At 38.8% G+C, this 117,095-nt stretch overlaps 1 protein-coding gene across 2 annotated transcripts; it reads right to left on the minus strand.

Annotated features, from left to right (window-relative positions):
- Positions 1 to 13,171: 13,171 nt before the first annotated feature.
- Positions 13,172 to 97,830, minus strand: GABRA5 (gamma-aminobutyric acid type A receptor subunit alpha5). Of its 2 annotated transcripts, none has more exons than XM_077759287.1 (11): positions 97,776 to 97,830; positions 96,391 to 96,450; positions 95,849 to 96,008; positions 81,881 to 82,002; positions 79,945 to 80,012; positions 79,621 to 79,841; positions 43,796 to 43,878; positions 24,278 to 24,421; positions 20,930 to 21,082; positions 17,838 to 18,049; positions 13,172 to 14,464 (listed from the first exon to the last, which is right to left on the minus strand). In XM_077759287.1, the coding sequence occupies exons 3-11, from the start codon at positions 95,932 to 95,934 to the stop codon at positions 14,162 to 14,164; spliced, it is 1,392 nt and encodes a 463-aa protein (XP_077615413.1). In that variant the 5' UTR covers positions 95,935 to 96,008; positions 96,391 to 96,450; positions 97,776 to 97,830; the 3' UTR covers positions 13,172 to 14,161. The 2 variants fall into 2 exon arrangements, with proteins under 2 accessions (XP_077615413.1, XP_077615409.1); XM_077759283.1 differs by lacking the exon at positions 97,776 to 97,830 and adding an exon at positions 97,526 to 97,578.
- Between the last annotated feature and the right edge of the window lie 19,265 nt (positions 97,831 to 117,095).

Below are 117,095 nucleotides of genomic sequence, written 5' to 3' on the forward strand. Positions count from 1 at the left end.
GGTTTCATTATTATATCTACTGTTTTTAAATGCTTTACATAATTAATTTCTGCTTTTATCTTTATTACACTTACTGTGTGCTTTCTTTTGGTCTATTTCATTGTTCTAGTTTTTGAGTGAGAATTCAATTTGTATTTGCATTTTTAAATTTTTATTAATTAAAATTAAATTTTTATTAATATAACTAAGAATATAAATTTTCTTCTGATATGCTTTAAATATATCCTATACACTTTTAAATATAATTTTAAATTAGATTTGATTTTTTTTAATTTTGGCAATTTTTATATCTCCCTTTCATCACTGTATTAGTTAATAGAAGAATTTTTAAGTTTTCAGTTGGAAGAGACTTTTTTAATTTTTGAAACTTTGAATGTTTTATTTATTTTTAAGAGAAAGAGAGACAGAGCACAAGTAAGGGAGGGGCAAAGAGAGAGGGAGACACAGAATCTGAAGCAGGCTCCAGGCCCTGAGCTGTCAGGATAGAGCCTGATGCAGGGCTCAAATTCACAAACAGTGAGTTCATGACCTGATGCTTCAGTTGGATGCTTAACCAACAGAGTCATTCAGGTGCCTCTTGAATTTTCTTTTTAAATATTTTTAATGCATACTTATTTTTGAGAGAGAGAGATAGAGTGTGAGTGCAGTAGAGTAGAGAGAGAATGAGACATAGAATCTGAAGCAGGCTCCAGATCTCTGAGCTGTCAGCACAGAGCTCGAGATGGGGCTGGAACTCTCAGATGCTGAGATCATGACCTGAGCTGAAGTCAGACACTTAAGCAACTGTGCCACCCAGGCACCCCTTGCACCTTGAATTTTTTTTTTATTTTCTAGTTTTATACTTATGGTCAAAGTACTATTCATGAAATTTTTACTCTAAAAATTTGATATTATTAATATCAATGAGTAACCAAATAAGTGGTTAATTTTGCTGCTGTTCCATGTCTATTTGAGAAGAAAATATATTCTTTTATTTTTTTTTTGGAGAGAGAGAGAGCATGCACACAAGTGGGGGAGCAGCAGAGAGACAAGAAGAGAAAGAGAATCCCAACCAGACTCCATACTATCAGCGCAGAGCCTGATTTGGGGCCCAATCCCACTAATTGTGAGGTCATGACCTGCGTCAAAACCAGGAGTCAGGTACTTAACCTAATGAGCTACCCAGGGACCCCTAGAAAGTATATTTTTAATTATGAGCAATTAATATTCAATATATATCCATAAGACCTACCTCATTCTACTGTTAAGTGGGTTTTATTTTTCCTTTATTTATTTTTTTGTTTTCTAGATTTATTTTGTCCTAGTATTGGTTTGTTAAAGTTTCTCATATTTATATATTTATATCTCTGTCTTCTTTCATCTCCTAGAGTTTCTGCTTTGTATGGCTGATGGTTGTATGCTTTAGAATATTTCTAGATATTCTAACTGTTATATCTTTTGTTTGTAGTTGTGGCTGGTCATGTTCAGATACTTGATAGCTGATTGCTACCTTGTCCAATGTCAGGATTTCAAACCCTGCTTTCTTATATTTTCATTTACCTTCTATATCTTTATGGTTACTTTTATATTTCACCTTTTTGGATCACTTGGTTTTATGGGAGTTTCAATAGAACATAAAATTGGGTTCTGCATTATGAGCCTATTTAAAAATATTTTCTTAAACTTTATAATAAGACTCACTTTGGTACTAGGTCCCAACTTTCTCTATGTGGTATATCTTCTTTGTTTTTTGTTTGTTTGTTTGTTTAATTTCATTTTAGAATACATTTTACCCTCTGGTTTAGCTGTTTTGAATGCCCTTCTCCTTTGCCTATTACCTCTATAATAGTCAGTGAAGTAGTTCTATTTCCCCTTCCTCTCTCCTTCCATTTTTCATTTTCTAGTTTCATTCTTTCTCTTTTGTCACAGTATTTAAGATTTTTACACTATTCGCCTACCCTCAATCACACCCTTTTCATTTTAGATCCAAAATTAAATGTATTGAATACTCACCATCATTTATTTTAATGAAGGTTCCTGAGGCTTCTCAGGCTTAAAAGTAATGAAATCTTTACTTCATCAAAGATAACATGAGTACATAGGATATCCTAACTCAAATTAGGCACACTCTTCCTGCTACATTTTATGCTATAGTTGTCCAGGACTTTATTTTTATCTTTTGTGTTCTACCCACACGTTAGGCAATATTTAAATTGTTTTATGTGTACATTTTTACTCACATTTCTTTCTTTAAATCAGAACTTCCTTCTAGGATCTTTTTCCATCGCCTATAATTTCCTTTAAGAGGATCATTTGGCATTAGATTTCAGATTTTATTAACCTAAATATGTCATCACTATATTTTCTTCTTTAAAAATATAGTTGCCCTGGGTATAGAATTCAGTTTGAAATCAATTTAATTTGATCCTTTTTTCTCTGCATGTTTTTAATTGGAAAAGCATGGATGTTTTAATTAAGAATTTTTATTTTTATATAACTGTAGATTCATATGAACTTGTAAAAAATAATACAGAGAAATAAATTTCATGTATCCTTTAATTAATTTCTTCCACAGGTAACAACTTACAAAATGATGGTACAATATATAGGCAAGGTATAAGTATTAATACAATCAAGATATAGATTAGTTCCCATACCATTAGGATATATTATATTGTCTTTTTATAGCGACACCTACTCACTCCCACTTCCACCCCTTGTATAAAACTCTTTAGACTTATGTCATATTTATTCCACAGAAATCTTGATCACCTTTCCAATCCAAAAAAGGGAAGGTATTCTATGCCCACGGCCATTTTACATGGAAGGAAAGATGTCCAAACCTTTGAGTCTGTTCTATTTCATGGGCTGTGGCTAGTGGTATGACAGGGTGATCTGAGACCTGGAAGAGATACAGTTGGAATATTGGCAACAAGGTGGTCTAAGGAAGATGTATGTGGAAAGAATTTTCCATATGTGTACAGAAGGAAGACAAATATGTCCCATGTGAATGCTTACCAACAGATGACCTCAGAAGAGATGAATTTTAGTAAGTAAGTAGACAATAAGACTCATGATTGGGACACTAGACAGCCTCTTTCTTCAGCCACTTATGGCATTGACCGATAGGCCATGCTGGGAAGAAAAGAGGTTGTATATAGATTCAGCAACATGGACTTTCACTCAAATAGGCCAATTTGGCCACAGCCAATGCTGAGAGCCCCATCTTCCAGTGGCAGAGAGCTACACTGAGTCCTCAATATGGCATCAGTTCCTATGGTGATCAGGCAGCTACCTGGTGAAGGGGTGATTACATTGGATTGCTTCAACAAATAAACTATGACAATGGACCCACACTCATGGAATTTATTGGTGTTACTATGTTCCTTGTTATTCCATAACAGCTTTCTTAATAGAATGATAGAAAGTAGTATAGACTAAATGTATTCACCTAAAATTCATATGTTGAAATATTAACCCCACTATGATGGTATTAGGAGGGACTTCAGGAAGTTATTAGGTCATGAGAGTGGAGCCTTCATGATGGAATTAGTGTAGTTAGTAAAGAAAAGATCTTTCTTTCTTTCTTTCTTTCTTTCTTTCTTTCTTTCTTTCTTTCTTTCTTTCTTTCTTTCTTTCTTTCTTCTTCTCTCCTCTATAATGAGGATTCAATGAGAAGACATCCATTTGAAAACCTGTAAGTGGGCTCTCAGCAGACACTGCCAGCACCTTAACCTTGGACTTTTCCATCATCTAGAACTTTGAGAAATATATGTTTATTGTTTCAGCCACACCCCCCACCATCTCTGATAACTTTTTATAGGAACCAGGACCAAAGAAGACAAATACCCTGTAAAGACTCAGCTATGACACCAGTTAATTGATAATACCTAGCAAAATCTTGGTTCCCATCTCTTGACCTTAGACTGTGTTGGTCTAGAGGTATAAGTTCCAAAGAAAGGAATGCTTCCACCAAGGGGCATAACAATGATTTCATTGAAAACTGAAAGATGAGACAGGCAGCCAGCCATTTTGGGCTCCTCATGCTTCTGAATCAATAGGCCAAAAAAGAGTCACTGTGCTGGCTGAGTTGACTAATCCTGATTACCGAGGAGAAACTGGACTACTATTCCACAATGGAGGTAAGAAAAAGTATATCTGGAATACGTCTTTTAATACTCTCATCTCCTGTGATTAAAGCCAACAGAAAACTTCAACAACACAATTCAGGCAGGACTGCTGATTACAGTCACCTATCAGGAAAGCATCTGGTTCACCTCATCAGCTGAAATGCTTACTGGGAGTAAAGAAAATATTAAATGATTCGTGAGGGCATATTTGTAAATACCAGTATCAACCATGAGGCCAATTTCAGAAATGAGGACTAATAGTTATGAATATTTCTTCTTTATTTTGGTGTGAATATTTTTGTATGTGCATACAAATATTTTTTCTCATTATCACCTCATCTAATAAAAATATGCTGATAGTAGTTAATTTTATATCTCACTATTTAAGTAATAAGGTATCAAGATGAATGAATAGCACCCAAAGACTTTGTGTAGTCATCTGGGGAAAGTGTTGGTGTGTTTTTGGTTGTAGGTAGGTTAGTTGTATCAAGTTATGCAGAAATATAACTTTGCTATTATATTTATTTGGAGATTAAATATAGTTTAAGGAGATATATATGGGTGCTAAGTTGACAAAGGATAGATTGTGGTGAAATTTTGATGTGTGAACTTGGTTAGGATACTGTTCCTAATTATTTAATCAAGCACTAATATAGGTGCTGTTATGAAGATGTAAAGTTCCCAATCAGTTGAATTTAAGTTAGAGAGGTTATCCTCACTGGACTTGACCTAATCAGATGGAAAACCTTGAAAGCAGGATTGAGACTTTTTAGAGACACAGAAAGAAAAAGGGAAAGAAAGAGAGAGGATTCCCAACAGCTTTGGCCTGTGCCCATGGAGTTTCAGTCTGCTTCTGACTGTCCCTTCCTGGTGGCCTGATCTATAGACTTTGAATTTGCTTAGCCAGTCCCCACACTGCACACATTTATTTCTATATTATTTNTATATATATATAGATATATCTATATTTTTCCTGCTGATTTACTTCTCTGGTTTACTGCTGATGAATACAAAATCAAAAATCATTTGGAGGTAGACTGTTAGTTCTAGTAGCACATTAAATGGATCACAAAAATATTCGGACTGCTTCCTCTCACAAACAATGGTCAGGAGTTTAGAAGAAGAGTAGATATGGTCAGATATTCACATTTCCTTTGTCTCTTTTATGCTCAAACATTTAGGATGGAATACTTTTGCTAAAAAAATCCCCTCCAGGGGCACCTGGGTGACTCAGTCAGTTAAGCTTCTGACTCTTGATTTCAGGTCAAGATCTCATGGTTCATGGGATAGAGAACCATATTAGTCTCTGGCACTCACATTGTGGAGGCTTCTCAGGATTCTCTCTCTCCCTCTCTTTCTCTCTGACTCTCCCCTGTGTATGAGTGCACTCTCCCTCTCAAAATAAATAAATAAACTTTAAAAATCGCCTTCATACAAGCAGGCTTCATTAATTCACCCCTGTAAGCAAAATAATAGGTGAGAAAAGTGGAACATATTCCATTCCACCTCTTATTTATCATATCAGGATTTTAGGATGTTTGAAATTTGGAATAGTATATATTTCTAGAAAAGAATGGAATTTCCAGGCAGACACTATAACTAGATATTAACCATTTTAAAATGCCAAGCATCCCCCAGGCCAAGACAAAGTCAGTACCCAAATGTAACAAAGGGAAAAACCAAGCTTTTCTTTAAAATTTCCCAAAGCCCATCTTTTGTCATGTGGGTTTAATTCAAAAGTCAAAAATTCTCACTAACAGTGTGTTTAAGTATTTTTTAAAATAAGGACAGGGCATAGTGAATTTAAGATTAATTCATTTGAAAATAAAGTTGAATACCCCAACTCAAATTGTTCCAGAAGATGTGTCACACACTTGAAAGTCTACAGGGTGAGGTAGGTTTCACTATGGACATAACTGAAGCAGAGTAGAGGAACTATGGGAAGCTGTATGGTGGATTCCCTACTAAAGGCAGGATGAACACATGCCTTGATTTGCTCAAGTTAGTTTTCATTTATGCCTTTTGGCTTGGTGTAATTATCAGTATTGAGCCCCTCTTAAAAGTGTCCTGGTTAGGTGACATCTGGTTGGTTCAGAGACTCTTCGATTCAGGTCAGGTCATGATCTAATGATTTGTGAGTTTGAGTCCCACATTGGGCTCCGTGATGATAGTGTGGAGTCTGCTTGGGATTCTCTCTCTCTGGCCCTCCCCTGCTCACTCTCTCTATCTCTCTCTCAAAAATAAATAAATAAACTTAAAAATAAAACCATAAAATATATTTATTGCTGGTTTGAGCAATAAATATTTAATTTAATTCCAGTGTGTTTTGAAAACATACTTTATACAGTTTCAGTCTCTTTAAAATTGTTAAACTTGTTTCATGGCACAGAAAATGCACTCTCCTGGAGAACAGTGCATGTGCATATGAAGAATCTGTGTATCTTCTGCTGTTATTGGATAGAGTTCTACAGATGTCAGTTAAGTTGGTTGATAGTGCTGTTGTTTTTTCCTTCATCCTTGTTTATGTTCTGTCTGTTGTTCTATAAGTTACTGAGAGTAGAATATTGATATTTTCAACTGTTATTAGTGAACTTATTCTTCTTTAAATTCTGACAGTTTTTGCTTCATACATTTTGGGGCTCTGATGTTAGGTATATATCTGTCTTTAATTGTTACATACTCCTGAAGAATTAGCTGTTTTATCGTTATAAATTTCCCACCTTGACTGTAGTAATGTTTTTTGCATTAAAGTTATTTTTTCTGCTATTGGTTTAACCATTCCTGTGGTCTTTGGGTACTGTATGCAAACATGGTATATATTTTTGATCCTTCTACTTTCAATTTATTTGAAAGATAAATTTCCTTGGTTTAAGACTGTTGGTTGACAGAATGGTTTTTTTCCCCCTCTTTCCTTTCAACACTGTTTTATGGCCTCCATGGTTCCTGATGAGTAGTCAGCTATTAAGTTCATGGTAGACCACTTGTACATGAGAAGTCTCTTCTCTGGTTGCTTTCAAGATTATTTCTGTCTTTGGCTTTCAATAGCTTAAGCTTTTTAAAAATTTTCTTCTTTCTTTTTTTTCTGTTCCTTAGACAATAATGTCTATTAACGTATCTTCAAGTTTGCTAGTTCTTTTCTTCTGTCTGCTCAAATTTGATATTGAGACCCTCTAGTGAATTTTTCATTTCACTTATTGTATTTTTTAACTACAAAATTTCTATTTAATTTTTTATAAAAATGCTTTCTCACTGTATTACTATTATCTATTTGGTAAAGCAAATTTAATTCTTTAAACTTGGTTTCCTTTAGTTCTCTGAACATATTTATAAAAGCTTATTTAAAGTCTACTTACTAAGTAAAGCATCTAGGCACCCTCAGGGTCAGTTTCTTTGGATTGTTTTGTTTCCTGTATACAGACTGTACTTCAATGTTTCTTTGCATATCTCCTAATAGTTGTTGACAACTCATCATACTATATGTATATTTTAGTAACTTTGAAATCTGATCATCCTTCTCACCTCTCCGTTGTTTGTTGTTGTACTATTTTTGTTGTTGGTGATTAGATTTGTTTTTTGTTCAGTGACTTCCTAGGACCAGTTCTGTGTTTGTATCCCATGCAGTATGAAGTGTCTTTGTTTTAATTCTTGTTTAATTTTTAGTCCTGGCTTCCTAGGCATCACTCCTGCATCAGCATGCCTCTTTTTGCTCTTTCTTTACTGTTCACGTAGCCCTGACCATGTGAACAGCACTCCAGTTCCCCAGGAATATGTCAGAGGTGTTTGTAGCCCACTGTGGACATGTAATTACCTAGATCTTCCTTTTAAATTTTTGGCTGGGCTCCTTCTTGCCCAGCTGATATCACAGCCTTAGGAAGTCATATTTACCTTCCCTGACTGCTACTGTTTTCTACTGTTATCAACTATGCCCTGGGAATAAAGCTTTAAGCTTTTCTATGAAGCTCTAAGGTCAAATAGTAGTAAAGCCTTAGGGGCAGGATTTTTTTTTTTTTTTTTTTTTTTTTTTTTTTTTGGTGTGGAGTTGCAAATCACCTCAGCCCCCTCTAGTGGCAGCAAAGCTGCTGATCTTCAGGTTATCACTAAAGAATTGGTAGGGAGATAGGAGTATTCCGAAATTAAAATGTCACAGACTTCACTATTCTAACTTAGGTTCAGGAGTTTTTCTTTAATAAGTACTTTTAATTTGTTGTATGTCTTTGGTTAAACTTCCAGAGTTCTGAAATGGTTGCTTTTGATAATCTTGCCAGTGTTGTGATTTTCTGAGGAGAGAGAACTTACTGAGGTACTCACTCTACCATCTGGAAGTCTCACCTCTGAATAATACATTTTTTGGTCACTTTACTGAAAGGGTCAATCTTTAAGACCAAGCTAGTTGACACAATGTGGGAATGTATTCCCAGTGTTGTTACATGAAATACTCATAAGTTTGTAAAAAATCTTGACATTTTTTATTTTATACATTCTTAAGAAAATATTTTCTTTGGTTGGTATAAAACTACCCCTATCCAAAGAGGTTTCATGACACCCAGTCCATGCACTATCCAGTATTCATTCCCTCCATCACTCACTGGGCCCCTGTTGCTGCCCTGGAATAGTGCAAGGTGCTAGAGAGACAGTGGTGGCAACATGAAAAACGTAGAATAAATTGGACTTAAATTAGTATTGTGTCAATTACAGCTCATTTCAACATTTGCTTTCTAAAATTATGCAGTATAAAATATAGTATCTGATCTTTGGTTTTAATTGTCTTTCAGTTTGAACTCAGAAAAGCTAATTTATTTCTTAAGACTTTTATATTAGGGAAATTTTAAGCAGTAAATATTATTGAATCACAGTTTTCCATAAAGAACCCATGCTCATTTCAGGATAAGATACAGAGAATCTGTAAGATTGAGAGGGTTTATTGAAAATGACAGTGACAAACAGATAATCAAGCAAATCTTTGATGAAATGAACCTTTTGCACACTTTAAAAGCATTACCTGCAAACCTGGCAAGTAGTTGCAATGATCAGAGTTATTCATATTCAAATTCTTACCACACTTACTCATGGCATTGATTGTCCCAGATGTGCTAGTGTTGTAAAAAAGACATTAAGACTAATTTTTAAATATTTAAAACACTGTTTTCACTGAGAGAACTATGGCATTTCCAATTTTCAAAAAAATAGTTCTTTTTGATTTGAAGCTAGTTCTTACAATGGAAGCTAATGTTGATTGAAGACTCGATGTCACATCATAGTTTTGCTTTCTCCTTGAGGTAAACTTCACCCAATGCAGTAACAATAATCATTTATATCAGTCCTCTGGAAGGAGCAATCACATCTAGATACTTGGCTCCAGTCAGTCAGTGCTTCTCTCTCCCCTCCTTTCCTCCCTCTGCCCATTCTTGCTCCCTGCTTCTTCCTTCTCTACCACTTCCCCCCTTCTCTGTTTCTCATTTTGATGCAGGAGGTGTGATAGAGAGTGCTACCCTGACAAGTCCATTCTATCAAGAGGAATTTCTTTTTTTAATATTTTTAATGGTTACTTATTATGAGACAGAGAGAAACAGAGCATGAGTAGGGAAGGATCAAAGAGAGAGGGAGACACAGAATCCAAATCAGGCTCCTGGCTCTGAGCTGTCAGCACAGAGCCCTACATGGGGCTTGAACCCACGAACCGTGAGATCATGACCCGAGCCAAAGTCGGATGTATAACTGACTGATCCACCCAGGTGCCCTTCAAGAGGAATTTTTAAGATCACAGAACTTTTATAAAGGAAGGAACAGACTTAAAGATCATGCTTTCAGTGCCAAAAAAACACAAACAAAACAAAACAAAAAACAACAACAAAACAAAACAAAAACAAAAACAAACCAAAAAACCCTAAGGTGTTCTTAATAGATAATCATTCAACCAGAGCATGAAGCACAATTTTTCATTTTAGGTTATACTTTTGTTCTAAATCTACTTCCATATGGAAGCAATCACATGATGTTGTGAACTCAGAGTTAGAAACTATGAGAACTAGGCATGTATTGGGCACCTGGGTGGCTCAGTTGGTTAAGCGTCCGACTTTGGCTCAGGTCATGATCTCACAGTTTCTGAGTTCGGGCTCCATGTCAGACTCTGTGCTGACAGCTCAGAGCCTAGATCCTGCTTCAGATTCTGTGTCCCCCTCTCTGTCTGTCCCTCCCCTACCAGTGCTCTGTCTGTCTGTCTGTCTCTCTCTCTCAAAATAAAACAAATATTGAGAAAATTAAAAAAAAAAACTAGGCATGTATTTTTTCTAACATGTGACGATTTGAGCTGATGGATTAACCTCTTTGGGTTTCAGTATCCTTATTTATAAAATAGATTTCTCATCTACTGTACCTATTTCCCATAGCTTGTTTCATAGGAGACATAAAACAATATTTGTAAGGCATTCACATCCCAATAGGTTAGAAGATTTACAACTTCTTTGTCAACCTTCAAGGGGTGGGGTAGTGTTTGCTAAACCATTTTAACTTTGATAGTTACTCTAGAAGCATTTGATCCTAATTATTGTATACAAGCATTTAGGCCAACTTTAGCCAAAGCCTGCCCTATATAGGTCCATAGATTCCTGAGAAATACAGAAGTAGTACTGATTGCTGACTTATTAGAATATTTTTTCTTTCTATTTATGGTAATGTCAAAAGAGATACATTTAAATACATACCCTCATTCTAAAAGTAGGACACTGTAATTTATAATTATTTCCAAAAAAATTATTTCTTACCTTGTTATCATTCTTCCCAAGGTGATTCTTCATTATATCCTCACTAAAAATAACAAACACTGAAATATCTACAATACAAAATCAGTGAGCAGAAAACAAGTGTGATCCTTTTCAATAAATATTAATCATTTTTAAGACTGAGCACATGTAAATGTAGTAGGCTATCTTCAAACTGGAATTTGCCCAGCAGAGCTCCTACAGTGTTCTGTAACAAAGACTGGGACTTGTCAAGAAAATTACTGCAATGTGGGGTGCCTGGGTGGCTCAGTTGGTTAAGTGTCCGACTTTGGCTCAGGTTATGATAAGCTTCCGACTTCAGCTCAGGTCATGATCTCATGGTTTGTGGGTTCGAGCCCCGCGTTGGGCTCTGTGCTGATAGCTATGCACAGAGCCTGGAGCCTGTTTCAGAGTCTGTCACTCCCTCTCTCTCTGACCCTCCCCTGCTTGCTCTCTCTCTCTCAGAAATAAATAAAACATTAAAAATTAAAAAAAAAAGAAAATTACTGCAACTTGATATGGAAGATATCATTTTCCATTGGATGTTTAAAGTATTTCTATTTATAGCCATTTAGACCTAACATAGTATATTTTTCTCCAACTACAATGTGATGCTAAACAGTAAAGACTATAGGGAAGACTAACTAAATAATAGATAAAATAGAAGCTTCAGAGTGAGCCTCAGGTTTGCCCTTTGTTATGGCAGATTTTATGCTGTGGTATAAGAAAACCGCATACATTATTCTACAAATATAGCACCACTTGTAATAGAGAAATGCTTCCTTCTTGAAGATTCAATAGCACCTTTTTGTTGACCTTTACCTTTCTATGTGTGATATCCTGAAATCAGGCAGAGATAGCGGAAAATGAGCACCCATATTTTGGAAGAATAAAACGATCTCTCATTCTATTCTGATAAAATATGATCACTGACCTTGAATCCTATGAAAAGCCTTTACAGGATAAATCCTTTGAGTTCTCAATGAATGGATATTAGTGGCATTTACATGGCTATTCAAGATGAAAGGTGCTGCTGAATATCTGCCATGTCTATGTCTACCAAACACAGTCAGGTAAATTAGTATTGAAGAACAATGTACCTGGGCACCTGAGTGGCTCAGTCAGTTAAGCATCCAACTCTTGGTTTTGGCTCAAGCCATGATTTCATGAATCATGAGTTCAAGCCCCGCATCGTTGAGTTCAACACTGAGAGTTGGGAGCCTGCTTGGGATTCTCCCTCTCTCCCTCTCTCTCTACCCTCCCCTACTTGCTCTCTCCTCTCTCTCTCAAAACAAGTAAACTTAAGAAAAATAACAACTATGTGTTATTATGTAGTCAATATAGGCAGGCCTAATTTTGATATTGCTTGCTAACCATTACACATAACCCCCCTTTTAAATTTATTATTTATTTTAAATTTTTTAAAAAAATTATTATTGAGAGAGAGACAAAGAGACAAGGGGCAAGGCAGAGAGAGAGGGGAACACAGAATTTGAAGCAGGCTCTAGGCTCTGAGTGGTCAGCACAGATCCCTATGCGGGGCTCAAACCCATGAACCATGATATCATGACTTGAGCCGAAGTCAGAGGCTTAACTGACAAGGCCACCCAGATGGCAGATAACCCCCCATATTTTTTTAAAGTTTCTTTATTTATTTTGAGAGAGAGAGAGAGTGCAGAGGAGAGGCAGAGAGAGAGATGGAGAGAAGGAATCCCAAGCAGGGTGTCCCAAGCAATGCACTGTCACTACAGGGCCCAACACGGAGCTCAGACTCACTAACTATGAGATCATGACCTAAGCCAAAATCAAGAGTAGGATGCTTAACCTACTAAGCCACCCAAAGGCCCCATCATAACTTCCCTTTTATAATTCCAACTGAGTCACAGAGGAGGCAGGAAGTGTTCATTTTATATACTTCCTCCAACAGTAAGTAAATGGTCCAAATGTAGTACTTGGCATCACTGTTCACAAACAGCAAAAGGAAGGAGCAAGAACTGAGCAGTTACTTTGCCCATAGCAAGCACCCACCTTGGGAACACCGTCAGGGAAGCTTCTATCAAGGAGAGAGCCATATGATGTATGTGATGGAAAAAAACGTCTGCTTTTACCTATTTACCCTGTGGTCAACCACAGGTCAATCACTTTCTTTTTAGTACTCTACTGAGACTTAGATTGAAACAGACATGAATCACCAAGAGTTTTTTTTGCAAGGAATTTCATGATTGGTTTTCTTTATGTCATTTTTAGGAAATGAGCCCATCAAAATATGGATTTTTTTTTTCAAACAATGACATTATCCACAAGATCAGTTCATTTTTTTATTTTTTAATGAACATTTAAGGTTCATATACAAAAGCTAACAGAGCAATAAGTCAATCATGAAATAAATACAAGGAAATAAAATGGAAAATAACTCAATTACAATTTCTCACCACTGAAGCACTACACGCTGGCTGCAGGAAGAGGTGGTCAATGTTTCAGCCAGTGAATGCATGGGCCAAATGCCAAGACTGTCATCACATCACTTTTTGTTTTAACATTTCCTTTACTTTCACTGATCAGTATTCAGTTGGGTGGGGAGGTGGGTGTTGGAGAGAAATGTTTCTTTTCCAAAAAAATTTAATAAAGATTTTTTAAGCAGTTAATTCTTTTTCCTTGGGGAAATATTTTACCTGTTAATCTAACATATCATATATTTCTGTTATTAAATTTATCTGCATAAATATTTGCCTAATCTATTTCTTAATGTAATATCATGCAGTACTTCCTAATTTCAGAACAGTAAGAATTATCAAAGGCAATTAGTTTTGTACATAAATGCCCACAGGTTCCTTTTTAATGAAAAATGTGCTCTTTGTGATCTTTGTTTCTTGCAAGAGAGTTGGTCAAGTAGTAATCATGGAGCATTTCCTAAAATATTTATTTGCTGGGAAAATTTGTATGAAATGACATTTGAAGTATAAAAAACATTGTTAGGTAACACTTGGAACAGTTAAAAATATACTTATCTTGTTTGTAAACTATCAGTGTAAGATACTGAGTATCTGAGTGTCAGAGCCATTGTCTCCTGTTTTTCTAGAAAGTTGTTTGCTTTGTTTATCAATGTGACATCTTTGAAACATCTGACATTATATATAGAAACATCAAGGCAATATTATTTGTACATATTATTAAACATGCAAAAATTTCCTGAAAGACAGTGCCCAAATATGGAGGGTTCCTCTGAGCTCAACCTCTCCTTGGTAACCATTCTGCTGGAAGTATGGCTCTCTTGGAGTTTGGGAGTACAGTGAGTTATTTTGGAGAGGCAGCCCCTTTAATCACTGGTTCCCTATTCAAATATGTTGCCCAGTAAACTAAGTTGAAAGTGCCAAACAAGACTGGGAATACAATTCGGGACATTTTGTCAATCTTGCTGATGCTGTTGTAAGTCTTTTTGTTTTCAGAAGTCTTCTCTTCGGAAGGCTTTACTGAGGCTGAAGATGCATTTGAGGTCCCTGCAGGGGTCTGTTCCTTTGGGATGTTGGGGGGGTGGGTCATCTTCCCAGTAGTATAAGCATTTTTTGACTTATTTATTATGAGTTCTCGCTCCTTTTTCTGCAAAATATATAATAAGACTGTAAAGGCATGTGATTTTCAGTTAATTGTCAACTTATTTCTGAAGGTTCTAAAGGTATATCTCTCAAAAGAGAGATAGAAAAACATCAGCTTAGCTCCAGGGGAGGGCAGTTCTCCACAGACTTCTAAGCCTACAACCCCACATGGCTAGTCTTGAATATGAAATTCTAGAATGACAAAATGATTTTGGTGGAAAAAATCAGAATAGTAGTTATCTTTGTTGAGATGGAGACTAGAAAAGGCTTTGTTGACTGGGAAGTGGCATGGTGAGCTTTTTGGAGAACTGGTGATGTTTTCTATCTCGATAGGGATTTGGGTTACACAGATGAGCTCATCAAATGTACCCTTGATATCTGTGCATTTTACACTATGCAAATTTTTCTTTGAAAGAATCAAATGGTAAACAAATATTGAACTCTAGTTAATAATACACATATATTTACATTTATACAAATATATTTAGTGGGAAATGTACTGTCCTCTAAAATTTACTTTGGAGTGCATAAGGGTATGAAGATGGATTGAGGATGAGTAAATGGATAAATAGATAGATAGATAGATAGATAGATAGATAGATAGATAGATGATAGATAATAAGTAGACTGTAATAACAGATTTTCATTGTAAAATTCTTTAAACATCATTATCTGTTTGCAAATGTATATAATAAAATGCTGCAAAAACTGTTCTTCCTTCAATATAATGTCATTAAATAAAATTTAATTGAGGACACACAGGAAAGTAAAGGAAATATATCAACCATTAAAACTATGAAAAAGATAACAAGTAGTAAGGAAACACATAGAGCAAGGAGTAAGAGGAAGCAAGTGAAAAGAGAGGTAGAATCAATATGGAACCAGATCCAGAGAGCATGGAGACATGGTGAGAGAGGCTATGCCAGTCCTCGGCTACAGTAGGGACCCTCTCAGCTACTCTTCAGAAATACTACAGTTCTTTGATATATCAGTGATAGTGTGCACACCCACACTGGTCTGCCAGAAGAAACTGATAAGCATGACTATGAATTCACTGCCTTGAATGGCTCACAATTCTTGGTGTAGCCAAGAAAAGAACAGATGCTTTAGAAGATACTAATCTATCTTGGTAACATGTGTTTTACTTGGGGGAATGAGCAGTAGTACAAAATTCAGTACAATCACAAGGGCTGTGGTGTTCATGGAAATGTGCCCCAGTCCCCCTTCTAGGACCACCTGCTGCCCAGCTGCAGACAGAGCAGTCAGGAAACAGCCTCCAGCTCCAACTCCTTCAGGGCTGACTTCAACTTCTTCATCTGCTGAATACCATTTCCTCTCTGTTCTTTCATCTGTCTTCATCCTTAAAAACTACCTTGCATCCCAGACTCTTACCTGGCATTTGCCTCTGGAGATCCCAACATGTGACAATGGTCAACACAGTCTAGTTTTCAAGATGTCTACTTCTAAGTAAAAGTCAATTTATATGAGTAGGCTAACATGTTTACTAACTCATGTACACTATCCATGTCTAACAGTATGACTTGCCCACCTGAATGCCTTTAGTTGACCTGATGTTTCAACTACACAGAACCTTTCAGGCCTAAGGGATGGGATTCACCAGCACTACAGTCAGAAAACAACATATAGCCTTGAAGTTCCACAAGACAGTGAAGTATGCTGCTTTTTCTAAAAGATCATGCTAATCTAGGACTAGACAATCCATGTTAGGTTCATTCCTCCCTCTCCAATGGTCTTACCATCCAGATCTATGGCAAGTAGTAGCAAGAGTGGGACCACGTACAATAGTGGAGGCTGACAAGGATGGTGAGCCTGCCTGAGAACATTTTAGGGCTCTCCATTCCTTCCTTCCTCTTAGACTCACTAATATGTGCCTGAAGGCCTCAATTCCTCCAAAAAACTCCCATCTGCTCTCCTACTCATACTTGAGTATCTCCAGTCCACTGTCACATAGCCCTCAAGACCCAGGCTGTTAGCAATCATTTCACTTCGGCAACACAGGGGTGGGCACTGGGAACCCCTTTCTCCTAATTCCATTCATGCTCCTCTCCCAACAAACATCCTCCATGGCTCCTTTTGTCTTTACTATCAAGTCCAGACACTTGGGTCAAAAATCTCCAGTCTGTCTCTACAAATGGTTTCCCGTGTCACCACCAATCCACTATGGTCAGCTCACTCCTGTGTCCCCACTCCATCCACAGCCCCCAAAACATCTACTCTTGAAGTTGCTGCTTGTCAGGGCCCTCCTCCCATCCTATCTTCTTTGAGAGGGCCCAGCACAGACCCCACCAGGTCTTCCTCCAACCAGACAATCTGGATTTTGAAATGGGTTTTCCATGACTGGAATTCTGACATGAGTGGAACTACCTGGCCCCTGGAAGTGGGAAGAATCAGATATGTCAGCTTAAGTCAGAACCTCTGACTTTTTACTGGAAAGAAATATAGTGTTAAATGCAAAAAGCAAGCATTAGGCATTTGATGAGACACTGATGAGTGTCCTCAACAAAAAGAGAGTGCTAGGTGGCTGTTCCTGGTTTGTGGCCCTGGCTGGGAGGTCAGGTCAGACAATTCCAGTCTTCTATAATACCTTCCAGGACTCCCTTCATGTTGAGTTTTCAAAGGACAGATTTTTATTTCAAGTCTACCTTGATAACTTTGATCTGCTCTTCTTCAGAGCAAAGGCTTTGCTTATGTGTTTAATGCATGGTGTAATTAGCAGTTTATCAAATGCTGTTTCATTTTCTGTTCCAACTAGATTATTCTCACCTCCCCTAGGACATGGTTGAGCTTGGAATTCTGTGCAATATTCTTCAAATATTCCCTAGATTTAGTCACAAATCACCCTGTAAATACCTCACGATTAACTGCTTTGAACAGAATAATGCTTTCCACAATAACTGCATCATTAAGCAAACCAAATCATCTCCTCCTCAGGTAGGCTTTGCTGCCTCCAATAAGCTGCATGCTCACCTCGTGCTCTTAAAGCCACCTTGCAGAAGATCTACTGCATGGTGTAGTGGAAAAAGAGAGTGACAGACAATGTACAATTCAGAACCGGACAAGTAGTCACAGAACAGACAGAAGATACTTTAGCAAAAATAACAGGACTATGTTTAAACAAACCTAAGCCATTCACATGATATCAGACCTTTTGCTTGATCAAAGCTGATGATTCAAAACAAATTTGAAACAGGACCTGATTTAAGTAAGACTTGGTAGGGACCCTGAACACAAGGGAAGGATTCATTTTTTTGTTGGGGGGATGGTAGGCAATAGAGAGGAGAAACATTTGTCTTATATTTGATATTTTGTATCAGGCATATTTTCTCTGGAGGAAGGGAGGAAAATGAAGTCAGTACCTTAACCTTGGCTGCTTCTGAGGCTTTTTTGCCATCCCAGGCCCAGCCTCTCTTTGTGAAATAGTTGACAGTGGCAAACTCAATCAGCGCAGAGAACACGAAAGCATAGCACACAGCTATGAACCAGTCCATGGCTGTCGCATAAGCCACTTTGGGTAGAGAGTTCCGAGCACTGATGCTGAGGGTCGTCATGGTCAGCACCGTGGTCACCCCTGTGGTTGTTAGTGACGGGGTAGGGGCATGGGTAGAGAGAATGGAAACAGTAATCAGTACTGGCCCCGAGACCCCAGTATAACACCCCTGACCATAACAGATAAAGACAGGAAAGGAATTAATTACCTTTATCAATAAACTAGTTGTCTTTACCAGATCTTTATCTTTACCTCCCTCTCTATAGTTTCATAACATTTAACAGACTCATAGCATTTATTTGCTATTTTATTGCTTATTCTATTTACCTTATTAATTGGCTCCTTCCTTGAGAATATAAGCTGAGGAGGATAAGGATTGGGTCTGATCTATACACATACCCTGTGTCCCCATTCTCCTGAACCAAGCAAATAGCAAATAGCTCATATTCAACAAAGATGTGTTGAATAGGTGGTATTCCTCTGTGCCATGGGGGCAATACCCAATTGAGAACAGGCAATGATATTCACATAGCATCTAGTGAAGTGTTTCACAAAAAATTTGCTAGGTACCCTATGAGTAGTGGGCTCAAGGCAACCTGAAGAGACAAACCTGCTTTTACATGTATTAAACCAACTTGCAGACCTCGAGGAACTGAGAAGCTGAGTGCAGTAGAAGCACCCTGTCTGAATCTGAGTCTCAGTACTTTCCTCCATCCAAGAGGGATCAATTTCCCTTAAAAGCCACTGTGCAGGGTGTCTGTGGCCAGTCTGCCTTGGCTTCTGTGGAAACACTGCGGTGACCATGAAGCAAGGTCATATCCTTGGACAGGAACATTCAAGACTGGCAGATTATAACCCATCTATCTAGGATCTACTAAGTGCCAGACTGATTTAAGTTACATTCTGGATGGGTGCCATCATCTCCATTCACAGGTGACATGCTTAAAAATATAAAAATAATTAGCAATGTACCCCATTGCTAGCTAACAACTGAGAACCCATATTCAGACCCAGGTCTGCAGGACCTTTACAGCCCACATAGCTTCCACATGCTCTGTGCCTTCCTCCTCACCACAGTTTTGTCTGCAAAAAGGTGCACCTGTGTGCATGAGGTGTGGGTACAATGCACCTGTTATGGGTTGGATTGTGTTTGTCCAAAATTCATATGTTAAAGTCCTCACATCCAGAACTTCAGAATGTAACCTTACTTGGAAATATAGCCTTTACAGAAGTAATCAGGATAAAATGAGATTGTTAGGGCAGGCCCTGATGCAATATGAAAGGTGCCAAGGACATGAACACAGAAGAATACCAAGTGAAGACTGGAATTCTCTGCCACAAGCCAAGAAACTGCCAGAAGCTAGGAGAGAGGCCTGAAACAGACCCATTCATCACAGTCCTCAGAAGGAACCAGCTTTGCTGACCTCTTGATTTTTGACTTTTAGCCTCCAGATCTGAGATAATTAATTTCTGTTGTTTAAGCCACTCAGGGCATGGTACTCTGTAATATAACCTTAGGAAGCCAGTACAGCACCAAGTACATAATGTCACTGACGGTCACAGCAGCTTAGTTTTCATCCAGTGTCATCCTTCAAAAGTATTTATATGTACTCATTGAATATGGTAACATGTAGAATTAATAGTGAGAAATCAGTAGACATCTTTAATTTTTCTTAAAAATCCACTTAATCATTGTGCTTGGAGAAAGTGTTCTGTGCATGGCCTTTAACAGGCTTATTGCAACTTCTTGGGTCCCTTAATACTCTAATGTGCATCTGGAATCTCCAACAATAAACAGATGCTAATATGCAACATTATCCAAACTATTTTTTTTTCTTAGCCACCTACTAACGTTCCCCTAAAGAGCTGGGGAAGCACTGCCTAGCCATGAACCAACCTCCATACCTCTCTGAAACATTCCTGAAGCTAGTGAAGCAAGGCAAGTGAAGCTGGCCACTCAGGTGGAGGTAGAGAGATGGTCTGACAGGAACACTCCTGGACCACTCACTTAGAAACTCCTTGGGCTCTCAAGCTTCCTACAGACTATGGGAGTGTTAACATAAAATGCTGGTCACCATTACCTTCTTTTCAAGGGAAAGTGCAATAGCTGAAGCACGAAGTGTACCTTACTGTTTAGAAATATGTAAATATCCATTACCACAACTGACCTGCAAAACTACCTTTAGTATCACTGAATTCAGTATTACTTACTGAAATGTGAAGTAAGAGCCAAATGCTCAACTATGTCTGCTATGCTGAGGTACCTCTTGAGCTAGATCTTGCTAAACCTCATTTATGTCGTAGGGATGTCAAATGATGTTATTCTATTAAATCCATACCTTATATGTGTGTATATATATATGTGTATATGTATATGTGTATCTTTATATATTCATGTATATGTGTATATGTATATATACATGTATATATCTATGTTTACATAATATGCATATTATGTATCCATGCAAATACCTGTATATTCATATCATATACACCATATGATGGTATATATCATATATAGATATGTGATTATTATTACCATATCACAAATGGTATACCGAATGCCCCTTGGGAGTTAATTTTAAAGTGGCATCACGTTTCAAAGAAAACTGCTTGATAACATAAAAAGTAGTACTTTAGGAGAAGTATGAAAATACTGTAGCAAATCTCACATAAGACAGATTGCTGCCAGTTTCAAACCTAACCAAAAGAAAAACCTACCAGCAAAAGCTTTACAAAATAGAAACAGTGATCAAATAGACCAAGTGTCATTTCCTAAACCCTTGTTAGAGCACAATTCTAAATCCTCATCCTTAACATTGAATTCTTAACTAATTGGTCTGTTTGTTTTCCAGGTCAGAGAACCAGCACCAACTGGTGCTCTTCAGAGGCTGTTGTTGTTTGGGGGTAGTTAGAAGCAGTCACCAAACACCAGTGAAGGCCTGGCTTGAGAACACATACCAAACACTGTCCTGGCAGGGACTGATTCTCTGTTCAGCCAAAAGGACACTTGTGACAATATCACTGTCATTATGCAGGGAAGGTAGGTCTGGATGACAAAGTACCCGATCTTCCTCTTCAGATGGAAATGAGCCGTCATGATTGTATATTCACCTGCAAATAAGCAAATTAACTCTGGGCAACCACAGTCCTACAATCCTGCCTCTGGTTCCTGCCCCTGAACCAGAGGCAGTCCAGGAGCCACCTTCTCTCCACCTTCCCATTGGACAACCATTTATTTGTATTGTTGGGATGAAGGAGAGGAAAGAAGATGCATAGATTTCTTAGCCATCATTTTGTAAGTAAGTCTTTTGAGCCCCAGCCTCTGAAGAGCCTTTGCTGATAGATGTTTTTCCTGGGGAAAATCAGATTTGTGTGTTTTCCTAATCCCTGGTCACAATCTGTACCACTCTCTGCCCACCCCCTCATTGCTACTGTCATCAGGGATTTTAGGATTTAGCCTCTCCAGATATCACTCAGGACATCACAGAGCCCTGTTGCAGGTGGAGAATTGTTCTCCCTATTTCCCAGCCAGGGAAAGCTGGCAGGAGCTGGGGGAAGCACTCCCCACAGGCTCTGTTTTCTGTGACAGACCCAGGTGGAGGGTGAAGACCAACAGCTTGAGGAGGCCGCTGGTCTGGCAGCCTCTCCCTCAAGCCACCCACCAGGGAGACTGGAGCATTTCCTTGGCGATGCCTCAGTGCCTTCTCTGGATCTGCCTGGCTGTGTGGGAGGCCAGCGGGGACCTCCCCTTCATTGCTGAGAATGATGCTGCCCTGATGGTGAACTGGTAAGGAGCTGAGATTGGGTGTGGCTAGAGGGTATGTAAATGGATGTCAGCTTGGGGCACTTGGGTTGCTCAGACAGTTGAATAAATGGATGTCAGCTGGAAAGTCTCTAATGCTAGGGTTTTGGGTTTTTTTGTTTTGTTTTGTTTTTTGTTTTTACTAAAGTATAGTTAACATACAATGTTGTATTAGTTTCAGGGTACCATGTAGTGATTCAACAATTCTGTAAATTACTTAATGTTCATCGTAAGTATAGTCGCCATCATTCACCATACAACATAATAACAATTACTATTGTCTGTATTCTTTATGCTGTACCTTTCATCTCTGTGACTGCTACCTGAATTTGCACCTCCCTAGGAAGATGGGGAGGTTGCTTTGAGAAGTGGAGGCAGAGTTAAGCTGATCTGAGGACAAGAGTTCTTTCTCTGAATTGCAAGGGGTAGATGGTGTGGCCAGGGAGCTGGGTAGAACTGCAAAGTGGGGAAAAAAGGCTTGAGGCTGCCACTAATGCAGACCCGGGTGGGAGCCATCTGTTTGGGGGGGGGGGTCTGCCAGAGACCAATGTGGAGCATTGGGACCTTTGAGTCCCATAGCACATCTCTGATGCTTGCTATTGGAATCAAGGCCCAGAGCTCAGCATGGCCAGCTGTGGATGTGTCCCTACATGCCTTTTTTCACAGCATGCCAGATGTCAGAGGCAGAGGGAACCATTAAGATCACATGTGGCAAAATCTGCCCCCTTACAGAAAAGAAAACCAAAATTCTCAGCAGTGCCTGCGACTTGCCAGCATTGGCAGGCCACACTTTCCCCATAGCTCTAAGGCAGGTCAGAGCAGCAGAGAGGGGCTGAACAGGCTCTATCACAGCAGAAGGAAACAGCAACAAAGAGAAAGAGAATGAGCTATGTTTAATAGCAAGGACTGAATCTTTATAATGATCCACTTTTACTCTTCTTAACACTTGAGAAGAGGCGAAATGCCATTCTATTTCTCTGTAGTAGGGTTTGACATTACTCTCCTACTTATAAAGCTTTTATTGTTCTTTTCATTTTTTTTTTTTTAATTTGAGTATAGTTTACACACAATGTTACACTAGTTTCGGGCATACAACATAATGATTTAACAGGTTTATACATTATGCTGTGTTCGCCACAAGTGTATCTACCATCTGTTCCAATACATCCCTATTACAATATCAGGGACAATATTCCTTATGCTGTGTCTTGTATTTCTGTGACTTATTCATTCCATAACTGGAAGCCTGTATCTTCCACTCTCCTTTACCCATTATGCCCATTGCTTCACCCCCTCTTTCATTTGTTTTATTTTTGGGTTCATGGTAGCAATATCAGATAAAGTTTTTTAAAAAGACCATATTTTTGGAGTGCAAATAGAAGCAGAAACACATTTATACATTTTGAAACAATTCCAAACTGTGGCATCCTCCAACAGCGTGGCAATTCTTTACCCCAAACATCTGCCATGCCACCTTTTCACTTGTTCCCATAAAATTAGGCCTGCCTCTTCTTCCTTTCTCTTTAGGCATCCACACAGTGTCACCATTCTCATCGTCCTGCCAGGCTCTCTCCCTTCTGAAGATACCCAGCACCAAGCCAGTGGGTAGGCTCTGGGAGCCAGTATATAGAGGAGGCATGCACTCAATGCCCATGAGCTTCCTGCTAGCTCTTAGCTTTGTCAGTACTGACCAGGGTATCATTTGGAGCTCAGAACTCATCCCCGTGACAGAGTCCACTCCATCCCTATTATCCTTTTCTTCTCTGCCATGTGGAGACTCTCTCATGCCCTGGGGTTTCCTCCCCTGCTAATAGTGAAGCTTCCTGACTGTTGGGTCTGGGCTGCCCGTGGCCAGAAGATGGCCAAGGATGCACCCTACAGGTGTAGAAACTGGAACACATTCTGTTCCTTTGGACACCTCACCCAAGCCAGGCTTGTACTGCTTCTGTGATACTCAACCCAGCCCAATGTATGTGAGAGTGAGAGCCCGTTTCCTTCTTGGTGAGGTTTCAGCTATTTCTATGCTGTTTGTGCTTCCCAAAATTCAGCCCCTGGGAAATCTTAGAAATGTTCAAAACAGCAGGTAAGGGAGCTGGTAAATAGGAGTATTTGTAGGAAGCTGTCGACCTTTCCTGAAGAGACTGCTGCCTCTATGTCTCAATGCTTGGAGCAGGGCCTGCGTTATATAAGGAGGTCTATGTCACCTCCAGGCAGGGCCTACAATTACAGCAACCTGCTCACATGTGGGCAAATGCACCTCAGATTAATGCCTCTCACGGTTTTCATGCTGCTAACCAACCACTGCAGCTGGTGCCTCCGTGTGCAGCTGTAGGCACCGGGACCTGAATTTGAGGGCTCCTTGTGGATAGCACCACACAACCACAGCTGTGCCCCAGCTTGCTAAGTAAAATTCAGATGTCCCGAGGGGGTAATCCTGCCCTCCATCATGGTACAGGAACACTGAGCTCTCCCAGGGTGTGACATTCTGTGTGCACTGGTCTCACCTGTGCTGGTGCTGATGTTCTCAGTGCCCACCGTCTGCCCCATCAGGTGGTACTGGTTCAACCTGGAGCCATCTTCTGCCACCACCACTGACTTAGTGGTTCCATTAGTCCAGACATAGACAACTTCGGAATTAGGATATGCATCTGCATTGGGGTGCAGAAAGTGGTATAAATATGGAATTATATTCAGCCTTGCACAACCAAAGATGTTTATAAAAGTAGCAAGAGAGATGGTTGGAAAGTCAAAGGACCTGAAGAACACACAGGGTGGTCAGACCAAGGCAGACACCACCACTGTTCAGATCCTTCTCATTTCTAGAGATCTGAGTGGTCAGCACTCAGTGCCTGGTGATTCCCAGTATGTATTTTCTCTTTAGGGTACACTATCACATGGGCTGAGACCACAGTGCCGGGGCTCTCCCAGTCCTGTGGTGTTGGGCAAGTAACTTATGGTCTGTGCCTCAGTTCTTCCGTCTGTAAAATGGAGCGGTAACAGCAGCTACTTCTTAGGGCTCCTGCTATCATGATACAAGCTCCATAATGACCTAACGCATAGAGGACATGGAGCAGTACCTGAGTGCATTAGCCATGGTAAAGGTTCTACTCCGCAACTGGTAGAACTTATTGTCTTATTGTCTGACACTGTCCTGGTGGAAGGATGCTAGGCAAGACCACCATTGGTGTCATGCCTACGAATGTTACCTTATATGGCAAATAGCATTGTGCAGATGGAGTTAAGGCTATGGGCCTTTAAATCAGAAGATTATCCTGGATTAACCCAGTGCACCCAATATAATCACTTGAGCCCTTAAAAACAGAGAACTTTCTCTAGCTGGGACCAGTCAGAGACTCATCTCAGAGAGATCTGAAGCATGAAGAAAGCACTCAACCTTCATTGTTGGCTTTGAAGATGGATGAAGGGGCCATGGTGAGTGGGCAGGTCCTATAGGGTAAGAATGACCCCCAGGTAACAGCAAGCAGGAAACAGGGACTGTTTCCTACAGCCAAACAGAATTGAATCCTTCCAACAACCTGAATGAAGCTGGAAGTAGATTCGTCCCCCCACTCCAGAAAGGAAAGCAACCCCGCCAACACTATAATTCTAGCCTATGGGATCCAGCACAGAGACATCAGGCAAACATACTGTATTCTGACCTATGAAACTATAAGACAATAAAGGTGTTTTTTTCTTTTTTTCAACTTTATTGACATATAATTGACATGTATCATCGTGTAAATTTAAGGTATACATTGTAATGATTTGATATATGTATAATTTGTGAAATGATTACCACAGTAAGGCTAGTTACACATGTATTGCTTTAAACTGCTAATTTTGTGATAACTTGTCATGCAGCCATGGAAAACTAGAACAGTTAGACTGAGGACAAAGACCCTCTCCCAGAGGAGGGAAACAAATACACATAAAATATGTAACAGGTGAGTAATTGCTATAGAGAGCTACAAGCTATGAAGAGGAAAGAGGTACAATTTTAAGTGAGGTTGTCTGGCAGGAGTTTGTTACAGGCTGTCAGGAAGAAGAGCATCCCTGGAATAGGTACTACAAAGGTTCTGAGGCAGGAGCATGCCTGCAAGGCCTGAGGAGAAGCCAGGCAGGCAATGTGGCTGGACAGGGAAGAGGGCATAAGGCAGAAGAAAACACAGATAAAACAGCGTCTCAAGGATATTTTATAGCTTTTGTTCTGAGCTAGTCAGAAGACATGGAGGTGGGGCTGGAGGATTAGGCAAATAAATGACATATTCTAACTTATGTTTTAAAAGGATCTGTCTGGCTGAGATGGGAGAATAGAAAATATGTGGGAAGCAGATAGAAATGGGAGACTTCCTAGGGCAACATTAAAATAATCCAAGTGGAAGGGCGCCTGGATGGTTCAGTCAGTTAAGTGTTGACTCTTAATTTCAGCTCAGTCATGATCTCATGGTTTGTGAGATCAAGCCCCATATCAGGCTTTCTGCTAACAGCATTGAGCCTGCTTACAATCCTCTGCATCGCTCTCTCTCTCTTTCTGCTCCTCCCTGCTCTCTCTCTTCCTCATCCAAAAAATAAATAAACTTTAAAAAAATCAAAATGGAAGATGACAGTGGTGGTCAGTGGCAAAAAGAAGAGAAATTAGGATACATGTTAAAGTGAAGGGCTGTCCAGTCGCTGATGAATCATGTAGTCTGTGAGAGGAAGAAGGGGACCAGGCTGGACATATAGACAGGTCATTTGCACTTAGGAGGATGGCAAAGATTCTGGAAGGACCTTGCTTCTGGTAAAATAGCAGCGGTCCAGGTTCAATGTGTCAGAAGTGAGATCTTATAGGGGTTTACTTGAGAACGCTGAACGGACAGTTGGCTATACAAGTTAGTTCACGGGAATGGATGAAGATGTGACCTCTCCAGTTGCCATCATATGGATGTCAACTGAAGCACTGGCTAGTGAAATCATCTGAGGAGTGTTGGTGGAGAAAAGAAGAGGGTGGTGAATGACTTCCTAGGGTGCTGCAGCGTCTAGAACTTGAGGAGGTAAGGGGGGAACAGCAAAGCCACCAGAACAGCAGGCACTATGGTGGGAGGGTGCAGGGAATGTGCTGTCAGGGAGACATGTGTCACAGGCTTCAGATGATGGGTCAGGAGTGGCCACAAGACCCAGCAGCATCTGGCCACTGTGGCAAGAGCAGCTGGCTTTGAAGAATGGACAGGCTAATTTGTTCCAGTTGTCTTTTGAGGCCCCTGAAGTTAAGCCAGCACACCTGTCCCATGATCAATCCCATGAATCTGAACAGATGCCACATCCAACCACTTTGATACCTTTTGAACAAAGCTGTGTGCTTTGCTCTCAGCTATTTAAGCAGAGCATGACCCTCAAGCACATTTGAAGAAAACCATGCACCCTCAGAGGTGAGAAATCTGTAGATACCTCAGCAGATGAGTGATGAGCTGCAGAGGTCTGATGCCACTGCTGGCAAGGGAGGCATCCCTCAGTAGGACAGCATGCTCTGCGACTCTATTACAGGCCGCGAGCCCCTGGAGTAGCAATTCCATTAGGTTGGGCCAGCAAAACTATGCATTTGGGTTAGAGATCTTAACAGGTAGAAGTGAGAAGAATGGTCTCTGGAGTGATCAAGAGTTCTACTAAAAAGTGTAGAAGTTTCTTTGCTAATGCACATCGCTACCTTTATTCTTCATTTATGTGCAAAACAGTATCCATAACAGTTGAAATTAGCATGTATGTTGCTAACACTGAGCTTAATACAGAGGAAAACAGAAGAAGGTTCAAGGCTCTCTGTACATAACTCACTGAAAGTTCACCTCTTCCCTAAAAAGTGGTATTCTGAATTTTATGATAACCATTGCACTGTTTGCTCTGTAGTTTTATGTTCTGAGAAGTCACTAAACAAAGTTGTTGGTTTCTCTTGTTTGTTTATTTATTTTGGCTTTGCATATGTCTTCTTTGTGAAATCTGTGCATGTGTTTACCCTTCCCTTATACATTCTGNAAGTCACTAAACAAAGTTGTTGGTTTCTCTTTGTTTGTTTATTTATTTTGGCTTTGCATATGTCTTCTTTGTGAAATCTGTGCATGTGTTTACCCTTCCCTTATACATTCTGATAATTTTTGTTCTGTGTTACAAATATCTTCAAATTTGGGGCTATTTCACTGTGTTCATGTTTTTTTTTTCATTTTTGATAAAGTTTAATTTTAGTCAAATTTATCGCTCTTTTCATTTTTTTTGCATCTTATTTCAGAGGCCCTCCCTGTTCTGGGGTCACACTATATGACAAGTGCATATCACAGTTTTAACACATTGTCTTTCAACCTTAGGACCTTAATTACTGGGAATTGACTTCTGTATATATTTTCCACATGGAAGTATCCAATGGCATGTTCTCCATGTGATATTCTGTGTTGCCACCAAAGTCATTAAGCCATCTCTCCCACCCATTCACTTGCAGGTTTGGTCTGCCAAGTAAAGTTTCCATTATGCACTGGTTTTCTCTTTGTTGGGTCCTCTGTTAAGTTCCCTTTTCATGTCCTGCTTTGGAAGATACCAATAGCTAGAAGGGTAAGGTACATCTCTTTTTTTCTTCAGGGAGCCTGGCTATTCTTGGTCCTCTGCTCACCCATATACATGTTGGAATCAGCTTAACAGACTTCCATAAAAATACTCTGATGAGATTCATACTGAAACTGAACTGGATCTATATATTATAGACTTGGGGGAATTGACATCTTTTGGTATTTTATCTTTTTAATTATGGACACGATGTGTCTCTCCATGCATTTAGTTCTTTGTAGTGAAAGTGCCTGACAATAAGTTCTTTTTTCTTTTTTCTTGTAATACAAGCACCTGATGTTAAGCTTTTGATTGCTGAGGTATCCACTTCAAAGACATTCATCTTGAATACACTACCAGATACACAACTAAATAAAGAGCCAGGCCACCCTATCCATGAGATTCCCCTTTTACTTTTTTTTTAAATATTTTATTTATTTCTAGGAAAGAGAGAGACAGCGTAAGCAGGGGAGGGTCAGAGAGAGAGGGAGTGACAGACTCTGAAACAGGCTCCAGGCTCTGAGCTGGCAGTCAGCACAGCGCCGGAGGCGGGGCTCGAACCCACGAACCACGAGATCATGACCTAAGCGAAAGCTGGACGCTTAACCAACTAAGCCACCCAGGCGCCCCATCGAGATTCCCCTTTTAAAGCCCAGGGTGACCTAAATAGCTGACCACTTGAGTCACCCCACTTTTCTCTTCCTGTGCACTAACTCTTGCTCTTATGGTTTAAAAGTGACAATAAAGAATGAACCTGCCAAACCCTAGGCACCCCAATCTAGACTTGAATAAAGGAAAACCCTGGGTCTGCGTTCTCTCTTTCCCTCTCTCTACCTGTGACCTCTCCATGTGGCCCCAGGTGTGCTGTGTACCTTCTAGGACTTGTGAGTAATAAATGTCTTTTCAGAGTTCCCTGATGTTTGTTGCTGAGATGCATCTTGCAATCACAATGAGAATCACAAGAGTTGGTCCCACCACAGCAATGGTTCCACTAAGATAAACGTCTATAGGGATTCACGATGAGTAATATGGCCAGGCAAGTGCCTATACATTCCTAGATGATGGCATCACTACTGATAGCCTGAGGCCTACCCAAAAGAGTTTTCTATATTGAAATATTTTTAATAAGGTTGTATCATTCTCTTGTTTTCAAAATTTATTTATTTTGAGAGAGTGAGAGAAAGCACATGCACACATGTGCAGGGGAGGGACAGAGTGGGAGAGAAGGAGAGAGAGAATCCCATGCAGACTCCATGTTGTCAGCACAGAGCCCAACATGCAGCTCAAACTCAATGACCCCATGTGATCATGATCTGAGCCAAAATCAAGAGCTGGACGCTTAACTGACTGAGCCACCCAGGTGCCCCTCATTCTCTTTTTGCTAGATGTTTGGTACTAAATATTCTTTTCCAATAACCAGTGTAGTCGGTCCCTGAGAAAAGGACAAGTAATAGGCCAACTTATCAGAAAGTTGCTAAGCAAGGGTGGGGTCAGAAGTGTGAGAATGAGTGATATGACTCTGAGATTTATCTGTATATTAATGATTTGAAATGGAAGTAAATAGAGTAGACTCCATTATAACAATTGATGAAATATTATGGATGCTAGACTTCACTCACATTGCAGGTAAATGTTGAGTGGTATTCTTGTCTTATTTGTTTGTTTGTTTAATTAACATACCTTCAAGTTTTAGGTAATATATATATTTCACATGGGCAGCATTAAAGCTCCCCTGACCCAAGTACATTCTGTTGTAATTTCCCTTCTCTACTGGGGAGATGGGTGGCTCTGGGTGATAAGGATGTATGTGGGTGTGGATGATGCCTCTAAATTGGCAAGCTGCTTTTCAAATGTCTGGTCAGGCACCACTGGGCATGCACTAATAAGGTTGTGAGGGCTCCCTGTATTCCACATAAATGACGGTGAGAATTCTATCTCCCTCCTACTGTGTAAATGCTATAAAAGCCTTAAAGAGCTGTGGTGCTCAGACATGGACCTGAGCAGAGCAGCCCCACTGGATTCTGGTCAAGCTGTGAGTGTGGGGCAGACAGTAGAAGGTATGAGACCATACCCCTGGCTTCTTATTGTACACAGACTGGCTCAGGCAGATTCTGTTTCTATTGCCCTGTACACATGCCATGTAACTTCTTCTTAGCTCATCTACCTCATAATGGGGAGAACTGCTGCCTTGTGAAGAAGGCCTCTCCTCTGACTACAACTCTAGTGAGGAGGGCTGCAGATGTCCCATTAACACCTCCTTATTCCATTTTGAATCCACAGAGGAGTTTTAAGTCTGACCTCTGGTCAAGAGAAGGGGGCCCCTCACAACCCTTGGGAAATGTAAGTAGATCATAAAATGTTAATCCTAAAGTGCATAAGGGAACTCAAATCTCAAGGCAACAGGTTGGAGTGACCAGGGTCAGTTCTGAGAGTTAGGAACATCTGGGAACACAGACATTTCTAAAGAGAGTACAGAACACAGGAAACAATGCTTCCCCCGTGGAGCTACCTAGCTGGTGCCAAGTCTGTTCAAGAAAGAAGGGAAAGAAGGCAAAGAGCATATAAGAAGCAGGAGAGAGAGGACATCAGGACACATGTAGCATTCTGGAAAGTGGTGGAGGTCTAGAGGTTTAAGTGCCCTCTCTGGCCTGGATGTCGGCCACAGATAGGAGTCCTGAGGTGATGGAGGAGGCACTGAGATAGGTGTAGAGACTGGGACAGACCAATGGAAGGCACTGACCCCCACCCCATCTGCACTCCTGACTGCAGTGTTGGGCATTACCTTCTACAGTGAGATTGGAGATGGCACACAGTTACAGATGGCTCTCCTTGGACTCTGAAGTTAAGTGAAATGTTGACCAGGGATACATGCTGCAAGGATCACTGGCTGGGGACAAGCCAGACTGATATTTGCAGGCTCATTGCGCATACAAATTCTAAGCCTCTTTCTCCATTGTTGGTGAGTGTGTGTGTGTGCATGTGTGTGTGTGGGTGTGTGTGTGTGTATAATAATACTTATAATAAATATCCAATAAAATAATAATTGTAACTAGATAAAAGTTACTTGAAATCACAAAATTATATATGAGTGTATCTTATGATGCATACTAATAATTCATATCATCTTGCTTTTCAAACGGTTAATAAGTATTAAATAGCCTATTGATATTGATAATGTTAATAGCATTAATAATAACAACAACAAGAGGCAGCAAGGCCTTTGGCATGTCAGTTCAGCATTCCTGAGTTCTGCTCTCTTCATCAAATTAAGGGTGGGAATAAATGACACTCATGTGCATTTCGGCCCAGGTATTTAGCAGCACTAAATTCTTCTCTTTGTGTCAGCTGTGTGGCATTTCATCTCTTAGCCATGCAAAACATCAGGTTTGTTGTGCTATCATTTGTCATGATTTAGAGCTCCAGAAACAGAATACTCGCCTCCTGTCAACCATATATCAGCAGAGCAAGATAGGAAATGTTTTCACTCTTAACTGACTTGGGAATTCATCACTGCTTTCTGAGTGGCTTCTTTTCCTGAGTTGACACTTTCTGTTTTTCCAAGTCTAGCTTTGCAAATCCATATTAGAAGGTAGAGACGACACTATTAACCCTTATTTACAAGGCCTTTCAAAAGCAGTGAGTATTTGCCAAGCTATTAGAGAAATATGGTGGTGTGACTCTGAACTTCAACAACCAATATATACTCTAAGCCTCTATTTTCCCATCTGTAGTTTAGGGAAAATAACTCCCATCTCCTAGGGGCACTGTGAGGGCAAAGTATATTCATCAGTGTTAGATATTTAGCATATTCCTGGAACAGGAGGTTGCTTAATAAAATATTAGGAATGTACCCATATATTGGGATGGATTTTTGGTTTGTGTTAGGTCCAAACTTCAAGCCTTGAAAAGATCTTTAAACTTAAGTTGACTTGCTAACCGTCAGTGAAAAGCAAACCCAATGTGTGAAGACTGTTGGTTAGCCTCATCTGATAGGCCGCATGGATACTTGGGAACTCAAGAACTGCCAATAACAAGATAAGAAATCCATTTTACCTTGTGCATTCATTGCCTATGATGTTAGAAGAAATGCAGATTAAGATGTACCCACTGAGCAGAATTTTTGTAACCTGAAAACATACAGAATTGAAGTTCTCTGACAGCCATTTCCTCAGCCTTCCTCTCTCTTCTGAAATGGAAGCTGGAAATGATAAGGATAACTACCTCAGAAGACCTCACTACCCATCACTTGTATGATCTTCTGCAGGGTCCTCAACTCCCTGAGCCTCAGTATTCTGTGCTGAAATCCAAGTCAACACTTAACCCATCAATTGCATAATTTATATTACAAACTTCATAAGATATAAATGTATGTAGATACATTATCTCTGATGGCCTACTGGATACCCAATATCTCTGCTTTGAATTCAGTAGGTAAAAGTTACCCATGCCTTTTTCCTTGCCTGGAATCAGTTGAGACATAAGGGCAACTATCTGCAGTTGGAGATGAACGAACAACATTTCTGCCCTGTTACCAAAGAAATTACAGGTGACAGTTGAGATGTGCTAATCAAATGGCCTGTAACCATGCCACAATACAGCCTGTAAAATTATGTAGGGTCACTGTGCTGCCTAGTTTAACAGACAGAGTCAAAAAGACTGCACTCTCTGTGTCCATGGAAACAAATCAGGAAAGGGCTAAGACCTGTCCTCTTAGCAGAAAAGACCCTCTCCTTGTGGAAAGGAGTGAGAAGCAGAGCACAAGCCTAGAAGTAACATTAGGAGGAAATCCCTTCATGTAATTTCCCACCACTTCATAAATGAATCAGCTTTTTTTACATTAAAACCAGCAGTTCCTTCCAATCACTTTCAATTTCCTTAGGGAAAATAGATTTCCCAAGTCACATAGTCTTAAAATTGTGATGCTATCCTTGATTCATGTCCCCCTTTGATCCTGTATCAAAGGATACAGGATCACATCTGACCACCACCCTTGTCACATCTGGCTACCACCCTATTCTCAACTCTCAGTGTTTCTAGTGCTTTAGGGCAATTCCTAGCTCTCAGTGTACCTCCCTAGTAGTGAGCCCAGCACATCCTCCCTTTGCTCCACAAATCTCTCCCACTCTGTCTGCTACTTTTACACTTTCACATTTGAATGCTTATGCCATTCTGTCATTTCCCTAAAGTAGGTGTTCATCACCTACACTAAGTGACCCCCAGTCATTGTGCTTTGCACTTATTTCTGTTATCTTTCTATTCAAATCCTTCCAGGTTCAGTTTAAAATATCATCCCCATGTTTCCCCATCTGAATTCCAGTGGCTTTCAGCTGTACAAGGGTATTTAACCTTATTATGTAATGTGTTCATCAACTCCTTGGGAGCAGAACTTATGCTTCTATGATACTCACTGCATCTAGCAGTAAGGAGAACACACCCAATGTATCTGTTAAATAGTAATCAAGGTTACTAGTGCATTTAGACACAACACAGGCAGAACTTCAATGTGTTCCTAAGACCTCACAGACTAAAATCCACATTAGGCACTCTGAAACTTGTGTTCTATATCACCTAGACTCATGCTGAGTTGCTACATGCTGGGCATGATGAACGCAGTTAATAGTCTCATAATTCCACATGTTTGAATGAACTGATAGCTCACTATCCTGAGATTTATCCTGATTTTTTTATATTCTCTCCACTGGATGTTTACCAAAGAGGCATCCATATCTAATTTAGCATATATTTTCATGAATCCAGATGTTGTTTCATGACTTAATTTACTAGTTAATGCATAATTCCACAAAAAAATTAAAAAAAAATTTTTTTTTTACTTTCTAAAAAATATTGATTTAAGCACTTGCTTCCAAATATAATCCATGCCACTATCTTTAAGGAATTTCCTTATGGACTAGGAAAGCTCCCTCTGTAAACTAGGGCTAATTTCAACATTTGTTTGAATTCCTGAGAGTAGAGATAGCAATAACAGAAATATCTGTTAATTCAGTGCTGCATTAGAGAAGCCATAGCATGTGGCTCATTAGAATAATGACACCTATTTGCATTCCTTTGTCTCCTAATAGCAGAGAACTGTTGGATTGGGTAATTTGAAACTCATTATACTATCACATTTAGCCTCTGCACCGTGCTCAGATGACTGTGGTATAAGGGAACTACTTGGCCAAGCAGCTATTTTTAGTAAATCAAAAAGATGAAAGACAAGTAAGAGACACACTTAATTAAATAACATTCCTTCTGTTAAAATTATTATACCCTGAGCTGAAACCATATAAGCTGATGAAAGGTAAAGTTAGTGCAGTTTTTCAGCTCCTGGGCAACTGTATATAAACATGATATATGAAGAAAATCCTTTAAATCACTTTGAGTATCATAGTAATGAAATTAATAGCAGATATACAGAAACAATCAACATCTAAGTCAAACCAATCTTCAAAATATCAGGCAGATAAAAAAGAAATTTAGTGTGAGAGTTCAAAATCTCAAGAATGTTTATATTTGGGGATCTTTACTGAGTTCAAAATACATTCACACACACACAAACACACACATACATATACACAAACACTAACTGAGCTCATTTAGTATGACTCATTGTAGAAGTGATGAGATCCTATCTCTGTATTTTATCTCTGAATGTAATAAATTACTTAACTACAGTTAGTTGGCTGTTGAATATGAGATTTAGGGAAGAAAGATTAAGAGGGTCACATATTTTCTTTCACCAAAAATTGTTCTTGTGATGCTTGTCCTGTAAACCATTGTCATTACATCCCATTAACTTGATCTTATTTAAAAATGATGGAAAAAATGACAATTTCACTTGTAGTGTTTTGCCTTTAATCAAATCAACAGCATAATTTTCATATGCAAAGAGGAGTATAATTTTATATTATACAACTCATTTTCCTCTCAGGGATATGAACAATTCATTTTCCTTCAGGGACACGAATCAGTGATTCCCAAATAAGATGCCTCAGGATCTTTTGAAGGTTTCGTCTCAAGTACTGATGTGCACAGCCACCACATGGCAACACATTATTTAAATAAATCCTGGTGAAAGTCCATTTCTATTATACTGCTTCTCCCAAATAAATGTATGTTGAATCTCTCCTTGCATTTAAAGGTAATAGTTTGAAAAGAAAATTATTTCCATTCAACCTAACTTTTGGCTCATCACACATACACCTCTCCTAATTCCAAAAATCTATTCGAAATGAGAGAAGTAATACAAAAGGAAACCACTGGAGTCAAAAGAACTTCCCCTGCCAGTAACAGCAAAGTGGTTGTTATCAGGTAACAATTATTAAGTCTGGACACCCTGTAAAAGAGAACTCCCTGAAGGCACTAGAGAGTGAACAAATAGAGGAAAAGACTGGAGGGAGCTGGCACTCAGAATAGGGGAATGCATTTCTACTTAAAAAGCTTTGAGTCAGAGCTCTGAAGTGGCTAAAGCTTAGATGGATCCTTTTTGGTCTTACTGGCTTGAAGAACCAAAAGGAAGCATAGAGCTATCAAAATAGCACATCTGAAAAATGAGGTGTAAAATCCTAGAAAGGAAAGAGTTGCAGAGTAGAAGTAATAGATGTAATAGATGTATGTAAATTCTATCCAGATATCTATACTTACCCCTAAATTGTACATATATAGAGCATAATCCTACCAGCCCAACTAAGGTAGAGGAACCACCTGACATTTCAGCTGTAGCCTACTACAGGAAAGATAGTGTTTGGAGTTTTTCTTTGGTCAAGTTAATTAAATAAACAAAAAAAAATTGACATTCTAAACTTAACAGAATCCAGTCTCTGCAATACAACACTGAGATATCCAGGAAAGAATTTTAAAAATATGTTAAATGTAAAAGAAACACAAAAAAGTGACCCATACTCAAGAGAAAATGCAATCAATGTGGAATGATCCCAAGAGGATGCAGATCTTGGATTTAGCATACAAGGATTTTATTTTTATTTATTTTTAATTTTTTAATGTTTTATTAATTACTGAGAGAGAGAGAGAGCATGATCAGGGGAGGGTCAGAGAGAGAGGGAGACACAGAATCTGAGGCAGGCTCCAGGCTCTGAGCTAGCTGTCAGCACAGAGCCCTGCGTGAGGCTCAAACCCACAAACCGTGGGATCATGACCTGAGCCGAAGCCAGACGCTTAACCAACTGAGCCCCCAGGCGCCCCAGCATACAAGGATTTTAAAGCCACTTATATGACAATGCTTAAGAGTGTAAAGGAAAAAAATGTAATGAAAAACTAAGAGTAAGTGTTTCTAACATTGAAAGTTTTTAAAGAACCATATACAAACTCTAAATCTGACAAATACACTAAATAAAAAATTTACTGTATGGATTTAGCTACAGATTAAATGACATAAAAGTCAGGGGACTTGAAGACAGAGTGATAGAAATTATCCAATATAAAAAATAAAGAGGGGTGCCTCGGTGGCTCAGTCAGTTAAGCATTTGACTCTTTTTTTTTCTTGTATTTATTTTTGAGAGAGAGAGAGAAACTGAGACAGAGACAGAGACAGAGTGGGGGAGGGGCAGAGAGAGAAGAAGACACAGAATCCCAAGCAGGCTCCAGGCTCCAAGCTGTCAGAACAGAGCCCAAGCAGGGCTCATACTCATGAACGCTGAGATCAGGACCTAAGCAAAAGTCAGACATTTAACCCACTGAGCCACCCAGATGCCCCAAGTCAACTCTTGATTTCAACTGTGATGTCAGCACAGAGCCTGCTTGGGATTCTTCCTCTCCCTCTCCACCTCCTACCCTGCTTGTGCTCTCTATCTCAAAATAAATAAGCAAATAAACATTAAAAATTAATTAGATTAGACTCCAGATGTAAGATGAAGGATGGGACAGAGAAAAAATATTAGAAGAGATAATGGCCCAAAGTCCTCAAATTTGGTGACAGATAAACTCTAGGAAATATAAATAATAATAAAACACATGCAGGGGACTTCTGCTTGCAGGAGAATGCAGATGTGTTTCCCCCTATTCCACCCACTAAATTTAACTAGAAAACCTGGATATGACATAAAATATAGGAAGAATCTAAAAGGTAGAAAGAATAAGGCAGACAGGTCTTGGGATCTTGGTACCTAAGAGATGACCCACTAAGTGAGTTCTATGGTCTTATTCTTGCCTTATGCATCCCAGGCTAGGAATCCAAGAAGCTTAGCAAACCAGAAACACCAATGGGCATAGACAAAAACAACAACAACAACAACAACAAAACAAAACAGTAACACAGCATGATAAGTCTGTGCTCACTCTACCCCAAGAACTAAGAAAGGGTCAGCCTAACAAGATAGAAAACTTTCAGGCAATAACTGGAGAAGTCAAATCAAACACCACAGAAGAATTTAGAGCCATGCCTAACCGCAGGCCAGCAAAGAAAGTGGAAAGCCCAGACTTCTACTCTCATCAGATGCCCAACCCACCAATGTAGTGGCATCAGAGAAGAGGAAACCAGGAACTTCATTCCTGCTAGGCAATAATGACAGCCATTCTCCACAGTGTGGGGAAGGTCATGTGGGGAGCCTGGAGGTCCACACTAATCCAGCAGTAGCAGGTACCTCCTCCTGCTCCTTGCTGGAGCTGTGTTAGCAGAAAATTAGTAAAAATTGAGACTTCTGCCATCACTCAGCGCTAGTGGGCCACTACTCTTATTTGGTGTCAGTGGAGACCTAGTATGAAGTTAGAAGGCAGCAAGAATAAGGAGTCCCAGGCACCCTGTGTCAATGGATGCTGAGTGGGAAACTTGAACTTCTACTCCCACCTGGCAGTAACGAAGCTATGCTGCATCTTTCCCTGCCAGAGCAGTGTTTTTTTTTTAAGCCAGCTAAAACAGAAGACTTGAATAAAATCTAAAGCCTCATAACACAATACACAAAATGTCCAGATTCCAACAGAAAATTATCTGTCATATCAATGAAGATCAAGCTGAATCAAAGAAAATCAATACATATCAAAATATGTATATCATACATATCATACATATGTATATCATACATATGTATATCATACATATCAAAACAGATATGACAGACATATTAGAATTACCTGACAAAAAATTCTTGAAGCAGCCATCATAAAATACTGCAATGACCAATTACAAACATGCTTGAAACAAATGAAAAATTATAGTCTCTGCAAAGAAAAAGGAATGGTAACAAAAGACCAAACAGAAGTTTCAGAAGTTATGTTGGTCTGCTTGGGCTACCATAACAAAATACCATAATATGGGAGATTATTTATTTTCTCACATCTAGAGGCTAGGAAGCTTAGGACCAAGGTGCTTACAGATTACAGGTTTTGGTGAGAGCTCTCTTCATGGCTTGCAAATGGCTACCTTTATGCTTTCCCTCATTGCTTTCCCTCATTGCATGTGTTTGGAGGGAAAGAGATTTCTCTCTCTTCCTCTTCATTTGAAGGCACCAATCCTATTGGATTAGGGTTCCACCCTTATGACTTCACTTAATTATAGAAGTGCTGTCTCCAAACACAGTAACACCGGGGATTAGGGTTTCAACATATGAATTTGTGGGGACATAATTCAGTGCATAGCACTACTGCCTCCCTCAAATTCATGGCCTTCTTGCATGCAAAATATATCCACTCCACCCCAATAGCAACAAAATCTTAACTTATTCCAGCATCAACTCTAACATCTAAAGTCCAAAGTCTCATCCAAATATCATCTAAATCAGATGTGGATGAGATTCAATTCATCCTGAGGCAAAATTCCTCTTCAGCTGTAAACTTGTGAAACAAAACATATTATGTGATTCCAAAATACAATGGTGGAACAGACAGAGAGGATAGACATTCCAAAAGAGAAATTGAAAGGAAAGGGGAGATGAGTCCCAAGCAGGTGCTAGACCTAGCAAGGCATTCTTAAGGCCTGAGAATAATCCTCTTTGATTCAATGCTATGCCCTCCAGAGTGGGGTGGCAGTATAACTCCTATTGCTCTGTGGGGTGCTGCTTCCAAGGTTGTATGCAAGGATCCTGCTCTGCTGGTTGGCAGTTCTGCCCTTTGAAATTGCAACCTGTGGTGGTACTGGCAGCGCTATGATCTCTAAACTGCCTTCAGTCATTCTTTCTGGTTTCTGTTGAGATGGCTGATAAACATCACAGGTGCCAATTTTATGAAGTAATTGTCCAGTCACACCATTGGTCTTCTCTCCACAACAAGCCTCTTTTTCATAGTATGGGCAGACTAAAGATTTTTCCAAATCTTTAAGTTGTAGTTCTTTTTGCTTAATAATTCCTTCTCCAATTCATCTCTTGCTTCTCCTATTTTACTATAAGCAGTGACAAGGAACTCATCACTGTGCTTAGAAATCTCAACTAAATACCAAATTTCATTGAGCACAAGTTTTACCTTCCATAAAACACGAGAACACAATTTAGTCAACTGCTTTGACCACAATTTAGTTACCTTATAACAAGAATTACCTTTCTTCAAGCTTTCTATAACTTGTCCCTCATCTCTGCGTAGACCCTACTAGAAGACCTTTAGCATCCATATTCTACCAGCATTCTGTTTGTGATTATTTTGTATTCTCTAAGAAGATGAAAGTATTCTCTCCAGCTCTCCTTTTTTCTTTCTGAATGCTCACCAGAATTACCACATCCTTTCTTCACAGTAATATTGGCTTTTTCTATCATGCACCACAATATTCTCCAACCTCTATCCCTTATCCAGTTCTAAAGACATATCCACATTTTTAAGTATTTGTTACAGCAGGACTCCACTTCTCAGAACCAATATCTATATCAGTCTTCAGAAAAACAGAGACAATAAGACATAGATAAATAAAAATGTATTATGAGAATTCCTCATGTGAAAATGGAGGCTGAGAAGTCCCAAGATCAAGTCAGCAAGCTGGAGCCCTGGCAAAGCAGATGGTGTACTTCCATTCTGAGAACTAGCTGGCCAGAGGCCCAAGAGCTGATGTTTCAATTGGAGTACAAGGGCAGGAAAAGGCCAATGGTCCTGATTAAGGCAATAAGGCAGAGGAATTTCCCTTATCATTGGAAGGCCAACCTTTTTGTTCTGTTCAAGACTTCAACTAGTTGAATGAGATCTACCCACATTAGCAAAGGCAATCTGCTTCACTCAGTCTATTAATTTAAATATTAATCATTTCCAAATGCATCCTAACAGACATCTCCCAGAATAATGTTTTTTTAATTTTTTAATGTTTTACTTATTTCTGAGAGAGAGAGAGAGATAGAGAGAGAGAGACAGCATGAGCAGGGGAGGGTCACAAAGAGAGGGAGACACAGAATCCAAAGCAGGCTCTAGGCTCTGAGCTGTCAGCACAGAGCCTGACACGGGGCTCGAATTCACAAACCATGAGATCATGACCTAAGCTGAAGTCAGACACTTAACCGACTGAGCCACCCAGGCGCCTCTCCCAGAATAATGTTTGACCAAAAATCTCGGCATGTCATCGCCTAGCCAAGTTGACACACAAATCAACCTTCACAGAAGTGAAAAATATAATAACTTTAATAAAATGCTAAATACATGAGTTGATAAGCAGGATGGAGGAAAGAAAGGAAAGAATTAGTAAACTCAAAGATAAAACAACAAAAATTAAATAACATTAAAAACAGGGAGAAAATAGGAGAAAATGAAAAGAGCCTCAAAACTTATGGGGGATATAAAAGAAGATCTAATATACATGTTATTGGAATCAGGAAAGGAGAAGAGAAAGAAGATGGTACAGAAAAAGTATTCAAAGAAATAATTGCTCAGACTTCTAAATTTTGTAAAAATCTATAGATTGAAGAAGCTTAGCAAGGCTCAAACAGGATAAACTCAAAGAAATCTACACCAATACATATCATATTTAAATTTTTGAAAACTAAAGACAAAGAAAAAAATATTGAAAGCAACCAGAGAAAAATAACATCCTACCTATAAGGGAAAATGATTTGAATGGCATCGGATTTCTCATCAGAAAACCAGGAAGCAAGTATAAAGGAGCACATCTTTCAAATGCCAAAGAACTATCAGTACAGAATCCAATGGAAATATCCATTAGGTATGAAGAGAATAATCAAAACATCTTCAGATGAAGAAAAACAAGGATAATTTATTGCCAGGAGTCTATACCCCCCTAAAAATATAGCTAAAGAAATTTTGCTAGTTATAAAATAAGTTTTATTATAAAATACTTTGTGTTTGGGGCACCTGGGTGGCTTAGTCGGTTAAGCGTCCGACTTTCGCTTAGGTCATGATCTCGCGGTTCGTGGGTTCGAGCCCCGCGTCGGGCTCTGTGCTGACTGCCAGCTCAGAGCCTGGAGCCTGTTTCAGTCTGTGACTCCCTCTCTGTCTGACCCTCCCCTGCTTACGCTGTCTCTCTCTCTCTCTTAGAAATAAATAAAACATTAAAAAAATACTTTGTGTTATTATTTTGTTATAAATAGCTTAGTTATAAAGAAGAAATCTTGGAACACTGAGAATAAACAAGAACACAGTAAGTAAAAATATGAGTAAATACAATAGGATTTCCTCCTTGTCTTGTGTTTGTAAAATTAAGTATGATTGTTCAAATAAAAATTACAACTCTCTCTGATATGGTTCTAGATGTATATAGACAATATCTTTAAGGCAACTGTATTTATAATTGTGGGAAGGTAAGCACATGTAAAGAGAGGAAAGCTTTCATTTTTCATTTGATCTGGTTAAATTAAGACAGCAGTAGACTGTGATAAGTTATGAATATAGTTAACTCTTGAACAACATGGATTTGAACAGGCTTTTCACAGTACAATACTGTGAATGTATTTTCTCTTCTGTATGATTTTCTTAATAACATTTTCTTTTCTCTGGCTTAATTTATTAAGAATATATTATATAATACTTATACAAAATATGTGTTAGTCGACTGTTTAGGTTATTGGTAAAACTTTCCATCAAGAGTAAGCTATTAGTGGCAACCAATGGAATGGGAAAAGATAGTTGCAAATGACATATCAGATAAAAGGTTAATATCCTAACTCTATAAGGAACTCACCAAACTCCACACCTGAATAACAAACAACCCAGCAAAGAAATGGACAGAAGACATGAACAGACACTTCTCCAAAGAGGACTTCCAGATAGCCAACAGACATGAAACGATGCTCATCATCCTTCCTCATCAGGGAAATACACATCAAAACCACACTGAGATACCACCTCATACCAGTCAGAGTGGCTAAAATGAGCAAATCAGAAGACTCTAGATGCTGGCGAGGATGTGGAGAAATGGGCACCCTACTACACTGTTGGTGGGAATGTAAATTTGTGCAGCCCCNAATAAACTATTTGTAAAAAAAAATGCTGTCTCTCAGAGATAAAATAAATTTTAAAAAAAAGAGTGAACTCTAACATAAACTACGGACCTTAATTAATAATAATGTAACAATGTTGGTTCATCAATCATTAAAAATGTAATACATTAATACAAATGTCCTGATCAGTCTCCAAGAGCACATTCTTTTGCTTTTAAAAATGAAAACTTCACATAGCATGAGGACAAATGGATAACATAAAGAAGGAAGGAAAGACTTTGGTTGTAACCCTAACTCCCAACATCTTAGAAGGGAGGATGAGGCTACAGGCATACCTTTGAGGACAGTGTCATCACTGCACTGCCTGGAATGTCTGGAATTCAAGACTTTCTACTAGAATCAGAGGGGTGTTTACCTAATGAATAGTTATTTGTTCAAAGAACACATGTTTCTTAATATGTGTATAGGGTTAGCAGTGAGGGTGAACATGACAATGTCATTTCTCTTATGGAATATTCTACAAGAAGTGAGTTAAGACAGCAATGAATAAAATTTTTTAAAAAATGCTGGCTGGGTACTGGATATTGGGTCTTGAATGTTGGCTCCTTGGAGGAGATGACCTGCAATCTGAGAAGTAAAAATAGGAAAGAACTGCCAGGGGCGCCTGAGTGGCTCAGTCGGTTGAGTGTCTGACTTTGGCTCTGGTCATGATCTTGTGTCTCATGGGTTCAAGCCCCACATTGGGCTCAATGCTAATAGCTCAGAGCCTGGAGCCTGCTTTGGATTCTGTGTCTCCCTCTCTCTCTCTGCCCCTCCTCTGCTTGTGCTCTGTGTCTCTCTCTCAAAAATAAACAAATATTAAAAAAAGAAAAAGAAAAAAAAAAAGGAAAGAATTGCCAATTGAAGGCTGGAAACAGTTCTCCAGGATCATATTCTTTATGGTATATGCCTTGACACATATTCTCTGTTAGAGACGAGGAAACTAGTCTGTGAGGACAAAGGTATAAGTACTCCATAGCATTCCAGTCTTCTCAAGCAGACTGCCACCCATATTGTGCTTATTCACATATAAAATGTAAGTTCTGAATGAATGTGGAAATAACCCCGGAAGATCCATGGTTCTTACTTGTGAAAATAACTTACAGCTGCCAAATTTCAGAGGGCAAGCATGGGCATCCATCGGGAAGTCCTCAAGTTGCATTGGGCATTCTGCAGAAATAGTCAAGCTGAAAAATAAGAGATGAAGACTTTTTAAATGACTCAACAATTCTGCTATTTACTGAGCAACCATCATATTCCATAGAGCCATACTAAGTACTTCACTCATTATTTTAATTACCATCTTTTATGAAATTGTCTAATCTGCCCCACCAAACTATATAGGTTTGTACTGAAGAAGATGGATATTATTTAGAAATATGCCTTAAATAAAAACTAGTCAGTTCTGTGGCTTCGTGTGTGTGTCTATACATACATTACCACTTGTAAAGTAATTCCAGATGTCTTTAAAAATAATTTATTGTTTGTTTCCCATCCCTAGCCCAGAATAATCAAAATATTTCCTTTGAAAAGGCTGAAATATATGTATTTTTAAAATAGTTTGTAAGCTCAAAAATATAAATGTATAATAAATTCTCAGTCCAAATTCTGACCAGAAGCTGGCGACAATTATTATGCACTGGACTGATGACATGAAACTGTAGAGTGGGTGAAATTGTGTCATGACAGCAATCTTCCGGTACAACCTAATTGGTTTTAATCCATGTCTGGTCTTCCAGATAATAATATCACCATCTGCTTACCACTGCTACCAATGACTCAAACAGCAATGAACATCATATCCACTAGATCCATGCCAGGCATTGTGATAAGTGCTTTACCTGTACTAACATGTCTAATCAGAATGGCATTATGAGATCTGTTGCTATTAACATTCAAGTTTATTAGAAAGGAAAGTGATGCATAGACATTAAAGGATCAGGACAAGGATGCAGAGCTATGAAGTCATGGAGTAATGATTTGAACCCAAGCCCCTGAATGCAGTGGCTTCCTAACAGCATGTCCACCACACACTAAGTGGAAATGGGTCCTGTACAATTCCAAAGTTGCCACATTGCTGTGTTTTTATTTCCCTACAGACTTTACTAATTAGATCTAAATTTCATTAATGAATTAATCTTCTGTTTCTTAAGTTTCCTATTCTACTATTTAAAATGAAATGAAATTATACAGAATGAAATCAAAATATAAAATATTCACCTTCAAATGGATGTTATAATTATATTTTTAGACAAATAATAATTCAACATGATATAGCACTATTGGTCCTTTCCTCTTATATTGAGTCGAGATCTTGCCTTTGTGCCCAGAGTGAGAATAAAAATGTAAGCATATTTATTTTTGCCTTCACTATTTCCTCCTGTTAAAATAGATTAACCTTCTGCTACTAAACTGAGCACCTAATTTATACTTGGTGATTATACACAGAGAAGTCAATGTATGTATTCTGTGAATGAGACAAATTTAAGTTAGTGTAAGAAAGGTCTGTGCTGATCAAAGAGAAGAAATCCTCTGCTGTCTCTGGTTTGAGGGGCCATTACCCTAAGGATGGAGTGATTTTTCAGAGTGTGTGAGTGCACATGGCTGAGAGTACATCATCAAAGTATGACATTCAGGCAGGGAGATGGTATTTAAAATGATATGTGGAATATACTAAAGAATTGTAAAGGAGAAAACTACAAGTAGGTATCATTTCACTTATAATTTCACTTGGTACGTTTTGTCCACATATTTTTTCAAAAATTTTAATTTATTTATTTTGAGGGGGGATAGTAGTGGTAAAGAGAGGGAGAAAGGAAATCCCAGGCAGGCTCCATGCTGTCAGTGCAGAGCCCAATGTGGGGCTCAAACTCACAAACAGTGAGATCATGACCTGAGCTGAAGTCGGATGCTTAACCTACTAAGCCACTCAGGCGCCCCTGCACAGATAATTTTGATATGTACATGAATTTTCTTTTTGTTCTTGTCTTTTGTATACCTAACATTAGAACAGTATATTTCTCACATGAAAATTTCTATATAACCATGACTTTGAAAGATAAACTATTTTACTCTAGGGTGCAGATGTCTGGACTGTGTGTGTGTGTGTGTGTGTATCCTATAAAATCAATCATGTACAATAATAAATAATACTGCATATATATTAAACCAATTAGCTATTGTTAGATTTTTAGGTTGTTTTACATGATAAATAATCTACAATGGACTTTTTCAAGCATAAAGTATGTATAAGGACTATTATTAGAGACTATGAAGTGGATAAAGTAAGCATTTACTTTTAGAATTAAGAAATTTATGACTTAAAAATCATAGCCTGTGAGGAGAGCTTTCAGTCCACACAAAGAAAATAATGTTAGCTTCATCCGATTGTCAGCAAATTTAAGAAATTTTTACTGTAAAACAAATAGAAAGACAGAACTTAAATGAATCAAATGTGTTTTAGAGAATAAATTCACATTAAACTTTGAAAATCTAGAATTTTCTTCAGAAGAAAATTTTTAGTAGGAAGGTCGGAAGTGTATATAAAGCTGCAATGCCTGGTACAAAGCAACGAATGCAAAAATAAGCACAAAAAAATAACAGTGCCGTAGGAGCTTGGAGAACAGCTTTGATTTGGAGATTCTGTGCTGGTCTGCAGCCTCTGTTCAAACAGTTCAGGTGTAAGGAAGACCCTGGGCTCAGATGGTTGGAGTAGTATGGGGTGGAGTGAATACAGGAATGCTTTAGGTGATCCTGACTGTCTTAACCCAGCCACATGTACTGCAGATTTGAACCAGCAGACCCAGTTCTGCAGTTCTCAAGTTGCACACACAATGTTGACAACTTTATGGGCTCCACTCCCATCATCAGGTTGTTGTGGACATGATCTCTCCATGGCAGAATCTTCTCCTTAGATAGTGCCATGTCTGTCAGCTCACATAACTTAGCTTCTGTTCCCCAAGAAACACTCTATTGCTCACTGGGTCTGGAGCTGACTTGAAGCCAGATCTGTTGGTTGAGTTCCTGGCAGTGTGGTGAATCATGGTTAATTCCTCTTCCTTCTATGCTCTGTGGTAGTACTTTGTTTCTATCTCCATGGCCATTGGAGGTACCACCACCTGGCATTTCTATTGTTTGCCCCTACTTCTCAGAGAAGATCCCTTAGAGAGACCTGACCCACTACCTTGGAAACACTGCCCACTCTTGGATTTTTCCCTTTTCCTCATATCCTCCTTCATTCTTGGCCAACACCATTTATTATAAGAGGTATGATAAGACTTTCTTTCTGGTGGTCTCAACTCTTACTAAAGACAGCATCTTGTGGGGCGCCTGGGTGGCTCAGTCGGTTGAGCATCTGACTTCAGCTCAGGTCATGATCTCATGGTCTGTGTGGTGGAGCCCCGCGTCTGGCTCTGTGCTGACAGCTCAGAGCCTGGAGCCTGCTTCTGATTCTGTGTCTCCCTCTCTCTTACCCCTCCCGTACTTGTGCTCTGTCTCTCTCTGCTTCTCAAAAATAAATAAACATTAAAAAAAAAAAAAAAGACAGCATCTTGTGTCCTGCTTTATTCTAGTTCCTTGGCCCTGCGAGCAGGCTACCTTCTGAAAACTACTGCAATGACATTTAAAGATGATAAGGATTGTACACCAAGGAGTCTGCTTTCAGCATATAGCTGGAAAAGTGGAGGGTGTAGTGATGGTGGGCAGAGACATGTGGACAGAATTTAGCTGAATCTAAAAAGAAGAATATGTTAAAGAAGAAATAATAAAAGCATAAAAACCATAAAGCATAAAAAAGTTAGTAAATCTACAATTGCCATCTCAATAAATGCTATCATTAAAGTCCCATGGATTGTTCCCCATTTTAACAGACCTCCTTAGAATTAGAGTTCTAAACCCGGGAAAAATATATGATAGTGTCTTTCTTCTAAAGGATGAATGTATTATTCAGCTAAATCCCCTAAGCAAATGTTTCATCCTCAGTAGGGGAACAAGCATTTAAATTTTTTATCCCTTTAAACATTTCAAAATATCCTATGCTTTCATAATACTAAAAAAATATCTCTAGATAAGAGGGAGGCTTCCAGTGATGGGGTCCCTGAAATATAGAGTGCCTTGATGTATAACCATCCTCCTTCATGTAGAATTGAGATCAAAGAACGCTATGGAATAATGGATTCTCATAGCTCAAAGGAGTCAGACAGACCACCTACTAGAAACCTTCACTTTCCAGATATAGGAAATGAATCCCAAAGGGTTAAGAAATATGTCTTGTAGAAAAACTTCTCTAAACTACTCGTGGATCCAAGAATCCAGCATTTCCCCTCCCTCTCCCCACAGAGCTCAAATTTCTATTTTGCTCCTAATCTCTGTTAATAAATTCAAACATTAACTTATTGAAACAAACATCCCAATTTTCAACAACGTTTTAATGTTGTGCAAGCTCTGTGCAGCTCACAGTGGAGAGAACTTTAAAATGATTAAAACAGTGGAATTCTAGAGTTGCACTGTCATGAAGTAACTCTGTTACCTTTGTAAAACTGCCTAACTTCTCTGGGCCAGTCTTCCCATTTGAAAAAGAGAGATAATAACAGTTATTTTATTCTCTGAAAAAAAAAGTTAAATGTGAAAAGGAGGTTAGTCTCTAGATTTCTACCCAATATTCTCTTCAGATTTGAGACTTTTTCATTCATATGAAAACACTGCATCAGTGCAGTAGAAGGTGTGGCAGTGGCAGGCAGAAAAATGGTCCTACAAAGATGCCCAGACCCTAACCCCCCAAACTCCCAAACCTATAGATATGTTACTTTAAATGGCAAAGGAATTTTGCAGATGTGATTAAATTAAGGCCTTTGGGACAAGACAGATTACCCTGGTTTATCCAGATGGGCCAAGTATAATCACAAGGGTTATTTTGAGAGGGAGCCAGGAGTATCAGGATCAGAAAAGGAGATATGATGGCAGGAGCAGAGGTCAGTGTCTGTGGCCATGAACTCAGGAATGCAGGTGGCTTACAGAAGCTGGAAGAGGCAAAAAACAGATTCTCACCTACAGAATCCATAAAGAATGCAATCCTATCTACAACTTGTTTTAACCTTATAAGACCCTTTTTGGATTTCTGACTTCCAAAACTATAAGGCAATGAATTGCTTGTGTTTTAGCCAATAAATTTGTGATAATGTGTTACAGCATCAATAGAAAAATAATATGAAATTTTGTACTTATAAGTGAGGTGTTAACTGTAACAAATACCTAAAAGTGTGAAAATGAGTTTGGAATTGGGCAGTGGCAGATGCTGAAATTCATAATAGAAATTTATAATAGATAAAACAGTCTGTTCCTTGAACAAACTCCTAATTGAAATATGGGTATTAATGATTCTGTGTTGAGAACCTGCAAGGAAGTGAGGTGCATGGCAGACAAAGCTGAAATTACATGGTCATAAAGACACTGTTGATAGGAATACGGACATCAAAGACCTTGCTGATGAGGGCTCAAAAGGAAATGAGGAACATGTTATTGGAAACTAACTGGAAAAAATGAGATCTTTCTTATATAGTGACAAAAAATTAGCTGATTTATGTTTATAATTATGTGGAAAGCAAAACTTATAAGCAGTTGTAGTCAGCTAAATAATGGCCCCCAAAGATATCAGATCCTAATTCTGGGAAGCTGTAAACACTACCTTGTATGGAAAAAAGATCTTTGTAGATGTGATTAAGTTAAGGGTCTGGAGGAGGGAGATTATCCAGGTGGGCACTAAATGCAGTCACAAGGATTCTTATAAGAGAGAAGCAAAAGGAAATTACAACATACATAGAAAAATATGGGTGATGTAATGAAAGCAGAGGGTGGTTTAAAGATGTTATTTGCTGCTGGCTTTGATGATCTAAGAAGATGCTCTGAGCCAAGGAATGCAAGGTATACAGCTCTACAAACTAGAAATGGTAAGAAAATGGATTCTTCCCTAGAACCTCTAGAGGAAATATGGCTCTGACACCTTGATTTTGCCCTATGATACAGATTTCAGATTTATGGCCTCCAGAAGCATAAGAGAATAAATGTGTGCTGTTTCAAGCCACCAAGTTAGTGGTAATTTATTACAGCAGTCTTAGGAAACTGAAGCAATGATGAATTTGGATACTTAGATGAAATTTCCAAGCAAAGTGTTGAAATTTTGCCCTGTTTTCCTCCTGCTGCTTATAGTAAAATGTGAGAATGAAAAGATAAGTTGAGGGAAGAACTGCCAACAAAAAAGGGACCAGGACTTGATGATTTGGGAAATTCTTAGTCTATCCAGGTTGCAAAAGATGCTATAATTAGGAAATTCACTGCCAGGGGGGGAAAAAAAGGCTCTTAAAATAAAGACCAGGGTGTGGCTGAACAACCTTTTGCTAAAGACTCAAAAGTATCAAAAGGTCATTCAGTTACACAGTAGACTCTTTGAAATTAGGCATGTGACTCATAGGTCCCCTTAACCATGCAAGCAAAAGCCAGAAACAAAAACTGGATTATTCATGAAAGATTTAGTAGGAACCTCTTGTCTCATGGTATGAATTCTTGAGACACACATAGGAAACCTACAAGACTTCTGAGAACTATATACCAGCAGAAACACTGCCAATTTGTACCGAAAAGGACAGAGAGAGGGAGTAGTGCTTCATTTTTTCCTGACATTTTCTCCTCTATCAAATGGGAATATCTGTAATTGTTATAATGTGCCTGTCCAACCATTTGATTTGGGGAGCAAAAATTTGTTTCTTGGGTTCCACATATTCATGGATGGGAAGGAATTGTGCCTCAGGGTAAATCATACCCAGATCCTCTTGTATAGCTGATTTAGATAGCTCAAATAATGAGGTTTGGAACTTTTAAACTGATGAGATTTAGTTGAGATTATGGATTTTAATTTAATGCTGTAATAAATTGTGACTTTTGGATATACTGGGATGGGGTTAATTATTTTGCATGTCTGACAGACATGAGTTTTGAAGGGGACCAGAACACAGATTGTGGTAGGCAAAATAAAAACCCCTCCAAAGGTGGTCATGTCCTAATCATTCCTACCTACCACAGCCAAAGGAACTTTTCAGATGGTTGGTATTAAAGCTCTTGAGATGAGGAGATTATCCTGGGTTATCTGGTGAGCCCAATGTAATCACAGGGATACTTATAAGAAGGAAACAGAATCAGAGAATATTTTTGATGATGAAAGGAGTGAAGTGCCATGGGCCAAGGAATGCACACATCCTCTAGAATCTGGAAAAGGCAAGGAAATACATTCTTCCTAGAGAATCTGAAAGAAACAAAATCTTGCCAAAAGCTTGATTTTAGCCATTTAAAACCTGTTTTATACTTTTGGTTTCTAGAGCAGTGAAATTTGTTACAGTGGCAATAGGAAACAAATTTAGTAATAACCAGTTATTAGTGTGCTGAACACCAACGCATGTATTTTTGCTTTTTAAAAACTGTTTATTTATTTTCAGAGAGAGAGAGACAGAGAGAGAGAGAGACAGAGAAAATGATAGAGAGAGAGAGAGAGAGCCCACACAAGCAGGGGAGGGGTAGAGAGAGACAGAGATAGAAAACCCCAAACAGGGGTGCCTGGGTGGCTTAGTCGGTTAAGCGTACAACTTTCGCTTAGGTCATGATCTCGCGGTTCGTGGGTTCGAGCCCCGCATCGGGCTATGTGCTGACTGCCAGCTCAGAGCCTGGAGCCTGTTTCAGAATCTGTGACTCCCTCTCTCTCTGACCCTCCCCTGCTCATGCTGTCTCTCTCTCTCTCCTAGAAATAAATAAAACATTTTTAAAAAATTAAGAAAAAAAAAAAAAGAAAATCCCAAACAGTCTCTGCAATGTCAGCACACAGAGCCTGACGTAGGGCTCAATCTCCTACGCTGTGAGATCATGACTTGAGGTGAAATTAACAGTTAGATGCTGACCAACTAAGCCACCCTGGTGTCCTCCCGTGTATATCTTAAAATGATTTTCCAATGTTAAGAAAGAAATTTGGTAATATTAGCCAATTTATACACAACTCACAAAGTATTCACTACAATGAAAATTCAGACCTTGATAATGAAACAGCATCTCATGCAAAGTGTCCTGGCTTGGTAATTTTTTGAACTGTACACCATGTACATCAGTTAGATTCACTCAGTGGAAACATAATCTCTCTGTAAAGATGTTTTGATGATTCTCAGGCAATATATGAAATTTATTTGGGGACTCTTAGAATTAAATAGTAACATAGCATCTAATGATTGGTGTTATGAAAAAGAAGTAAGGCTTAATTTGGTTGTGATACTTTTCTAGTCCAATGAGTCTTTGTAAAGAACATATGAATGCTTACTGTAGATAACTTTCTATTTACCATAGTTGTTCTCTTCTGAAAGGCTTCAGGGTTTGGAGATGGAGCAAAGCTTATGCTACTTACTTGGCATTCCTGCAGGCAGCATCTTTACATCTTGTACTATAGCCTCACTGTGCTGCCTCTGGCATGGGGCTGTGAAGGACCCTTCAACTCTATAGTAGGGATGTTGTTAGAGAGTTCTTTCTGCCCTATAGCTAAGTTACATCCTCAAAGTTGATGGAACTATAGATTTACACTGCATGTAAAAAGCATCTTTTCTGCAGTGAGGGGGTATCTGAATGGAAGCCCAATTTTGAGGAGTATATGCCTCTTCTTCCTATATTTGACTCATCTTTAGACTGGCAAATGAAGAGAGGTCTGTTCATTCATTCAATTACAGAAAATTGGTATATTAATACAAACATATATATAGTTATAAATTATATATACTTAATAAGTCACTAGTGCTAGGAATACAGATAGCACTGTCTCTCCTTCAGAAATGTTCCTTTGATATCTTCCTGATGCCAAAACCTAGCCCCACGAGAGCTTTCTCCCTTGTATGCCTGTATTCAGGAAAAAAAAACCTGCAAACTTTTTCACCGAGTAAAAGAAGGCAAGAGAGCATCAGTCTTCTTATAAGCAACCACTAACATGATGTACCCTGCAGAGTATTGGTTAGTTAGGAATTACCAGTTCTTGGGACCCTAACTACAATTTACAGTAATGTGTTGAGGAAAAATGTATTCTTTTTTTCCCTCCCCTTCAGCACCTTTTTTTTTTAATTTTTTTAAATGTTTTATTTATTTCTAGGAGAGAGAGAGACAGCGTGAGCAGGGAGGGTCAGAGAGAGAGGGAGTCACAGACTCTGAAACAGGCTCCAGGCTCTGAGCTGGCAGTCAGCACATAGCCCGACGTGGGGCTCGAACCCGCGAACCACGAGATCATGACCTAAGCGAAAGTCGGACGCTTAACCGACTAAGCCACCCAGGCACCCCCCCTTCAGCGCCTTTTATTAACAAAGCTAAACAGGATCCATCTCTACTACCAGAGCAGGCAATGAAGTGCATACTTGGAGTGAAGAGGCAAGACACTGATAACTGACATATTGGTATCTTCCACTTCCTTTTCCTTTTTTTAGAATTTATTTAAATTCAAATTAGTTCACATGTTAACATACAGTGTGGTATTGTTTCAGGAGTAGAGCCCAGTGAGTCTTCACTTACATATGACACCCACTGTTCATCCCAAAAAGTGCTCTCTTTAATGCTCATCACCCATTTAGCCCTTCTCCCACCTTCCTCCCCTCCAACAACCCTGTTTGTTCTCTGAATTTAAGATTCCCTTATGTTTTCCCTCCATCTATGTTTTTATTTTCTTTTTCTTTCCCTTCTCTTATGTTCATCTATTTTATTAAATTCCATATATGAGTGAAATAATAAGATATTTATCTTTCCCTGACTGACTTATTTCACTTAGCATAATATACTCTTGTAAGGACAAATGTATTCTAAAGCTCAGTCAACTATATAAAAACTGAACTTTTAAAACCTAAACATTGTCAAGTTGAGAACAATGTATTTTTGGAAGCCAAAGGTGATTGCCAGGCATGTCCATTTCCCTGCCTTTTTACTAACTGTATATTGTGTACTGGTCCCTTCTGTGATAGTTGTAGATCTACTGCATTTGGATTTGGTCTAGACAACAACTGCAAGCCTAGTTGCTTTCATAGTCTGGACATTGTGCTTGTCCTGGTTATTCAAACTCCTAAGGGATCTTCACCTTAGCACTAACCCTGCCCTACTCAAATCACAGGAAGAGTTTTTGCTTGTGACAAAAAAATATATGAGATATCAAATCCATGAGTGGTTGGTGAAGTTTAGGAATGGGGAGTAGCTAGTAGAGAGCTAAAAGTGACCTACAAAAAATGTAATAGAATTTAAATTTAGTGAAGGGTAACCTTGTAAAAAGCAGAATTTAGGGAATTACCTGAATGGTCAAATAAGAATACACTAAAATGATTAATGTTCTGGTTTATACAACTGTAGAGTTTCATCCTTAAAAAAGTTTGTTAATGAGATAATATAATGCATGTTTTATTTTTAGCAATGGAGCCAAATTCTACAACTTACTTCAAGCTTGAGTTACAGATTCCATTAGTTAGTTGAAGGCTAATTTATTCATTTTGCACTCTGTTTTTTTCATGTTTATCTATTTTTGAGAGATAGAGAAAGCCCAAGTGAGGAGTGGCAGAGAGAAGTAGATGGAGAAGCCCAACCAGGCTCCATAATGTTAGCGCAGAGCTCAATGCAGGGCTTAAACTCATGAACCACGAGATCATGAGCTGAGCTGAAATCAAGAGCTGGACACTTACCCAACTGAGCTACCAAGGTGTCCCTTATTCTGTGGTCTTAATGTAAAGGGAACATCCATGAGATCAACCATCAGAAGTATACTGGGCTAAAAATTCTCTCTGAATTGTGCATTCCTCTTCAACTGTTGGAAAGAAGATGTCAGCAATTCTCATGTTGGGAATACTAGCATCTGTGAGATAATTTTGCAAAGTTATCATTTTTTTTTAATCAAAAGAGGACATAAACTTTACTGATCTATTCTGATTAACATGGCTGGTATCTATTCTTAATACTCATTTTATTTTTTTTTTCCCTCAGGAAGGTTCTGTAATAATTAAAGTGAGCATGGAAATATTCTGTTTAAATTTTTATATGTGTTCACATGACCAGCAATAATCTTTCTTTTTTTTATAGTTTTAAATGTTTTATTTATTTTTGAGAGAGACACAGAGCACGAAAAGGGGAGGGTCAGAGAGAGAGGGAGATACAGAATCTGAAGCAGGCTCCAGGCTCTGAGCTGTCAGCAAAGAGCCAGATGCAGGGCTTGAACCCACAGGGCTAAGAGATCATGACCTAAGCCAAATTCAGTCGCCCAACTGACTGAGCCACCAAGGTGCTCCAATAATCGTTCTTACTAGATCAAATACAGGAAAATATAGACAAGCCTGCACAATGAAAACATGCTGCAAAAAAGGAGGAGCACAAATATGCAAAGAAGTTTCTTTCTCAAAATAAAACTAAAGTATGTCTTTAATCATAAAGCACAAGGCCAACAATGAGGAGAAAGCAGATAAAAGAGGCAGTGGAATCAAACAGATCCCATTTCAACTCTCATCTCAGTTTCCATGTACTTGCTGTATTACTCAACTATTCTAGACCCAAACTATCATCTAAAAGGGATTATAGGGGTGTCTGGGTGGCTCAGTTGGTTAAACATCCGACTTTGGTGAAGGTCATGATCTCACGGTTCGTGGGTTGGAGCCCTGTGGTGGGCTCTGTGCTGACAGCTAGCTCAGAGCTTGGAGCCTGCTTTGGATTCTGTATCTCCCTCTCTCTCTGACTCTCCCCTGATCATGCTGCCTCTCTCTCTCTCTCTCTCTCGGAAATAAATAAATCATTACATTTTTTTAAAAATTAAAAAAATAAAAGGGATTATAAAGTTTATTACACAGTGCTGTTTCAAGTCCTTCATATAAATATGTAATACAATGCCTAGCACATGATAGATGTTTTAAAAATGCTAGATAAGTAAAGGTGATATCAGCAAAAGTACTGAATTAGGGAACATCCACAAATGCAATGAGTAAGATGACAAAAACTGTCAGCATCATTTTTTTAAAGAAAACTGGAATCTCATAAGGAACTTACAAATGCCAGGAGAATGCTTAATGAAGAAAAATAATACCTGAATTTCAGTGAGCAAGCTCTGTGAGTGACACTTGAACTTATTCTGTTACCACCCCTCATTCTCTATCTCTGAAGTGGCCTTGAAAATGGCAGCGCACATTCCTGTTTCAGGTTTCTGGTAACAGGAGCTGAAGGTGGGTTATGGCAAGATTGACTCACGGTTGAAACTTTTGTTTCAACTGACTCAGATTTCCAGGGCTGGGGTGTCCTCTAAGGGACCATTTTTTCAAAACATTTAAATGCAAATATATTCACCACAGACATGGAGCAATATATACAGCTGGGACAAGCAAAAGATAGACTGAAAAGTCTAGGAAGGAGAAGCTAGGGAAAGAGTCTCTTGGGGAAATAAGGGTTGAAAAGCTCCACATATTCCAGAGAATCTAGAAAAATGTGTGCATGTCCAGAACTGAATGCATGCTCAGAAAAGACCCAAGAAAACTAAGTTCTCATCTCCAGCTGACCTAAAGGCACTGCACAGGCAAGACATGAAAGCTATGAAAGTTGTAAACTTCCTGACTAAGTAATAGAGGAGTGCCCAACACACCAAGAACTTATCTGCAAAGACTGAGAGACTTTTCATTTTTGGGGCACTGTTCCAGGTTTTAATGACATACATAAATATAAATGCCAGGATTATTATATATTTAGTTTATAAACCCCTTCTTATCCTATGTGATTTAAAAGGCAAATTCATAACATGAGAATTATAAATCTATGTGATCACATTATATTAAAATATCTAATTTGTGATAGTAGCAATATAAAGAAACAGAACTCTATGACCAAAGTTTTTATATACTACTGAAACTAAGTTGGTATTAATTCAAACTTGATTGTCATGAATTTGAATGTTAATTTAAATCCCTAGAGTAACTACTAAGAAAATAATTAAATATATATACATTAAGGGAAATGAAATGGTACACTAGGGAAAAAATCAATTGAATACAAAAGAAGGTAATAATAGAAGAATTAAGAAATAAAAAAGAAATAAGACATATAGAAAGCAAATAGAAAAAAAAGGTAAAGTCCTTTCTTGTCAGTAATTATATTAAATATAAATGAAATAAAAACTTCTATTAACAGGCAGAGACTGGTAGAGTCAATAAAGAAATATGAACTATACTCTCTACAACAGAATAAATATGATAAATTAATACTGAACAGATAGAAAAGGACATTGTATTCAAACTATAACCAGAAGAGAGCTTTCAGACCAAATTTGTTATAAAAGACAAAGAAAGACACTATACAATGATAAAAGGCTTAAGCTATCAAGAATATATAGAAATTATGTATATATATGAACCTCACTTCAATACATCACTTTCAATAATGGCTAGGAACACTGGACAGAGTATTGGCTAGGAAACAGAAGATTAAAACCTAAGACATTAGAAACCAATGAGACAAAACAGCCATATACGGAACAGAACAGAACTCCATCCAACAACAGCAGAATATACTTTTTTTAAAGGGCACATGGAACATGATTCAGGACAAACCATGTGTTCAGTCACAAAACAAGTTTCAATAAATTTAAAAATACTGAAATCGTACAAAGCATTTCCTCTGATAATAACAGAGAAAACTAAAAATCAGTAAGAGAAGGAAAACTGAAAACTTCACAAACATGTGGAAGGTAAACAACACATTCCTAAATAACAAATGAATCTAAACTAAATCACAAGTGAAAGTAGAACACATCTTTGAGATGAATGGAAATGAAAAACATAGCATACCAAAACTTATGGCATGCAACAAAAGCAGTCCTCAAAATGAAATTTAGAACTGCAGATGCCTAAATTAAAAAAAAAAAGAAAAAAATCTCATACCAACAACCTACTTTCATATATTAAGAAACTAGAAAAAGAAAAGCAAATTAAACCCAAAGCTAATTTAAGGAAGGAAATATTAAAGACAGGATAAACTATATAAAGAGCAGAAAAACAACAGACTACTGGGCTTGCAAAGAAGTCTTAGGGCATAGGGAATAGCACATGCTAAGTAGTGATGGGAAAGCCTTCAGGGACCCCAACACCAGTGCCAGTCTTCCACACTAAAGATATGGCTGTTTTCAATTCCTGAATCTCTTCTTCCAGATTTCTGAATGCTATAGATAATGATTGGGAAATTTTAGCTAATTTTAGAATGTTGTATAATATGTTTTAATAACCTAGAGTCTTTTAAACAATGACACCACATCCTTCTTTTGGGGAGCTAATAGAAAGGATAGTGTTGCAGCATGTGAGTGCAAAGACAGACACATGAGGTACTAAGTGATGCTAAGAAGACTGAGCCCAAGGGTGGCCACATCAGAGTGGTAGCCTGCATCCTCCATGATGCTAGGGCTTGGGATGAGTTTTCTGTTGGTCTTTATTTACTAAGCACAGAGGATTTCCTTTTCCACTCTCAGAAACTTGACAGTGACTTTCTACCTGTCAATCATTTCTTTCCATTTTCATCACTGTGGTTTGCCCCTCAATCTCTTCTTTATAATTCACATTTTAAAATGTTCTATTTTCTACTATGGCAGACTCCTCGTTTTATTGAGGTATAGGTGACATCTAATATTTTATTAGTTTCAAGTGTATACATAATGATTCAACAATTCTGTACCTCATGAAATGCTCACCAGGATGAATATAGTTACCATTTGTTACCATACAGCTATTAAAATATTTTACATTACATTCCCAATGCTGTACTTTTCATCTCCAAGACTTATTTATTTTATAACTGGAAGTCCATATCTCTTAATCCTCTTTATCTATTTCATCTATCCCCCCAGGCATCTCCCCACTGGCAACCACCAGTTTGTTCTCTGTATTTATGAGACTGTTTTCTGTTTTGTTTGTTCATTTGTTTTATGAATGGATAAGGAGTATGTGCTATAAATATGTATACTCACACAATGGAATATTATTCTGCTATAAAATAAAAATTAAACCTTGCCATTTGTAACAATGTGGATGGATGTAGAGGGAACTGTGCTAAGTGAAATAAGTTAGACAGAGAAGGACAAATACTATATGACTTCACTTATATGTGGAATCGATAGCAACTCATATTGTGACAGTCTATCATTCCCACAAAGGCAGGCAAATATTCTATATTATCTGGAGTTTCTTTGAATCAAGGAAAGTTTCAGGTTTCTCTCTCTATTCTTTAAATTACTAACCTAAGGCTACCGATACTCAAGGATCATCAACTTCTAAAAGATGCACTATTTTTAGAAAACAGTGTGGTAAAACAAACACTACAAAATTCCTCCATGGATCAGCCATGTCCTCAGTACACGGTGCATGCCCTACAAGTGGCATTGATTGCTAGGTAGATGGATGCTAGCTAGGTAGATGGTGGCCCCCCTAAGGGTCAGTTCAGTATGGTAGAGAAATAATAAAAAGCAGCAGTGATATAAAAATACAGCTGGTTAATAAAAAAAACTAGGGAAGCAGTCACTATTTGAAAACTCTGGGATGAGTTTCAGACCTTGGCAGGATAGGCATGAGGATATGGTGTCTTGTGGGCCATTAATCAGGGCTTAACTGTATTTAATGCATATAGGTAGATAGACAGTAATTGGACCCATAGAAGCAGATCAGTTTTCAGAGAAGAAACCCAACAGTGACACTAGAAGACAAAACACTGGAAGAACCCTACTCTCTGTTAGCCCCAGCTATGTCTTTAGGTCCATGTAGCCAAGTCTCAGTTCAATTATGTACCACATAGGGCAAAAAATATACCCAACCTCCTTTCAAGAGGGCACACAACACATCTCAAATGGCTATGAAAAACAGATTGTAGCATCCTTGCCAGTGAGCAAGGCAAAGAATAGTCCTGGGGACTGGAAATTATAGGAAAATACAGGCAGTGAAGAACAATAAATGTTTTAGCATCACAGTGTTCTGAAGGCCAAGAGATGAAGATGAAGGAAAACTGAGGGGAAACTGGATGTGACTGGAAGAAGATACTTGCCCACCATAGAACTAATATTATAAACAAGTGACAAAGAAAGTGTTACAGACCAAAGCTGCGAGTAAACACTTGTTGTCGTGTGCATAATTTGGGCTGTAAACAGAAGCACCTCCCATGTGAGGCTCCAGCCCGTGTGGATGTTGTGTCAGGAAACTTGCTTGCACCATCTCATTGGTGACCCTGACTCAAGGAGATGTTATAGTGACTGTTCTAATCTTCTGAGTGGGAACTGAGACTGAGAGATGATGTTGCCTGGTGAAGTGGCAGAGCCAGACTACTGCCAGCCTGTTTGATGAATAAGGTTTATGGTCCAGGCACATGACTAGTCTCTTTCCCCTTAAGTAGTCCAAGTGTTCAGAGAATTGTAGTCATTACATGGAAACATAGATCTCTTCCAGAAGGGCTGTATTTTGATGTGTGTGTGTGTGTGTGTGTGTGTGTGTGTGTGTGTTTTCCTCAAGTGAATGCTGTAGCTGCTGTGCATGGTGGTCCCCATGCCATAGGTCCAGGCCTCCTGCACCCTGTTGTCTGGGGCAAGAATTTATCAGCTGGTGACTTTGACATGTTTTCTGACCTCATGACTTCCTTTCCTATTAAATGGTAATGGTGGTTTCTAGTCCTACACAGATATCTGAGGAGGAAAGGAGATGTGTGGCCTGTGCGGGTGGTGGTCAGAAAAGTGTCTAATCCTTGCCCTAAAGTTTCCCACAACCCAAAGTAAAAGTAACTAGCCTCAAATATAGGGATTATTTGAATCAGCCCCTGTCCACCATTTAGGTCTTACTACTGATGCAGCACACGCTTTTAAACTAGCTACTTCGGAGGAGCCTGAGTGACTCAGTCAGATAAGCATTTGACTTCAGCTCAGGTCATGATCTCATGGTTCATGAGTTTGAGCCCCGCATCAGGCTCTGTGCTGACATCTCAGAGCCTGGGGCCTGCTTTAGATTCTGTGTCTCATCCTCTCTCTCTGTTCCTCCCCAACTCGTGCTATCTTTCTCTCTATTTCTCTCTCTCTCAAAAATAAATAAAAACATTTAAAAAAAAACTTAAACTAACTACTTCATTCTGAATGATACTTTCACATTTCTACATGTTTGTCCCTATGTCTATAACACCCTTACAACTTCACCCCTCACCCCAACCACTGCACCTCCTCAAGACTCAGCTCAGATATCACTTCTGTGAACCCACCCTGACCCTACCCAACCCACAAAGCCAGGCCCTTGTCCCTCACTCACTGTTGTATTCCCAAATATGCCCGCCTCCATCTCTGTGATATACAGGTTCCATGGATGGTGTTCAATACACAGTTTTTCAAGTAATCTTAAATTGATGAAGGGATAGAGCAAGTGGAGAGAAAATGATGATTAAGTGAAGGGCTGAGTAAAGGGAGGGAAGCAGTCAGACTATGGGTCAGCTCCTGGGATCATTGCTTAGTTATTTAAATGAACACTCAGGAATATTAGTCCAAACAGATCCATCTTGCTTCTCCTCTCCCTGTTTAATAATATACTCTCAGTAGGGAGATTAAAGCCTATGCCCTCACTCCCTCACCTCGACACACACACACGTGCCCCACATATTGTTCCAATTCCAGTATGGACACCTTCATGAAGGATATTCTCACTAACTCAGTTGTGCACCAAGAAAGCAGAGTGGGGAGGGGCAAAGGAATAGGTCCTTCAGAAGCATTTGAAATTTTTGGTTATCCGTGTAAACAAAGCATAGCTTGTATGCTTGGGGCCTGACAGAACACAAGACATACAGGTAAACACCAGCCCAGTGGACACCCAGAGACCATCAGGAAAGGCTCATGTCTGTCTGGCAACCCCTAAGAATGAACTCTGGTGCATTGACCACACCTGCTGTCCACAGCTTGGTCTCTGCTGCTCCACATGCAGGGAAAGGGTTTAGTAATATGCTGAGAGTCAAACATAAAACACCTAGTTTGGTTGCATTTTGTATGTGCTACATATCTTCACTTAGCAGTTTCAGAGACTACATAAAGTCAATTTATTTAAAACAAAATTCAACCTTTCTCTGACCTTCTTAAGAAACCCTGGTGCCCTTCAAGTGTTCCCATTAATTCACTCCTTCAAGTCACTATCTTGATTTAAGGAATATTTGAGGAATAGCACAACTTCTGCAAGACAGATCTGGGAATCATTTTTGACATTTCTCATACATCACTCCATTTCAATTCTATCAGCAAATCCTGTCAATCCTCACTCCAAAATTATTGTCCTTTTTTTTTTCCTATGGCTTTGCTTCTGGCAGAGTTGTCCTTATCTCCTGCTAAGATATGGAAAGCATCACATAAAAGCTCCTTAGTTCTACTTGGAAGCCTGATTTCTTTAAGCTATATTTTTCACAAGGCAGCAGATTCCTAAGCTTAAATCACAGTATAGGTCCCCAATGCATTAGAATGCACCTCACTCCCCACATCAGCCTCAGCTTATTTCCTTTAAAATACTGAGCTCTGCACATCTACTCATATCCCTTTTCTTACCCACCCAATGCTGCCTCATTTGCAAATGATTTAAAGAAGACACTCTGGCACTACTCCCAGCCTAGAGGGTCCCTCTGATTATTTTCCCATGTTCTTTTTCTTCTCTGTCTCTGAATGCTAACAGATAATAACATTTCCTATGTTTATATTTAATAGTGTGTATTTATTGACCTTATTAATATTACCTAAAGCATTATGGAAAAAAATAGGTTCAATTGTAAACAAAACTAATTTCAATAACAATAATTAGATTAGCAGTGTGTAATATTTTCTTATTGGATGTCTATTAAAATATTTATAGTCTATTTGGTTATTCACACTTTTGCAATGCTTTTTTAAAAATCACCCTAGTTAAAAGATTGCAGGGAAGGGACATCATCAAAATGGCAACTTAGGAGTCTGGTATCTATAGACCCACAAAGATCAACAATGAGCTATCCACAAACAAAAACAGCTCTGTTAGAGACCTGAAGTCCACTTAAGAAACTTTAGCAATACAGTGGACCAAATACCTATGGATTACCACACAGAAAGGATAGGAAAACAGCTTTACTTTGCTGCATCATCGCACTCCTCACCCCATCTGGCATTATTCAGAGCCAAGAGGACAGTCCCCAGGTAAAAAGAGTACCCCCACCAGGGAAGGAAGAGCTGAGGGAATGACCAGCTTCCCTGGGTTTTTGAGGCACTACATAAAGTTCCCACTTCAGTTACACTCAACCAAGACTGGCAAGGGTGAGACATTTAAAGATGGCGAAGAATAAGGAATAAACACAGGAGCTGCCAGTAGTAGCCACACAGCAGAAGCAAGAGTTGTTTATAGTAATCTGCTTTGCAGATAAACCAGTAGGTTTCACTACCAAAGAAACCAAGGTAGCACAGCCAAAGTGGAACCCCTGAAGATTCTCCCAGCTTTTCCCCCTCAAGTATTCACATTCATTGATGCCAGCTGGCTGAGTTCCTCCCCATTGTGCCTCTGCCGGAGCCCAAGAACCACAGCTAGCCCCTCCAGCTGTGCATAATCATGCTCCAGCCTGATCACCAGTCTCCACCACCATGTACCTGTGATATAACCCAGCAACTACAGTAGTGCACATAGACATCCAAGGTCCCTGTGTTGCCAATGAGGCCACAGTTGGGCCCAGTTTTTTCTGTTGATGCTGGCCCTCCACCACTACATGCAACCGGCTCTGCCACTACACAGTTACCTGCAGCTGGCTCCTATAGCCAAATGTATGCACACCACTGGTTCTGGCCACCACAGCCACCTGCCTTGGCTCCTAGGCACAGACCATGGAGATGGTGCTGAGGAACCAGCCATTACCACCACCCAGTGCAGTGCTTGCCAAGGACCACACAGTTGTTAGTGTCATGGAAACCAATACCTGAGATGAAGAGATATCATGCTTCCCGGACCAGGGCCACTACATGCTCTACATTTGGTTCCCCATACCACTAGACCCAGGGTAATAGCATTATCCAGTGTGCTCCCACGAATAGGTGAAAGGATTCTCTTCCAGAAGTCAGTCTACAATGTCTGAAAGAGGTGACTACTTTTTCAAATGTGCAGACAACCATTCAAAGCTGCAGAGTTCATAAAGAATCAGAAAAACATGACTCTACTGAAGGAACACAGTAAACCTCATGTAAATGACTCAGAAGAAATGGAGATCTAGGAGTTGTCCAACAAAGAATTCAAAATAATTGTTCTAAAGATGTTCTGAGAGCTACCAGAGAACACAAATAACTTAACAATGTCAGGGAAATAATCAAGATCATAATAAGATCATCAAAAAATATAAAGAAACAAAGAACTAAAAACAACCACTGGAGCTGAAAAAGGCAATGACTACACTGAAGAACTCAATGGAGAGCTTCAACAGCAGACTTGAGAAAGCAAAAGAGAGTATCACTGAGTTAGAAGATAGGTCAATTGAAAGTATCCAATCAGAGAGGTTAAAAGAGAATGAAAAGGAATGAAAAAAACCTATGGAATTTATAGGACACCACCAAAGGAACAAATGTACCATCATCAGAAAAGAGAAGAGAGGGAGAAGGGAGTAGAAAGCTTATTTAAAGAAATAAATACGAATGTCCTAAACCTGGGAAGAGATTTGGATACCCAAGTCCATGAAGCTAGTAGGTCACCCAAAAATTTCAACCCAAAACAATCTTCTCCAAGACAAATTGTGACCAAATTGTTTCATATCAAAGACACACAGAATTTTAAAAGCAGTAAGAGAAAAAAAATTATATCATACAAGGGAACCCCCACAAGGCTATAGTGGATTTTTCAGCAAAGACCTTTCAGGCTAGGAGAGAATCAGATAATACACCTAAGGTACTAAAGCAAAAGAAAAAAAAATGCCAACAAAGAATACTTCACCTGGTAAAGTTGTCCTTCAGAAATGAAGGTGTCATAAAGACTTTCCCTAGTAAACAAAATGTGAGGGAGTTCATCACCACTAGTCCTATCTTATAATAAGTGCTGAAAGAGTTCTTCAGGGGCTCCTGGGTGGCTAAGTCAGTTTAGTGTCCAACTTCAGCTCAGGTCATGATCTCATGGTTTGTGGGTTCAAGCCCTACATCAGACTCTGTGCTGACAGCTAGCTCAGAGCCTGGAGCCTGCTTCAGATTCTGTGTCTCCCTCTCTTTCTGACCCTTCCCTGCTCAGTCTCTCTTTCTCTCTCTCAGAAATAAATAAAACAATGAAAAGAAAAGAAAACAAAAGAATTCTTCAAGCTGAAATTAAGGGACACTAATTAGTAACATGAAAACATATGAAATATGTAACACACTGGTAAAGATAAGTATATAGCCAAATTCAGAATACTCTGTAATACTCTTATATGTGCTATGTTAACCATCAATACTAGTATAAGGGTTAAAGGGAAAAAAGTATTGGGGCACCTGAGTGGCTCAGTCAGTTAAGAATGCTACTCTTGATTGTGGCTCAGCTTCAAGAGTTCAACACCATGTCAGGCTCTGCACTGACAGTGTGAAGCCTGCTTGGCATTCCGTCTCTCTCTCTCTCTGCCACTCCCCTGCTCATGCTTGTATGTGTGCGCTCTCTCTCTCTCTCTCTCTCTCTCTTGCTCTTTCTCAAAATAAAGAAATGGACTTTTTAAAGTTTTGTTTATTTATTTTTGAGACAGAGACAGAGTATGTGTGGGGGAAGGGCAGAGAGAGAGGGAGACATGAATCTGAAACAGGCTCCAGGCTCTGAGCTGTCAGTACAGAACCTGATGCGGGGCTTGAACTCACAAACTGCGAGATCATGACCTGAGCTGAAATCAGACACTTAACCAACTGAGCCAGTCACCAGGCGCCTTAAGAAATAAACTTTAAAAAAATAAAGGAAAAAGTATTAAAAATAACTATAGTTACAATAATTCATTAAGGATATACAATATAGGGGCGCCTGGGTGGCTTAGTCGGTTAAGCGTCCGACTTTCGCTTAGGTCTTGATCTCGCGGTTCGTGGGTTCGAGCCCCGCGNGATATACAATATAAAAAGAGATAAATTTTGACATTAAAAACAAATTAGAGGGTAGAGATTTTGCATGTGATTGAGGATAAATTGTTACCAACATAAAATAGACTGTGATATTTATAAGATTTTTTAAAAATGTTTTATTTATTTCTGAGAGAGAGAGAGACAGCATGATCAGGGGAGGGTCAGAGAGAGAGAGGGATACAGAATCTGAAGCAGGCTCCAGGCTCTGAGCTAGCTGTCAGCACAGAGCCCGACATGGGGCTCGAACCCACCAACCACGAAATCATGACCTGAGCCGAAGTCGGACATTTAACCAACTGAGCCACCCAGGTGCCCCAAGATGTTTTATGAAAGCCTCATGTAAATATCAATTCACAAAGGAAGACAACAAGAGAGGAAGAAAGGAACAAGGGAATTACCAAACAGCAAAGAAACAATTAATAGAATAGCATTAGTAATTTCTTACCTGTCAATGTAAATGGATTAAAATTTCTAATCACAAGACATAGAGTGGTCCGATGGATAACAAAACTAGATCAAATTACATATAGCCTACAAGAGATTCAATTTAGCCTTAAGGACATACATGAGTTCCAAGTTAATAGAGGGTTAACTCTATAGATACTAACTCTAAAGATATTCCATGCAAATGGATATGAAAAGAGAGCAGGAGTAGCTACACTTATATAGGACAAAATAGACCTTAAGCCAAAAAAAAGATAGCAATAGATAAAGTAGGTTATTATGTAATTTTAAAGAGGTCAATTCTTCAAGTGGATAACAATCAGAAATATATATGCACTCAACATGGAAAACTTACATGTAATACTAAATGTAAAACCCAAATTGAATACTAACATCTCTGAAAGGAGAAACACACAATAAAATACCTCACTTTTAACAAAGGGTAGATCATTCAGACAGAAAAATCAATAAGGAAACATTGAACTTGAACCATACTTCAGACCAAATGGACCTGACAGACATAAATAACTATTTGCCAACAAATTGGATTATCTGGAAGAGATAAATAAATTCCTAGGAACATACAACCTACCAGGACTGAATCAGAAAGAAAAGAAAATGTAAACAGATGAATAATGAGTAAGGAGATTGGATCAGCAATAAAAAAACTTCCAAAAAAGAAAAGCCCAGGACCTTATGATTTCAGTGGTAAAACCTGCCAACATTTAAAGACTTAACACCGTTTCTTCTCAAACTCTTCCAAATAATGAAGAGGAGAGAAGACTCCAAAATTCATTTTACAAAGCCAGCATAACCCTGATACCAAGGCTGGACAATGACACCATAAGAAAAGAAAACTAAAGATAAATGTCCCTGATAAACGCAGATGCAAAAATTCACAATAAAATATTAGCAACTTGAATTCAACATTATATTTAAAGGACCACTGTATGGAACCACAGAAGACCTGAATAGCCAAAACAAACTTGAAAAAAGGAAAGCAAAGCTGGAGGCATCACAATTCCAGACCTCAAGTTATATTACAAACCTTTAGCAATCAAAATAGTGTGGTACTGGCACAAAAGTAGACACATAGATCAATGGAACAGTTATAAAATCCAGATAAACCTACAGACATATGCTCAATTAATATTCAATGAAGTAGGAAAGAATATCTAATGGGAAAAAGACTATCTCTTTAACAAATGGTGTTAAGAAAACTGGACAGCTCCATGCAAAAGAATGAAACCATCTTCTTATATTATGCACATGAATAAATTCAAAGTGGATTAAAGACATAAATGTGGGACCTGAAACCATAAAATCCTAGAGAAGAATACAGGCAGTAATTTCTTTGACATTGGCCATAGCAACTTCTTTCTAGATATGTCTCCTGAAGCAAGGGAAACAAAACCAAAAATAAATTATTGGGAGTAAATAAAAAGCTTCTGCACAGTGAAGAAAACAATAAACAAAACTAAAAGGAAACCTACATAATGGGAGAAGATATTTGCAAATGACATATGTGATTAAGAGTTAGTACCCAAAATCTATAAATAACTTACAGAGCTCAACACCCAAAAATGAATAATCCAATTTAAAAATAGCAGAAGAAATGGATAGACATTTTCCCAAAGAAGACATACAGATGGTCAGCAGACACATGAGAAGATGCTCAACATCACTCATCAGGGAAATGCAAATCAAAACCACAGTGAGAATCACCTCGCACCTGTCAGCATGACAATAATCAACAACACAAGAAACAACAGGTGTTGGTGAGGATGTGGAGAAAGGGGAACCTTCTTGCACTGTTAGTGGGAATGCAAATTGGTGCAACCACTGTACAAAACAGTATGGAGGCTCCTCAAAAACTTAAAAATAGAACTACCCTATGATCCAACAATTGCGCTACTGGGTATTTACTCAAAGAATACAAAAATACTAATTCAAAGGTGTGCATGTACTCTAATGTTTATAGCAGCATTATCTACAAAAGCCAAATTATGGAAGCAACCCAAGTGTCCATCAGCTGATGAATTGATAAAGAATATGTGGTACATATACAATGGAATAAAAGAACAAACATTTGCCATTTCCCATGACATGGATGGAGCTAGAGAGTATTATGCTAAGTGAAATAAGTCAGTCAGAGGACAAAAACCATATGATTTCACTTATATGTGGAAGTCAAGAAATAAACGAGCAAAGAGAGAAAAAGAGAGGGAGAAGAAAACCAAGAAACAGTCTGTTAGAGAACAAACTGATGATTACTAGAATGGAGTTGGGTAGGGATATGAGTTAAATAGGTGATGGGGATTAAGGAGTGCACTTATTGTGATGAGCACTAGGTGATGTATGGAAGTGTTCAATCACTATATTGTACACCTGAAAGTAATATTACACTGTATTTTAACTAACTAGAGTTTAAGTAAAAACTAAAAAAAGTACCATACACCATGATCAAGCAGGATTTATTCCTGGGATTCAAGGATGTTTCAACGTACACCAATCAATAAATTTGAAACACCATATTAATAGTATCAAAGATTAAAATGATATGATCATTTCAATAGATGCAGAAAAAGTATTTGACAAAATACAACATCCTTTCTTGATTAAAAAAAAACTGAACAAATTGACTATAAAAGAAATATAACAACAAAAGAGTCCATATGACAAGCCCATAGCTAACATTATACTCAATGATGAAAGTTTGAAAGTTTTTCCTCTAAGGTCAGGAAAAAGGCAATAGTGCCCACTCTGACCTCTCCAATGTAGCAATGGATGTACTGGCCAGAGAAATCAGTGAAAAAAAAGAAATAAAAGACATCTAAATTGGAAGTGAAGAAATAAAACTGTCTTTCTTTGCTGATTATATGATCTTATATTGAAAGAATCTTAAAAGTCACAACAAAGGAACTATTAGAAATAACTAAAAAATTCAGTAAAGCTGCAGGATTCAACACGAACACATAGCAACTAGTTGTGTTTCTCTACACTAACAATGAGACATCTGATAATAAAATAAAGAAAACCATTCCAGGGGCACCTAGGTGGCTCAGTCAGTTGAGCGATTGACTTCAGCTCACAGGTCATGATCTCACAGTTTGGGAGCTTAAGCACTGTATTGGGCTCTGTGCTAACAGCTCAGAGCCTTGAGCCTGCTTCAGATTCTGTGTCTCCCCTTCTCTCTGCCCCTCCCCAGGTCATGTTCTGTCTCTATCTCTCAATAATAAATAAATTTTTAAAAATTTTTTAAAAAGGAAAAAAGAAAAGAAAACCATTCCATTTACAATGGCATTCAAAAAAAAAAAAAAACCTTAAGCATAAATTTAACCAAGGAGATGAAAGTTCTGTGTGCTTAAAACTGCATGATTCTGATGAAAGAAACTGAATGAAAAAAGTAGAAACACAAATCCTGTGTTCACGAATCAGAAGAATCAACATTGTTAAAATATCCATATTACCCAAAGCCATCTATAGGTTCAGTGCAACCCTTGTCAGAATTCTAATGTAATTGGTCACAGAAGTAGAAACAACAATCCTAAACTTCATATGAAACCACAAAATAGCCAAAGTAGTTCTAAGAAAGAAGAAGAGAGATGAGACATCACACTTTTAGATTTCAACTATACTATGAAGCTGCAGTAACCAAAGCAGCATGGTGTTTTCTTAAACACAAACACTTGGACCCATAGAACAGTATCAAGAACCCATAGAACAGTACCAGGAACCCAGAAATAAACTGTCATGTATACAACGAATTAATGTTTGACAAGGGAACCAAATCAACTATTGGGAATAAACAGTCTGTTCAATACTTCTGGGAAAACTGGACAACAACATGCAGAAGAATGAAGTTGGAACCCCTATCTTGTACCACTTACAAAAAAATAACTTGAAATGGAGTAAAGATTTAAGTATAAACTCCTAGAAGAACACATATGGGAAAAGCTCCCCCCAAATCTTCTGGAAATCAAAATAAATAATCATCAGTATGAAAAGGCAACTCTGGAATTTAGGAAAAAATCTGCAAATCACATATGTGATAAAGGGATTAGTTTCCAAAATATATAAAGAACTCATATAATTTAATACCAAAAATAAAATATTTAAAAATGTGCAGAGGCGTATAGGAGGATTAGGAGGAAGTTAATGGAGGGCCATGGGGGAGAAGAAGGAGGGAAATGGTGGGGGAGACGGAGAGAGGCAAACCATGAGAGACTCTNAATGGTTAACAGATACATGAAAAGGTATTCAATTATCACTATCATTCAGGGAAATGCAAATCAAAATCATAATGAGATATCACCTCACAGCTGTCAGAATGGCTATCAGCAGACAGACAAAAGATTAAAAGTGTTGACAAGGATGTATAGAAAAATGAACCCTTATACACTGTTAGTGGGAACACAAATTGGTGTAGCCACTATGGAAACAGCATGGGGGTTCCTCAAAAAATTAAAAATAGAACTAACCTATGATCCAGTAATCCCACTTCTCAGTACATATCCTAAGGAAATAAAACTCAGATCTCAAAGAGGTGTCTGCATTTCCAACTCAGTGCAGCATTATTCACAATCGCCAAGACATGGAAACAATCTAAGTGTCTTTCTATGGATAAATGGATAAAGAAAATGTGGTATACATATATATAAAATGGAATATTATTCAACCATGAGAAACACGGAAACCCCAAAATCTGTGATAATCATAGATAAACTTTGAGAGATAAACTAAATGAAATAAGTCAGAAAACACAAATACTATATGATAGTACTTAGATGTGGAATCTAAAAGATATGAACTCATAGAAATAGAGAGTAGACTGGTGGATACCAGGGGATGGCTGGTGCAGGAAATGAGAAGATTTGGTCAAGAGTATAAACTTATAGTTATAAGATGAATAAGTTCTAGGAATCTAATCTACAGCATAGTGATTACAGTTCATAATACTGTATTATTAACAAAAAAGGGCATCGATTATGTGATATGATGGAGGTGTTAGTTAATGTAAAGGTAATAATCATTTTACATACATAAGTGTACCAAATCAACATGTTGTACACTTAAGTTTACAATAAAATGTTATTGAAGTCTGAGGATTCCCGGCATCCTCAGACCATCATCTTTTCTTTGTTCTTATTGGCTTATGTGCTGTATGTGTAACTATGATCAGGGACAGTGGGTAAAGATGAGCACTAAAAAAATGTTTCTGCTTCTCTGAAACCAGGCTAATTTTCAATGGAACTTTCCATGATGACCTAAATGTCCAACATCTGTTCTGTCCCATACTGAAGCCACTCCACATACAGCCATTGGCCTCTTGACATAGGCTGGTATGACTAAGGAACTGAATTTTACATTTTATTTAGTTTAACATCTCCTTTATGTCTTTTGGCTACTATATTGGACACAACGGATTATAGAAAAAAAAAACACAAAAAACTGATTATCCCCAGGCCACTTGGGAAAAATTTTTCAGCATGGAGGACGCTGCCACTTTTTCCTTCTCTATAAGCATCATGCAAATTCCTAATTATTTTCAGGGTAAATACAAAAATCCTCCCTGCATTGGCCATATTACAGAGACCATGATCCCCTTGAACTTAACACTACCCGAGGTACTTGGCTAACATTTATGGATCATCTCAAATTCAAAGCATGGAGAGAATATGCATGGGATGAGACAATCAATTATAGTATACTGAAGGACCATGATCTTAGTTGACAATAGGAGGGCTGTTATTCACCTTTCTCCAGGTGAAGGGAAGGAAGAACTTTTTTAGCATCCCCTTGATGATAAGTCAGCACTCTGACTTATCATCACCAAGTGACCCAGTGACTTGGTGGTAGATGCAAGCTGATTAAACTCTAGAGAAAGAGTAGGGCTAAGGATGAATTTTTTGGCCCTGAGCAACCTCAGGTCTGTTGCAGATGTGCCAGCTGCATTTCCATGGGAACACATTCAAGAAATGCAACAGTCAATTTTCCCTATAAATGTTTCAGTAAAATCAGTGCTTTACTTGAATCTGATAAAGTAGCAGGGTACTCAGGAACTCTATCCTACATTGGCATGGCACCATCTGGTAGACATTACTTTCACACATGTTGGCCAAAAGGAGTGCATAGAAGCAATGTACTTCTTAAGTTGTATATTAAAATAGGTATGGGCAGGTGGATTTGGCATTTGATCTCTGGTGATAGTCTAATTTCTCATCTATCAACAGGTAAAATGATGGTATTAAGTTTGTAGGGCACCATGAATTTACATTTCTGAAGCACCTAGCACATAATAAAGGCCACATATGTTTCTGAAAAGTAATTAGCAGACAAGTGTAAGTAGTTTTTTTTTCTTTTCAGACATTACTGAAGACTGAACATTACCTTTGTGAGGCTGGGAGCTTGGAGGTGGGGGCTTGGAGCCAAGACCCTAGTCAGCAGCTGCCTGACTTTCTACCCAGAGCTGGGTTTCTACCCTGGGCTTTCTACCCAGAGTTTACCAAATACCAACTCCAAAGAGTTGTTGCTAGAGATTCCTGGAAATCTTGTAAAGATGTGGCCCTTAGCTTGCAGATGGCTCATTTCAAAGAAGATCCCTGCCTAGATAAGAAAGCCAAAAGCTGCACCAGAAGCCTAGCTTCTCTCTCACTAGGAGAGAGTGTCTGACAGTCTTTGTGAGATCAGGACCTCAGAAGACAAAAATGTGCTGGAGGTGGCCCATTTGCAAAGGATGAGGTGGTCCTTCATGAAATGTGTGCCTATCAGTCCAAAAGTCTGGACTGACTAGATTGAATTCATCCAGGATAATTCCAGTCATGTTTTCAAACCAAACATGCAGGAAATATGTATTAATATGTCCTCATTTGAATCCCACAAGTACAAATTGTTAGCCAAACATAAACTTGAGTCTTACAAACTGGCAGAAACCTAAGCACTGAGCATGTTTGTGAAAGAGAAATTCTGTAGGTCTCCCTTTTCAATCTCTCAAAGTCAGTTCTGAGAAGTGAGATGGACAGATTGAGAGAAGGCAATCTCATGCATCCCATTATCATTGTTCTTGCATAAACATGCAGGAAGCTCCTCCAAGAGCCAGCCCCGGTGCCAGCTGCAGGGGCGAAGATCACTCAGGGTGCCGTAAATCACAGAAGATCTGCAAGGTGAGTCAGGGTGACAACAGGCTGATGAAGAACAGGAGGCTTCAGGAACAAGTTTTGGAGAAGTCTCAGGTTTCTATGACTGAAGATACTGAGTAAGGGTATGGGTGTGTTCCTGGTGGGTGATGGAAATCAGAGTGGTGGTGTGCAGGTCAGGTTGCACATCCCCAAATTTAGAAACAAAGATTATTCTCGGCCAAGTCAGTGCAGGAGCTGCTGCATGAGAATAATTTCCCAAAGGGAAAGAAGAAACTCAATGTGACTAGAAACTCAGGATGAGTCAACTTTTAGACACTGGTTTTTAATTACATCTCCTGTAGCAAAGAGGGGAAGTACTCCATTTTCTTAAAATGTCAGGGAGGAAGTAATAGGGATAGAGATGATCTCCACTCCCACTGCTGGTGAAAGGGAAATTGCTGCAGGTTTTCTAGAGAACAGCTTGCAAGTGGGTATCAAAAGCCTTATCTTTTGGCAAATTCTTGGAATTTATCCCAAAGATATAATTATGAGTGTGCATGACAATGTTGTTTATTATAGGAAAACAACTGTAATGACAGGATATCCACATGATGGAATGTGATGGACCATGAAGTTTGAGAATGATGTTTAATGACAGGGCAGGGGAGAAGTTTTCAATATATTTCAAATTATAAAAGCTACTTACAAAACAGTTTTCAGAGAATGAGACACCCAAAAACTATAAGTTTGTCCAGATGCACGCAGATATACAGAGGTGTACCTGTGTGCTCACATACATAAACACATGTACACGATACTCGCCAAACCATTACCATTGATTCTCTTTGGTCTGAATGTTATCAGAACTGAATTCCATACCTGGTGATTTTCTGTTTCACACATTTTTAATTCATATTTATCTTTGTCACTAAAATAAATATTAATTTAAGAATAGCATGATTTAGCCAATACATCTGTTAGTATCATGAAAGACATTTTTAGCTAGGCACTGCTGTGTGTGTTTCTGTGTATGTATAAAATGTATAGATGCTTGTATGCGTATACAGATGCACATACACATTATCAGTGCCTTGTTATAAACTTGTACATATAAAGGTATAATTTCCTTTAAATACATTTTCCACAAGTCAAACATGTATAACATACATAGTTATATATATATAACTTGTTCAAGTTATACTATCAATGAATGCTGCCAATTACTATGCAAAAATATGGCTATGCTGCCTCCCAGTGGCCATTCAAGGAATAAGTGTATATACTATCAGTTTTCAAACATTCTCAGACCTCACAGCTACACAACTTAGGAAAGAAAAGAAATGAAAAACGATAACAAAAATCGCTCTAAGAGATATTGGATTCATGACTACTAAGTGATAGTCAGGACTTAAGTCAGTCTAACCCTAAGATGCATGCTCTTTTCACTACATGATAGTCCCTCAATTCAAAGCAATGTTTTCTACTGATTAAAATCTGAATGGAGTGTAAGCATTCATAAAAATATGCCTTTCTATTAAGAGAAGTGTTTAAAAGCACATGTAATAAAAATGCTTATGAGATCTGTATGTGCAAGAAACTTTGAGAAGAGTTTATTATTTCAGGGAATGGATGATAATCTTCCATGATGCATGTAAGAAGTGTTTTAAAATGATTGTAACAACTAAATTTAAAAGTTCTGCACTCACATGGTAGGAAAAGATCAGTGTGTTTTTTTAAAAAAAATTTATGCTTATTTATTTTTGAGAGAGAGAGACAGTGCATGAGCTGGGGAGGAGCAGACAGATGGAAACAGAATCTAAAGCAGGCTCCAGGCTCTGAGCTGCCAGCAGAGAGCCAGACATAGGGGTAGAACCCACAGACACTGAGAAACCATGACCTGAGCCAAAGTTGGATGGTCAACCAACTGAGCCACCCAGGTGCCCTAGTGTGTGTGTTTTGTTTTTTAAGTGAAGACATATGTTTGCCATTTTTAAATGCATTTAGGGTAGTGTTTTAAAACACGTGTAATGATATTCTTATAAAAGTGGTAAAAAATATGATTTTCTCAAAATAAAAATAGCAAAGGCAAATACGTATTGTGTAAAAGTGAACATGTGGAGTGGCATGTAATGCATGACTCTGTCCAGTGCTTTCACCATGTCACTGCATTCTATGACCTCCCAATGGCACAATAGTCAGCACTGTAAAAATGTCTGCCCTGATATCTCTTATTATAGGCAGAGGCAAGGTGATCTTGGGTGGAATGGCAGCCAGGTTTTCAGAGACAGGCAGAAGTTTGTGGTACTAGCAGATTCTGCCTTCTAGTATGTTCTTCCTTGCTTATGGTTTCCTACGTAAGAAACTAAGAGATACTTGCTCTTCTGCCAGAGCCCAAAGACTAGGAGAATATGCCCTAAAGTGGTCCTCCCTGTGCCTCTCAAAAGAGTTGAACTATTAGAAGATGTGGGGGAGAGGTGTCTGGGTGGCTCAACTGCGGCTGAGTGTCCGACCTCACCCTGAGTGTCTCAGGGTGTCCTGACACCCTGAGAGTGTCAGGATCTCAGGGTTAGTGGGTTCGAGCCTTGCCTCCGGCTCTATGCTCAAAGCTCAGAGCCTGGCACCTGCTTCAGTTTCTGTCTCCATCTCTCTCTGCCTCTCCCCTGTTCATATTCTCTCTCTCTCTCTCTCTCTCTCTCACTCTCTCTCTCTTTCTCTCTCTCTCTCTCTCAAATGTAAAAAAAAAACATTAAATTAATAAAAAAATATGTGGGGGACAGGAAGATAAGAAGAGGTCACTGTCTTCCAATTCACGTACTAATAAAAGATAATAGGTCATCAGATTTGGCATGATCCCTGAGAGATGGGGTCGATCTATACCGCATGGGCTTGCTGAGGCATGGAATTAGAACTTGCCGCAATGTGAAGACAACCGCAAGTTCTACCCAGGAAAAAGAACAATTAGCAAGACTGGCCAGAACGACAAGCCATTCAGTCCCTCGATGGACTGACGTCAAGCTCTGGGCTCTGCACCTCTTTCTCTAGCCCTGCAAGGGAAGGCCCCGGGAAATTGCTGGATTGAGGTTCCCTTTGAGGTTTCCTGTCCACTTGTCTAATGTCTGAAGTACAGCTCTAGGGATGGTTCTATGAAATGTATCACTCTGTTTGCCAAAAGACTGTCCTCAAACAAATTGTTTAGTACTCTATTAAGTGTCTTTTCCTTGAGGGTCCAACAGGAAATGTTTCTCTGTACTCTATGGAATTATCCTGAGCAGCTGATGATTTTTACCTTTGTATCCTATAAACAGATGACTCATTGGTGGTAGAAAGTTCTTCAGAACCAAAATTGACAATGACTTCCAGACAAGCATCTAAGGCTTTCTGGCAGACATTTGGGGAGTGTGTATCTCTAAGCACTGCTTTATGATTTAAATGATATCTGGACCATTGAGGAGATTTTACCCAAAAAAAAAAAAAAAAAAAAAACATAATCTGTATGGAGTTATTTTTAGAAGTTGGTAACAGTACTTTAGTAGACATTTGTCTCAGTGCATCACATGAACCCTAGTTTGTTCTACACTTTCATATTTCATCTTTCCATTAGGTCCCAAGTCTGAATAAAAATGTAAAAACAGTTTTAGCTGGAAAATATGCTAATTTTTTTGTATTCCTTCAGTGTTTGGTATCCTAAATAACATAATAAATAGAAATCTTTGCCCATAAAGCTTATTCTATATTTCTTTTTTAAAAAAATTTTTAATGTTCTTATTTATTTCTGGGAGAGAGACAGCATGAGCAGGGGAGGGTCAGAGAGAGAGGGAGATACAGAATCTGAAACAGGCTCCAGGCTCTGAGTTAGCTGTCAGCACAGAGCTCGACATGGGTCTCGAACCCACGAACCGTGAGATCATGACCTGAGCCAAAGTCGGATGCTAACCGACTGAGCCACCCAGGCTCCCCAGCTTATTCTATATTTCTAATTATTTCCTTAAGATGGACATTACATGGGAATCCTGGATCTAAGAATATCTTTGGTTTTGCAAGGCTTGACAGGAGTGACCCAAGTGTTAACCAGAAAAGCTGTAACAATGAAGGGGTGGGGGCTCTGAGATGCCACTGGCCGTTTGATTAGTCACATCACACCATCTTTGCTAAATCAATATGTAAAATACTATCAAATTATAGCTATAGTTCTATCACATTAAAATTCATAACATCTTTGATGTGGGGGGGAGGGGGTATGGGCATGGAGGAGGACACTTGTGGGGATGAGCACTGAGTGTTATGTGGAAACTAATTTGGCAATAAACTATTTGTAAAAAAAAAAATCATACCAAAAAAAATAAAATAAAATAAAATTCATAACATCTTCAAGTGGAACTATTTACACACTCCACATGTGTATGACAGGAAGAGAAAATGCATTAATAACCTTGCAAATCATTATCAGACTTCCTCTACATAACGGGAAAATTTTACTGCTGACAAGGTGCTCTGATTCTCACTGTCCTCCTTCTGGGGATGACATTTGACAAGAGTAAGAAACAGGCTATTTTATGTTTAGTAATGCTACATCCCTCCAATTTTCAAATGTGGTGGATTAAACAAGGAAATTGTTAAGACCTGGATTCAAATTCCTACTGCCTTTCTCCCTAGCTATGTGACCTTGGGCTGACTACCAAACCTCTCTGAACCTTGTTCTCTTTTTTGGTTAATGGAAATAGTGTCACCTAGTGGTCATGCTGTCTGAGGACTGAAGGATGTGTGAATTTGCCAGGTACACAGACACTCAGGAAGAAGCCCCTCTGCTACCTCTTCTCCCTCTAAACAAGGGCCCACCTCACCACCCTGTTTGAGCAATTATGCACCAAGTTTAAAGCTTCCCGTTGTCTTGGACCCAAATACAATCTTTTAGTGATACAAACCAGATGTGAATCAAGGACAATAACCTGTGGGGACTAGGGATATTTCTATTCTATGAACAGAGTGAAGGCACACAGAAGCCTAACATGGTACCCCCACATTAATGGCATCTAATCATTCATCCCAACCAGCGTCTTCCAAGACCTGGGACTCTTCACACCTGCCCTCTGTTCACAAGTTTAAACAAGTACCCTTGGATTCAGTGCACAGACTCCCTTTTACAAGAATGATAACCAAGGACTAATTTTCACCACTTGAGATATTTTGTAGCTTTTCAACATACTTCTCTGCATGGAGAAGGCACTGTCCTGGGGCACTGATGCTCACAACTCATGTTTCCATCCATGTGCAAACATGTTCAAGATCAATGTAGGGAAAAGGAAAGAATGAAAAATGGAACAAAATGCTATAATATGTATTACAAGCTCATTTATCAAAATCCCTATTGGGTTGTTCTAAAAAAAAAATTTGCGCCCTGCTATCAATTGGTTTGGGACACAATGTATCAAACATTCCTCAGGACATATGTTAGGACATGCAGCCTCAGAAGATGACAGCATCAATGTTATTTCCACTATGATGACTTCTTTTAAATATGAACTTTATTGTGAAGAATTCTAACTAAGAAATTCCAATAATTTGGAACATATAAATACATGTTGTTTTTTTAAATTTTACTTAGCTTTAGTGCTTTCTAATTCTTCTAACTTAAAATAATCTTTTTTGAAAAATACTTAGGCCCACCATGGAAACTGAAAAGCTATAAAGCAGCCTTTCTCACCAGCCAATTTATTGATTTACTAAGATGCAATGAATAATTCAGAATTTAAAAAAAAACTACTGATCATTTTAAATTAGAAATACTAAAATTTAACCTCAGCATTGGAATGGTATCAAAGCATATGAGAAATGGGCTTTTAAAACTTACAAGGGTGCACAACTGCAATAAAAAAGCAACCCCCTTAGAATTTTTTAAATAAAAATTTCACTCTCTCAAAGATGTTTTCGATCGTGAACCAAATAAACAAGTGGACCTATTGCAAACACATGGACCTATAGGAGTTCAGGGAAATAATCTACATGAACATCAGTATGGGCAGGTCAAAAGGTAACATCGACCCAAAGCACGCATACGCGATCGCACACACAAAGCAATCTTTGAACTAGATAGGCTTCAGGACCCTTGGCGCCCAACTGGAGGCTTCGTCTGCCCTGCACTGCACCTCTGACCAGACAAGCTGTCACTCCCCACCTCAAGCGCTGTGCCTGCTTCTGGGCTGCACCACCGCCCCAGTGCTGTGCCTTCTCCCCATCCTGTGCCAGCTCACCGCATGGTGTAGAGCAGCGTGCCATCGTCCTCCAGCCTTAGCAGCTTGTTGGGTGTGGTCATGTTGTGGGCGATGGACTTCTTTCCGTTGTGAAAGAATGTGTCTGGGGTCCAGATTTTGCTGGCGAGAAGATTGTTGAGAGGGAGGCGTTGCATGGGCCCTTTAAACCGAAGCCTTTCATCTTTCCAGCTTTGTCGGAAAAACACATCTATGGTATATTCCTAATGCAAAAGAAGGCAACCAGGTGATGCCTCAGTAGAGAAGGCCCTTAGGGGAGTTGGTTGGGTGCCTATAAATAGGGCGGGGCCAGGCCCTGAGACCTACCATTTCCGTGTCGGATACTGGGCCAAAGCTGGTGACGTAGATGTCCGTCCGCACCTGAGTGATTCGCTCTGAAACACAGACACAGGTTCCTGCCTAGGCTCCAAGCTCACATGGAACCACCGGCATAGTGTATGAATGTCTTTAGTCCAGTAACCAATTCCACTGTTGGCACTCAGAGGGCTTTTATACTGTGTTCGTTAAATTTGGAGGACTTGACAAATACCAAATGAAACCAAGCTGCTCCAAATTATAACAGGAACTAAAATACCCATCGTGTAAGGAAAGGATCTTGGCTCTCATTCCATTTCTTGCCCCTTCGGGGGTAGTCATGAACAGAGCAGAGGGGTCTTGCTTGTTTGGCCGTGGTTGGTTTTTAGTTTCCTCCCCGGTAAACCTGGAACAGTAATTCCAACCTCACAGTGCCTAACCCCACTCTCCTACAAACAGCTGTTCTTCAAAAGGTTAGGCAATTTGATGAGGGGATAAGATTTAAAAGAATTTCTAATCAAAACTGCAGCATTGGGTGTGTTCTGGGGAAAGGATGTGTGACTTGGGACAGGACCACTTGAAAAGTAAGATCCACTTCACCTTATATGTCATTTTGAATTGTTAGAAATTTCTATCATGAGACTATATAACAATTAAAATATATATAGCAATAAAAGTAGCTAATAATATTGGGGGAAAGTGTGTGTGTGTGTGTGTGTGTGTGTGTATGTGTGTGTGTGTGTGTGTGTGTGTGTGTTCCCTGGGCCCCCTGTAACCCCCATGGTCATAAATGAGGGCAATAGACTATACTACAGTCCACCATAAATAACCCCAAACCACTAGATCATATCACCACTAACTCAGAGCTTCAGGGGGCAGGGCTTTTTCTCCCTGCATCTCATTGCATGGTAATCATATACGTACATGGTGTGTATTTATATGTGTGCAGGTGTTAGTATGATGCTGTGTGCTTTAGTGCCTGTCTTCCCACTGAGATGCCAGTCCCAGCAGGCAGCCCCTTTGGCTCTGTGTGGTATCCTCAGGATCCTGCCCCACAGGAGTGTGACACATACTGGGTCAATGAGAGAATATTGTATAGCAACAACTCATTGATTCTCTACATGTTTTGATCCTTGTGGATGTGTTCAAAGGTACAGAGGTTCCTGGACATAGGAGACCCAGGGACATCACTCAGAGGGTGGAGTAAGGTGGTGTCAAGGAGGCTTTGTGGACTTTTCTTTGCCAAAGAGGTAGAGAGTGGCAATTCATGCTTTAAGTGAATCCCCCTGTTAAAAATATAATAATGGAAAAGAACTACTTTTTCTCCTAAGAATATAGTTGTTAGAGAGTCTCAAACTTACCTAATGGAGCAAGTTCAAATGCACCACATCTAAATGGACTAGAGCCAACGGCATTGCAAATGCCTGGAAACACAATTCTCAGCACAAAATTAAACTGTGCTAAATTGAACCCAGAAAGCATATTTTGCTATCCACTTATTTTTATCACTTCCATGGGGTTAAAGTAAATACAATGATTAGTGAAATAAATAAACATAATATATAAAGATGTAAAGAACACTTGCATTAAACAGTAGATGTGAAAAGGACTTGCATCAGTACAAGAGTAGGAAGTTGATTATAAATTATTTCTTAATTTAGGTAATCTTGGCTTTAGTAACACCTAGGAACTGATTCCTCCCTAAGTGAAGCAGAATGGATGATAGGACTATCTGAGGAAAAGGGAGTTTGCATGGAGATCACATCTCCCAGCTTCTTGTACCTAGGTAATGACAATAAAGGATGCAAGAGCCTTGGTAACCATCGGTTCAAACTATGGCAAGGAAGCTCCTTAATGAATTGGTTGAATCACAGCAGATGTGAGCTTGAGACTGAGTTTAAGCTTTCCCTGGGGTCTAGGAGGCTGCAGTTGAAGAGAACCCACTCACCTCCAAGGCCAGGCCGCAGTCTATTGTCATAGCCATCCAAGAGCCCATCCAAGATCCTGGTAAATATTGTGATGTTGTCATTGGTCTCATCTTTTACTGAACTGGTTGGCATTTGTGAAAAGCTTTTTAACAGAGAAACAAGAGTTCAAACTTGCATTAAGTACTTAAAAATTCTTCTCAAAATATAGAAATAAAAAAGTAATACAGTGACTTGTTTTGGAGGCAGGGCACATGAAAACAATCTCTTCTACTAATCCAGGATACTGTTTTTCATAAATAAGCCTTAATTCTTGAATTTCCAGAGAGTGTGCTGGCTCTGGGCTGTTCATCCTGACACAATGTTCAAAAATCTGTCCTTCCCTGATTCCGAGGCACAGTTTATATTAAGATTGCAACCATTTTTAAAACATTAGCCACTAACCATAGACTCTTAGGGGATTTCAGAAGTTTGGTTTAAATACTGAAAAACTGAGTCTTCATATTGTTAGTGAATCACCTGTGGTGAGCAGTGAGGTGTGGAGAGGATATTCAAAATCTATGCAATCTGAAAGATAAGATTGGTGGGCCCAAATTTCACAGCATTGATAATTGGGAGCATTTGTGCTGTGAGAAATATGCCAGAATATGGTGACAGAAACAATCATATGGTGATAGAAGCAATCAAGTTTGTGAAATCTCTCTGGGCTTTCCTAGCCATCAACACTGCCTGTTGCTGGCACATTCAGGTCCAGCCAAAGCAAAGCACATGACCCAGAAGTCATTAATTGTAAAGACCAGTCTGAAAGCCTTTATTAGAGTTTACTCAGTATCACTTCAGATAAGGGACTTGAGAAGCACAGTATTCTGAATGACCCAGTATGTCAGAATTACAGTAAAACCCCAAGAAAAGCAGGCTGAACCTTCAAAGAAAAACCAAGAACAATCCTGGTTTGTCCAATTCAGTGAAGTTATCCAGGCTCCAAAAGTTTATGTAGATGAGGCAAATGGAAATGAGAAACTGTTCTGTGAAGGTATGGGTAAACTGAAGAAGTTACTTGGGAGGGAAAGAAAGTCACAGGTCTAGAAGATGGTAATACACCTCAAGAACACGAATCACACCACAGGATTCTAAAGCTGCTTTCAAATATTGCAAAAAGTGAGATGTTTGGAATTATCAAGAACTCAATCTATACATTTGGCTAGGATTCAAGGGGGAACTTATGCAGCTGAAAGCCAGTTGTGGGTCCCAAGAAGTTAGCATCCTTGGCACTTGGGAGAAGAAGAGAAGATCCCTGGAACTTCCCTGAAGTGCCTGCTATGGTGCCCCAGCTCTCCATATGGCAATTTCTTTTCCACAAATTGTCTGAAATGAGAGTGAGACTGACCATCAGCGGTTGGCTGCTGAGACTAGAATCAATGTTTTCTTGCCCCTCCCAGTCTTGAAACTTGAGTCATTTTTATCGATTGCATCTATACAGATCAATTCTTTACTGATCTAATTTTCACATCATCATTAAACTGCATATAGTTGAATATCTAACAAGCTAAAATTCAGTCCCATTTGTATGTAGCACACAGACAATTTTTACTCTGGGACTTAGCATTTGAAAATATTAAATTCCCTTTTCTCTGACACCCACTATCCACTGTAGTTTCATACTTTAGAATGATGAAGCATTCAGTCTCACAGATCTAATACCCAGACAAAATGCCTTAACACTGTCCTCCATGTTTGTGTGAGAGAGAAACAGTGATTTTTGTATTTGTCCAGTTGTGAAAACTGCTCAAACTACATCTAGCCTCACTGCCCATCTCTTATGATTTTCATAACTTTTATCAATAAGTTTGGTTATTCAACTCTAAGCTAGGTCTAAATGTCTGGTCTTGGGGAGGGGCAGTCTTTGCTGGCTCTCTAACTTAGAATAGAGGAGAGAGCACACACACTAGCTGAAAAAGCATATCACTTCCATCTGCAATCTACAAAAGACAAACTTGTAGTTTACCAGGTGTTACCAGGTGTTTAAACCACTAAGGGTGGGGGAAATGAGATGTTGTTCAAACAGTACAAACTTGCAACTAGAAGATGAATACATTCTGGAGATCTAATGTACAGCACAGTGATTATAGTCAACAATACTGTATTAAAGCTTCAAAATTTCTAAAAGATTAGATCTTAAATGTTCTCACCACAAAAAAGAAATGATAATTATGTGACATGATGGAGGTATAAACTAAGGCTACTTACTGCAATACATAAATGTATTAAATCAACACATTATACACTCACTTACATCTCAAAATTTTTGATTAAAAAATAAAACTATCAGAAAAAAAGAAAAGAAGCATATCAATGTTTCAAATATATTTTGTAAGCTATTTATTATCTGTTGTACAATGTTCTTAAATTACATTTGATCTGAACAGTCTGAGCAGTATTAGGAGACAAACACTTAACTACATCACTGACCATTTGAGATGTTCCCAACACCGTGCACTTGTAGGGGTCATCTCCATGACCACTGCTTCCCTTGGCCCTCTGATGCACCGCTTCACCACAGTTTCAAAGAAACACCATCCCATTTGGCTCTGAATCCTACTTCACAAATACCCAAATCATGGCCAATATCAATCCAATAGGATGCAATGCTTAAGAATCCTCATATCACCTTCTACTTATTGGCCATGATTTTTTAATGGTGGAAGGTGATATATTTATACCCCTTCATATATCATTACACATTTTTTTTAAAACCTTCAATATGTGCCCTATTCAGACATGACTGCTTCTTGTACTTATTTGTGGGCCTATTTATGATAGAAGCCATGGCTGGGGATTTGCTGTGACTTCTCTGTATATATTGAAGATAGGACCTAGGAAGTAAGAAACAAATTCTAAAAGACTGTCTGAAAGTGCTTGTCAGGGCAGAAGTCAAGGTTTTCTCTCAGAACCAACTGGGAAGCCCTTCTTGGGTCATAGGTCATCCTCAAAAATGACTAATTTGCAGCATGTGGTTCTCTCCACAACCATGTAGACCAAGGCCCTTTCCTGTATCACAGGAGAATCTCACAAATGTCTGGCAAACTTACCTGTGCCTCTCTCAAGGTGGATAATCTTCCATGGCTGCTTCTAAGGTACAGAGTAACATTAGCTTGCTTTGTTCCATTCTGATTAGTTTAAACCAATTTGAAACCAAATAATACAAAAACACTGGGCTATACCTTCAATGATCAATGAGCATAGATATAACTATATCTATGAGGTCTCCAGGTAAAAACACAAGATGCCTTCATATCTTTGAACACTCACTCTATTTAGGTTCAGAAGGCAGGCTTGAGCTTGCTGACATTCCATTTCAGAACTGTATTGAGTATAACCAAGGAGCTCTGCTGATCCTTATGTCAACTGTAAATACACAGTTGCTTCAAAGATAAGCTCAGCTCTCTGGGGGAATGGATTTTTGTGAGCAGAAACCAAAACCATTATTACTGACAATAGCCTTGGACATAATAGAAATACTTGAAAATTTTGGATGCTGACCCTTCGCTGTTATGATAACTTAGGTTTTCTTAAAATATGAATTATTTCCTTATATTTAGTGCATATTGTCTATAAAAACATGTCACATTTAGTCCATATGAATAGTTCCTACACTGCCAAATTACTGATGTTCCAGAAAGGGGATCATAAAGGAAATAGAGAACCAACCATCCTTATTAAAACACCCCATTTCCAGGCACCCTCCTACACTGTTGGTGGGAATGTAAACAGGTGCAGCCCCTCTGGAAAACAGTTTGGAGATCCCTCAAAAAACAAATAGTACTCCCCGATGATCCAGCAGTAGCACTGCTAGGAATTTACCCAAGGGATACAGAAATGCTGATGCATAGGGGCACATGTACCCCAATGTTCACAGCAGCACTCTCAACAATAGCTAAATCATGGAAAGAGCCTAAGTGTCCATCAACTGATGAATGGATCAAGAAGATGTGGTTTATCTATACAATGGAAGAATACACGGCAATGAGAAAGAATGAAATCTGGCCATTTGTAGCAACATGGATGGAACTTGAGCATGTTATGCTGAGTGAAATAAGTCAGGTAAAGAAGGACAAATACCATATGTTTGCAAATATAGGTGGATTAGGAGGAAGCTAACGGAGGACCATGCAGGAGAAGAAGGGGAACAATAGTTGGGGAGAGGGAGGGAGGCAAACCATGAGAGACTCTTGAATGCTGAGAAAAAACTGAGGGCTGATGGGGGAAAGGGAGTGGGGAAGGGGAGTAACGGGCATGGGGAAGGGAACTTGTTGGGATGAGCACTGGGTGTTATATGGATACCATTTGACAATAAACTATTTAAGAAAACAACACCCCATTTCCTTGCTCAAATATTGGTTCATACAAAAGACACAAGGACTTGATCTCTAAACTTTAACTCTTTTCCAATGATTTTAGCCTGAAAAATAAGGAAATTGGGTCACTGAGCCCCATGTTCTAGCCTGAGAAAGGGATATGGTGATTTTAAATGGGTAGGGACATGGGTGGGCACAGTAGGACAGCAGAGTGAAGCTCAGAAGTGTGGAAGATCTTCTCAAAAAGCTACGCAATGGCATCCCATCAGATGAAGTTCTGGGCCATTCGGAGACTTAGGTGAAATGGAGAATGGGAACCTCAATAAATTTGGTCCACTAATGAATTTAACACAGTGTTTAAGAAAAATAAACATGAATGTCTTCAGAAAGGGTAAACTCTTGGAATTGTGCAAATTTCCCACTTTTCCTGGTTGTCTTACATCTGACTTATTCAAGACATGTGATTCTGGACTCCTGCATTAGCTTCATTCTGATTTCTAGGCCCTAGAGATTTGGCTTTATATGGTCCCTGAGAAATACGTACTAGTAATTTTTTTTTTAATATTCCCAAGTAATTCTCATGTGCAACCATGGTGGAGAGTGACTGCTCTAGGCCTAACTAGATTGGAAATGGAAAGGATGGTTTGTAAGCTGAGTGTCAGAGTGACTTTAAATGACCTCAGAGAGCTTCTCTCCTCCATTACATCTTCAAGAGGCTATATGATGGGCTCAGTGCTTATTCCAATAGCTCAGGCCAACAAATGTATTTTGGATATTAACCATTGCATGTACCTGGTATTGTAGTGAGTACTAAGGATTGGAAAATGACAAAGATGGTATCCCCAACCTTCCAGACAGAGCTGTGTTCTAAGGGAATCAGTCTTGTTCATAGAGGATTTAAATAGAACATGGTAGATGTATGAATTTATGGGATACATAATACATTCTAGGAAAACAAAGGAAAGAGAAGGCAGTCTGTATAGAGCTAGAGGAGGAGAGGAGAACTGGCTGAGCTTTTAAACTTGAGGATCTCGTCTCAAGCTTAAAGAAGGAAATGTTGTGAGCAATGGCCTCAGGTAAGGAAATGATGTTTGCAGAGGGTAAGAAAGGACTTTGGTGAGTAAAATACAGCACATTTCAAATGATAAAGGACTTCACATGCCATGTTGCACTCCTAGGGTCAGTCTTGAAGGTAGTGGGAGCTTCAAAACATTTAAACAGGGGGCACTTTCTTTCACTGTGACTCTTAGCAGATGATGGACATGGCAGGGGCAAGGCTAGAGGCACGGAGGCCAGTAATTCAGGCAATTGCAATGGTGATAGAGATGAGGTGGATGGGGCCACCAGCAAGGTTTCTTAGGGAGGATGTAGGGAGGAGTCTGAGTACAGCAGGATAGGGAATCCCAAGCAAGCTATCCCCCAAATCAGCCAGTTACCACACAGAGTTAACCCTGTAGTAGAATCTATGCATTGTTCTGAAATGGGAGTTGTGTTATTAATTCAATCTCAGAGTAATTTTGTTTTTGAGGAACTGTGAAGGGCCTTACTCAAATATAACTTTATCTCATTATTATAATTTCTAATGATAATAATAATAATGACAACAATACGTTGCAGGTTCCATCTTTAAAGGTATTTCATTTTACCAAATGATGCCTGATGATGTCTTATTTTGGCATTTAAAAGGGTACAAGTTCAAGAGTTGTGTCATCCTTTCTGGGGTTTAGAAAAATCTGTTGAGTAATATACCACAAATGGTGCTATTGAAGGCTAGGTGTGACACATTTCTTTGTGATATTATCTCTGCTTGTATTGACAGCCATTTGTGATTTATATAAAATGGGATCCATAATGGCAATGAACTTACTTTGCGAACTGAACTAAGTTGCTTTTAGGTGGCAGCTTCTCTGTCTTCTTAAATTGCATTTATTTCTGCATTCTTTCCCCAGTATTTAATTATTTCTAAGAAATATATCTTAGGTTTATTTGCTTGTCACTTTAAGCTCATTAAATAAGTACCTCTAAGTGGCACCATTTTGTGATATTTCCCTGAAATCCACTGCACACCACTTTCACTAACCATTTAAAAAACTATATAAAAGAACATAACAAACATGGTGGACACTAGCAAGACAATGAAAGTCAATCCTAAGTTTCCAAATAAGAGTTGTCCCCTCTTATGGTGGAAACATGGACTTAAAACGTGTCTCATGTGGACATGAAACATTATACCAGAACTCTTAGATTGTTTTCACTTCTATGGCACTCACATCAAAAGTGTCCCCAGCTCTGCCTGTCAGCTCACTAAATAGTGCTCGGGCTTACCTGTGCTAGTACCCTTCATGTAGCCTCTTTACTCTTGTTAGTATCACTGCAGTCCAGCTCAGAATCTTACTGCCTACAAAATAAAAGGTGGGTCTCCCATCTCATAGGCCACACCCCCTTCATCTAAATCTACCCACTTCCCTAGACTCTCCCCAACCACACAGGATGCCCCCTGTGTGTGATTATGCTGCACATGAACCATCCTGGTGTTTATCACACATGGTTTTCCTTCCATCCTTAATCATTCCTATCAGCAATTACATTTGCTGTAACATAGTAGGTCTTTAACATGTCTATCATTCACCTTCTATTCCCTTCCAGTATTGTTTCATTCTTTGCCCCTCTTCTCAAAACTCACTGAAGAGTTGTCTACACTAGAAATCTCTGCTGCTTCTCCTTCTTTCCCTTGGACCCACTCCAGTATGGCTTTCACTGCCTGCATCCCAGTGAAGCCTTTCTTCTGGATGCTACTGCACAATGCCAAATCCAACAGCTCTCAGTCCTTGTCTGACCACATCTCTCCTCTTACAACACTTCGTCCACTTGCCTCAGGATGCTTCTCTCTTTGTTCTTCCTATCTTCACTGGCCTCCTCCTCTCACTGGCCCCCACTCCCTTGCCTTCCTAAACTTACACAGGACACAGTTCAGGGACCTATTTTTTTGGTATATACTCAATCTTTAAATGATCTCATCCAATCTAATGGCTGTAAATAACTCCCGTAGATGAAAAACTTGAAGTTCATGTCTCTAGCCCCAATCTTGTTTTGGCCTCTCGACCTCTGTATCCAATGGCTCTCTGGCCATTTGGATATCTAAGAGGGCTTTACATATCTGTAACTGCACTGAGGGTTTTCACTAAAACCTTTTCTCCTACTGTCTTCTCCAGCTCAGTAATAAGCAATTGAATTTGTCATGTTTTCAGGTCAAATACCAGTGGGGGGTGAGGGTTCACCCTTGACTTCTTTCTTTTATGCCCGTATCAATCCACTAACAAACTCCAGTACCTAAAAATCCTCCCTCCCCTGGATCACTGCATTCACCCCTTAACTGCCCTCACTGCTCCTTCCTTTACTAACCACCCCTGCCCCAGATTCTGTTGTATCCTCCACTCAGCAGCCAGAGCAAGCTTTAAAGTTTAAGTCACATTACTGTCACACCTCAATTGGATCATACTTCACTCTTACTTAAAACCAATCAAAGACTCTCTTTAACCTACAAAATAAGAGCCAACTGCTCTTATTAGTATGAAGAATGGTACTACCTAGCATGGCCTACAAAGTGTTTCACCATATGGCCCCTTCCCCCTCCCCACAGCCCCTCTGATTATGCCTCCTATCAATCTTTCCCATCTGTGCCCTGGCCTCCTCACTGTCCCTACCATCCAAGCATGCCAATGCATTTGCTCCTTCTCTCACTTGTTTGGCCTTCTCCATGTACAGCACTGCTTTTGTCGTCACATCCCTTAGATGTTTGTTCATGCATCTGTCTTTAGCACACTCAGTATCTCCTACTCTAAACAATTCTTTATAGCAATTATGACCCAACTGACATGTAAAAACCAGAATGCACCATCCTTGAAGGCAGGCTCTACTCTGCCCACTGGAGAATCTCTGCATGTAGAACAGTGCCTGGCACATAGTGAGGACTCAATACACATTGATGCAGCAACAGGGCGATGTACCCCATGATGCTCACATTGTAACACCAGTTTGTGACTATGGATGTGCTACTTTACAAGGCAAGGAGACTCTGCAGACATAATTAAGGTTATCGACTTTGCTGTGTTCAGGCTCTGGCCCAGCACCATGCTCATACTGTAGATCTAGCAAACCTTGGGTGTCTTCTGGTCACAATATCCAGAAAGATAGCTAGCCTATACTTAGCAACCCCTCCCTATCTGGCCTTGTTTCAGCATTTAACATACATTCAGCAACGTATCCTTCACATCAGCCCTGTGACGTAAGATCCATTATTAACTCCACTTTGAGATTAGGAAACTGAAATCCAGGCAGGTTTAGAAATTCTTCTGCAGCCACACAGCGAGTGTGCAGCAAGAGAGATCAGAGTGGCCTGACTGCTCTCTGTCAAAGTGATATCTAATGCTATCCCTATACACTTGACAGGGGTCCTGACACAGGAACTGATTTGATTATAGAATGATGGCCCAATTTTTTTATTTGTTAAAATTGAAAATGATGTGGTCCTGGATTTCATTTATTTTTAGGTTTGCTTTTTGATTTTGAAATAACTTGTTATTTCACACAAATGAAAGAGAGTTTTCAATGAATTTCTAAAGTCTGTTTCCTAGCATATCTTACTTTTACTATCATATGATCCCTTCTCTATAATATTTTATTTCATAGGACATATTTTGTGTTTGATTTTATTTGAGCTGTGGCAGACACACTATCTTTAGAACAGTGTGTTATTTGAATTCTAGATTAGGATATTCTTTTGTTCCCAATCTATAGATTTCCACCCTCATTCTTTACCTTTTGACTGCACCTTAAATATTAAGACATTCTGGAAAAGGTCTTACAATGGAGAGAACTGGTCCAAGCCCTGAGCCCTGATATGGATCCTGATTCTGAAACTTAGACACATTTCCCTATGTTCTACAGCCTGAAGTCTTCACTTACAAAAGGAGTGTTTTTGAAGTGGAAAAGAAATTAAATAGTAAATTTTTGAAAATGCTTTCTAGAAATGAAGGAAATATAAATCCATATAAGCACTGATAATTATTGCTGCTACCAACAGAGTTCTATGATAAAATTTCTTTTTACTTTTGATTCTAATATTTTCCTCTCAAATTTCACACCAATTAAAATATGCATGTTATGCAATCGCACCTTTGTAAAAATCCAAAAGCCCACATTCTCCTTCTCCCCTTGAACTAAGCCAGTGACTCATCTCGGGGCTGATCGCCAGACCGGGTCGGCTAGGCCGACTGTCCTTCTAAGCTTTGCTTAGCTCACTGCCTGTTGGCATGAGGAACATGCTAAAAGTTTCCTCTATAAAGCATGTAATTGGAAGTATTTTCTTTTGATACCTTAAAAAATTTTTCGGCATTACTCTGTAGCAAGGTCTTAGTCACCTAAAATTTTTGCTATATGCGACATCTACCTTTCTGATCTCTGGCCCTCCCTGCAGCCTCCACTTAACATGTCCCACCACTTGCCAGTATCCTAACTGCTTAGGTGGTGCTTCTGTGTGCTTTTTTATAATTGTTACAGTGACCATTTGTCCTGGGCCTAGTGAACCTGCAGCCACAGTGCAGGAAGAACTTGCCATCTGGGGATTCACAAGAGAGAACTTGCCATTTAAAAAGACATTGTGAGTAGCTGAATGATTCAGAAAGAACGAACGTACTTTCTGCTCTAGTTAAAAGAAAAGAACTGTCCTTGAAAATGTGTATCAAAAAGCTCTCTTCATGAAACCAAAGGTATAGGTTAGCACATACACGTAGACAAATAAAGAATAACTTTATCTATTCATGTTCATAAGTTACTTCTACGAAAGTCCGCTTTTAATTGCTAATTATAAAATGTTTCCTCAAGTATATTTGAATGGTGGCTCCCTTGTAATGAAATTCTAATGCACTTTTTTTTCCCAATACATAAACCCCTAAAATACATTTAATACAAATAAATGAATGGAAACAGATTTTTTTATTATTAGATTGATAATACTCAAATTTATCTTATAATTATCATTGGTCAACTGAGTCTGATAAAGTGTGATTTTTCAAATGATGATAAATTAATTCCAGTTTAAATTTAATATTATATATTTTGATATTACATTGATTCAAATTTTATTTCTGTGCTAGTTTTTCTATAGCACATACTTCTGATTACTGATCTTATTAAAATAATTATAATGATTCAAATAATACCATGTCTCCAAATGTGACATAGCATAAGGCTGACAGTCAAACAAGGCCTCTGTTCCATTATATGTTTGACTCATGCTCTGTTATATAACTTAAAACTAATAAAAGAATTATAAAGGCTACTGAAAAAAATGAGCTGCTGATGACTAATCAAATAGAAGCAAAAGAAACAATACTCTTATACTTCCAAGCAATTTCACATTAATTATCATATAATTACTAAATATATTTTACTTATCACATTTATAAATTTTCTGATTGCCAAATCCACATATCTGTCATAAGCACTGAGTATAACTTTGCATATGCACAAAAGTGCACCCTTGTCTCTTTCCTTCCCTTCGGCTCACTGACCAGTCACGTGTAACCCTCTTTACCCTCCGCCAGTTGTCTGGTTTCTTTAATGTAATTGCAGGAGTCAGTATTTTTCTTGTCCCAAAATGTTCAAATTAGGGCTTTGCATGCTTCCCCTTTCATCTTTATTTGGAACCCAATCACACAAACTCTTTAGAGAGGAAAGACAGAGCTTACCACCACTCCTTTCCCCTCCTAACCTCCGAAAAGAAAAAGCTCTCTACCCCAATGCAGAGAATAGCTTTCAGAATTACACTGTCTTCCTTTATAGATTTATTTGACTCAGACCTACCCAGCAAGCTCTGTGTATCCAAGGACCACTAGAGTTGAATCACTGAAGAGTGCTAAGTAACAAATCCTAGCAATCGCTGACAGAGTTAGCCCTTCCTTTCCCTAACTCTAAGACTGGGCTAAGGATGCTTAGCTCATAAGATTCCTCCTAGGATTTACCTAACATAATATAGATTAGATAACATAGTAATAGGTGTTCCATATTGTGATAGCTATTGTTTTGTCAAGATTTTAAGTCAAATGAGTGTTAAGAAACTTTCTTTGCAATTCAACAAGATCATTCTTAAGTACATTTAAAGTAATAAGCAAGTGAGAGGAGCCTTGTATAAGAAAGGAAATCAATAGAAACCTGTACTTCATGGAGGAAGGCACCTGTGGGGATGAGCACTGGGTGTTATATGGAAACCAACTTGACAATAATCTATTAAAAAAAAAAAAGAAAAAGAAACCTGTGCTTCCAGATGTTAAAATATCTTTTGTGGCTGGTTGTTGAAAGCCACACCCTGCTAGCCAGGCTTTTGAAACCCTGCTCCCACTTTGTTACAGACCCTACTTCACTAAATGCAACTAAACCCACAGGGTCAAGAGTTAGAAGCACTCAGGAAACTTGATGAATAATTCCACTTACAGTAATATCTTCTAATAGAAATGGTCTCAAATACTTAAAATAGTTATAAGCGAAGTATGTTCTCTATAGGACAATTTATAACAGCATTGTCAGAAAGAATGTAAGCATCCCAAATTAGCAAAATATTAAATGATGCATGCATAGATTCATGCACTGTAATAATACTCATCCATTTTTAAATCATATATTTTAAAGAGTCTGTAATAACAAAAAGGCATAAAAAAAGAACAATACAAAATTGAAGATGCAATATGATCCCAACTGTATAAAAATATGCATAGAAACAAGGGGAAGAAGGCACCAAAATATAAAGGATGATTGTTTCTGTGTGGTGGAATTAAGGATTTTTAAAACTGATATTTTGTATCTCATGTATTTCCTGCAGTTAGCAAGCATTGTTTTAGGATGGACTACTGAACATATGTCTTAAAAATTCAAAACTTCTCCTGTAGCGAATTCTCTAGGGTAGTTGAAGGGTCTTATACCACTTGTTCAGTGTTACCTTCCAGAAACTAACAATTAGCTCTCTATTTTGAAGTTGACTTCAGAAAACCACCAAATTAAATAAGAAATAAAATATAGCTGTGTCTAATGGCTAACTTCCATAAGCATATTACTTCATATTTCAGGTCTGCATCCACCAGGAAGTGTAGAAACTTCATGACTATGCAATGCACAATAATACATTTGACCAAAATCTTAAAAAGAAAATATGTTTCCAATCCTAGCATATTCCTTACCTCTGAAATATTGCTAAATATATGCAATATGTCAGTAAACATACTAACTACCCAAATGAATTAACTTGGAAATGTAAACACTGTGTATGATTTTACTTACACAGCTTTCATTCAGGAGAACATTAGGGACAACATACTTTATAGGATTTAACAGCTGGGAAAGACTTTGGAAAGGAAAATTTTCATTGAAAAGATAAGGAAACTGAAGGCAGGGTAGGCAAGGTGTCCTCTCAAAAGGAGCAGCAAAGCATGAATAACAATGAATGTTCTGTTCCAAGGGAATATTCTGAATGGCTGAAAGGTCTGCAACACAGGCATGTCTCATGCTGAGGGACAGGCAAGCCCCTGACTGGCCTGGATTACAGTCCCCATGTGGTCATTTACCAGACATGGCAACTAGGAATGGTCACAAGCCTCACTTCTCCGCAGAGACCTGGAAAGGTCAGAAGAGCAGAAAATGTCCAGAAGACAGAGAATGTCATGTACCATAAGAGGGTTTTCCTTACGGCCAGAGAGGTCTGGCCCAGAAAGGTCTCCGGGTGGTAGCAGGGCCACTGTGTGCTCAAGATCCCTCCCTGGTTTACATGAGTGCAGAGTACACTGTGGAATTTTTGGAACTGATTTTTACAGAACAAGTGCTTGGCAACTTGTGTCATTAAATTAAATTTATTAATTATAGTCCATCAACTTCAAGTTACAATCCTTTTGATTAGCTGGAACAATTTTGGGGAGGAGAGAGGAGTGGAGGAATATCAGCACATATATGAACATTTACCTGGAATATTGGTTATCGCTAGTTGGATGCAAAAAAAAAAAAATTAGAATCAGTACCCTGATACTAAAGGCCGAAATGAAAGAGCTTAAAGGAATTAAGTGTCTTGCAGGAGTGTCTTGCAGACCTTCAGACCCGTGTAGTTTCTAGTATCTGCACCTGCATTCAGGTGGCTACAGTTCAAGGCTTTTGGCTCAGGCCAGAACCACTGCAAGTTCTGTCAATGCCACATAGCATGGGCTTGGCTTTAAAGACAATTCTTTTGCATAATGGAACGAAGGCGGGCAATCAAAACATTGAACATACAAGCAGTAAGTGTCCTTTATGCCTGTGAGCTTATGAATTTGTTTTAACCTGAGTAGGAAAAAACACAGCTGAATCTGAAACCACCGCTGCTTCCATTTCTGTTAACATAATCTGCCTCTTTTCTTCGACTCACTTCAGAGACCCCAAACGTGGCACAGCCTTACTCACAATGAGAGCGTGGTGTAGTACAAGGACTCTATTTATTTACAACAAACTGAAGGGCAGGGGACTGCAAAGATGGCAAGTGAGGGTTTGTTGATGTACTACTCAGCAAAGTTTCTGAAAGGCACTGAAACCCATAAAATAAAAGCATAGATGATAACTCACCCAAAGTGACTGGCTAAGTTCATGGAAATACAAAAGAGAAGAAGGTTTTTGATCATGATAAAGCTAGAAAACATTCCATTGTCCATTCCCAATGAGAATAATAGTTGAAGCAGATGAATTTGGAAGAATGGTGGTTCCTTTCTTCAACTTGATCTTGAAGCTGAAAGGTATACAAAGGGGAAAAGCATATAATAAGAATGTTTTTGTGTCAGCTCCTGAAATCATATCCTACTGCTAGCACGCACAATATACAAAGAAAGGAACCAGACTGTCCTTCCCCAGCACAGCTCCACAGCAGGTTGTTACCTATGTCCACTGGGCAATAAGTTGGGACATGGAAAGGAGTTACAATATGTCTTAATTTCCACTTTTACTCAGAGTGCAGACTCATTCTCCTAATTTATTTTTTCCAGGTTTTACTTTGTTTTACTTTTCAGCATATTATCAAATGACCCATTAGTCCTATTATTAGAATAAATATTTGAAGTTATCTGATCAACTGTATTTTGCATCTGTCAAATCCACAAGTGGAATCATTTTACCTTTCTGAAATATTTGCCACGCGTTCAAAGCCAGCAAGCTACTCCTTGTTCTGCAAGGTGCTGAGAGAAAGTATATGGAAAGAGGGGAAAAAAGGCACATTTAAGAAACAAAGCTTCTACAGGATCATGATAATATAAGAACTGCTTTTAAAAGAGGATTGCCACATTCTCAGCATTCTGTCCCCATAACTAAATAACTTAATAATCCCTGCATTTGGAGAAGTCTTTCGGCTCTGTGCAGGGCCCTAATTAATGAATCTGAAGTCCAGGCAGGCACAGTCCCTGGGCTCTGCAACTACCTTAGCGAAACACATATTTCTCAATATGCGCATAACGCAAATAGGTGCACACGATAGAGGAACACAGCGTGTTCAGAAGGAACATTTTCCCAAGGAGACCCCAGGCAAACTCTGGAACTGGGAAACACACAACAGGTACTTCCACCTCAGAAGCGAGGGCCCTCGTGTCAAGAAGGGCAGGGTGCCATGCGGTGGTCGCCTGGGCGCATCCTGAGGCTTGTCGCCGGACCCGGGCCAGAGTCTGGGCGGCGAGCACTCGGCGCTGCATGCGGGAAGCCCGGGCGGCGCCTCCTAATGCCCTCAGCTCTGATCCAGGACCCCCAAAGAGAGGCTCTGCTCCCACGGTCCCCTGACCGCGGCGGGGGCTTGCAGGCTCAGGTGGGCGCAGGGGCAGCATTGCGGAGCCGCAGCCTGGCCACCCCAGCGCCGGCGGCCAGGCAGCGTCGGCCTCCCGCCCTGTCCGCAGTAGCGCGCTGGGCGCCTCGGTCTCGCCGACCGTTCCCGGCTCGTTGCTGTCCCTCGCGCACTCCCCTGCTCCAGCCTCAGGTCTAAGCCTCCTCGGCGAGGAGCGTGTGCTGCAGCGGCGGCTCTGAGACCCCCGGCCTCAAGCAGCTCGCGCGACCCACCCGCGACACCCCCGAGGGTCCGCGCCCNCGCGCTGGTTTTGCCCCCGCAGTCGCCGGGGGAAAGTTTGCGCTCCAGGCTGCCCCAGGTGCCCCGCCTGCTCTCCACCTCCCCTCTCGGGCCGTGCAGTTCGAGGCTCGAGAGCCCGGAGGAGAGGGATGCGTGCCGGGCCGGGGCCGCCCTTCCTCTCACCCTCGACCGCATCTTCTTACCCCACTGCCAGGAAGGCAAGCCGTCGGCGAGGGTGCATCGTCCTCCTCCTCCGCCTCCTCCTCCGCCTGCTCTCGCCCGGCTGGCAGGAGCGGAAGGCCGGTGCGGCGTCACCGCCCCATGCTGCCAGCGCGAACTTGCCCAGTTCTCCCCGGCCGAGCAGACACGCCGCCCCGNCTGCGCCGCGCCCGAGGCCGCGCTGCCCTGCCGCAGATCGCCCCGCGCCCCCAGCGCACTCGCGCTCGCTCTCACCTCTCCTGAGCGCCACATGTCGTCTCTGGGTTTGAAGAACGTTCCTCTGCAGAGGCGCTCCGGTAGAGGCCGCCAGACTCTCACCAAATGTGCCCTCGGGCCGGCTCAGCGGAAGGGGGAGGGTCAGCGCCAGCGGCTTGGCCTGGTTTGGGATAGGCCGTATTTCTGAAGTTTCTTGATGGCTTTCAGGAACATACTGGGTATCTTCTGTAATAACCACTGTTTTCCCGTTTTTACAGAAGAACTGGGAGGGGAGTGTAAGCAAGGCTGTGAGTTTTTCTCTTCAGGTCCAATGCTGAGCACCTTCACAACCTGGGGACCTTCCTCAGTCTTCAATACACTCCTCCATGTCCTCATCTTCTCTTCAGAAAGAAAGTCCTTTATGAGGCTTCTTTTTTTCTTCTTTTTTTCGTTTTTATCTGTAATTCATTGTTACGGGAGAGAAAGCCAGAGTAAAACGGGATTAAATTAGAATTAAGCCCTTACCTACTTGCTGCACACATTTGGTTTTTTTCCTGAAGTGCTATTTCTTGACAAGAAGCCGCTTATCAATAGCAAGCGGCTGTGGGTCTGAAGCCCTGGAACAGGCCTGGAGTTCGAGCTGCGGAAGCTCGCCAAGGCGCACTCCTAGGACCCAGACACCAGTGCACTGCACCCATGCACACATGGGTTTCAATACTGGGGTTTGTGAGAGTATGTTTGTCTTTGTCTCAGTGGTGCAGAGCAGACAGTGACACTAATGACAACTGGAAGGAAATAGGGTCTCCATCAAGCAGCACTAACAAGATGGATGCAAAAGCAAGAGCATTCCTTAAATTTAAGATTGAAGCATCTTGTTCACCCAGGAGATGGATGCCTCTGGACTATGAAAACCTACAGGAGAAAATGTTCAAGATTTAAAGTTAAATTGGGGCGCCTGGGTGGCTCAGTCGGTTAAGCCTCCGACTTTGACTCAGGTCATGATCTCACAGTGTGTGAGTCTGAGCCCTGCGACAGGCTCTGTGCAATGACTGTCTTTGGATTCTCTGTCTTCCTCTCTCTCTCTCTCTCTCTCTGGCCCTTAGGCCCACTCACTCTCTGTCTCTGTCTCAAAAATAAATAAACATTTAAATAAATAAATAAGTCAAACCGCCAAAAACATGATGATATTTATACTATTGTTCTGNGCCTGCACTGTTTTAAAATAAATTAGGGGTGCCTGAGTAGCTCAGTCGGTTGGTTGGCCGACTTCGGCTCAGGTCATGATCTCACGGTTTGTGAGTTTGAGCCCCCTGTCGGACTCTGTGCTGACAGCTAGCTCAGAGCCTGGAGTCTGTATCAGATTCTCTCTCTCTCTCTCTCTCTCTCTCTCAGAAATAAACTTAAAAAAAAAAACACGTTAAAATAAATTAGAGGAGCACCTGTATGGCTCAGTCAGTTAAGTGTCTGAGTCTTGATTTTGGCTCAGGTCATGATCTCACAGTTCATTTTATCAAACCCCAGTTGGGCTATGAACTGACAGCTCGGACCCTGTTTGGGATTCTCTCTCCCTCTCTCTGCCCCTCTCCCCACTCATGTACATGGTGTGTGCTCTCTCAAAAGCAAATAAATAAACTTTATAATAAATTAGAAACAATTAAAACCCAGGTTTCAAATAAATAAATGAGTAAACAAATGAATGAATAAATAAGTACTCTAAATTTCTGGCTTTTCTTAAAAGAGAAAACATAGAAAGCAGATTTAGCAATAATAGGCATACATTCCCATCCTCTCACCCTACCCCACTCTACTTGTGGGCATGGGGTCCTTAGAACAACGTNTTACATCTAGCCTGCCCCCTTCACTTATGTTACCTGGCAACTGGAACTAACTGAGGTTTTTAAAAAGATTTATACTTTTTTATTCTGATTTTACTTTTCTATGTGTCATTGGCTTGTTAGTTATATCTATTTTATTTTCTTTTTACTAGTTGCTTTAGGGTTTAAAATAGGCACCTTTAAATTATTATATAGTCTACCTTTAAGTAACATTATACCATTTCATGTATAGTATATGAATCTTACAATATACTTGTATTTTTTCTGTCCTATTTGCTATTATCACACATGTTACTTTTACATATATTATCAAATGTCTTTTACTTTAACAATCAACAATTTTTTTTAATTCCAGTAAAATATAATATAAAATTAACATTTAAACCTGCATAAGTGTACATTTCAGTGACACTAAGTTCACTCACTGTATTGTCCAACAACCACCACTATCCATCTCTAGAACTTTTTCATCATTCCTAGCTGAAACTCTGTAACTACTAAATAACTCACCCCACCCCCAGCTCTTGTTAACTACTGCTTTACTTTCTGTCACTAAAGAATTTGACTGTTCCAGTACCTAATATCAGAAGAATCATATAATAATTCTTCATTTGTATTTTCTTCATTTTACTTGTCATACACTTCTCAGGATTCATACATGTTATTCATACTTCATTCCTTTTTAAGGCAGAATAACATTCCACTGTATGTATACATCAAAATTTAGTTATCCATTCATGTGTATGTGGACATTTAGGTTATTTCCACCTTTTAACTACTGTGAATTATGTTGCTATGAACATTTGGTGTGCCTGTGAAAGCCCCTGCTTTCAATTCTCTTTTATGGATACCCAGAAGTACAGTTTTTTGACCATAGGGTAAGATATGTCTAATTTTTTGAGAAACTGGCATGCTGTTTTGAATAGTTGCTATAGTATTCTTTATTCCTAAAGGCAAAAGTCCCAATTTCTTCACATCCTAAACAACACCTGTTTTCTATTTTTTTTTATAATAGCCCCCTTTATTTTGATTTACATTTATCTAATGATTAGTGATGTTGAGCATCACATCATGTGCTTATTGGCCATTTTTATATCTTCTTTCAAGAAATGTCTACACAGATTTGTCCATTTTCTAAATGTTTTTTTTTTCCATTTTTGTGATACAGGAATTTTTCTTTTTTACATATTCTGGATATTAATCTCTTACCAGATATATGATTTGAATATATTTTCTCCCATTACACTCGTTGCTTTGCTACTCTATTGATAAGTGTTCTTTGATGCACACGATTTTTAATTTTAATGAAGTTCAGTTTGTCTATTTTTTGTTGCTGTTGCCTGTGCTTTTGATGCCATTGTCAAATTCAAAGTCATGAAGCTTTCCTCTATGTTATTTTCTTTGAGTTTTAGCTCTTACATGTACATCTTTGATGTATTTGAGTTCATTTTGTATATGGTGTTAGGTAAAGGTTCAAGTTCATTCTTTTGCATTTGAATGTACAGTTTTCTAAACACTACTTGTGGAAGATTTTTTTTTTTAATCTCACTGAATGATCTTGGCACCTTTGGCAAGTCATTTGACCATATATGCAAGGATTTGTTTCTAAGTTTTTCATATGTCTTTATGGCTGTACCACACTATTTTGTTTCCTGTGGCTCAGTGTAAGTCCTCCAACTTCATTTTTCTTCTTCAAGATTGTTTTAGGTATTCAGTGTTCCTTGGGATTCATGTGAATTTGAGAAAATGTTTTTCTATTTCTGTAAAATAAGGTACTTGGATTTTGTATTTGTATTTGAGTAGAATTGGCATCATAGCAGTGTTAGGTCTTCCAATCATTGAACAGGGAATATTTTTCCATTGATTTAAGTCTTCTATAATTTCTTTCAGCTATATTCTGTAGTTTTCATTGTACAAGTCTTTCACATCCTTGCTTAGGTTAATTCCTAACCTATTATTGTATTATTTGTGCTACCTTTGTACATAGAAAAAGTAATGCAGTCAAAAATTTATGTATAACTTAACTACTAATAGCCTACTGTTGACCAGAAGGCTTACTGATAGTTGATTAACATACATTTTATGTGATATGTATGTATTATATACTGTGTTCTTACAATAAAGTAAGCAAGAGCAAAGAAAATGTTATGATCAAAATCATAAAGAAAAGAACATACGTTACCATTTTCATCCATGCTGTTGCAAATAGCAAGACTTAATTCTTTTTTTAGGGCTAAATAATATTATGTTGTATATATATATATATATAAACAAAATTTTCTTTTCCATTCATTTGTTGACGGACACTTAATTTATTTCCATATCTTTGTTATTGTAAATAATGCTATAATCCAATGGGGATGCAGCTCTCTTTTGGAGTTAGTCTTTTTGTTTTCTTCAGATAAATACCCAGAAGTGGAATTGCTTGATCATATGGTAGTTCTGTTTCTAGTTTTATGAGAAACTCCATACTGTTTTCTATAATGGCTGCACCAACTTACATTCCCATCAATAGCTCACAGGGTTCCTTTTTTTCCATATCCTCATCAATGCTTGTTATCTCTTTCCCTTTTGTAATAAGCATTCTAATAAGTGTGAGGTCATACCTCATTGTGGTTTTGGTTTGCATTTCTCTGATGATTAGGATGTTGAGCATCTTTTAATGTGTGTGTTGTACTTCTGTATGTATTCCTTGGGAAAATGTCTATTCAGATCATCTGCCTATTTTTTAATTGGACTATTTGTTTTTATGCTATAGAATTGTATAAATTTTTATATATTTTGGATATTATCCACTTATTGGATATATGACTTGCAAATATCTTCTCCCATTTAGGGGGTTGCCTTTTCATTTTGTTGATGGTTTCCTCTGATGCACAGAAGCTTTTAATTTGATATAGTTCTGCTTGTTTATTTTTGCTTTTATTGCCTTTGTATTTTTTATAAATCCAAAAATCCATAACCAAAGCCAAGACTTATGTCAAGGAGTTTATTGCCTACACCTGTTTCTTCTAGGAATTTTGTGGTTTGAGATCTTACATTCAATTGTTTAGTCCATTTTAAGCTATTTTTTGTGTATGAAGTAATATAGTTTTCCAGTTCCATCCTTTTATTTATTTTTTTTAAGAGAGAGAGAGCACAAGTCTGGAGAGGGACAGAGAGGGAAAGAGAGAGAGGGCACAAGTTTAGGAGAGGTGCTGAGGAGCAGAGAGAGAGAGAGAGAATCTCAAGCAGACTCCACACTCAACACAGAGCCTGATGCAGGGCTCAATCACAATACCCTGGGATTGTGACCTGAGCTGAAATCAAGAGTTGGTTGGACACTCAACCAAATGGACCACCCAGATGCCCTTCCAATTTCATTCTTCTACATATTGCTGTCCAGTTTTTCTAACACCATTTATTGAAGAAACTCTTCTTTCCCCATTTATTCTTGGATACTTAGTCATAAATTAGTTGATCATAGACATATGGCTTATTTCTGAGTTTTCTATTCTGTTCCATTCATCTATATGTCTGTTTTTATTCTAGCACCATACTGTTTTGAATGCATAGTTCTGTAATGTAGTTTGAAGTCAGGGTGTTTGATACCTCCAGGTTTTTTCTTTTTCAAGATTGCTTTGGATACTCTAAGTATTTTGTGGTTCCACACAAATTGTAGGATTGTTTCCTTTAGTTCTGTGAAAAATGCCATTGGAATTTTGATAGGGATTGCATCGAATCTATACTCAAGATTACTTTGGGTAGGTTGGAAATTTTAAAAATATTAATTCTTCCAATCCATAAGCATAGAATATCTTTTCATTTATTCGTGTCTTCAATTACCTTCATTAATGTCTTACAGTTTTCAATGAACAGGTTTTTAATCTCTTTGGTTAAATTTATACCCAGATGTTTTATACTTTTTGATGTGATAGTAGGTGGGACTTAGAATTATTTCCTTTTCTGGGGCGCCTGGGTAGCTCAGTCAGTTAGGTTTCCGACTTTGGCTCAGGTCATGATCTCATGGTTCGTTGGTTTGAGCCCTGCGTCAGGCTCTGTGCTGACAGCTAACTCAGAACCTGGAGGATGTCTTCAGATTCTGTATCTCCCTCTCTCTCTGATCCTCCCCTGATCACACTGTCTCTATCTCTCTCTCAAAAATAAACAAAACATCAGAGTGGCTAAAATGAGCAAATCAGAGAACTCTAGATGCTGGCGAGGATGTGGAGAAACGGGCACCCTCCTACACTATTGGTGGGAATGTAAACTGGTACAGCCCCTCTGGAAAACAGTGTGGAGGTTCCTCAGGAAACTAACAATAGAACTCCCCTAGGACCCAGCAATAGCACTGCTAGGAATTTACCCAAGGGATACAGAAATGCTGATGCATAGGAGCACATGTACCCCAATGTTCATAGCAGCACTCTCCACAATAGCTAAAACATGGAAAGAGCCTAAGTGTCCATCAACGGATGAATGGATCAAGAAGATGTGGTTTATCTATACGATGGAATACTACATGGCAATGAGAAACAATGAAATCTGGCCATGTGTAGCAACATGGATGGACCTTGAGGGTGTTATGCTGAGCGAAATAAGTAAGGCAGAGAAGGACAAATATCATATGTTTGCACGTATAGGAGGATTAGGAGGAACTTGACGGAGGAACAAGGGGGAGAAGAAGGGCGGAAATGGTGGGGGAAAGGGAGAGAGGCAAACCATGAGAGACTCTTGAATGCTGACAAAAACTGAGGACTGATGGATGTGGGGGGAGGGAGGGATGGGCATGGAGGAGGGCACTTTGGGGATGAGCACTGAGTGTTATGTGGAAACTAATTTGACAATAAACTATTTGTAAAAAAAAAAAAAAGATCCTGGTGACTAAAAAATAAAAATAAAAAAAATAAACAAAACAAAACAAGAGAAATATTTCAGTCTCTGATAGCTCATTATTAGTGTATAGAAATGCAACTGATCTCTGTATATTGATTTTGCATCCTGTAACTGCTGAATTTATTTATTAACTCTAACAGTGTTATTTATTAAGTCTTCAGGGTTTCCTATCTATAATATTATGTTATGTGCAGTTAGTGACAGTTTTACTTCTTTTCTAATTTGGAGGCCTTTTATTTATTTTTCTGCCATATTTGCTGTGGCTAGGACTTCCAATACTATGTTGAATAAAATTGGTAAGGGTGGGCATCTGTGTCTTTTTCCTGATCATAGAGTAAAAGATTTTAGTTTTTCATTGTTGAGTATTATGTTAGCTGTGGTCTTGACACATGATTTTTATTATGTTAGGCATGTTCTCCTTATATCCACTCTGTTGAGAGTTTGTATCATAAATGAATTTTGAATTTTTTCAAATGTTATTTATGCATCTATTGAGATATGTATGTTTTTACTTCTCATTTTGTTAACGTGGTATATCACCTTGACTGATTTGCAGATTTTTTAAAAATTTTTTTAATCTTTATTTTTGAGAGAGACAGAGTGTGAGTGGGAAAGACATAGAGAAAGAGCAAGACACATAATCTGAAGCAGGCTGCAGGCTCCGAGCTGTCAGCACAGTCTGATGCAGAGCTCGAAATCATGAATTGCGAGTTCATGACCTGAGCCAAAGTAGAGGGCTTAACCAACTGGGCCACCCAGGCACCCTGATTTGCAGATTTTCAACCATTCTTGCAAACCTGAAATAAATCTCACTTGATCAATGTGTATGATCCTTTTAATGTATTGTTAAATTTGATGTTTTAATATTTTGTTGATGATTTTTCCACTGATGTTCATTAGGGATATTGGTCGGTAATTTTCCTTTTTTATGTGTCCTCATCTGGTTTTGGTTTTCGGGGTAATGCTGGCCTAAAAAATAAGTTGGGATATATTCCCTCTTTTTTTTATTTTTCAGAAGAGTTTAAGAAGGATTGGTACTAACTCTTCTTTCAATGTTTAGTAGAAATCAAATGAAGTGTTTGGTCCTGAACTTCTATTATTAAAGGTTTTAAATTAAAAAACTTAAATTTAAATTGGACACTGATCCAATATCCTTATTAGTAATGGGTCTGATCAGGTATTTTATTTCGTCATGATTCAATTTTGGAAAGTTATATGTTTCTTGGTATTTAACAGTTTCTCCTAGGTTTTCCAATGTGTTGGTGTATAATTGTTCATAGTAGTCTCTTATATTCTTTGCATTCCTGTGCTATAAGTTGTAAAGTCTCTGCTTTCATTTCTGATTTTATTTATTTGAGCCTCTCTCTGTCTCTGTCTTAATCTCTGTCTCTGTCTCTCCCTTTCTGTGTCTCTCTGTCTCTGTCTGTCTGTCTCTCTTTCTCTCTCTTTCAGTGACTATGGCTAAAGTTTTGTTAATGTGGTTTATCTTCTTAAAGAACAAACTCTGGTTTTATTGATCGTCTTAGTCTATTGTCTTCTTAGTCTGTATTTCATTAATTTCTGGTCTCATCTTTATTATTTCCTTTCTTCTACTAACTTGGCAATTTATTTTTCTTTGTTTTTCTTGTTATTGTTGTTCCTTTAGGTGTGGTTGGATTGCTTATTTGAGATTCTTCTTGTTTCTTAGTGTAGGTATTTATGGTTATGATCTTCCCTCTTAAAAAACTGCTTTTGCTATATCCCAGAAGTTTCGGCATGTTGTATTTCCATTTTCATTTGTCTCAAGGTAATATTTTATTTCTTTTTTTGATTTCTTCACTGACCCATTTGTTGTTCAGTAGCATATTGTTTACCTCCTCATATTTATGAATATTCCAATTTTCTTCTTGTAATTGGTTGCTAGTTTTATACTGTTGTGGTTGGAAAAAATTCTTTATGATTTCAGCCTTAAATTTCTTAACACTTTTTTTTTGTCCAACATATAATCTGTCCTGGTGAGTATTTGATGTGTACTTGAATAGAATGTATATTCTGTTTCTTTTGGATGGAATGATCTGTAAATATCTATTAACTCCATTTGGTCTAACCTGTTATTTAAAGCCAGAGTTTCCTTAATGACTTTCTGTCTGAGTATTTGTCCCTTGAAGTGAGATGTTAATGTTCCCCTGCTATTGTTGCATTGCTGGCATTTTCTCCCTTTACATATGTTTCTATTTAGTTTATAAATTTAGATGCTCCCTTTTTGCATATACAAGTATTTACAAATGTTATATCTTCTATTGAATAAACCCTTTATCATTATGTGATGCCTTCCTTTGTGTCAGGTTTTCAGGTCAATTGTGTCTGATATAAGTATAGCTATCCCAGCTTTCTAACATCTCTTACTATCCCTTCCATTTCAGTCTGTGTATGTCCATATGTCTCAAATGTGTCTCTTGCAGGGGGCATAAAGATAGATTTTGATGTTTGTGTGTTTGTTTTAATATACCAGCTACCTGTGTCTTTTGACTGGAAAATCTAGTCCATTTACATTTAACATAATTATTGGTAGGTATATACTTAGAGCCACTTTGTTAAGGCTATTTTTAGGCTGTTTTACAGTTCCTCTGTTCCTTTCTTCTCTTGATCTCTCTCTGGCTAAATGACTTCTTTTAGTGATATGTTTAGATTTCTTCCTCATTACTTTTTGTGTGTGTCATCTCTAAGTTTTTGCTTGATGGCTACAATGAAGCTTACATATAAAAACTTGAATATACAACAGTCTGTTTTAAATTGATAACAACTTAAATTTGAATACATTCCAAAGCCCTACATTTTTACTCTTTCTGCTCCATATTTTGCATTTTTGATGTCACATTTTACTTATTTTTATCTTGTGAGTATCCCTTAACTAATTATTATAGTTACAGTTAACTTTTGCTACTTTTGTCTTTTAACATTCACACTTAGCTTTATAACATTCCACTACCTTTACTATATTTACCTTTAACAGTACACTTTATACTTTCATATGTTTTCTTCTTGCTAATTAATGTCCTTACTTTTTCCATTTTTTTTCTTTGCTACTATGATTGGGTGAGTCTCTGTATTTGGTTCAGTGATTCTTTTCTATGCTTTGTTTAGTCTGCTGTAGAATCCCTGTAATACACACACACACACACACACACACACACACACACACACACACACGTATATGTATAATTTCAGTTACTGTACTGCTTCATTCTGTGGTTTCTATTTGGAACTTTCTTATATTTTCTATCTCTTCGTTGAAATTCTCAGTGTTCATCTATTCCTCTCCTGAGTTCAGTGAGCATCTGTGTGATCATTACATTGAACTCTTTATTAGAAAAATTGCTTATTTCCATTTCTTGTTTTTTCCTGAGGTTTTATCTTGTTCTTTCATTTGTAGCAGATTCCTCTATTTCTTCATTTTACATAGCTCCCTGTATTGGTTTTTATGCATTAGATGAAACAACCAACCCTCTTGAAGCATTACTCTTGTGTAAGAGATGAACCTTTGGGTTCAACCCTGCCCTAGCTCTTGATTGTCTTTCAAATTTTTGTGCTTGTCCAAGTAACCTATTTTATTTTTAATATCTCCCAGTGGTTGAAGTGTGCCCAGACCAGTCAGCGTCTAAAAGGGAAAGATCTCAGTCAGCGCCTATATACAAGCTGACTTGAACCTCAACCCTCAGGCAATAGTTTTTAAAGAAGGCAAAAATATATACAGACCTTTGGGACCATGGGCGTAAATCCTACTAGACTCCAGACCAGGCAATCTGGATGTGTCCTCTGTGTGACAGTCATAAAATTTGGGCATCCAGATGAGTATACCAGCCCCCCCTTTTTTCACAGATACCAGTGAGGTGTGGTGAGGTGGAGGGAGAATACAAAGATGGCATCCCCAGCCTACATTTCCTGAGAGTATCCATATAACCTCTAGATTTGTGCCAAAACTGAAGCCTGCTCTTAATCCCAAAACTCTAGGTCCAGTGAGTGGGCCTCTTTCACAGAAATGCTAGAGGTGTGTTTTAGTCTGCAGTCTGTGCAATTCTCTGTGGTAGCCTGCCAAGAACCTCCCTCTAATTGTTACAGTCTTATGGGACCCAGGAGTGCCAACTGTCCTGGCCACCAGAGTCAGGTGATCAAGGGGTTATTCCCTGGGCAATAGCCATAAAAACCAGGGCACCACATATAAAAGCTGGAGTACCAAGCTTAATATATAAGAGCTCTTCCTCAGGAGATAGTAGTACTTTGGAGCATGCAGAAGGAGATAGTGAAGATAATGCCCACAATTATAGGCAACCCTTAGATGAGTGTTTAATTAGAAACCTGCCCCTCAGGCTGCAGGTATGATGGTAAGCAAATAGGCCTCTTTCACAGAAAGATTGAGCTACTTACTATGGGAGCTACTACTCCCTGGCTTAGTAGCCATTTATAGAACTCTTTTTCTGTCAGTTATAGTCTTATGGACCCACAAACATAAACCCCACTGACCACAAGAGCTAGATGATGTGGAGATGTACCTTGACAATAACCACAAAAATCATGTCACCCGTCAAGGAAATAAGCTCCTTCCTGGAAGTTGTCAGTGAACTGAAATGAAGCAGAAGGACAGGGCAAAGACTGTGTCCCCTGGTCTCCATTCTGTTAGAGCCCCTTCATAGACTCCTATAAGTTTGCCAAACTTACCCCTCATGTCAAATCTCCTATACAGATAATTAGGCTCTCTCTTTTTTTTTTTTTTTAATGAAAGACTGGTGTGTATTTCAGTCTGCTGTCTGTTCAGTGCCCTGGAAGTGGGAGTTTACCAAGAACTATCTCTTTGATTCTTATAGTCCTGGGACCAGGACTGGAAGACACCCTGTCCACCAGAGCCAGACAATCAAGAGGTGTCCCTTTGGTGGCAGACACATGAACTGGGTCACCAGACATAAAAACCAGGGGTGCAGGCATGTGTTGAAGCTCCCCTCTGGGAGATACTTCAGCTCTGGAGTGCAACAGAGGGAAAGTGCAAAGGTGATGCTCAGTGGCTAGAGTGAGCCAGAGGAAAAGTATAAAGATGGCAACTGCCAAAGAAAGGAGGAAGAAAAGGAAAAAAAAGGAAAGGGAGAAGTTAAAAAGAAAGAACAGGAAGAAAATCAAGGGTGCCCACTAATTTTAGCAAGTCATAAGGAGAGCAAGAAAATGGTGCACATTTCCCCAGATCCCAGAGAATATCCCAGCAGGCCCCTGCCCATTAGGCCAATACTTTAAAATTAGCAAATGACTCTCTTTTACAAGGAGTCTGAGTACTTTCCAAAGGGCTGCTTCTGCACTATGGCTTGGGCAGGTGAGTCTACAGATGGGTTCTTTAAGAGCCTTTGCTCAGTTCAGCACAACCCCACAGCCTTCAATGATAGCTCCATTGGTCTTTGATGTTTTTAATGTTTTATTTATTTCTGAGAGAGAGAGAGACAGCGTGTGCAAGGGAGGGTCAGAGAGAGAGGGAGACACAGAATCGGAAACTGGCTCCAGGCTCTGAACTAGCTGTCAGCACAGAGCCAGAGGCGGGGCTCGAACTCACTAACTACGAGATCATGACCTGAGCTGAAGCCAGATGCTTAACCAACTGAGCCACCCAGGCGCCCCACTCCATTGGTCTTTAAAGACAGATGTTTTATGGGCTCATTTTTCAGATACTGGTCTTAAAAGCTGTGTTGGCTGATGTGGTGTATGAACCTTTAACTCCTCACACAAAAGCTCTGGTTTTGTGAGTTCCATCCAGACTGTGGGTCACCATGTTATGGGGTGGGGTTGTTTGGCAAGATCGTGTCTCAGCCTTTCCTACCCACTTTAGTGTGGTTTCCTTCTCTTTTTACCTGATGTAAGGAGGTTGTTCTGCCAGATTTTAGTTTTTGGGTTTTGGTTGTTTGTTTGTTTCCAGAGGAAATTGTTCTTTATATAGCTGTAGATTTTATGTGTTCTGGGTGGTAAATTCAGAATCTTCCTACCTCACCATCTTGAACCAGAACCCCTAAGAGTATAGTGATTTATACATTAGGTATTGACACAAGAACAGAGAAACAGAAAAATGGGAACAGGGATATACAATCACCTGGTATAGAACAAAGGGGCACTGTAGTGCAGTATAGAAAAGATGGTCTTTTTCAATAAATGTTGCTGGTTCAATTTTACATACACATTGAAAGAAACTTGCTCCCAACTTCATACTACTCACAAAAATCAACTCCAAGTAAGTTGTACATCAAAGGCACAAAATACCAATAAACTGGACTATATTAAAATTTAAAACTCTTGTTTATGAAAAGTCAAGGAGTGGGAAAACATTTGAAACAGTTTTATCTATCAAAGACATTATGTGAAAAATATATTAAAGATTCCTAAAATTACTAGAAAAAATCAGTTAACTGTTTTAACATTTTTTTATTTACCACAGATGGAATCTGAATGGTCAGTAAAGATCTGATAAGATGCTTTGCAACATAGTCACCAGGAAAATACACATAAAATGACAGTGAGAGACCACTCTATAGCCATAGAATGACTTAAATTAGAAACACTGGTAATCTTAAGCATCAACAAAGATGTGGCTCAGTTGAAACTCTTATATACTAATTGAAATGTAAATTCCTATAATTACTTTGGGAAACTACTTGGCATTATTTACTAAAATTGAATATCCATATATTCTGTGACCCAATACTTTCTTTTTTTTTAAGTATATCAGTGATTGCTTTATGAAATGTTTAAACATATTGCAATCATACTAAAATTAGTCCTGCTTTTAACATTTCTCCATTCTTTTCATTTTAAGATATGGCGATCAGTTCATACTTTCTATTTCCTATCTTTGAATACCTTTGCTCTCAAATTCTTAAAACATTCTTACTACATCAGAACAAAGAATTCATAAGTCTTTATTTGGCATTCTGTAATCCTTCCTATTTTTATTTCCAACTTAATATTATTAGATTCCATTAGACAATTTGCATTTTTAAGAAAAACAACAAAACCTATACATTCTAGACAGTTAAGCAGCATTATTAAGGGTTTGATAAAATGTATAGTATTTGGTCTTGAGAGTATCTTTTTAAATCTGTATAACCTAAGTCTTTTTTTTTTAACAAATAGTTTATTGTCAAATTGGTTTCCATATAACACCCAGTGCTCATCCCCACAAGTGCCCTCCTCCATGCCCATCTCCTCCCTCCCCCCCACATCCATCAGTCCTCAGTTTGTTTCTCAGCATTCAAGAGTCTCTCACGGTTTGCCTCTCTCCCTTTCCCCCACCATTTCCGCCCTTCTTCTCCTCCATGGTCCTCAGTTAAGTTCCTCCTAATCCTCCTATATGTGCAAACATGTGATATTTGTCCTTCTATGCCTGACTTATTTAGCTCAGCATAACACCCTCAAGGTCCATCCATGTTGCTACACATGGCCAGATTTCATTGTTTCTCATTGCCATGTAGTATTCCATCGTATAGATAAACCACATCTTCTTGATCCATTCGTCCGTTGATGGACACCAAGGCTCTTTCCATGTTTTAGCTATTGTGGAGAGTGCTGCTATGAACATTGGGGAACATGTGCTCCTATGCATAGGCATTTCTGTATCCCTTTGTGACCCAATACTTTCAATAATTAGTATAAAGAGGTACACCTGTGCCCCAAATGTCAGGTACAAAAATTTCCTAGCAGCATTACTTATAATAGACAAATCTTGAAACAAATATCCATCTATAATGGGCTGAGTAAATAATTATGGTATATTCATGGGATCAAATACCATATAGCAATAAATAACAGCTCCATGTAACAGCATGCAAAATTCTTTTTTTTTTAATTTTTTTTTTAATGTTTTATTTATTTCTAGGAGAGAGAGAGAGAGACAGCGTGAGCAGGGGAGGGTCAGAGAGAGAGGGAGTCACAGACTGAAATATGCTCCAGGCTCTGAGCTGGCAGTCAGCACAGAGCCTGACGCGGGGCTCGAACCCATGAACCGCGAGATCATGACCTAAGCGAAAGTCGGACGCTTAACCGACTAAGCCACCCAGGCGCCCCGCATGCAAAATTCTTCTAAACACATGTCAGGCACAAAACAATATTTATTGTGTGATCCCATTTATATAAAGTTCAAAAACATGGAAATATAATACATAATTTTAGAAGTCATCCACAGTAGTTTCCTTTGGAGAGGTAGAAGGTTTAGTGATTGGGAAAGGCAGATGAGGACTTTGTGGAATGTTCATTCCTTATTTGTCTGGATGGTGGTTATAGGTTTTTTTTTAATTTTGTGATATTATCATCTTATATGCTTATGATTTATGCACTTTTCTCTCTTATGATTATAAACCTATTTGAATATTTAAAAATATTAGACTTCCACATTTGAGATTCAGAAGGATATTTATGCACATTTATAAAGGCCTACTCTGGTGTGATTCTCTTCAGTACAAGCCCATGACATTGTAGAGGTTGTTATTGGAAGTTAGCTTTCCTGCTGAATTCCTCATTGGATTTTTCAATTACATATTAAAAATCAGATAAATATGAAGACATAAAAAGAAAAGTGGTGGAGAATAGGCTTGCTAAAATTTTGGCTCAGGAAGTCGTTTTGGGAGTATCAGCATCCAGCCAGGCAGTGATTGCTCTTGGATATGTGTACTGGCCTGATTTTAAGTCAGCATCTACTCTGACCTGATAGGTTGCTGTTTCCTTCTATTTCCCCAATGTCTCCAATTTATGATCTAAAACAAGCACACTTCTTTCAGAGCCTAAATCTGCCATAGGGACTGTGAGTCTGTTCACACAGGAGCATGGACTAGAGTGAAGCACAAGAAGGAAGGACTCCAAGGCCAGTGGCAAGATATGAGCCTTGGGGCAAAGTGGCCTTACCCCCTTCAGATTTTTTTTACTCACTTTGTTAAATTGAATTAATAATATTTTATCATAAGGTGATTGAAAGGATGAAATGCATTTATGCCTGTTTTAGACACTAGATAAATTCTAACTTTTTCTCTTAACACTTGAAGTTTAAATTTTGACTATAAAAGAGTTTTTGGCAGGATGCCAAATTTGAAAATTCCTCATATGAGTGTGATATGTGTGGGAAACTAAAATAATCCATTATCAGAATTGCCTTGAAAGGCCAGGGCAGTCTGCAATTTCACGTGCAGGGACTACATTTATGATTCTATGCTATAGAAAAATGAAAAGGAGGGGCGCCTGGGTGGCTCAGTCGATTAAGCACCTGATTTTGGCTCGGGTCATGATCTCACAGCTCGTGGGTTCGAGCCCTGCGTCAAGCCCTGTTCTGGCTGCTCAGAGCCTGGAGCCCACTTCAGATTCTGTGTCCTCCCTCTCTTTCTGCCCCTCCCCTGCTCATGCTCTGTCTCTCTTTCAAAATTAATAAATAAATGTTAAAAATTTTTATTAAAAAAAGAAAAAGGGAAACTTTTTTTCTATTGTACATAGTGAAAATACATCTGGTGACCTCTAAGTTTATTGTTTAATCCTTAAGTCAAACTGGCTCATCAAAAAAATAAAGTTAAAAGTCTACATACATGCCTATGGATTGGGGGTGAACTTTGAATTAATCTGATAAAAATTTATAAATATTTGCTCAGTGCTGAATTGGACTCACCTCTGATATCACCTAGATATGCTGGGGGAAATACAGAATTTTTGACAATCTTCATTTAATTATATAAAATGTATAATATTTATTTTTCGTGGCTTATATGAAGGGCCTAGAAATAAAAAGCATATTTTGTGAATTCAGAATGTTGAATAATAAACTAATTAAGGTAGTATTTCTATTATACCCAGTCTAAAGAAGTCCTTTAAAATGAAGCACTAAAAAAATCACTTGATTTGCAAAGAAAAACCTAAGTTTTAGTGTGGACTTTTCCCTGTAATTTACCTCAAAATCTTAAACATATCACTTAATTTCTCTGTATTAACACATTAAATATGAAGGCATTCAATATATATCAATAATATATACTAAGGCATTCTTTCTATTAAAGACATACTTGTTCTACAGAAGTTCCTAGATGACCACATGTTGTGCATGTAAGCCCTTTGACAGATATAAGGCAAACCATAAATGTGAAGAAATTGCTATCAAATTCAGGTCACCATTCATGTTCACAGACCCATTTTATCTTGTATTATTTAGTGACTTTCATAACTAATAACTTGTTTTAGTATTCAAAGTTATGAAATATATTTGTGAATTTAGACCACTGGTCATCAATAGTGTACTCCATTTATTTATGATTTTTTTTTTGTAGTCTGAGTGTTGTCTAATTACCAAAAGCCACAGTCACTTAACAACCAAAGAGCAGACCCAAAATGGACCCTCTGTGAGGAACACTGATCATCTGGATTCTTCTGCTGTCACATTATAGAATTGCTCTCATGTGTCCAATCCATCTTGTGCCCAAACATATGACAGTTCTCTCACCGTCGATGGCCTGACAGCAGACAGCACACAGATAAAGTTTGTTTCTTATTAACCCACAATGCTAACTTAAGATAGAAAAACAGCAAGTCAAAAAAACCCAATAACTATGTTTCTATTTTCCATACAAACCAACATTTTATTAAAGGTTGTTCTCAGCCATGGAATGAAAATTCTATCTAATGAATTATCTAGGAGTTAGTAGTAATCGTTTGAATCTGATTGGAGATCACTTTCCAATTCAGTATAGGGTAGCTGCAATTCTAAACCCTTTTATTTTTTTATTTAATTTTTATTTTAGTTTTAATTCCAATTAGTTAATATACAGTGTTATATTAGTTTTGGGTATAAAATTTAGTGATTCAACACTTACATACTTAACTCTGTGCTCATCACAAGTGCACTCCTTAATCCCCATCACCTTATTTCACCCATCCACCAACTATTTCCCTTCTAGTAACTATCAGTTCATTCTCTATAATTAAGTGTTTGTTTCTTGATTTGTTGCTCTCATCCTCCCTCTCTCTCTTCTGAATTTTTTTTTTTACTTTTGCTTGTTTGTTTTGTTTCTTAACTTCTACATATGAGTGAAATTATATGGTGTATTTGTCTTTTGTTGACTAACTTATTCCTCAGCATATACTCTGTAGTTCCATCTTTGTTGTTGCAAATGACAAGATTTCATTCTTTTCTTATGCGTGAATAATATTCCATTGTATATATGTGCCGCTTCTTTATCTATTAATCTATTGATGGATACTTGGGATGCTTCCATATCTCAGCTATTGTAAATAATGCAGCTATAAACATAGGAGTGCCTATATCCCTTTGATGTAATGTTTTTGTATTCTTTGGGTAAATACCCAGAGTGCATTTGCTGAACCATAGGTAGTTATATTTTTAACTTTTTGAGGAAACTCTATATTGTTTTTCACAATATGGAAACTGGTAGAAAACAACTGGTGTCTGCATGAGTTTTCATTCCCACCATCAGTACACGAGGGTTCCTTTTTCCTCACATTCTTCCCAACACCTGTTGTTTCTTATCATGGTGAATTAAGCCATTCTGACATGTGTGAGGTGAGAGCTCACTGTAGTTGATTTGTATTTCCTTGATGATGAGGGAAGTTAAGCATCTTTTCACGTGTCTGGTGGCAATTTGTCTTCCTTGGAGAAATGTCTGTTCATGTTTCCTGTCCATTTTTTAATTGGATTATTTGTTTTATGGATGTTGAGGTGTAAAATTTCTTTATGTATTTTGGATACTAACCCTTTATCAGATACATCATTTGCAAATATCTTTTCCTATTCTGTAAGTTGCCTTTTATTTTGATGACTGTTCCCTTCATTCTGCAAAAGCTTTTTATTTTGATGTAGTTCACTTTTGTTTTTGTTTTCCTTGCCTCAGGAGACATATCTCGAAAAACAAATGTTACTGTTTATGTCAAAGAAATTACTGGCCTGTGTTCTCTTCTAAGATTTTTAGGGTTTCAGGTCTCACACTTAGATCTTTAATCTATTTTGAATTTATTTGTGTGTATGGTGTAAGAAAGTGGTCCAGTTTCATTCTTTTGCATGTTGCTGTCCAGTTTTCCCAACATCATTTATTAAAGACACTGTCTTTTTCCCATTGCACATTCTTTCCTGCTTTGTTAAAGTTTAATTGACCCTATAGTTGTGGGTTCATTTCTGGGTTTTCTGGTCTGTTCTATTGACTTATGTGTCTATTTTTGTGCCAGTAACATACTGATTTAATTATTGCAACTTGGTAATATAACTTGAAGTCTGGAGGTAATATAACTTGAAGTCTAGAACTGAGATGCCTCCAGCTTTGCGTTTCTTTTTCAAAATTGCTTTGGCTGTTCAAGGTCTTTTGTAGTTCCATAAAAATTTTAGGATTGTTTGTTCTAGTTCTGTGAGGAATTGGTATTTTGATAGGGATTACATTCAGTCTATATATTGCTTTAAGCAATATACACATTTAAACAACATTTGTTCTTCCAGTCCTTGAACATGGAAGGTCTTCCTATTTCTTTGTGTCATACTCAATTTCTTTCATCAGTATTCTATACATTTCAGAGTACAGGTTTTTCACCACTTTGGTTAGGTTTATTCTTAGCTATCCTATTATTTAGGGTGCCAGTGTAAATGGGATTGTTTCCTTTTTTTTTTTTTTTT

Source organism: Crocuta crocuta, unplaced genomic scaffold, assembly GCF_008692635.1.
Source record: "Crocuta crocuta isolate KB4526 unplaced genomic scaffold, BGI_CrCroc_1.0 scaffold355, whole genome shotgun sequence".
Lineage (NCBI taxonomy): Eukaryota > Metazoa > Chordata > Mammalia > Carnivora > Hyaenidae > Crocuta > Crocuta crocuta.

Bases quoted from the DNA above. Each gene is read 5' to 3' on its own strand.
- GABRA5 (XM_077759287.1), bottom strand. From the start codon at position 95,934: ATGGACAATGGAATGTTTTCTAGCTTTATCATGATCAAAAACCTTCTT. The intron at 43,879-79,620 runs GTGAGCTGGCAC...CTTATTTTTCAG, and splicing joins ACGCTGCTCTACACCATGCG to CTTGACTATTTCTGCAGAAT. The intron at 21,083-24,277 runs GTGAGACCAGTG...GCTTATTTGCAG, and splicing joins GAACATCAGCACCAGCACAG to GTGAATATACAATCATGACG.